General features: G+C 42.2%; 5 protein-coding genes across 6 annotated transcripts; 2 read left to right on the top strand and 3 right to left on the bottom strand.

Moving 5' to 3' along the window:
- Positions 1–29,776: 29,776 nt before the first annotated feature.
- Positions 29,777–38,608, top strand: meox1 (mesenchyme homeobox 1). The gene is made up of 3 exons (XM_070851912.1): positions 29,777–30,661; positions 34,965–35,137; positions 37,745–38,608. The coding sequence occupies exons 1-3, from the start codon at positions 30,163–30,165 to the stop codon at positions 37,865–37,867; spliced, it is 795 nt and encodes a 264-aa protein (XP_070708013.1). The 5' UTR covers positions 29,777–30,162; the 3' UTR covers positions 37,868–38,608.
- A 39,099-nt stretch (positions 38,609–77,707) lies between these two features.
- Positions 77,708–107,408, top strand: etv4 (ETS variant transcription factor 4). 2 transcript variants are annotated; one of them, XM_070851583.1, is made up of 12 exons: positions 77,708–77,850; positions 78,430–78,520; positions 78,741–78,788; positions 84,223–84,276; positions 96,987–97,116; positions 98,001–98,183; positions 98,269–98,684; positions 101,813–101,881; positions 102,630–102,677; positions 103,705–103,877; positions 105,691–105,792; positions 106,916–107,408. In XM_070851583.1, exons 1-12 carry the CDS (start codon positions 77,794–77,796, stop codon positions 107,141–107,143), a joined length of 1,599 nt encoding a protein of 532 aa, XP_070707684.1. In that variant the 5' UTR covers positions 77,708–77,793; the 3' UTR covers positions 107,144–107,408. The 2 variants fall into 2 exon arrangements, with proteins under 2 accessions (XP_070707684.1, XP_070707685.1); XM_070851584.1 differs by lacking the exons at positions 77,708–77,850; positions 78,430–78,520; positions 78,741–78,788; positions 84,223–84,276 and adding an exon at positions 96,461–96,539.
- A 452-nt stretch (positions 107,409–107,860) lies between these two features.
- LOC139219651 (ATP-dependent RNA helicase DHX8-like) lies at positions 107,861–116,978 on the bottom strand. The gene is made up of 23 exons (XM_070851582.1): positions 116,866–116,978; positions 116,633–116,718; positions 116,461–116,527; positions 116,283–116,374; positions 115,987–116,093; positions 115,523–115,861; positions 115,096–115,240; positions 114,688–114,879; positions 114,512–114,599; positions 114,324–114,421; positions 113,557–113,704; positions 112,981–113,162; positions 112,593–112,787; positions 112,276–112,461; positions 111,974–112,184; positions 111,677–111,858; positions 111,243–111,383; positions 110,918–111,073; positions 109,641–109,778; positions 109,385–109,513; positions 109,004–109,200; positions 108,599–108,778; positions 107,861–108,357 (listed from the first exon to the last, which is right to left on the bottom strand). Exons 1-23 carry the CDS (start codon positions 116,966–116,968, stop codon positions 108,138–108,140), a joined length of 3,582 nt encoding a protein of 1,193 aa, XP_070707683.1. The 5' UTR covers positions 116,969–116,978; the 3' UTR covers positions 107,861–108,137.
- Positions 116,979–119,332: 2,354 nt separating this feature from the next.
- On the bottom strand, positions 119,333–130,833 carry LOC139220164 (voltage-dependent T-type calcium channel subunit alpha-1I-like). The gene is made up of 28 exons (XM_070852233.1): positions 130,729–130,833; positions 130,129–130,253; positions 129,873–129,961; positions 129,248–129,407; positions 128,290–128,614; positions 127,931–128,023; positions 127,480–127,640; positions 127,098–127,149; positions 126,877–127,002; positions 126,450–126,598; positions 125,625–125,718; positions 125,370–125,525; positions 124,839–124,924; positions 124,125–124,248; positions 123,828–123,896; positions 123,447–123,631; positions 123,202–123,328; positions 122,923–123,048; positions 122,497–122,586; positions 122,166–122,370; positions 121,913–122,064; positions 121,669–121,778; positions 121,413–121,546; positions 121,231–121,289; positions 121,045–121,123; positions 120,507–120,628; positions 119,790–119,948; positions 119,333–119,431 (listed from the first exon to the last, which is right to left on the bottom strand). Exons 1-28 carry the CDS (start codon positions 130,831–130,833, stop codon positions 119,333–119,335), a joined length of 3,561 nt encoding a protein of 1,186 aa, XP_070708334.1.
- Positions 130,834–134,367: 3,534 nt separating this feature from the next.
- On the bottom strand, positions 134,368–143,871 carry LOC139219650 (ATP-dependent RNA helicase DHX8). The gene is made up of 23 exons (XM_070851580.1): positions 143,723–143,871; positions 143,311–143,396; positions 143,122–143,194; positions 142,837–142,928; positions 141,974–142,080; positions 141,316–141,768; positions 140,976–141,120; positions 140,392–140,598; positions 140,173–140,260; positions 139,651–139,748; positions 139,213–139,360; positions 138,482–138,663; positions 137,896–138,090; positions 137,595–137,780; positions 137,272–137,482; positions 136,988–137,169; positions 136,529–136,669; positions 136,239–136,394; positions 135,914–136,051; positions 135,595–135,723; positions 135,132–135,328; positions 134,857–135,036; positions 134,368–134,736 (listed from the first exon to the last, which is right to left on the bottom strand). The coding sequence occupies exons 1-23, from the start codon at positions 143,829–143,831 to the stop codon at positions 134,517–134,519; spliced, it is 3,723 nt and encodes a 1,240-aa protein (XP_070707681.1). The 5' UTR covers positions 143,832–143,871; the 3' UTR covers positions 134,368–134,516.
- Positions 143,872–144,179: the final 308 nt, after the last annotated feature.

Below are 144,179 nucleotides of genomic sequence, written 5' to 3'. Positions count from 1 at the left end.
GTTGATGTCACCATATGGGGCCTCCTACACATTCCTGGATCAGGCCGAAACCTCCAGCACAGTAAAATGACATATGACTGCACTCAGATGCACACAAATGTCACTGGCTACATTTACACACTGAGCATAAACCTGACATGTTACTCATAGATCTGAATCAACATGGTTAGACAAATCTGCTCTAAACATTTTGTGGTACAAATGCGGTCTCCTAATAACATCCGAGGCTTGGAAAAAAGCATTTTAATGTGGTTTCTCATTTATTTTCTTGGTAAGCCTTGCTCGTGCACCCATGGTGTGAGCATGTTAAAAAACATATGAAATCTGATGTTGTACCATTTAGACAGCCTAATTAAAAAGACTTAGCGTGTGACATTACCACAAAGATTTAAAAATCTGATAGTTTGGGCCTGCGTAAAAAAAGTTAAGACAACAAATAAAATATCAGATGCCTGTCACCTAAATGGAGGGGAAACAGAGATATGAGTCAGCAGTGCAGCCATGGCGGAGCCATTGTATCCTGTATCATCAAGATTAACAGCTACACTGTAGTGTGGATGTAGCCTCTGGGACCCGGTGAAATGTGTTGTGAAGTTATTGAAGTATCTCAATTCATTTTGTGAGAGCCTTTCCAGAGTGCAGGGACTGCATAGAGACCCCGCTGGTCACTTCTTCATTCTTATGCTCTGACATGCTGCGCTCGCACAGAGGACAATCTGTAATCTGAGCAAAACATGTTGACGGTGGGGAATACTGAGCACTGCCACAGCACTGGTCAGGTGGTACGAGCTCTAAATCAAAAGTGTGAATGGGACATATCATGAGAGACTGCTGTGATTCTCCTTCAACTGGCAATAAAGCAGTGTGGCCCGAATTTGATAAGATTACTCAGACGCTCTTTAACATGATCCCAACAAAGGTGTGGTTGAGTCATCATCTCTGCAGCCCTTTAATCCTCAGAAGGTGCCTGTCTGTAATGTGTGTGCATGTACGGCATTCAAGTGGTTGTTTCTGTGCGTGCGTGCTCTGGTTTGGGAAGCGGTTAGGGGGAAAAAAACTCATGTTCTGATTTCATCCGAGATATTTCCTTTAGTTGGGTTGCTATTTACAGAACTACTGTAATAACTCAGAATGCAAACGCCAGCAGGCATGCCGATACCCATCGCTAGAGCCTGGCGCCCAGCCAAGTCTGAGTGTATGACTGTGTGCACAGACGTGCAGCGTGACCCCGAAATAACATAACATAAGTTATGTAGTATCATTGTCTGGATTACAAGGCAATAGGAAGGAGGGACAAAGTAAGAGCTGTTGCAGTTTTTGGAGTATTTGTTTGTGTTTAGTACTTTTTGCAGTGTACAATACCCAGGTGAATTATGGGTATGTGCAAGACCATGAGGACATAAAGCAGCCCTGCACAAGAGACAGGTGGTGCAATAAAAGACAACTAGATCTACAGCCTTATTTGCATGCTTAAAGGAGTAGTTCATCATTTTCAGAAACACTTTCACACTCTTGCCTTGAAGTAGACAAGAAGATCGACACCACTGTCACATCTTTACGGTAAAAGGAAGCGGTAGCCTGAGTACCTAAAGTTCACTGATGAACATGTTATAACTTCTTTGTTTTAAAGATGACAGGTTGTGGTTTTGTCCGCCTGGAGTCTTGTTGTCACTGCAAAGCAGCCAGGCAACCAGTGGAGCTTTAGAAGTGCTGGTAAACAGATTTTTTAAAGTTCTGACAGAGCCAGGCTAGCTGTTACCCTCTGTTTCCAGTCTTAATGTTAAGGTGAGCTGGCTGTAGCCTAATATTTACCACACAGACACGAGAGTGGTATCAATCCTCTCATCTACCTCTCAGCAAGATACATGTCAAACTTTTCCTTTTATTATCAGTCAACCCCCAAATTATTTTTTCTTTGGCACCTCTTAAAGCAACAATGTGCTACCACAGCACTTTGCTGTGCACAGAAGGAGTTTTAGATCAATTCTTCCCAACCCGCTCCTTAAAAATAGCAACAATCCAACTGCACTCATACAGTGACACATATTATATACACACACACACACACACACACACCTTATTTTACGCTCATCAATCATCCTTTTTCCACAGGAGTGTCCTCCAGGATTGAGTCTTAATGTCTGTTATGAAATCTGGACCATGTGTTGTAAACCAATATTAGTTTACAGTCCCTGGGCCTTTCAGCCTAGTTTGGTCCTGTGCCTAAGTACTTCTCAAAATCAAATCCATTTATAAAGCAGTGGTGCATGAACATTTGCTTTCCGTTAAAGGCCCAAGCTGGATTCGAAACAGCATCATTAAAATCACCCTGCCGGCTTTGTTATACCGTGCGTCATTGTGCTGAAGACATTTTTGAACTGACTGACTGACCCAGACTTTGAGTTTAACGTTCATTTCGTAGCTGTTTACAAACATCAGTTACCACTAGAAGCTGAAAGTTCCAGAGAGTTCATTTTCCATTATAAAGTCATCCATCATTAAATGTTTGTGCATTTATTTGACTCAAAATAAAACCCTTACTGTGGCTCTAATGCATCAAATATTTACGTGAAGATGCAATGTCTTTTTGTGCGGCCCTCCCTTCATCTTTTTTGATTTTTCTCACGTGCAGTGGAGGGACTAACGGTTCCTTCCCTCACACCAAAATCCAGAAATTGTGACAGTGATGAGGGAGAAGGTGTGGGAGTCATGAGGGACTCTGCTGGGTGTGAGGCTGTGGTTGACTGGGCTGGCAGGAAAGAGACTTTTCCCTTCAAATTTGCATTATTTCTCTGGATGTCTGCATCATTAACACATGCTGTAGCAGCTGTCTTGGAGAATAAAAAGGAATTTTTTTCTATGGAGGGATGGAGGGTTACATGAGTTGGAGCCCACTGCGTCCCCAATGGTGCTATGATGTCCCTACATGTTACATGTTATATGTTTACATGAGACATAACAGTGAACAAAAGTGAAAGAATGAGGGCAGAACAGAAGAGAAGAGGCACAAAGAGAGAATATGATGGAAATCAGACGCATGCATCAGTGTAATCATTCATTTGAAAGCCTGCCAGAGGTTTCGTTACAACAAATGTACACGTGCAATGGTTGTAATCACAAGACAGGGTGTCATCATGTCATTCAGGTATGCACATTCTGTGTGTTTGTAAGTACTTCTACCCCACTTCGAGGCCATGTTCGTATCCACCCTGTGGGGTTTTCCTGCACAGACCCCTCCCTGACACCGCACCCAGGAGAGAAGACAAGAGAGCAAAGGAGGGTCCCTGCCTGACAGCACCAGGGAATGACTCCCTCCAAATGCTATGCAGGGTGACATCTGCAAACCATAACAACCCCTTAAAACCCCCCGAAAATGTGATACAAAGAACAGGGCCACGGCCTTTTTCTGCTCACATAATGAGGCCACGGGATAAGCATCTTCACAGAGAGGAGGAGGAGGACGAGAGAAGAGCAGAAAGAAGAGGGCCTCCTTGAAGTTCAGCTTTGTTTTACGCAGATTAATTAATAAAATGTCACTTTTTCGGTAAACATTTATATTACAACTCAGTGCATGTAATTACAATGCATGACATACGCCATAAGCATCATCGTGTTGAGTGATTCAGTATGTTGGTCCTGAATTATCCCGATGGTCACCTTTAACCGGGATGTTATTTATCAAAATTATTTCAAACTGTTGGTCTTTTGCACTCTTGCTGAGCTGCACTCCACTTTGACAAATACAGGTTATCATTACACTCAATGCTGTGATACAATCACCCCAAGTGAGCAGTGAACTTGGAGGAAATTCGCTCTGCTGCAGGATGGCATGGCCTCTGAAATTCCACTGCCCCCCTGCTCCCTCCAAAAAATTGTTCCCATTGTGTGGGTGCGTCGAGTCATGGCAGATCTGAGGCCGGGGGAGTCCTTAAATAGAGGCTGGCTCCTTCAAGGATCAACTACATTAGACGCCAAAGCAGCCTGAGGACTTACTGGTTCATAACCACAACTCTCGAACATGAAGACCAGTTTAACCCGGTTGTGTGTTTACTGTAAAACATCTGACATAAAATATTATCAGAATATTGAGATATTGTAGAAGTGTGACTAATATTCCAGGCTGCTGGGACACTTGGTATCAACTTGCAGAAAGCGTCTGACAGAAAGGTCACAAAAGATCTAGAATATCTGATATTAAAGGGAAAAAAGAGCCTGCGGACCTCAAATGTGTGCAAACTAACCCTTCATATCACGGCTTATAAAAGCATACGGGCCATCATCCCCTGTCAAAGACAAAATGATATTCAATCAGACTGAACTTGGATAAAGTTTGCTGGTCTGACCCAGAGAGGGAGTCGACCAGATGTCTTATCTCTGTTAAGTCAGTTGAGGATCAGTGTCAGAAATGCCAGCACGCTCCACCAAAGCCCTCTGGCAATTCCCGATGCAACCCTACCTCGATGGCCGACTTACAGACAGCTGAGTAGAAGCTCTGCCGCTCAGACTTCACCTTGGCTTCCTCTCTCATTTCCTCCTCTGTTGCCATTTTTGTTGAACACATGTAATTGCGGTGTACTTTTCCCCTTTTCTTTCTCTGGAAAACAGGGAAAGCCCTGTGGATTCATTGGCATTGAACCCTAATTTGGCTAATGGTGGTGGTATATCTTAATTACCTCCCTCCATCCATGAGGGTTGCTGTGTTTATGTCTGCTGCCTTGGGTAAACCCCCGCCCCGTCCTGTCATTTATCGGGGCACTTGTTTGTTGTAGAATGCAGCTCCACAGCAGATCTTTATCAGCGTGGCCAACTGACCTGTCTGGCCCATGCAGACAGTACAACTGAGTACTGAGTACTTTTTTTAAGCCTTTACTTTGCAACCGCTGTTAAACCAGAAAGGTTTTTTCCTGGAAAGTTATGTTTTTATTTATTTGAAATAGCCAATATACCAGTATTAAAAATGTACAGCCATTTAAGATTGTTTGGATTCAAGATTGGTTTTTGAATTAATAGCTGAAAAGCAAATGACATTCCCATTAACCTCAGCTATACTTAGTGTTAATTAGCAAATGCTGGCATGCTAACATGCGAAACTAAGAGAGTGAACATGGCAAACTCTAAACATGCTACTCAACAATCATCACATGTTGCCATGCTGCCACTTAGGAGCAATTAGCACAAATTGCGAAAATCAATAAACTGTATTTTCCTTTAACATTAACTTAAATAGTTCTTTGTCTTGAGGCACCTGGCGAGAATGACTGCAGTTTTATTCAGAGCTGCTTTTCCCAAGTGTGATTAGATCATATTTGTTAAACTGAAGGCCAAATGAAAAAAGACAAACCCAATGCCAAGATCTTTTAGGAAAACAGGCAGTACAGGCAATCATGGTACAGTGTTTATCTACTCTGACAGCCACTGTACGTTTCATGACATGTTATTGTTCTCCTCCACAGTGAATTGAGCAGAAAAAAGAAACAGAGAAAGGACAAAAATGTGTCTACCAGACTCCGAGTTCCCATCGAACAGAAGTCATGTTTATAAACCGGCACTGTGACTACTAACCCAAATAACACTTCCGACCCCAATGAGAATGAAAACAAAACTAGAGGGAGTCACAGTCAAAATCCTTGTTGGCCATAACGCTGTTTTCTTCCCTCAGGAAACAGCCACCACTGCTTCTCCCTCACAACTTCACTGTTGCATGTAGCCTCCTCCTGCCAGTGAGGAGCAATCGTTGCACTGACAGATGGGATGTGTAGGCCCGCATCTGCAGACCCCTGTTAGGCTGCGGAGTCACATCCTCCTGCAGTGCCTGCCGCTGACCTGAGGTGACCCCGGGCTGCCCCTCCTCTCCACAGGATCCATGTGAACACACTCTGCCTCCAGGAATCCTGCTGTTGACACCGATCATAGTGCTGAAGGAAACCCTTTTGTTTAATTTTGTCTCAGTTGCATTCAGTTTTTTTTTTCTTTCACTAAGGCTACTTCCTATTTCCCTGCTAGTTTGGGAAGACAAAGGAAACATATGAGGGCTGGTGTCCCTTTGTCTGTCGTTCTGGCATCTATCTAGTGAGTTTTTAGAACTGCCCTCATTAACACAGATTCAGCATGACAGTGAACGCCACTTAGATAATGCATGTGATGTTGTTCTGCAATCCTATACAGAAATGAAATAGTGAAAGCAGATATTTCAACAGATGATTCAGCCTGTCATTATAATAACAGGAGAGGAGAGGAGAGGAGAGGAGAGGAGAGGAGAGGAGAGGAGAGGAGAGGAGAGGAGAGGAGAGGAGAGGAGAGGAGAGGAGAGGAGAGGACAAAGGGAAACAAGAGGATAGGACAAATATAGACGAGTGACAGGATGAGAGGAGAGGAGACAACAGAAGATGAGAGGAGACGAGGGGATGAGAAGACAGCCAATCGGACCAAAGACAAGGAGATGAGACAAAAGGAGAGGTGACAAGAGAAAAGGAGACGAGATAGGATGAGATGACAAGAGAAGACAAAATAAGAGGAGAGCAAACGAGGACAAGCTGACAGGAGACGAGAGGATAGGGTAGGAGATGAGAGGTGAGGTGAGGGAAAATGGGAGAGACGTGCAGATGAGAGAACGACTTCATGAGGGACAACACTACTGTAAAGGAGCCGAGGAGGAGACAATAAGAGAGGAGGTGAGAGGATGGGGGAGGCGATATAGGAGGGGAAAGAGACCAGACAAGACTAGAAAGGAGAACAGGACATGTGATAAGAGATAATATGACAAGACTACAAGTGACGAGATGAGAGGAGAAAACAGGAGATGAGAGGAGAATAGACACGAGTGCACAAGGAGATGCTACAGAAGGAGACTGGATGAGAGGATGGGAGAGAGAGGAAGGAAACAAAGGGAGACAAGACTCAAGGAGATGAAGCTACATGAGAGGAGAGGAAAGGAGCGACAGAGGTGTGTGAAAACAATTTTTTGTCCTCTCACTCCCTCCTATTCTCGCTTCCTCCTTTTAGCTCTTTTTCCGCATCCCTTCTCATTTGGTCGCTCCCCAGTGCTCGGCCCGGTCCAGGTCGAGGAGTCCTGGATTGAAGGTCTGCATCAGAACCTGCAAGGTCTGCAGGAAAAGGTGATTGAAACCATGTGGGATGAAGCAAGCTCTGGAATCAACTTTCCATATGAGCTAACCCAACGAAACCTTAGCTGACAAAAAATCTGGAGAGGATGAAGAGGTCCCAGTGCCCCGCCCAAGCATAAACAGAGCCACAAACAAAAAAAAAAGAAAGACAATAACCATAGACATACACTGCTGGTGTAAATTTACTTAAAGACTGAATGCAGGTGCCAGTACACAAGCTGTCTGCACCTACACTTGACACAAATGATAAGTTGATTACAGAGAAATTTGATCAAAGTGACTTTACCAGCAGTCTCTGGTATCAATTTTACACCCTTGTGTGGTTTCACGACAACACGCCCGTCCCTTGGCGACGTCGTACCTGGGTTTCCAAAACAGGCACACGTCAGCTGCTATATATATATATAGTGACACGTGATGTTGAGCGTTTCCATGAGATTCCCAACGAACTGAAACACTGCAAGATTTCTCTAAGCCCGGCGTCATTGTTACCTTAGGAGGGGAATCCATCACTGAGATGTACGTGTCATTACAAATATGCATGTCTGTGTGCCACAGTGAGATTCACAGAGGTTTGGGATCTCTCATTCCCTCGTTTATTTGTTTTGGGTGTAACTCTGAAACCATGGTGCTGGGCCACACATCGCTGCAGTTTCAAATGGCAGTCAGACATACCAATCTGGTATAGCTGTTTCACAGCGTCTCCCTCCTCTTTCTCTCTGTTCTTATTGTCTCAGAGTCTGTTGCTCTTTTCCTGTCTTTCCGTCCCCATACACACCCACATGTGCAAACACACACACACACACACACACTGACAGATGAGAACTGGCTTCACTGGAGCTGGCGAAGCACCGCTGCAGCTCAGCTAATCAGGCTAAGGCACCATTTGCTGTGAACTCAACTGTTCCAGTGGTGTGGCCAAACTCCCATCTCCATCGCCACCTACTTTCTTTCTGCTGCGTAATGCAAAAAAAAGAAAAAAAAAAACTCCTCCCATCAACATATAATAGTTTAGGCAAAGCAGGAAAAAAAAATGCGGGCAGGGAGTAATGCCATCATCTGGCTGGCTCATGCTTATCAATTACAATTCTCATTTGTCACAATGTCTGTGACAGCGTTTGGTAAGTTACTTGACATGAAATGACATTACTTTTTGTTGCTCAGCTGGTGCTTTACACCAACTCCAAAGTTGCCACCATAGACTGTGTACAAGACGTGGAAGTAGCCACCGCGATGTCATCCATTGGTTTATGGACTGCCGTTTGGAAACCTTGAGTTCAGCCTTTTGGACATCGCCATCGCTGTTTTGGAACCAGAGGTGATACACCACCCATGAAGACCGCCACGTCTGATTAGTTAGGTTATGGTGTGACCCATCTCTGGTTGATTAGTCTCTAGGTAGGTGCCTTTTCTAAAACATGACCTGCTTTATTGTCTATTTGACTCTGAATGGGACCATAATTTACTAAATGAACATCATGGTGTGTTGAAGAAGACTTACAATTGAGACCATAAACTCATTAGGAAAATGTTAACTGTTAACTGCCATTTTCTCATAGACTTCCATACAATCATACTTCTTTTTGCAACCAGCAGAGTTATTCCCTTCTGGCTGTTAGAAAGAATATATACCATCTATGGTTGCCACAGAAGAATCTTCTCTTTGAAGTCTCTGGCAGGCCCTACGAACAGCCCCTGTACAGTCTCATAATACATTACTGTTCAACACTGGTCTGTGATAAAGCAAACTATTTCACCATAGGCATTGTCATATTGCCTGACTTTCAAGTGTCAGATTTCTAGCTCTTCAAGTGCATTTGTTTGGCCTTCATTGTGGAGTCTGTCTTTTCTAACAGAACAAAGTTGTCAGAAACCAACCACTTACAACACACACCAACAGATACTCGAGTGGCGTCTGGTCATTGTGGTCTACCACCATGTAACCAGCCCAGGTTACACGGATCATATCTGTGGCGAAGTAATCAATCCACCAGGTTATCCCCCCTCTTTCATCCTCAACCAAAGGATTAGTTCAAGATGGGTTGCATCAATTTAGGGTCTTTTAAAGTGGTCGACCCTCGGTTAACCACAACACAACATGTGGTGCAGTCCCCCTTCAACACAGGGAATCCAAGGACCGCAGGGCTGTGGCTGTGACTTCCAGAGAGAAAGCGGAGAAAATGAAATGGCAAATGTTTCACAGAGGTGAAGGGGTGTGTGTTTGGCGTTTTCTGTATGAAGGTCACGGTAAACAAACAATGTGATGTGCTCGCACACAAGGCAAGAACAAGTTTCCATTTTTGAGGAGGAGGAATTCCTTTAAAGATGCTGACAAAACAGCCATCATTTGCAAACATCACCAGTAGGCTCTAACCTAACTTGAATCTGAACTATTCCAGTATTTCATATTACTTCCTCATAATGATGCTTTTTATGTAAGAAACTTAATGGACTAAGCTTCCTGCTGTTACTGTGAAGGGTACAATAGTTTTCACATACAGTACAGAGTATAATGAGCACTCTGCAGCCCTGTGGGACACACTGTGTCCTGTAATGGGTCCAATAGCAGTCAGTGATTTCCCCCGTAGTTTTGGCATGACCAGAGTGCCTACAGGAATGTGTCTGTCTGTCGGTTTTTGCATGTTCCCGTATTCCTTTGGGTATGCCTTGTGTGTCAGTGTGGAGGTGGGGCCGTTATAAGTTCAGAAGGGAAGTCAGAGCGAACTCAGTGCTAAGAAGAAAAAGCCTCCCTATCGGAGGAAAACAAGCGTGATTGGAAGTCGGCAATTAGCATGTTGGAGATAACGAAATGGGAGAGATAAGAGTGCCACGATTTAGCTCAACAGGCAAATCCCCCCTAGGCATCTGTGAATGCAGCTCCACACGCACAGCACACGCAGACGACATAAAGAGCCACGAGTCCTTCCACTCAAAGAGATATCACGCTGGTTTAACATATTGCCTAGTTAACATGTCTTATTTATGAGAACTCATGTTTTCATGATGCCTGACTGAGTGGGCACTTTGTAAGAAAACAGTCTTTGTTTAATCAAACTCAGCAGCTTCCAATTTGATGACGCAGTCCAACAAACAGTCCAGAATTAGTCTGTGGCTGGGAAGGCGGTGAGGGATCATCACCTAAACGTTGCACCACTGCCTCCTACTGGTTGGACGGGCCACATGAAGGAGTTTGGGATGATGGCATGAATAGAACGACTGGTGACGCTGTGTTTCACGGACACAGTATAGAATGAGTTAGTGCTGCTGCCACACTGGTATAACTACACTACACATGTGCTGTAAACAAGCCTGTATTTAAGTAATAGAAATGATCTAATATAAATTCTCAGCTGTGAAATTAGTTTATACAATAAATTCTAAAAGCTACTCAACAGTGATGTGCTTGTACACAGGTGTGTAAACTCCCCAGTGACTCTGTTTGTCTCATGGTTAGCGTGAGACGAAGAGATGGAAGATGTGGAGGATCATTGGTTCCCTTGATGGGCATTAATTAACAACCACGGTGCTCACACCGCACGTATCATCCAGACACAAATAGTTAAGCTACGTGACGTGTGCCAAGACGCTGCCCGTGCCATAAATGATGAAATCATCTGTGAACACATTGCTGTTTCTGATTAACCTTCATGAAATCCTGTTATTAGTGTGTAATTAGTGTATTCTGTTCATTTGTTTGCCAGCTGTTAAGGTAGCTTATACTAATCACAGATTGTTGCTGAACTCTAGCATGGTGATTCAGTTGTGAGTAAGAAAGCAGCTTTTCTGTCAAACGCCATTTTTCTCCGTCATTGTGTTTGCTGTACAAATACAGACGTGCTCAGGAAGGGCTGCCGACCAGCAAACTGAACTCTACTGTGAAATCTGATTTTAATCTTGAAGCCTGTTTTTTAAATGTCTCCTCAATTGTTCAAACATTACTTGTGATATTAATTGCTTCTTAACATAATATTGTTAAGCCTGGTGAAACTACCTCACCTATTGTGCAACACTGTTAGTTTTGAAAAAGGGCCCTGTTGATTTTTCAAAATATTTAGGCTTGTGTATTGAATTGTTTGTATTACGTTGTCTATTATTTAATAAAACATTTCGATGAAGAAACACAGTGCAGTTATCCAATTACAGCGCAAAGTGTGTGTATGTGTATTGTGTGTGTGTCTGGTCTGGTGTGTACGTATGAATATTATCTTTAGCTGCGCCGAGTCTCTGTGTTAGGTGTAGGTTTCTTTATATTTGTTTGTGTATGCTGTTGTTGCCTGTGCGTGTGTGTGTGTGAGTATGAACACAATGGTGCAGAACTTTGTGTATCTGTGTCACAAAAACAGAGTTTCTGTTGGCGTCCGGCCTCGGCTCTGAGCCAGAATAACCACACACTTAATCTCTCGCTCTCCCTCTCTCTTTTCTTCTTTTTGTCTCTCTGCCTTGAATGCCAGCCCCTTCATCAAAGACAAGAATGTCTCCAAGCCAAGCCGAGCCGAGCCAAGCCAAACTATGTAAAAGAAGACTCTTGCTCTTCAACAGCACACAAACAAACAGGAGTTGTTGTCATTACATTCGTCTTTCTGGCCTTGCCCCAAAGTCACAAAGTTGCTTCTTTGCTAATCCGTGATTTTATTGTTTCTCTTCATGTTTACGTCTGCACCGAGGTCAAGCTTCGGGTGAAGGTTCTGATCGGCTTTTTACGATAGCCTCTGTCCTTCCCTTTTGGCCAACAAGTGTGCAGGCGAGCTTTGAAACAGTTCGCCATGTTCATCCAAGCAATGACATAGCCGGCAACCAAAGCATAATTCAAAACACTATAAATCAATGCGGCTTTCAATGAAATTACGATAAGGGAAAAAAAAAAAATCACTAAAATTTTGATTCTCAGGCCCGGTGAGTTATGGACTGTCTGGTTTCACCAAGAGCAGTGGCCTCGTTTCTGAATCTGTATAAATAATCATCGGGAAAATTAGGACTACTTGAGCATATAAGGTATCGGTCAAGGCTGTGAGCACCATATGTTTTCAAGCGGTGCTGAATAGCAGCGGTGTTACGACCCGAGTCACAATGTAAAGAAGTGTGCTTTTGACATGACGCAGCTGCAACAGATTCACAAAACAGACAAACACCTGTTAATATCCTCCGTGAGCCAGCGCAGGCTTTTCAGTGCACACAAATAGCAATAAAGGGATTTGCAGCCTCACAAAATCATGACACATGTCAAACTGACATCTGAGCATCTGAAACATGATTTGGCCATAATTCCTGTACATTCAGCAGAGGCTGTTACTCAGACACCTTCTGCTGCTTTCTCTCAGATCCATGTGGGCTTTGTTGCTCTTCCATCACTGTGATGGCTTTGGGACTGCACTCGGTAGTGCTAATCCACGCTGAGTATATGGTACTGTCTCGGAGAATGATGAATTTTTGCAATAAGATTTTAGTGGAGAAATCTGTAGAAATCATATCTGGAGAAGAAACTTAGATCTGAGATGTATAAAACATGGCGCGTTCCCATCTGATGTTTCTTTTTCCATCTTATCTCTGTCTTTCCATCTATGGGCAGTAGGTTATGTGAGGATTAACAAGGAGGGATCAGATGCTCCCATTTTCCAAATAACGGAAAACCAAACACACACATCGTGACCTCAAAACAAAAAAAAGTATATGATGTACAAACACAAATAAATAGCAACTAGGAGCAGTAAGTTTCTGCATTAAACAGCTGTCTTCAGTCCAGAAAAAAAAGTGTAAAAGTATAACTTTATGTGTGGGACATGCAAGAAATGACTGACTCCATTTTCTCCTGCGTGCTCCATTCTTCACCGTCATTAGTGGATCCTATATGATCAGCCCACAGTCGACTCCTCTCATTCTTTGCATGATTACATAAACAGACAACAATATAAACACCCCAACACACACAGGAAATACAGGGCATCCGCCTGACAACTAATCACCCTTAATTGTGTTCTAATAGTGAAAGCAATGCATGTGGAGGGGAAAGGAGGAGCACAGCGGGAGGGTGAAACAAAGAAAATAAACAACGGCAATAGGAAGGGGAAAAAGGCAATTTCAACCGAAAAATATTAATGTAATCAGGGTAAATTAGTAGGTTTGGGATAACATTCCTGTGGCGCGGTGTGTTTATTTTGTAAGTAAGTAATGGAAAGTAGGTAGGGTAGAGAGAGGGCAAGGGCCTAACTAGACTCACCTACCAGACCGCATGAACGCTTGCACTGTAATAGCCACTATTTTCTTTACCCGTTTCTGTTTATTGGAACTAAGCTGCAGATCATATAAACTGGCAAGAAAATCATAACAACTCATATGCAGGTTTGAGACTTAGAAAAAATAAACTTTAGACCAATCTTAAGAAACAGTTAATTGTGATTCTGAAATTAATGTAATTTTTCTTCTTAACCAATCATGTCTGGACGGAGTGTCTGCAGAACTAGAGGATACAATTCAGTGAGAAATGTTTAGTTACTCTGACTGGCTGTTCACATTCACTGGTGTAGAGGATGGTGATTTAGTTCAGGACGGCTGTTTGTGTGTGTGTGTGTTTGCGCATGTGCATAACTTTCTGTGAGTTTTTGTACAAAACTGTGTGAGCACAGTGTGGATGACGGTGTGAACGGTGTATCTGGGTGTGGGTGTCACAGACACTTTTGTTTCTCCCGTTAGCAGCGGCTGAGTGATGAGCATTGAGGAGGGAGGGTCAAGACAGCAGCGCAGAAACACTGTGACGCTCAACTAAACAAGATGTGCTTCAGGGCTTGAACTGCGCTCCGTCCCTCATCTGAAACACAAGTGCACAAAACTGTCAGACGCACACACACACACACAGTGCACACTTCCCACTCGTCTATTACATATGCACTCCTGCGCACACGTGCAAACACACCAGCGACTCCTGTTTATTGAGTCGGATGTTGAATTGTCCTCCAGGGAGGAGTGCAGAGGTTCCCAAGTGTTGAAACAGACTGCGCCTTGTGTGAAACATATCCAAACACACGTCCAAGTTCGCTCTGGAGAGGGTCCTGTAAGAGCTTGACCAGGCCACATTTCAGTCCCTTTTCTAGATGGATTCGAGCTTCTTCGTGTCCAAAAGCTACAACAATCCATCTGTGTGCTCTGTGTGAAAAAATGCACTGACCCTCCAAAGTCTTCTATGAAATACAATGGATTTATATTTGTTCAAGTGGTACCTGTGGAGCAGATTTGTTTCCCAAACACTAAAATATATTCATTCTGTGTCTTTAACATGACTGTATTCTGTAAATACACTTACTTATCTCTGACATCCCTGGAAATACATGATTGATGAGCTGGATTTCCTTTTTTTCTCGCTTTAGGTTAGACTGAAGGTGGTTCAGGTTGGATGGCTGAGCATGAAGGGGAGTACGCAGTCACACAGCTCCCACTTGTGGTTGGACAAAATAAAACCATCCCTGTCCAGATTACATACACGGTCACTCAAGAGATGCTGTAAAAACTCTGTTGCCCCTCAGCACAACAAGCTCCAAAACAAATTACAGCGATCTAAAAAAATCACACTTGCCATTATTCTCCACTAATCAGCACGACCTTACTCAAGAGGGAGCCCATTTTGGGAAATAAACCTCAATAAATGTTTCACAATGTAGCCTTTTCAGTCGGCAGGGGCCCGTTGTCAAACAGCATAAACAAATATGACGCAACTGGACTAGTGTAAAGCATGAAAGTAACTCGTCTATGAATAATGAGTGGTCACGGCCTTGGTTGGTTTGCAGTCAATTGGAGGCAGATGTGGGAGAGAAAGCAACGCATGGGTGGCGTAATCTGGGTCAAGCTCACATGGGGAGAGAAGAGCAAATCCAAGCAGAGGGGTCCTCTCCAAACATCAAGTGACATCTTGTTCTGGTGGCCGTCGAGTCGCGGATCCTCACCGCCACTGCTCCCAACAGCAACGACAGAAAATATTGGGTGTCATAAATAAAAACACACTGAGGTTGAGACGGTATTCAGATTCTGTCTTTACTCTGCTTAAAACTTTATTAGATCATCAGAGATGTTAATACTTATTTTATGAGGTGCACTTTTAGTTCATTATACGTTTTAAAAAAAAAGGAATTGCAGGAAAAAAAAAAGAGAGAAAATATATGCACAGCATCGAGACATTTGCCATACCATAAAACAGCTCCACGTGTGTCCTGAGCACTTCTTTTATGGAGAGAAATAAATAAATAAATGAAATTAAATAAACCATTACAAATTAGCACTCTTGCTGAAACCATACCACCACAAGTCATATCATAAATAATGAGGACTTTGTTTTCCGACAGTTTCTATGATTTCATGTTTAAGATGCTGGCCAAGGGTCATTGACAGCACAGTAAAGCTTCACCATGACTTCATCCAGCTCAGAATCGCTGCTAGTGCTCTGATCTGAATGAGTGAATAAGACACCAAGCAGTTGTTTTACTAATAATAGCTTTTCATGTGCCAACAGCTGCCTAACATATGTGGGTGTGGTTAATGAAACTGCAGGGTGAGTGTAAACACATGGAATGATAATGATAGGTGATAAATGATATCTGTACACCATAAACCCCTGTTTACCACCTCGCTTGTGTTGCTTTGTCTGAATGTCAACGCATGACTTCATGTTCTCACAGTGTGGTGGGCTTAATTACAAAGCAGATTACCTTGTCTGCTTTTCACCATGTTTGGAACAGTTTATGCTGCGGATTACTAAAGTTGGACCTTACTCACAAGAACAAATTACTTGAAAGCTATTATCCAAATCCAAATGGAAATATTACCCAAGTTGGGCTCCATAACAAAATATTCAACGATTATTGTTTATTCAACAAATGCTGCTGCAGTTTTAAGTGTTTAGGACCACGAGTTGTGTTCCAAACAATGTCTCTTAAGATAAGGTGACTTGTAGAGAAGAGTTGGGGTTTTTCTTTAAAACAAATGTGGATATGATTCACTGCATTTAAAGCCGCATCAATGAATATATTAATTTTATCAATGGGTCAAATGCTTACAAGTAATGAGAAAGCTGACACACAGAGAATTAGCACCCATTGTGGCGTCTTTCAGCTCTTTGTTTTGGTTTTTACAGCCTGTGATGTTACTTTTGTTAATTTGCTCACATTGCTCTCATCAGCTGTGTTTTCTGAAGCAGGAGGCAGCTGTTTTGTGGTGGATAGAGCAATTAGCATTTTAGCATTTAGCTTCCATGTTCGTGGAGCATTTGGCAGCCTAACAGATGTTGTTCTCTGTTGGTGGAGACCAAAACAGAGCTAAAAGAAGTGAGCAACACTGTTTTGTATCTGCCAAAATGTGTAAATAGGCAACTATTATGCAATAATAAATAATATGCAACTAACACAGCTGATAATATGTAAGCCAACATTGTGTTTCCGCCTGAGGGTGTTTTTATGCTCTTACAAGACAAAGGTTAAAGGTGGTTACCACAGTGAAAGACCATGTTTACGTTTTTTCGCTCTCCAAAACTAAACTTTATGTTTTGGCTTTTATGAGCACATGATTAACTTTAAACTATAATTCATTCAGTCATATCAATCTATCTTTTCTATTGCATACTGCAAGGAGGTATTGTTTTCTTCCCAAAAAGCTCCATTCATACTGAAAGGTTTCTCAAAAAGTGATGCTTGATTACCTCTGCCAGCTTCAATTACAATCACAACCAGGTTTCAGGATCCAGCTGCGGAATGATGGTTGGAGATCCACAATAGATCTCATTTCATTTGGCTGGAAGGAATTGTCAATTGCTTTCTTTGTTTCCTTTTGTTCTCCGCTTTGCTTGAAATGCTTTTTTTGGGGAAAAAAAATATTCATGGGTCATTCATGGGGTCAGTAAAAGGATCTTTAAATGTTTCTATTGGCATAGACAAGCATTTCAACAGAAGTTTGGCAGAGCAAGAAGACTCACCACAGTTCAGGCGCAACCTATGAATCTACATATCCCAGGTTCCACGGTGCACCTGACCTGCAGGAGTTGGAGACGAAGGAGGACAACGAGGTCTAGGTTTAATTACTCATTTTTTTTCTCTTTCTGACATCCAGCCATCACTCTCGCTCCCTGCGGGGAGCAAAGAGGTCACAGCGAAGCCTTTATTCTGGCTCGGGTTTAGCAACACGCGGTTCTGGCCTCCAGGAGAACTCCTATTCTCTCTGGCATATGTTAAGGCGCTCTATCATCTCTCTCTTTCTTATACTCTCTCATGCTCTCTCTTTCCCATTCTCTCCTGTCAGATCTGTCTGCACAAGGGCTTGTAAAATTACCTGGCAAGAACAACTCAAAGCACTGGACAAGACCAATGTCCCCAGTGTCTCACAAACTTTTACAAACTTTTTTGTTTCATTAAAATGAAAAGTTCACTGAAAAGATCTCCACTTTTTTTATACCTAAGGTTCAATTATTGCTGAATTTGTTGCAATGTTGTAAGGTGATTCAATATAAATTTATCCAGTTCCAAACCTTTCCGAACAATGGGTAATAAATTTAATTTACTAAACATGTTGAAGCCATTTTGGCCAAATGGGTGTGCATTTTTATTTCCTGTTCTCGGATTGGACTGCTGCCTCACTATGGATTCTGACAAAAAAAAGTGTTCTGTGAATCTGTAATGCAATCTCAGTGTACTACAGTATATCATACAAACTGTGTGTATTTCCTTACAATGGACACAGAAAAATATAGTTTTATGTGACGACCTTCACCTGCCACCTTCACAGAGGACACATTGCTACAATCCAACTATGTAGAGACGACATTTTTAGTACTTTTACACACTGTTGTCTCAAGTCAGCTTTAAAAGTTACTGGGTTGTCAAAAGATTTAATCTGGTTGCTAATGTAAATATTTCATTGCCTTTTTCTAAACTTAGTTTAACTTGACTGATTGCTTATTTATTTATCCAGCAGTTATGGAGCAACATTCATGTGAAGTCATCTGTCTGGCCACCTGATGAATGTAAGTCCAATATTCTCTCTCTGTTAGCTGTCTTGGGTCCACAGCAACTCTTAAGAGCATAATCTGGCTCTTTAGCAGCTAAATGCTGTGTTCACCAGCTGTGTTACTACAAGATGCAATCATCAGCGGCTCCCCTGGTCAAGTCAGTCATTGTCAGAGTTAAAGAAATACCGTTTTGTGCTGAGTGAGGCCATACATGCTCTCCCACATGTCACTGAAGCTCCTTCAGCATGAGGTAGAGGGCAGTGTTGTATAAAATCTTGTGTAGGAGACGTGACGAGGCACTCCTTCATGTGAATGTACTGGCTTTCTTGTCCAGTGATCCTTGAGCTGTCATCAGTTTCCTTAAGCAGGTTTGGATTTACATTCAACAGAGTGACCTGCTCTTTCCTGGACTATAGAATTATCCATCAGATACTTTCATTAGACCAATAATGAGCACATACAGGTGCTGGTGAATGAGACAACGTGGGGAAAACAGGTTGGCTCTGACACTAAAGCTCCATGTTAACACTTATTATGTTTTGTAAATCTGCAACATATGATGTGAAATGTACATTTAAAAGGGACGTGAAAATTAAAGAGGATCTTTTATTGTAGCCTTGACAAAAAAAAGCACAAAAAAACCATTTGAATGTATTTATCAGAGCAAACTTAAAGTTAAATGTGTTGTGAGATTGAGCCCATAAATGAACTGTGACTACAGACAATGCTTTGCATTTCTTTGTTTTTACTTTACCGCATGCTAAAAAGACACAGTCCCCAAGGTGGCTTGACTGATTTCTCCCCCTAAATAGCTGTAAGACAGAAGGGAGTGACTGTAAAATGCTATGCACACAAAGGACAACAGAATATATCATTATGTTTAATGTCTCCTTTTTTATGTGACGCATTTTTCAAAAGGTGAAAACAGTTTAATGTCATCATCATCATTTCATCGGTGTGATGTTTTAATGTCCTTATCATTCATCAGTTTGAAATGTGGCAACATTAGCTTATTTTTTATTATGCCCATACATTATATTGCTAGTACTTTTAAAAATGTGCGATTTTATTTAAGAGGCATCATTAGAATGTCATAAAATATTATACTTTATTGCAGAATTTAATGGGTTTAATATTCATTTCAACGTTTTTTTTTTGAAGTGTTTTAAATTTCATGTGTTTTGCATTGTAAAAATTCTCACATTTCCTCTATATAAATGTGAAAAAAAATGTTTATGTAGGAGACCTCAATGGTATGCTATAAGTAACATTTTGAATGCCACGCTCATGGAGAGTTTAAACAGTAAAGATGATTACCGCTAATGTCTTTGGCAGTCAGTGGTGTTACAAGCCGTGTATGCGGCATCATATTTCCTCTGACTTGTTTGGCAGTTGTCTCTTATTTCGTGGTTGCAAAAAATCTCCAGAGAGCCCCCGAGGGAACCCACGGTTGTTAGATACACGAGAGAGCCACCCAGGCTTCATCATCACATTATACAACACTCAGCGAGCAATGTCTGGTTCAGCTCAATTCAAAGTGAAAGTGATGGAGACCATTTTCCCCTGTCCAGGGGGGATGCTGCATGTTGCATTGTGGTTAAAGCACAGCCATGGGAAGAAGAACATGGAAAAATCTTGGAAATGAAGCATATCCATCCACAGAGGTGACAAGCAAACTAAACAGGACTTTGGAGGACAGGATGATGATTTTGGAAACCACAATCTGATCCCCCTCAATCTTTTATGTATGACACCCACACACATGGACACAGACAAAGGAAAATAACATGCAACACACACATGAGAAGTAAGAGTAGACAGACACACCATAACTCACATTATCAGTACAGCTGAGTAAAAGGAGCAATACTATAATGTGTTATGGAGGATGTTATAGCAACAAACCTTTTATTTTATCATTTTAATAATATCACATATAGTTCACATGATGTATTTTATTGTAAACTGATGTAAATTATAATATTGTCTCTAAAAATGTAGTGGAATGGGGGTTAAAGCTGCATAAAATGGAAATATTCCCGTACATCAGGTTTGTACTACAGTACAAATAAATGCACAAACACAATAAAGACACATTACTACTTGATCAAGGAGGTACAGTGGGGACACACTCAAACATTACACAATACCACAGGATCAGAGCACACACCTTCATGTTCCACTCTGTCAAATTAACAGTATGTTCATAGGAGAGGGAGCAGCAGCAGCGTCGGCCCGATGTTGGAGAGCTTGATTGAAGGGCTTCCGAGAATTCTCTGGCTTTGTTGTGCAGCTTCCCCAGCACAGCAGCCGGAGGTAATGGCTTTAGCAGGGGCAGGTACACAAAGCTCCAGTGGCCACAAACCGGAGCTGGACAAACTTTACTGTTGACATCTGGAATTTCTTTCCTCCCCTTCCTTTTTATTTTCTTCCTCCTCTTCTTATATTTTTCCCCCCTTTTTGATTGAGGGCTGACTCACTCGGTACAGTATCCATCATCGTAAAAGCGTCAGCCAGCTAAATATAGACATTTGTTTTCTTGTGCCGGTTCTGGCACTGCATATTTTACCACACATGATATCATGCCCTCCTCTGCTGTTGGCTTGACCGCACACTGAACCCCTATATAGTTTCACTGGTATATGTACACACAGTGTAATTATCATAATGGAAGCTGTCACTGGCAATTTATCTCACATCACTGATACTTGGTGTCTTATCATACGCTCATCTGCTGTGGCTTTGACAGGGCAGACATCACATTAACCCTAACATTACTGATTTAAACCTCAAAAATGTGGTGCTTACACATTGTTATTATACAGTGGATAATGTCACTAGCAATCCATTATGTGCTTTGGTTTGTCTCTGCAGAAAATGACGCTCTAATTTCCACTGCAGCGATTGTGCCTGTAGTTCAGTGCTTAAACAAATGACGTGTTTTTCAGCTGAGATCATTATGTATCCTCCATAATTCATAACAAGGTGTCTATTATCAGGAATTAGACTTATACCGTGGTCACTTGTGAAAGAAAAATACATTAAGCCCAGTAATTTACATTTGCATTTACTTTTACATGCATTTTCCCAAACGTCATAACTCAGTTTTCCTGGGAGAGTTTCATTAGTACCTAGAACAATTATCCAATAAGGTTCAGATGCAATGTTGTTACACAACACTACTCCAGTAAATAGGATGAGTCTTAGACATGACGTAGCAAAAGGAGATATTTCAGTCCGTTCTGCTCATAGAACCCTTTGGCTCAGCTATGAGCTAACGTTGTGCTAGCAAGATTCAAAGTCAGTAAATAAATAATAATAAATATAATATAAATAAATATAATTTGACAGCATGGCCCCATGTACCGTCAGCAGAAGCCTGACGTAGTGAGTTGAGCAGCGAATGCATATAGAATTATATGTTACCTAAACAGAATTGTCACAAAGGCAGCAAAGCCATCATACCCTTAGAAAATAAACGTACCCACCTGAACTGCAAATGTGCAACAATTATGAATATAAATATTACAAATAAAGTGCATTATGTCTGTAACTCACTAATAACACAAATAAGGCATGTGTTTATTCATCTGCAAAGACAAACACAAGGAGAAACATAGGCATACACAAAAAGTCATTGATAAAGCCATATACTTTTATAACATAGGCAAATCTGACAGTACGTTACCTGCATTGTCAACCTTTTCCATGTGCACACACACACACACAGTCACTTAGAAGACACTGTAGACACACATAAACTAAAAGCTCCACAGAAAGGCAAACAGGATGCTGCTGTTGAGACAGGACTTCCTCTGTTTCATCCTCCTGCCTGCCTCCCTCCCTATATCCCTACTTTTACAGAAATCACATGAGGAAAGGTAAAAAAAAAACAAAAACAAATGTAAAAACAAAAATCATCTACACCACTGCTGGTAAAATAAATCCCTGCCAGTGGAACTGCAGGGAATTTATGTGTGTGAGGCTGTGCTTTACACCTATTATGGGGAATGTTTTTTCCTGCATGTGGGTGTGTGGTTGGAGGGTGCTTCCTCTGTGTGTCCTTGTATGAAAATATTCTCTTACATACTTAATTTCCATGCCACAGGCTGCGGTGTGTGTGTGCACATGTGTTCTTGCCTTGCGTGTGAGCAGCTCTGCAGCTAAAACTCTCCACTCTGAGCATCGGGGAGTTGGTGCCCCTGTGCCTTGGGAGTGTAAACCCCAAAGAGTCTGCTCAGTGATTGAGGAAATGTTTGGCCCAGTGAGTTTGCTCCCTTTTGAGGTGTTTGTTGGCCAAGGCTGATCTTGACAACACTCCAGGGATCACGCTCAGTAGGCCTCTTCAAAGGGTCCCAGCTCCCAAAGCAGGAAGTCCAGCCCTGCGCTGCTTGGAAACAAGATGAGGCAGACAGGAAGGCAGGAAGGTAATCCATGAACACGCAATAGCGCTACTGTCCACACAACACACACACACACACGCACACACACACACATACAGGCATATCCGATCAGTCCCTCCTGACACCCACAAAAACGGGGGTATTCCATGGACCCCACAGACATTTAGTTTGATTTATTTTGTGTTTCTTGCTCTTAAATAGCCCAGGTGATCACAACCAGCTCTGTGTAGATGATTCTGGTTTCCTTTAGTGCAGCTTTTGGCATGTGTGCGTGCAAATACTCTAAAGGTCACATCAGAAAGCAGTTTTGCCACAATAGCAGCACGCAGCCAGATTCTTACCTTCTAAAATAATGTGAAATTTGAAAGAAATTTGATATGCACTATCAAACATGATGGATGTGAGGTTACTGTTTGGAGCAAGATTGATTTATTTGTCTCCGGGAAAAGTACAAAAGCACATTATGGGAGGTAAGTGAATGTATCTGATTGTTCTTCATGGCAGTAATGCTGCATCCTGCTGCTAAACAGTTCCGCACAAAAAACTACCTTTCAGAAAAAGATTGATGACCAGCATTTTATGGATTTCTTGAATAAGTCAAACAACCAGGATTCAAGTTAAAAAAAAACAAACGATGGAAATTATGAAAGCCTCTAATCCAATGACTGAAAAAAAATACAGCTGACAGTCTGTCCATAAGGAGATGAACTGAGTCTTTAGTGAGTGAAGGTTTGGGCTTATTTCAGCTGTTCCAACTAAAAACCACCAGAGAGCAGTCTTCAATTGATTTTCCATGGATGATGTATTAACTCATACTATGGCCCATAGCTGAGTGAGAACGTGGCTGGAACAAAAGTCTGATGTTGTTGCCAATGAAATCAGTAGCCTGGTTTCCGCAGTCAGAGCCTGCCTGGTCCCGCTCATATTATACAGTATGTGGTAATATTGTGGCAACAAGGATATTAGTTTTTGTGGTGTAGTGTCGGCTGGGTAAAGATTAGCTGTTTTCATTGTTGTAACATAACCCAACATGGAAGTCGGAGACCTATAATATAAGACAAGACAACATGTTTGGGATCAGTTCACTGAGAATTGAGAAATTTCACTCATTCAGTGAAGTACAAGAAGAACAGTTTATTCTTCAAACCACCACATTCAAATATTTTTATATGGAATCAACTTTTTGCCATTCGGGTCTCAGTGAAAGACAAAGTACTAACTTTACTACACAAAAAAAACCAGACTTCAGCATGTTTCATACATTTCCCCAAAGTGAAAGTGTTGTGAGCGACAGGAAGAGACTATGAACAAAGTTTTCTACCCTATACATTTGCACAGCAGCTGATATATGTAGCAATAATCAATGTCTTTATATTAACAATAGAACACATGAAAACTGATGAGCCCATGATGATCATCTGATTGCAGTTTCTCTCAGATCTACACTGCATTTCATTGTTTTTTCAGTCTACATTTTGGTTTAATGGCCTGCAAGTTTGTTGTTGTGTTTCACTCGCATTGCTCTCATAGCATCATGCCCGAAACAGAATGAAGTCGTTTAAACTGACCAGTTGTCTCACATTGCCTGACATTGCCTTAGGCCTCCATGCTCTCCTAGAATTTCAGACAGATATTGTGGTATAAACTGGCTTTAACCTGCAGGATCTGAAAATCTGACTGTGGAAAAATGGTAAACAACTTCACAATGTGAGATGATGAGAGGCCAAAGCCTTAGAGAGCTATAATATTCCCTCACAATAGCAAGAAAAAGTTGCCAACACCTGATTCCAATCATATGTGATCATATGTGATTATTAGCACCTGTGGGTATCCCACTCTTCCACCCTCCCACACACACACACACACACACACACACACAGTACAAATGCTGTAATACTTGCAGACAATATGCTTTCAAGAACAATCAGCAGACATTTTGCAGAATATTCCTAGTATTGGTATAATAATGGAGCAAAAATAGTTTTCTATGACAGATCGGTACGTCTGTCAGACATCCAGACACATTATATTAATATTTCAGCCAGGTCTTTGCAACAGAACCATTAGTAAAAATGCTGAGAGCTGTGCCAGTCATTACCTAAAAAGTGTACTGTTACTGCTTTAGTTTCTTACATTTGTTGATTAATTATCCAAACGCTACCAATTAGCAGCTCCAATAAAGCTAAAATTAGATGGGTGAATACATATTATCAAAGGCTACTGAGCACAACCATGGAAAATATCCTTCCTTTAGCACAAAATCTGCATTTCATTAGTCTTTGTGGATGTTCATAGAATTAATACACATTCCTCAAACAGAGATTGGATCCTGTGGCTTTATAACTCCTTATGGCATGTGTCAAAAAGTTGATCGGCAGTGGTGTGTAATGCAACTTTCGGTAAGGCAACCATTTTGGTCAAGTGTTTTTCTTATAGTGATGAGCTGTATTAGCTATATAGCATCTTTTATCTCATTAATTTGGGCTTCATGGCACAAAGTTTTACGTCTAGATCCACTCTCACTGCTCTCAACACCGTTGTTTCAAGCTGCAGCAGACACTAAAGGTACGAACGTAGGTACATGTCCAGCACCAAACATCAGACAGACATGTAATTACTGACAATAATGGAGTAAAATATTTCCCCCAGAAATGGGTGGAGACCAAAACAGAGCTAAAAAGAGAGTGACTGTTGGCTAGAGACACAACTTCAGATGCACGCTGTGTCTGCTGGATGTGTAAATAGGCAAATGTTTGCTAACACATTTTCCACATCTACTTGACAGTGCTGTGTTTCTAGCTAGTTGCACTGCCCCCAAGTGACCCAAGAAATAAGTTAATATACGTTTAATTGTGAAATAACACCTTCTCACATTCAACTTTTGCTTTGTTTTCACAGTCAGAGGTGCTGGCAGCATCCTCCTCTTTTGGCTAAGCGACCTCAAAATCCAGTCCATTTGTCAGTCAAGCAGTCCATCACTGAGCCAACACAGCTAATGACTTTAGGTAATACTGTTGGCAAACTAAGGAGTCAAAACACACATCATCCATTTCACCCACATCTCTCAATGCCTGAGGCTGTTTATATAGTCTATTGTGCGTTATAAATTGTTACTGAAACAGGTTGAGCGTGAATAACCACTTCCAGCTATTTAAGTTTTCCTTGTTTACAATAGACCTCATGAAAGACAAGTTATGCAGAAATATGGAATATGGTTCCTTTTAGATTAAAACATTGCACATTTTATTGTACAATATAATTACAAGTTCCACATGATAGTTTGTATTTATAATAATATATTTTGTGGTTGGTTCAAAAGCACAAATACTACTTACGTTGCAGAATAAACTTTTGAATGCCAAACCTACCATGAGCTCATAAAATATGTTCTTGTTTATTGGCTCCTATCTGTCTGTCAGCTGGGCGGCAGATACTATCTCAGTGGCACTGATGGTTTCCACAATTGTGGAATGAATTAACTAAACATGAGGCTACAGAGACCCTTGAAGAATTTCACTGAAACATGAATATCATTTGCTTATCATGGCGACATAACGGCAACATTTAATTGAATAAGTCTCTTTACTTCATCCTCCTTCTTTTCTTTTTCTGGCCCCCTTTTTCCAGCCCCTCCTCCTGATATTCATCCCCCACTCCTCCCCAGGACAGTAGCAGAGATAAGAGGCTCCCACAGTCCAGTAGGACCCAGGTGAACGCTGGGTCACAGGGGGTCACGCTGTCAGACACAAGAGACTGATGGACGGCCCTAATCCTGCCTCTGTCATGAAGATGGATCAGATGAAAACACACACTTAGACTCGCACACAGTCATACACATTCATGCACAAACAGAGTTGGAAGCATGAGGACGTGCACGTATGACGGCACAGCAAGATTTTACAAAACTTGCACTTGTGCATACAAACATTCTCTTACTCTTTTTTTTTTCTCTATTTCATGCTCTCACTTTCTCTAACACACAAACACACATGTACACCAACACACACACACAAACACACATTTACACACACACACACACACACCCCGTGCTAGACTGACAGAAACAGGTTGTCGGCAGGGTGAGGGGAGATGTGACTCATGTCCAGCTCATTTATCTGCAATCCATGGTGTGCATGACTGAGTCACACACACTCACAAGTTTCTTTTGCAAGAACAGGGATAGAAGAAATGCTCAAAAACACAAACATAAACTGTGTGAAACTTTGTAATGTACTGAAAAAGATCTGATTTGTCATTTAAAAAAAATACAGTTAAGCATCACTGCTTAAAGGATAAGGTTGGTGTTATTCTATATTGTTTTACTGTCAACAAATCCTATCAGGGGGTCAAAACTAGCAACGTGTTTCAATCAATACTACTACTACTATTTGTTGCACTCAACCCCAATCTCATTTGTTACAGGTCAAAAATATATAGTTCCGTTTTTATAAAAGACTCAGTAATTTCCTACAATGGCTGGGAACTGTAGTCTTTAACAAGCGTTACTCAAACTGGAGTAAACAGTGTATTTGTAAGGGACTATTTTCAGCTGTGGATGAATACATAGTTGGTGCATTACTGAGGATTTACAGCAACAGGATGATGTGAGGTTGAGCCAAGATAAACTACAGTATGTGTGTTATTGGTAAGGAACGTGTCACCCAGTGCAACAGTGAGGCTCACTGAAGTTTTTATTAGTTTTTAGACAGCAATAAAACTCTGTGGCACAGAAGCGTAGGACAAATCAGGCTCTGAATACGCAGACAACACTCCTTAAGTGATCGATTCATCATTGATTTTGATCTTTTCATGTTGGCATATGAAAAAAGCAGAATATCAGCGGCCTTGCGGGCTGGGCACAGCTGCATTTTAAAATGGCAACGTTTCCCAGCAAAATCAATTCTTTCTAATGGAATCAATTAGTTGATTCGTTCATGGGGCAAAGTGAATCATTTTTCAAGTTCAATTTTGACTCTTGAGTTTGTTCCACTGACGAATACTGAGCTGTCGTGACGGTGCCAATCTTTTAGAGACTGAAGAACCACAGTGATGGAAGCTAATGTGTTAGCTTTGTTGTACCATCAACTTTAATTCAACCTCCTGTACTGGAGTATAAAGTGCCCCACAAAAGATAAATGGCAGAAGATAAATGAACGTATTGTCCTGTTAATCACCAAGCTAGTTTGCTTTTTGTTGTCTATACTGTGAAATCTTTACTGAACAAAGAAAGTAGAAAGTAAAATAGAGCTTGATAGCTACAGTAGTTTACCAACTAGCCCTGCAAGTAGTCACCACAAGCTTTTAGCACCACATTTTTCATCATAACGCACACATAAATTTTCCTTTGTCACTCTCTGGTACGACCAGGCCTTTATCCTTTAATAATGTCAAAACTTGTTTGTCTTCCACATTCACAGAAACACACATAAACACCCATTATCTCTGTCTCTGACACGTGCACGCACACACACTCACTGACGTATATTTTCACAGCACACACACTCTAATTTATTCTGACACACAGATGGCCCCTGCTCTGACCACAAATGTAGTGTAACCCCTGCTCCCTGCGGTGCGGCCAGGGCCCAGACTGCCAGTAAAAGCGAGGGATGCTTCATGGCTCAACAATTCGCTGGGTAAATGGAAAGGGTTTGGTGTGTGACCTCAAACACTCTCCCTTCTGTCTTTCTCTATCTGACTTTCTCTCTTTTTTTTTCTCTTTCATTTCATCCACTAGTTTTGTTGGCTTTCATTTAATCAGATTTTTCTCTTGGCCTCTTTTTACATCTTGTGCTACTTTCTTTTTTCATTCATTTTAGCGACAGTGGGTGTTCAGATGCTTTTCTTTTGTCCTCTCTTTTTCTTGAACCATGTTGTGGCTGTTGAATGCAGTGTGAAAGAGGGTCAGATTATATTGTAGCTTCCACAGAGGTTTTTTTTTTAGTTATAGTTATAGTTTTTCCGTTTCCTCTTTTCTCTCTGGCTATGAAATAGTCATCAGCAGAGGTACAAAACAAGTTCTCCATTTCTCTAAGGCACGCTTCTTTATCTCAGCTTTTTCATATTCCCCTTTTTTTCCCCTTCTTTCTGCTCTAATAGCCTCTATCTGTAAATCTTGCCTTCTCTCAATGGAGGTGTGATCCACTTCCCCTCCTGTCTGAGAGGTCAGGAGCAAAATGAGGACACATGAGGAAGGCAAACCTCAGCTCACAAATATGAGCATTATGAAGAAAACTATGCATTTCTGTAAAGTGTGGTTCAGTGGGTTTATTGGGTAACGGATACGCTGAAATTGAGTCCAATTTTTTGGTTTAGCCAAAATGGTTTTAATGGTATTAGAGACATTACTTCATGGGGAAGTGGCTTCTATCATGAGCAGCCTGCAGAGATTAAAAATCAGTCATCATGAAATTGAATAATTACATCTCTTTTGATCCAAATGCATTTAATCTACATGTGCCTACTGTCACACACAGATTTGCTACTGCTGCTTAACATCTCAGCCATGTTGTGTTTCTCCACACAGCGTGTTTCTCTAAACAGAACAATCCCTCTGTCACAGCGTTTGCTAAGAGAAAATATTAGCTTGTATGTTTGAAATATGGCTTTGAAATTTCATATTGTGTTTCTCTAAAGTGAGAAAACCTCAAGTGGTGTGAAAGCTGCATAACCAATATCAAACCCAGTCCTCCTATCACCTCAAAGTGTAAGAAAGTCCAGCCAGGTGGATTTGGGTGTGTAGCATTAATGTGCAGACACACACACACACACACACACACACAGTCATAAAAACAGAAAGAAAAAAGGACTTTTCAGATTGGAGAGGACAGGCGGGGATCAGGGGTGCAGAGGGAAATGGTTAGGGTTAACTTTCCTCTAAAGGGTGTCAAAAATGGAACTAAATTGGGTGTCAGAAAGCACTAAGGAGCTGAAATAAGTTGGGGTCCCCAGCTCTCATGTGGGTGGGTGCTTTCTTTATATTTAACAGACAATGTCCCTTTAAAAAGCCCCACGTCTGGAAAGCCCATTAGATGTGCATATAAAATTTCCCCCGTGATTAATAGTTGATGAGGCAGGGTTGGTTGGAGGGTACTACCAACATGTGGCCGCCAGGGCTCCTCCTCTGCAGTCTCACATTACACTCCATAAACTTGCCACTCTTTCCCACCTATATGTTTAAAAAGGAGGAGGGCTCACTTGTCAAGAATGCCTTAGAAGAGTTGTGAAAACAGCCAGCCCGAGAAGGGGAGTCATGCAGTTGCGGATGCAGCTCTCCCGCCGAGCCACAAGGCAGTCAGATCAGTCAGGGAGAGAGGGTATGTGAGAGCACGACGGAGGGAAAGTGTGTGAGAGTGTGTCAGGAGGCTCCAAAGGACGTCACCCACACTCCCAGAGAGAGAGGGAAACACGCTGTCACAGGAAGGCATCTATCTTCACGCGCTCTGGGCTGTGGAAGAATCAACAGCCTCTGACAGAAGTGAGTATTCCTGAGGTGGATGCAGTAAGACGATGATGTGCATTTAGTCCGCTGAAGTGGATGTTTCTCAAGACTGACAAAAATACAGAATTCTAGTCCTAACTTACTTTCTAAGGGGGGTTTCAACTCCTCCACAAGGAAAAGACTAATCAAGATTGTGTGAAGTGTTTCTGCATCATCATGGATCAGCCAGCCAGCAGCTGCATGCGAAGCGCCCACCCCAGCAGCCCAATCTGGGGTTGCATGAGGAACCCTCACTCAGGGGTCCCGGGAGCCAATCTGCAGTCGCCCTACCAGCAGGCCCCTTTCTCCCTCCACCAGAAGCCTGAGTTCTTGGCCTACACAGACTTCACCAGCTCCTGCCTGGTGCCGACTGCACCACATGCAGCCTACCCCCGAGACGACAGACTGTACCAAGAGAGCCAGGGGGGATACCAGAGAGCTGACTGGCAGTTCAACCCCTGTGAGACACGGGTGAGAGCGCCCGAGGCCTGCCCGCCCGTCGTGGCCCCCGTAGCAGTAGGTGCTGGAGGTGGAGGGCCTGACCTGGACAGTGTAGGGGGAGACAGGCTGCCAGGGGCCGTGCCCGGGTGCCTGGAGGGAGAATACTCACCACAGAGCGTGGCGTCGGCTGACTCAGACAAGAAGAGCTCCAATAAGAGGAAGAGAGATGTCACAGGTGAGTCAGGGTGCATTGAGATAAATGGGAGTCAGCTGGGGTGTGTTGGTTTATAGGGAAAGAAGAGCATCCAAAAACTAATCACAGGAGGCTTAGAAAAGGAAAACATACTGTGATAAAATGCACATCTGGGAATATTAAAAATGATAGTGGACATTCTTCTTTAAAACAAAAAATATGAAGACAAAAAGATGAGGAGGAAACATGGACATGTGCCAGGGAAGCAGCAAAACTCTTTATCTGGCAGAGGCTAAAAATGAAAAAAGTGATAGTAACCTTTTTTTTTTGCACACAGGTGTAGAAACTGCTGTGCTGCTCCATTTAAAGTTTAGCAAATGTCTGAGTGTGTCAAGGTTAAGAATTTCTTCCGTGCCCTGTCTCCCAGCTGGCAATGACACAAATCCTCTGTCTATTTCCTCACCAAATTGGCCTTAAGGCAGCACTCTCACCAGATTGCTATGTGAAAGGTGAGTAGGTGACAAGACTTTTGTGTTCAAGACACACACTTTAAGTAGCAGTTGCATCCACTTATTGTTCAAGGGCTTTCAAAAGGCCGAAGTGATTAATGGGACATTTGAACGTTTCATTGCGCTCGTGCATCCGTTGGAAATAGACTATTGTGTTATGACAGTGTGACCACATTCAAGGTGATGGTAAAAAAAAAAGGCTTCTGTGTGGAAAAGCGTCTGCAGGCATCAGTGCTGCAGTATTAATGTTAATGTTTACGACTGTATTTATTGTTATTTATTATAGATTGGTAGGTCTCAAAAGTTAATTAGTAAAATAGATTAATATAAAATCAGCAAATTATTGTTAAAACTATTGAAGAAGTGATGATGTAAAAATATTTTTCAGCGATTATTTTTGAGTTTTTAGGCCAATACGAAATAAGTTAATACACATTACATAGTATTCCCAGCAATGCCCTCTGGTAAAAGAACTTTAAGCAACAAAATAATGCATTTATGTATCCTCACATGTTCTCATATATGCGTAGAGTTCTGTTGTGAGCATTGAAATAGTATCATTGTGTGCTTTTGGATTACAGTGTAATTTATTCCCCGTATCATATTTCACACTTGCCAATAGAAAGCAAAAGTAACTGATATCCATGACAAACTCATTCCTAAAAGTTTCACACTTAACCTTTTCAGTGACAGCGACAGACTAAAGGAAATGTTTGTATTTAAACTCAATCTGAAGGTGTAAAAGTTGTAATGTGCAGAATTTCACCCTGGCAGAATGAAAATAAAATCACGTCCAACACATCTGGAGCGTTCACATTTCATCTGCGAAAAAACGTCTTCTAAACTGAGGAAAAATTCAGCCTGTTTGCTTTGTTTCCGTCACAAAGGTGATGATTTATGCATTTGCACCTCTACACCTAATAAGAAAGACGAAAATTCATGCAGCCTCTACTGAAACTTTTTCAGAAAGTTTCTTATACATATCATGGAATTTTGTTACAGGGAGAAAACTTTGTGCCTCACTATTTACAAATGTTATTTTTATTAGATGTACTGATGTAGTTGATACTAGATGGCTGGAGTTTGCTCCATCATGTAGTAACAACAGTTTCTCAGTAGTATGACTGGACTTCAGGTGTTTTGTTCTGATCCTCTGTTTTGTCCAAACATAAAAACTCCTATCTAATTATCAGGAGCGTGAAAACTACATGACGAACAGCCTAATTGAGGAGGATTGTGGGGGCGTACACCCACTCCCCCCTTCTTACCTTATTGTAACCTCCACTCACTACACTGAAAACATGCCAGACCACGTCTGGTAAAATCACTTTGCCTGTGAGCCCACTTTTTACATTCTTATCCATTGACATTTTCCTGTCGTTAAGCCGTAACACAATCTCCCACTGAGTGCATGCAACATGTCTGACCACTACATCAGTTCTTGGTTTCAAAAAAAAAAAAAAAACATTCAGCCTTGTATTGACTAGCTGGTAGAAGAGCATATATTAGGAAAATGCCCTTCAGGCATTCACATTACAGACAGAGCTGCTATACAGTCTGCTTATGTCTGCTTGTGTGTATTTATACAGATATGGAAATATGGAGCAGTGCGCTTGAGATGTTTCCAAAACCCTCAACTGCAACTGGTATCTGATATTGAATTTAAACCAAAGTTTGACCAATTGTTCTGTCTATAAATCAGTATAATACCTAAGAGAGACGTTGACATAAACATTCTTCTGTTAGCAAATAAAAAAGTTACTAGAAAAATTATTATTATTATTATTATTATTATTAAATTGCAGACAGAAAGTTATAAAATCAAGCAGTAACACTTTTACATTCAATAACAGAATATAAAAACTTTAAGCAATTTATACTATTACTATAATAAACACAGCAAATACAAGTACTTTTTGGAATTCAGATTATATTAAAGCATGTTATGTAGCTGTATACAGCACACATCATTCACAGGTGGGCATAAACGTCTTATATAATAAATGTGTTACCCACCTATACACATGAGCAAATACACTTAAAATATATTGTATCTGCTTACAAATACATTCTGAAGTGTTGTAAACCATTTATTAATCCTGGCTCCTACTTTAACACACACAAATAATGCGATTAATCACATGTCTAATTTTCGCCTGGGGTTTTTGCTTTGAAACAACCGCTATTTTATAACAGCTTTAATTCAGTCCTGATGAAGACAAACTACTTTTGCACCATCCACCCAAAAAGGCACCAAATGCTGTTTGTCAATGGGACCCTGCTGGGCGCAGAAGCCTTCTCCCTGCAAGTTTACGGTCTCTGGCTGTGCTGGATATTTATTGGGGGCCTGTTTAGTGAGAACCAGTGTGTGCCCTGCCAGGTGTTCAGTCTAACTAAACCTGCTTGACACAGCTCCAGACCAGACCTGACGAGGCCAGGCAGTGCCGGCACACTCGGGGCAGCGCGTCATTAATGACACTTAAACAACAATAAGAAGGTTTTTTGGCATGACACACGGGCACTCCAGCACACATAGGCAGGTATCACACACACACACACACACTCATGTCCTGGTCTGCCCAGTCACATCTGGCCCAGGTACTCCAGTCCATTTCACATTCTGGCCCACAGCTCTGGCAAGCACAGAGCAAAACTTCTCACTTTGACAAATTAGAACCATTTTCTAGAGATTACATCAGCTGCTAGTGTCGCTACCAATGCACAATTATTACCCAAACTCTTTCCCTTGAATACACAAGAGAGGTTTTACTGAAAGTTAAATCAACTAGCCTTCATTTATGTTTATCCTGTTAAATGAGGTTTAAAATTCTACCATTTCCTAGGACATGTGAAGGCTGGGAAATCTAGAAATCTTAGCAATTAATCATAACCCTTGTCATTTGAGAGCTCTGATAGTGATGCTGTGTTTATTCACATTTTTAATTTTTTGAAACTGATGTCGGTATAAACCACATTCACCGGTCGACCCTTAGAACTGACCAGCATAGAGATATCTCACGCGTTTTCCTGATGTATATGCTGTCATGTAGAGATGAGTTAATGTGAATCTCCCCTGAGTGCTCCCGAGGGACGTCTTCACACACACACACACACACTCACACACACACGTAGCACTCAGACCTGGACACATCCGCACCTTTGTTCTTTTGTTAGAGGCTTTAACGATGTTCCGCTGCATTCCTCTCCTAACTCAGTCCCTCTGTGGCTGGTTTGGTGGCCCCTGCCCTGTGCTGATACGCTCTTACACAAACCATGAATGAATGTTCAAACGCATGAATTTGGACTTCAACACACAGACAAATAAAGACAAAACACAGGCAAAAAACACATGCACACATAGAAATGCACAACTAGTCACTTGCAGGGCACACATGCCGCAGGTGAACAGGACTCATAAGCTCAGGTCAGGGTGGTCTCTTTTTAAAGTGCTGGTTTTGGTGTTTACTATATGAGGGGCCTCCCACTAAAGAGTCTTTGGAGTTGTGGTTTGTTGGTTGGAAAGGTCCTTAAGCTCTGTTTAATAGTCAACCAGAGGCTGGTCACAAAATGAGTGGACAGCTAATTCAAATCAGATTAGCTGTAAATAAAATAAAAATAGAAAAGTCTGTTAGTCAAGTGGAAGAATCAGCAAGTAAGACAAATCCCTAATACTGAAAGCCCTTTAAATATAGAATAACCTCTTCACTGGGGTAAAAATATATCATATCTACCTTTAAAACATTTTGCACCCTCTTAAAAGCAAACAAAATATGTCCTCTGAAATAATGCTGAGAATAAGTTCACTCAAAATGCATTCCCCTTCTGTTTCCCTACAGATATCCAAGAGTCCAGTTTTAAGGTGGACTCCAGCTGCAAGGCCCGAAAAGAGCGCACAGCGTTCACCAAGGAGCAGCTGAGAGAGCTGGAAGCTGAGTTCACCCACCACAACTACCTGACCAGGCTCCGCCGCTACGAGATCGCCGTCAACCTGGACCTCACAGAGAGACAGGTACACCACCTTTCCCTCACACGTGCCTCCCAGTGGTGTGGGAGAAATATGTTAATTATATTATGATCACTCGTCTATTCAGTCCTCAAATATCTTAAATATGAAAGAAGTAAATTTAGTTTATTCTGTGTTCTGCAGAGTCAAAGAAATAATGTGACTCACTGCTGTAAAAACAAATGTTTATTATTTTGTTTTATACAATAACCCTTTTAACCCCTCCCAAAAACATACAAAATCTAATAGAAGTGTTTATGTTACATATACTAATAGATTTGGAGAGTTTGTCCCAAAATCAAATATTTAGATTATTTTCTTGAGTGCAGAATAATCAATTATCACTGACTTTTTCTGTTCCTATACTGTCATACTTTTCCAGTAGAAAATTTAGACTAAAATCTTCACAAAAACCACCACACTCACACTCGAATCACTCAAATGGTTTGATTTTCATGAGCTACAAACATTTAACAAAACAGATTCCAACAAGGAAATCATCACTTATTTAAAGTGGACACTGTCCACAGTATTCCTCCTTCTGCTTTATGATAGTAATAATGCACGCACATAGTTGCATTTAAATGAACCGTTTTTTTCCACAATATTTTTCATCCTGTGGTTCTAGCAGAATGACATGCAGCTTTAATGAGTGGGCGGCAGCTCCAGACTTGATGAAATCAGGCGAACATGTGTCGATGCTGCTGGATAAAACCCCAGTCTGCCTGTCAGGCTCAGTGTCCCAGCTCCTCCTAATGAGGCCACGGTGCCACAGTGACCACACATACTGCCGTCTGCTTCTAAATCTATTTCCCAGACCTCTGGAACACACACACACACACACACACTTGTGCAGACAGACACACTCGCTCAGCCAGGTTCCATCCTCACTCAGAGCTCCCACTGCAGCTCGTCAGCTTTTTCCAACTCATCCTACATGCTTTGGCGTCTCGCCGTCCTTTCAATCAGTCACGATGAGCAGAAAAGCTACAGAGGTTACAATATGTGGGAACAGATTCATCTGAATCCCAGAGTTGCAGGCAGAAATGCTTCGTGGGATGTGCAGAGGTCACCCAAACCTTCCTTGACCTAATATTCTCAACTGAGAAGAGAAATAGAGCCTTGAGCTGCTACAGCCGTCCTAAAATGTGTGGTTAGTTTAAACCATAGCAAGATCTTGGCAATCAAATGACCAAAATAACAAATACATCATACTAACAACCTATTAACAACCCGTGTACCCCAAGCCACACGTATCTTATTCCTCTGTGCTCCACTGTTGTCTAAAAGCTATTAAAACCACATAAACCAGCCTCACCGTGCTGCACTGGCTGACTTGTTGCTTCACTATGATGAACATTGGTTCCATAGTTTATTTCTGAGTCAATCCTACATGCTGCTGAAAATACTCAGTACAGCACCCAATGTGTATTAATCCACAGCTGGAAATAGTCCCCGACAAATGCATATACATAGAGAAAAACATTAAAATATTGTAAGAGCGTGGAGAGTTTCTTCAACCATTTAATTCTCAGTTTATGGAATATTCACATCACTTCTTCTGCTGTATCCAGGGTGCCTTAAGCAGGACACAAGCACCAGGTTTAATATGACATCAAGCCCTGCATCCATATGGAATTATCATCATATTTCTTTGAACTGGCTTGTCTGGGTGTTAGAGAGGAGTTTTAAGCTTCACTTCATGCATTCTGTCACCACAGTTTATAAGTGTATAAAATCCTGAGTGAATGTTCTCAGTCACCGAGTTGCTCACTGTAATTGTCTTTAGTCTCAGGAAGTGTACGTCGTTGCTGCTATTCTTGGCGGGACAGTTACAGCATGATATCATTCTCATTTCAGAGCAGTGCAATGACACAGATGAGCACAATCTGCACCGCGAGTAAACTCACATCCTGTGTAGGCTGACATCCTGATAGTTGACTCTTTTGACCTACTGTCTATACGATACTCTCTGCCTGCATTCGCAGAGATTTTTGAGCCAGAACTGAGCACTTTGTACTGACAATTCATGCTCCTTGCAAGGCCAATGCACACTGAGCCAATTTATATACTGCGCTGGGAGACTTGTGGGGGATTATTTGTCTATTTTTCTGCTGACCATGTTGTAAATTTTGCTAAAAATTGCAAAACAGAGGGAAAGGCCACAGTGATCCTGTTACGAGTTCAAATTCGGTGGAAAAGAAAATTCTGCACTTTGTCTGTGTGTGTGTTATCCAGTAGATGTTTGTTTTAACTAGTGTTGTAGTGTTTTAACTCCTTATGCTGAGTACTTAATGTGTAGTATTAATTGTTATATATATTATATGATAGTAGGGCTGCAGCTAATGATTACTTCCATTTATTGATTAATCTGCTGATTATTTTCTCAAGTGATTACTTCATGGTTTGGTCTATAAAATGCCAGAGAATAGTGAAAAATAGAGCCAATGGATTATGTTATGATAATTAGATTAGATAAGTGGATGCAGATTTTTTTAATTAACTAATCTTGAATTATTGGAAATGGACAAAACCAGGAAGCAAACACTTAATTGGCTCTGTCAGCATTAACGCATATTCTAATGTAACATTTCCTTTATTACTCTACAACAGGTGAAAGTGTGGTTTCAGAACAGGAGGATGAAGTGGAAAAGAGTGAAGGGGGGACAGTCGTCTTCGCCCAACGACCTGGAAAATGACGACATGGACTCAGCTGCCTCGCCCAGCTCTGAATGAACAAAAGGGCTCAGCGTTACGGGAAGGGAGATGCAAATAATCTTACGACACAGAGAGATCGGGGTCACCTGGACACCAGTGCATCTTTTTGGAAAGCTGCAGGAACCAAACAACTCTAGAGACTCTTTTTAATTCCCAGGAAGAAATCACTGAGCATCTCCTTTGCTGTTTTCTGTTGTAAATAGTTGATTTATGTCCATAATGAACTGCATTTTGAAACACTATTGATAAATACTCTGTTGAAGAGGCCACCTCTTGTTGCATTGACTGTGTTTAAATATTAGAGGTGATTCTTGCGGTCATTGTAGATCAGTGACGGTAGCTTTAAGGCCAGTGATGATATATCAGACCGTGATGTGATTATGTTTGAGTTCATCCCCCTTGGTTCCAATATTGTAATCACGGCCTTTGACGCTTGACTACAACCACCTGGGAAAACTCAGACTGCACAAGTGTTGCCAAGCCATAAGTGCCTCAGAATCAGATGTGTGTTTTTTTTTCATTTCGTCAATTTCTTTTTCCTAAAATATAGTTTTTTTTTTCTGTAAAGCATTTTTACTACTCTTTTTTTATACATGTCAAATGTTATTGATAAAACACAGATGTTGCCTGTTTCTGCAAATAGAATAAATCATCTGCTGCAAAATGGAGAAAATATCCTCATAATTTCTTCCACCCGCAACAGTTGACTTAAGATTGGACAATAGGTCGGTGGGTATTGTTGGCTGATGGTTTTATCATGTGTAGATACTTTGGTCAGACATGGCAATTGCTAAGAGTTGACAACAAAATGATAACTGTGGAGGAGTTTGCTTCCATTCGCTTTTGATGTTGGCAGCTGACATCAAAGGTAATAAATCATGTGCGTGTGTTTGTGTACTTGCACATCCCTTTAAGCATACAAAAGCATTTTCGCCTGGTTCCAAAGATATGCTGCCCATATCTCAGATTCTTTTGGAACAATTCAAGCAGGCCTGCTGTTGTGCTCAGTGATGGTTGGTTCTCCAGCTGGACAAAGAACCAGCCAATCAGAGCTTGGTAGCCATGATAAAGAATAGTGACGTCACCTTTCTATGCCAGAGCTGTAAAAAAAAAACAGCAGCAAAGGAAGATGAGTTTAATGCAGCTATACAGAAATAATAACCCTTAAAGTGCCATACTGGACATTAAAGCTGCAATAATCAATATTCTTTATGTCAACGATGGATGAAAGAACTATCTTTAAGTGAGGGGGGGAGAAATTATCACCTGACTTCCCCACAGCTGCACAGAGCACTTTAAGGCCCTTCGGCTCATATTTTTGGTTTTGTGACCCCTCTTAACCTCAACTTTTGGTGCATACGCCAAAATATCAACCACTTCAAAACAAATATCCAATATCAAAACAAAACATGATGTCAGACTGAATAATAGCGTGAAAACAAAATGGCAATTGTGTCCGGTTAAGTTCATGTGTGTATTTGTGTGTGTGCACCTCATGGCTTCAGTTACATTGTCCCAGGTGACACGTTTCATTGAAATCTTCCTGTATGGGGGTCGCAGCGACAAAATCTTATCAAGAGGGATTACACAGGCCTGGTGTGTAATATGGGTGTTCTATGAGAGCCACTGTGACAGAGCAAACTTTCCACTAAATCCCTTCCGATGATAGCATGATTATCTCCATTAATATCTTACATGGAGGTCGGATATCCCTGAGGTCAGATCAGAATCAGCTCTCATCAACGCCCACCTAGATCCTGTCTGTAGGACCATAATCCTTAAGAATGTTTTTATAATGGCAAGTGGTCTCCTGCAGACCCAACACAGATCACCCTGATTGGTCTGAGGTGACCTGACAAGCACTGACAGACCTTTAAGTACATATGAGTGTCTGTGTGAATGTGTGGGTTTGAAAAGGAACATTCATTTTTTGCACACCATCACTGTCATTCCAGTCAGCTCACAAAGGGCCATTAACCTGACAAGGTGGAGTCAGGCTCCAAAAGCTGAAGTATTTGGCCCCTGCACACTATTTTCAACGGAAGCATCTGGATGGGGCCAATTTGATCTCAACCTGAGTGGAACCTAGACAAACCCACGCACGGGGCCCCCAGGACCAGAGGAAAAAAAGAAAAAAAGAAAAAAGCTTGCTGGCTGACCACTTGCGTATGATGGAAAAGGGAAATAATAGGTGGGTATGGGTGAAAAGACGGCTTCTCAAGTACAGGATGTTGTTGTAGCAGGTAGCCAGTCATCCAATTTCCTGCTTCCCAAAGAAAACAAGAGCTCGAGCATAGGAGTCCCCAGACTTACAATGGTGGGCCTATGCTCAGACTCCGGCCAACCAAACAAAGCCCTCAGAGGTTACTGCCCTTTCTGCTGGTCTGCAGGGACTGGAGTTGGCGGGAGGGTGAGATGGTTGTTCCACACACACACACACACACAGAGTCGGGGTCAAGTGTTACTGTACGTCTGACCCCTCTGGGCCCCTGCTGCAGCTGCTGGGGGTGGAATAACTCCAAGTCGATCCTGTGCCCATTTCCCCCCTCATTCAGCCTCTATTAGGGTCTATTATTGTATTAGTGGTAATAGTAGTCAAAATAAACCATGTCCAATTGTAATGATAGTATTAATATCAGCAGTGTAAACTAATGAAACTGGAATGTTGTTCTTTCACCATAGAGGCTCCTTTAAAAGGCACGGGGGTGGCCAAATTTATGGATTAGATTTAATTGGTGGTATTGTGATTGTGGGAAATTCAACCATGCCAAAACACCCAAGAAGGATGAAAATGTAGGTTTCTCTTTCACTTTCCTTACCCTGCCAATAGCTTCAAACACCTTGTTCTATTTTCTTATTTATTTAGGATAAATTGAGCGCAAGCTGAGGAAACACATTTCTAAGAATATCACTCTCAGCGCTGAATCTGAGTCGACGGTCGCACAGAATCTGTAGCTGCAGCAGCCACCAAAAATAAGGATGGATTCATTCCCAGCAATGTCTCCGGCGCTGTGATTATAAAAGCAGATTCAGCTGCAGGAAACATTCTTGAAATAACTCCTCTTCTGTGAATGCAACCGTCTCTGTGGGCAAAGACCAATAAGAAAACATTTGTCAGAGTCTGAGGCAGTCGGTGACTTCACCCTCGGCACTCAACAGGAATATTCTTAAAACAGGCTTTCAGCATACGGAAGGTAATGCCACTAAAAGCACAGATTACCAGAGAATTCAGCCAAACGCTCGATTTAAGTGAGCAGGCTCTCAAGTAGCCACCAGCACGACGCTAAAAATGTTGCATTTGAGGACAGAGGCAGCTTGCGGTTACATGAGCAGCTGCACTACACCGTTTCCATTTTTAAAACGTTTCCACTTGTGAATCATTCGTTTGGATAGAAAACTTTTAATAAAAAAATGTGGTACAGTCGACCTCAAAGAATTCAAAAATATTGTAGCTGACACCCTAGTCTATATACAGATAGTTACTGGAGTGAATTATGATCCATTTGACTAAATATAATCCTACAACATCCAAATGCATCTTTAGCACACAAAAAAAGTGAGTTTTAAGATATCACACATAACATTGTGATTTTAAGATGTATTGGTCGTTACAATGATCATTAGAAATAATACTATCATTAAGTACATGGTACTTTTTTTATACAATTTGAAATTGTTTGCATGTGTATATATATATATATATATATATATGTATATCAAAACCTATGTATCAATGAATTGTCAGTGCTGTTATATGTTCATGGAACACACATGCGATGGTAGAATTTAAAAAAAAATCAACTACAACAACAATAAAAGTATGTTTTCATGTATTTAATTAATTTTCCATTTGGGTGGACTTGTTTTGAGTTCTTCCCCCACGATTCCCATCATGCTGTGAGTGAGACTGTGCAACATTATTCAGTGACAGTAACAGTAAGAGGACTCTTACAGTGTGTGTATGAGAGGTGGCTGAGGGAACACTTGAGCTCTGTATTTTAGATTTTTGTTTCTTTATATTCTAATGAAACGACACCATGAAAAGTTAATATACCAGTTCCCATTTGCACCACTGATTTAACTGATTAATGACTGTGAAAAGAAGGAGTGGACTTCTTTTGACTCCTGATTAAGGTGACCAAAACAAGTTGATATTCCAAGTACTGCTGGTTATTTCCACATTTATTTATTCATTCTAAAAAATATGCCCAAAATGTACAATCTATTGTCACATTCAGAACCTTTTGAGAGCTTGTGATCATTAGTTCAAATTGTAAAGTACTTTTAAAGTAACTGTAAACTCATCTGAAAAAGATCTTATTGGTTAACTTAACTTTTTGTACTTAAAAAAATAAAATCCAAACAATTTGAACTCTTAAGTTTGTGGTGATTGATTGAAGGAATGCCTGAAGTACAGACTGTGCGTCTTCACCTGCTCTCCCACCAACACAGTCCACCACGCATTTATTTTGAAAACCCCAGCGCTCTGCTCCGGCCCCAGCAGCTCTAGGCGGGAAAGAGCTTGATGGATCGCCAGAGGTGTGAAGGTCAGCTTTACAAGAGGCGACCGTAGAAATTAAAGCATCTCGTCCTTCTACTGGGCCCTGCGCTCCATCTGCACATTGTTATTGTGTACGAGACGGCAGCTCGTTGGTCACATCAAAGACTGACAGGCTCCTATGGAAGGACACTGCTGTGAAAACGTGAGATTGTGAGTTGAAATAACACCATAATGGGATAATACTGTAGAGCTGTGTGTCCGAGGGATGAAGGGAGGGGGTTTTATTTGGAAGGGAGTCAGTAGCCCCTTTTAAACAGAGATTCAGCTCCAAATAGGATCCATCATTACAGCAGCCCTGCCTGTTTGCACTGAACCAAATAATGCCCGCACAATGGTGCCCCGGTGTGTGATCTTAGATAGCGTGTCAGCTTTCTGGAAGAGGTGTGAGGCGTAACCGACAGCATCGGCGTATAGTGAGATGTATAACATAACAGTCGTTGATCTCGTCCTCAGCTCAGAGGGTGAGGAGCTCCCCGACCTTGCAGTTTTCCCAATTTGCAAACATTTTTCCGTTGCTGTAGATCAACTGCTTGCCTCTTCTTCTTCCTCTGTGAGTTAGCTTCTAACTGCAACTCGCTGCCTTTTGAATCCCCCAGTGGTAAGTCACATTTTACCCACTTTACACACACGTTACCCAGCTCTGTCATCTGGCCTAGTGGTGGAAGACCAACGCTCGTGTATTGTATCAACCTTTGTGTTACAAAAATGGATGGATGAAAAGAACAACTACAGTCATAATCTGGACACTGGTGATATGGTGGATTAAAGTCTGTGACAGACTTGGCCATGGGAATGCTCAACAGGAAAGTCTTCAGACTCTGCCTCTTGTTGATTCTTGTCTTTTTGAATCTGACAGTTAGAGTCCGTCATGGACATGTCCGTCTCACCTTGCAGATGGCCGCAAAAGACCAGAGTACGCTGGATTTTGTCAAATGAAATGGACCCAGGAGAAACTTAATGTAACAAGACTGTTCCCCTGTCTGCCTGGCCCTCAACTCTGAACTCTTTGCTGTGATCCGTCATGCAGTAACTTGCAAAGCGGCTGGACACACATCCTCTCTTTCTTTTCATCCTTATTGTTATTTTAGGCCACCTGCAAATCTATTTCTCTGTTTTAGCCTCTCTGTTTTGTATATCTGTTTTCAGCCTCTTGCACATGTGAGGCAGAAACCACCAAACAGCAAGAAAGGGAGGAGGAAATATGCAATGTCTTCCGCACATCCTCCCAAGACGGCTGTTGTGTTGAAGGAGGCATACAAGGAGCGTGTGTTTGCATGTGTGTCATGTCAGGGTGAGCATGTTTGCATGTGTGTGAGCTTGCGTGTCAGTCTGTGTACCTGTGGGTGAGTGAGCAAGCCCGTGTGAAGTCAGTCAGAGGTACTCAGCGCTGGACACTCATGCCGCCCGCCTCTGCTCATCCTTCGCCCCCAAGCCTCTCGTCTCCGGTGATTAGCGGCTCCTGCAGGAGTTATAAATCTTCAATTTCCATTGCACAATCAGTCAAGATGAGCCAGAGTGAGGAGCTGCACAACATTAAATTATCTGAGACTTCCTACAAAGGTTCCTTTGGATGTTGCGTCTTATGCGAAGTAGACACCAGAACCACAGGCCACGGGACTCTGGTCTATGGCTCCCTCTGGTTGGTACTTGTGACCTGCTGTGTCCCGCCTGGTGTGGAGCCAGGAAATCCAGCAGCAGTTTGACTCTGCAAATCATCACACAGAGGACCACTCAATCACGCTGTTTACTGAACAAAGTGAACACAGAGGGCCTTGTTCACCAGAAAGCACACAGCAAGTACACATGGTCTGAAAGTTGGTGAGTGAGGCTTCACTATCTGGCTCAAAGACGTCAACCTGTGAAAAACAGCAGTCACACATCTCATTAGAGCTTCTGATACTGCAGAATTCCTTTAGTTATTTAGTAAGAAGTCCTCATACCTGGACAAGAACAGGTCATTGGTCAGTGATGGTGTCCAGAGCTGTTTGTAAGGTTTGGTTTGGGGCAAATAAACCAAACTATCCATCGGTCATATTAGTAACATTACACTTCCAATCAGGAATTAAATAGAACCACATAGAAGAAGATAATAGCACCAGTGGTATTTGAAGAATATACTGTATTATGGCTGTATTATGGCCTCATAATAAAGTACTACACTCCTTTTACACAGTTATCTTCATTATTGCAAACTTAATTTTGCAAATTCAATTCAAATATTTCACTCCTAGTTTACTTCTCATCTGGTTTTTGCTTCGCTCCCATATCACTAACTCTCCTGTTGTTTCAGATGCAATGACTCATTCCCTTCTCCTGGTTTCCCCGCCCATCTCCTCACCTGCAGGCCATTCCCTCATCAGTCCCTCAGTACATAAACTAGTCCATGTCCTCCTGTTCCCCACCAGATTGTCTGGTGTGTTTTGCCTGCCATGCCTGTTTCCTGGACTTTGGATTTGTCCCTTGTCAAATTTGTTCGCTTGATCTCCCAGTTTTGACGTTTGCTTTCCTGATAAACTAAACTTTTCCTCCTACGTTGTCTGCCTCAGTGACGTGCTCTTGGATTCCACCTCACTGGTTATCCAGAAACATTACAGCCCATCTATCTGAAATGCTCCGAAAAGTTGATGGCGTGTGATGTTTATAAATAAAAGATTCAGATTTCCCGAGGCAAACTAACTTTCCAGAACTTGGAAGGTGAAGTTGGACAACATTTTGTGAGGGTGAAGTTTCAGAACTGCTGCTCGTTTCAAAGTGACACAGAAGGATCAGAATGCTTGACATCCAATCTAGTCTTATTTATGTCGCAGCATTGTCCTTACCTGAGTCTACGTTTCAGGAAAAGTGTTTAACAGTAAAACGTGTCTAGAAAAACATACCAATCAAATACATCACCAGCTTCTCACTCCTTCTGTTGAACAGTAGACTTTGTCCTCATGGTAAGCCAATCTCACAGCTAGAATCTCTAACCCTCTGGTGCAAACAGCGAATCTCTCCATCATACACAGGAGCTCATTCAGCCATTGTGACCAGGACTCCATTCATCCTCCTACCTCACAGGTCCCCTGTCCAAACAGCCCTGGCTGGAGGAACGCTGGGGAAATGGTCCTGGAGGCAATGGCATCAGGCAGCAGAGGAATCATCCATCAACGCGAGGGCTAACAGACTGCACTTGGATCAGGCTGCTGTCATAAAGGTGTCATGGCTGCCGGACAGCCGAACCTAGGACAACAAAGACACCCATGTCTCTGGAGTGTAAGGATCCAGGGTGAGCTGAGACTCTGGAGTCTGTTTTCATAGAAGCATCTGAAGATTAAGGCGACTGGAAAAAATGCAGATTCGAGACCTAGGCAAGGTTTTCCAAGTGGCTCTGGAGAATTTAATTTCCAAACACTTTGTCTCTTCTTAAAGTTGTAAAGAGGAAACTAAGAACTTTAAAGCTGTACTAATCAATATTTTTAGATTAATAATGGATCAAATGACTTGGCCATGGGCTTAAGCAGTCGTTGAGGGCCAAACCCAAAATGGAGAGGCCACACTTGAGCAGGATTACAAGCATTGTTTCTTATTTATCAAGGCTAGCTGTGCTTGTTAACTAGCAACTAATGTTTTTCTTGGAACATTAAATTTGTGTTTTGATTCATCATCTTAATACATGAAATGTTAAACGTCCAAATTGCCCCAAATACTTTTAGGCTAATCATTTGCTTTCTAGTCTTAACTATCATGGAAAAAATGCTATTATATTTTTGCCATAGTCTTCAAAACTCTGTAATAATAAATAACAAATAAAATAGAGTTTACATTGTATTTATGTTTTTGCTTCATTAGAAAAGTGTCTCTAATAATGTGAGAGTGCTGTAATAATACAATACACGTGTGCAGATGAACAATAAGATGCTGTAGGGCTTTTATACTGTTATTGTAATGATGAAATATGTGACATTTTTACATCGTTCATATATTGAGTCAGAAGCAGGACTTGATTTTCCAAAGAGCCTTTTGTGTTAGCATGAAAGGGTAGAAGTTTAACACTCACAGGCTGATCAATAAATAGCAGGGTTACTGACCATCAGCCGCACATTTACTGCCTCCAATAAATTCCAGGGATTTGGGTTTCCATACAAAGTTTTAGACGCAAGATGGCAGAGGTTTTCAAGTGTCGTCATAAAAAAGATGATGAAGATCCAACAATGAGAAGACTGTATGAGGTAATGCCATCAAAAAGGGCAGCAACACCAGCAGGTCACAGTTTGAACATGGTGATACGTTGAAGTGTTTTGAGGTATAATGTTAGGCTCTGCTGTGGAGTTTCCATGTATAGTAAACACTGTTTAGTCATGGGAACAATTTTGGTTTCACACATGACTGCTCCATAATGCACTAGACTACTGTCTATTCACATTGTGGCCTGTTAATAAATGACAGTGCTGTGAAAATTTTAAAATGTCAGTAAAATATTAAATCTAAACTTGGCCTAAGGTCGCAGAAACCATCTGTTAGCATCAATTATGTTGGGGACCACATGTTAATGCTAAATTCATTTTCAAACAGTGTAAAATTTCCCAACCATCTGCTGGTCAGGCAGAATAAGAAAAAAAAAATCTACACAAATATTTGCAAATAGTATTTCATCCAGGTCTGCAGATGATTTCAATAAATGCAGATGTCGCCACACAATGAGTCCAGCTCCACTTGAAAATATACAGACTTCCCACGTCTGTCCTTGCTGTATTTTAATGATCTGTGGGGGGACTGTGAGCCAAGAGTGTGACTGTGTTCACCTGTGCCAGCACACTTAGCCTGGCTTGCATCCAGACCAGCTTTGAGCAGAACCAGAAGTGGGTTCAGCCATTGTGAACCAGGATTCTTTAAATCTCCTCATTCATCCAATCCACCACCACCTATCCATCTATCCTGCTACCCATCTCTCCACCCACCCCCACACCCCAACTCCCATGGGCCCTTAAGTCTGGGCTGTACAACCCTGTAGCGTGGCAATGTGTGTATGTGTTTGTCTACTATGTGTGTGTGTGTGTGTGTGTATACCTGCGTGGATATCAGTGTGTGGGTGTGTGTGTGTGTGCCTGCATTGTGTCCCTGCAGGTACGTGTGTGTGTGTGTGTGTGTGTGTGTGTAGTATATGGTGTCTAGGAGCCTGGCGTTTGTTATTCTCTCTACAGTCACACTGTCTTTCATCAGGGCCTGTCCTGCAGCCCACAGACTCTCAGTATACAGTTTCATAGTCTAGGGCCCCTGTCTGCTGTAGCACGTGGGTGGATGATTTCTAACACATGGGAACCTTGGGAGCCCACGCAATGCTGGAACAATAGAGGACCTGTCAGTATCAGGGCACTGGAAGAGGACGAGACGGCAGGCGGTGATGATGTCAGAATCATTCACACCCTCCCACGCTTCATCCGCCCTTCTTGGCTCTCAGTCACATGGACACATGCACACATACAGAAGCATCCACAAGCTCAAAAAACTTGTATGACAGTACATGCTAATCACACTCACTCTCACCCTACTGTACATGTGTGTGAACATGCAAATACAGAGAAAATGACCCATGACCTTTATCTCAATTCACCTGTCGTGTTCATTGAAGGCCGCTGAAAAACAAATCACCAATATCAGATTGTGCAAATGTAGACTTCCGTTCTTATTTAGACAAATGAAGTGAAACACACATATTGTTGAGTTAGATTATGTAGAACCTGGTAGACATGCTTGCACTTTATACAGGTTGTAAACAAGCCCACAGTTTATCATCGGCACAACTTAATTTGGACATAAAACAGAAAGCAAGTGCACCAAAAATAAAATCTGTAAACTGTATAAAAAGAACACTTTGCGTAATGAATTGCAGGATTGTTTCTGGCACCATCAAACTTCTTTTTAGTGGCGTTTTTAGTGGTACTTACCTTGGTGAGTATGTAATGTTATTATTATAGATAGAAATCATTTCCAAAACTATGAAAATAAGATCCAAATTGTATGATCAGACCACTTCCCACAATTTTCAGGGTCTTCTGAGTCTGCCAGAATGATTTGTGTTTATGTCTGTATACAGGCCTGTGCGTGTGTGTGCACTCATCTGTGTGGGTATGTGTGTGCACCCTGTGTGTACAAAATCCCACTCAAAGCCCCAAGGATTAGTCTTCTCAGAGCAGCCATTCTCCAGCTGCAGACCTTTTACACGCCCAGTGGATGGCCGTCTGACTTCCTGTGACACCTCCCTGAAAGGGAGAACGAGTACTCCAGCACCATGTGGGCTGTGGATAGTGTGCATGTTAGCAAGTTGGTTGAATGATTTCAACCAGACTGGCAAATCTCCAAGGGATTATGTTGGGTTTTATCTGGAACATTATTTGCCAAGTCTTGCTGTATGTGTGTTTATGTAGTGTGCAGGGACACATGTGTATCTGCAGAACATGAGAAGGTTTTTGTTGGACAAAGAGCAAGACGATAGCCAGTTACTGTCTACCCCTTTTGTCACATCCTCCTGCTTATTTCTCCACCTCATTGACATTGGCCTAATTTCTCTGCATTGTCTGGAAGCAGATTCAGAAGCAACAGCAGAATCCAACCTGCTCATCTGCCAGTGTTGGAAAAGTCACAGGCAGCACAATCCAGGTATCTGGATTGGACTCGTGGGTAATAAGTGGAGTTGCTGACTGTATGGAGGTTTAGAGTCAGGGAAAGGGAAAACAGAGCAGTTCCCAATGGTCGCCTGGAGTCCAGTGAGGCCACAGCACACGCCAAGCACTGAGAATGAGGAAAGCAATCCATCAGTTGAGGTCCACATGAGGAAGAGAAGGAGGTGGGGAGAGAGGGGGGCAACACGGGACCAAACTATAACAATATGTGTGTGTGGCCATTGTTAGCTGGTCAGGGTCACTGTGTGCCACTGGTAGCCTCCACGCCCTCTGATTTCAGTGGGAGTCGATACCTTCAGATACTCCCAAGAGGGAGGCAGGGAGAGCCTGTGGGAATGTACAGCAGATAAACCTTTCCATTCAAACACACACACATGCCAAGCGATGGGAATGCCCTGTTTGTTTTTCTTAAATGGGAACGGCTCTAAATATTATTCACAAACTGTCACGGCTGTGAATAATCTTAAGCTTACCACTGACGCTGCCTCTAACCCTACTGCTCTCTCTTGACTGATAATCACAAGTAACTGTGAATGCAAATGTAGCTTTTGGAGTCCCTCAAGGCGGCATTATGGGCCCCCACCTACTTACCACATGCATTATTACAGATATTTCCTATATCGATGATGATTATGATTATTTGTTTATTATTATTACTAGTAGTAGTAGTAGTAGTATAACTGTAACTTAAGTAAAGCTACAGAAAATGAGTTGAATAGTAATGACGATATCCGATACGTCATGTGATTCTTGTCTTGGTAAACTGACAGGTTGTTGTGTCAGCCTGGGCCTAACCTAAGCAACCCTAGGATTCCCTCTATGTTTGTTTGACTGTTTACTCTGGGCCAGGTTAGCTCCCTCCCCACTGACAGCAACACGAACCATTACCTCAGACCATCTGTGGACACGGGTCAGTGTTGACCTACCGCTCTCCAAACACCATTCAGCTCTATCCACAGGGAATCAGTCAGACCAGCAGTAACACAAATATGGTAAAATGTCTATACTGTTTGGAAACAAATACCATCTAGGCTTGTGGTTCTACCAAGCTATGTTTGAAAATGACATGGCACATTGTGAGTATACTACAGATATAATATAATATAATATAATATAATATAATATAATATAATATAATATGATATATGTACAAATATAAAATCATCAGGAAATAACAATTAAAGTCAAAATAATTTATTAAGAAATAAAAATGTGATTTGCATTAAGAAACTGTTTTTACTGTAATTAATGCTCCTGATGCTGTTAAAACATCCTGTAATTGTTTTGTTGAGAATTTAAACTGTGCACATCGAAGATTGTTCTCTTTAAACAGTCTGTCTATCGCAAAGCAACCTGTTAAATTTGCATTACTGGAAAACTTTTTCTGCATTCTGCAAACACTGGCAACTATACACCTCCCATCTAGACTAGGTATCAATACACACCTCAGTGAGTGATCTCAAAGGGACAATAAGTGGGTGTTCACATCACATTGAGGGGCTGCACTGGTAGGGGTATGTCTTTTAATGTACTGGTAAGACGATGAAATATGATCCAGGAAATCCAGTTTGGGTAGCTGATCTAATGTTTTGGCTCATCAGATGCTGAAACACTGTAAACCCATTTATGATACTCTGACACATGATTTTACCAATCTGAAATGTTCCCTTGGCAGCTGTTTTACCTTTTGATGTTTTCATTGACCGGTAAATAGTTATACAGCAGCAGTTAAGAATTTGCGCTTGGTAGATTACACTGCATTGTGTTGTGGTAAAAGCTGAGCCAAGTTAAAATTCTCGGCCGGCATTAATTTTATTTCAAATGCTACTGCGTCAAATGAATGAAGTCAAATGAGGGGTCAGCTTCTTTTCTCTGTGCTGCTGTCTGTCTAAAGTCCACAGAGAGATTCTGGCTCAGAGGAATATGCTGCCTCTGTTGTAAGGTTTGCATTGTAGCTCCTTTTTTTCAAGAAACCATCCACTACACAATAGCTTTGAAGAAAATCTGTTGGGGAAGTGAGGACTGTAAAATAAGAAATGTATCTGAGGAAGTCTTCAAGAAAGTATGTCGATTTTGTAGTCACGGCTTGAAATTAATCTCTTTAGGTCTCAACACTTCCTACTGTAAGACTGCCCGATTATTATGGCCATTTAACACCACATCAAAAAGAGTGGCAAGTAAACCAAATACACGCTACAATCGTGGGCACCAGCTGGTGTGAAACCATCTGCCTGTATTATATTCCTTAACCCCATCCCACAGTGGACAGGAACTCTCACAGAGAATGTCCAAAACCCTCATCTTTCGGCAAAACACCTGGCGAAGCAAATGGCCGAATGCCACCTCCCTGTGATACATCAGCAACACCAGCTTTCATAACCCCGTAGTTAGTCTTCATCACTCCGTCCTCTTCCATCATATAGTTTCCATTGCCAGACTCGCCGCAGGTCTGTACACACAAACATTCGTAGACAGGAAAGCTACCCTTACACCGATTACATTTAAGTTTGTCTCTGTCTGAGGGGGAAGTCTCAGCATCCACAAGTGTCGGCTGCCTTGGCTGTAAACCAATTCCTGCCAGGCTATCACCTTTCAGCCCCCCAGTCCCTGAGTTATTACAGCGCGGCTGTTTGCAGCAGCGCTACCCCAGCGTGGTCTGGTCTGGTCCGACCCGGCACTGAGCTCTGCAGTCAGCCACCTCAGCCCTCGGCCCCCCTCCTTCGTCCTCAACCAAACAGTATGCTGAGGGCTTCCGCCACAGGTGTCTGAAACTTTCTTCTCCTCCTCCTGTCAATCCCTCTCCTCTTTGACGAGAGCTTTAATTCCCTGTCCTCTCACTCCTTCTCTCCCTCCCACGCTCCTTCTCTCACTCTCTTTTTTTTTTTCTGGCTTAGTCGACTCACACAGGCAGTCCAGATTGTTCTCATTTATTCTGGTGAGTTCAGGGCTCGCTATCTCACTGCACACCCAGGAGTTTGCATGCTGTCCGTCTCCCTGTCACACATGCACACTCCTTTCTTCATCAGACCTTCTCTTGGTTTTACAAGTCTGAGCAGCTGGTTTGCCTACTAAATCTCCAGGGATTTGAAATAGTTAAAAAGATAAAGCTTGAGGAAGGTGACAGAGGGAAAGTTCAAGGCTCAACACCAAAGGCTCGTTTTGGTGTGTATATGTAGTGTCGGGTAGATGTTTGAAGAAAAGTGAGACTTGTTCCCACTTCCTCTGCCCTAAGTAACCCCCCCACCCCCCTTTAACACAACACTAAGTATTTTGAAAACACTGTCCAGGTTGGAAATACGTCCATCCACAATAGAATATAACAGAAAACAACAGAAAAAAGCTGAGAAACGTCTTATTCGTTCTCATTTTCATCTGTTTAAAATCCATGACATTATGCAGGCTCCTCATTCACTTCAATGAGACCACTACACTGGCACAGCAAAAGCAAAAAATGCAAAGAGCGCCGACGCAAAAATCGCCACATTTCCTCAAATTTTCCCCAATACAATGCAACGTCATCTGGCAATGCAGAGACGGCCATGCACTGTCATCGTAAAAACTGTCATCATAAAACTAAAAAACTGCCATGGTAAAAATTCTGTCGCTGAAAAAAGAGTGATATGAAAGAAAAACACATCGGAGTGAAAAATTATTATTATACAATTATTAATGCCAATTGTTCACAATGCGAGTGTTTCACTGTCCATATTCTACAAGGGTTTTAGTTGCATGGATATTGTAGAAAGGTGAAAAAAAAACTTTAAAGAAAAAACTATTTTACATGTAAAATGTGGTTTTGCAAAATTGTCCAATATCAACCTTTTTTCCAGAGGTAGGGTAAGACGTACTCTCATCTCGGTCTGATTTTTGACAGCTGTGGTTTGCAGGACATGCCATAGTGCAATATGAAAGACTAACAGACAGGCCAATAACATTATTTTTATGTGTGTGCAGATTTAATGCCAGTTTCTTTTATATTTTCTAAACACCAGCTGTAGCACTGCAAATGGTCATAAAGTCACTTAAGCTCTGTGTAATTTCCCTCCGACACAATGCACAGAAAGTGAGAAAGTGAGAAGCTGTCCAACACGGTAGCACCACCTCTCCCTCGGCTGTCCCACAGGGTGGGAGGCCATGTTGTTTGTGTTGTGTAACTACCACCGGTGAACCAAAGCACCAGCAGTAATAAAGCCCAAAAATCACAGCCTCTGGTTGAATATTTACCTTAGACTAATCTGACCATGGTTTATATCATCCGAGCTCTGTGAGTGGATGGAAACAGACACGTCTGAAGAGGAGGGTGGTGGGGGGGGGGGGAGGCCGCTGCACCCAGGCACCTCGTCTTGACCCTTTGCGAAAACCAGTAGACACTTTTGAGGAAACCTGATCAGCAACGAAAACAAGAATGAAGTCAGATCTTTATTTAAGGTAGTCAGCAGGAGCACAGATCTGTGATATCCAGAGGAGAGGAGACAAGAAGGGGGTGAGGGTGGGGGTGGAGTGCCCCCCTCCTCCTCCTCCTCCTCCTCCGCCTCCTCCTCCTCCTCCATCCTTCTCTCTTCTGAGTTGTTTTCTGAATTCCTGCCAGGAAAGTTTAATGGCTGTGGAATTTGGACAGGAAAAAAGCGGCGCTGGAAGTTTCAGAGGAAGTGGGGATTTGTGCCTCACGAAGGCAGCACCTCTGTTTGTGTTCTCCCTGCCTCAGAGAGAGACAGACAGAGAGAATGAAAGGCAGAGGAAGAGCGTCAGAGAGCTTTTCCAATGAACGGCACAGGCCTCTGGGGGAGGCAGAGCTCAGACAGGCCATGATCATTTAACCTCACACATACATGACCATGCATAGAACAATACAGAGACAGGCTGCCAGGCACACACGCAAATACTTCCACAAACCAAGATGCTGAATGCATGCACGTGCACATAAAAACTATTCAGATGCACAGACTATGTGCAAATGTAACACACGCACCACTACGACCGCAAGCATACACATTACACATGGCCACATACACCGTCACACACCATTTACATTTTCTCCTGAATTGAAACAAGATCTCCAGCTCAGCACACACTCACAGCTAACCTCAGCCCAGCTGTTTCTCACTGCCACTTCAGACAGTAGTAGACAGATGCTGCTGCACCCACAGATCCTTTCAGTTTCGAGATATTACGATTCGTACAACGGTAAGCATTAAATGTAATATTGCTTGATTCCCTGTTTTCAGGGGAATGGCTGAATTGGAACTTTTAATGGGTCACCTCAGCTAAAAAAAAAAACAAACAGATTTTCTCACTCACACCTACGATGGCTTTATTTGCCGTGGTTTTGAGAAATACAATATGTCTCTGAGATTTCTGCCTCCAGCCTAATGCAGTGGAGGTAAATGGTACATTTGTGATGGTCATGCAAATGTCTAATCAATAAACTTAGCTGTGAACAGTTTTCATTGTAAAATTTAGTGAACCGACCCTTTAAACTACCTGGCTGGGGGATTTAAAGTGAAAGCGTTACCTCAACATTTTCTTTAAGAAAAAGCTTTGAGGTGTTTTCTGTTTCAATGTTGGTGTTCACCAGTTTTACTAATCCAGGGTTCTGCCTTCCCACGGGCTCTCAGACCCAAGACTTTCATCCATGTCACCACATAATGGCTGTTCATCTGCCTGACTCCCCATCCTTCACCCCACACCTCTCCAAGCTGAGCCCAGAGACAGATGGGTAGACATGGGGACAGACAGGTCAGGCGCCCCCGGCCAGCCAGCGAACCAACCAGCTAGTCAGTCACTCATTCAGTCCTGGAAAGAAGGCCCTGATGCTGGAGACCACTGTATCCATTACACACACACATTCACGCATAAGACGCACTCATGGTTTGCTTGAGCCTGCAACGTGGCATTAGCTACCAGGGGATTCCTTAACACTCCCCTGGACGCACAGATGCACACTCTCACATCCTCCAAACACCCATGAAGCAGTGTAAGAGCCGATGAGGACACATCCACCTCTCATCACTCCGAGATGTTTTCAAAAGCCCTGAGGCATTTCATGTAAAGACCGTTTACCACTGATAAACTGCAGCGTATGTCAGTCGTGAAGATGGTTTAATGACTGCGATGAAAGGCTCTGTGTTTTTCATCGAATAAAAAATGTAAAGGGGCAGTCCACTGATTTCAGTTTACTTACCATGAGGAGTACCACCGAGCCTGAGAAACTGTTGTTAATGTCCTTTGTGTCTCTGAAGGGCGCTTTATAAAGTAACCGAAAATAACCCTGATGATGTCGTCAGGGTAACCAGGAACTGGCTTCAAATTTAGAACAGAAACCCTGCGTACATTTACCAGGGAGGAAAAGTCTAACAACAGATGGTGTTGAGTTGCATTGTGGGAAACAGAGTCAGCATTTTTGGAGTTAAGTTCAGAAATCTTGGTCTCAGCTGCATCGATTTTGCCCAGATTTACTGGCAGATCTCCCAAATTTTTGTAAGTGGAACGCTGGAATATTATACATATAATTCCAGCGTTATTCTCCAATCGGAGCTCTGGCCCATCACTCCTATCACTAACAATAATATTGCACATACCAAGTTAATTGCTGAGATCTGGGAACAGGGCAAGGTTGCTAAAACGAAGCCTGAAAGTTCAGGAAACATGAGCCCTCACACAATCGAACAAACCTTAGGGACATTTTACACATACTGTCTGTTGTAAACATGCATCACAGTTTACAGACAGACTTCCTGGTTCATCTTTGACCTACTGCACTTGCCATCGTTCATAGCTGGTACAAGGGTGAGGCCAGATGAGTCTGCAGCCCCACCAAGAGATTGCCAGATGTTTGACATACAAAAGTCTGTCAGATTTCCTGTGTCTGTTTCTCCCATTCACCACTTGATAGTGTCCCCCATTGCCATAGCAACTTTCCATATACTAGTGCCACCTGGGCAAGTTCACTTGACGTGATGCAATTAAAGCTAGTCATTCAATATACTAGCTGCATCATTAAACAATCTGAAGGCAGGTATCCAGAAGGAGAGCATTAAACCTGAAAGATCACAGCTGCTCACACCCGTCAGGAGCTTCACTCAGAGCTGGAGGAATATTCTGTCAACGAAGATGCGACTTTCTGTATTTTTCTTCTATGTTTTTTTCTCTGCTGCCAAATTCCACAACCTTATACACACATAAGCTAAATATCTTTGATGAACAGACATACTTTGTGCTTCTGTGTTAGTAAACTGAACGAGCCTGTCGCTGAACTGCGTCTCTGCCACACTTGTGTGACTTGACTTGAAGCTCACTAGCTTTAGCGTTAAGTCTGCCTAGCCTTGTGGAAGACTCTGGTCATGCACATTGAGTGCACAGGTAGGCAGGTACATACGTGGACAGGCAGGTAGGCTATCCAGTCGTATAATTCAGGATAACTCAGATTATTTGACCGGTTTATTTCAGGTCTGCAAGAGGCCAGGTACTGGATTTTTTTTTTCTTTTTTTGTCAAACCATTTGATTTATTGATTGTTGTTTGTACGTTGAGAGAATTTCAACAAATATAACAAGATCTGCTTCTAAAACAAGTTACCAACCCTGCCTTTAGGTAAATATTCAGAGAGGAAGTGGCTCTGCGCAATAAGGGAATAACAGAAATAAATGTTGTCAAAAGGTGTCATAAAGTTGTTTGTTACACCTCCATTAAACCACAGGACAGTCGTGGGGTGCAGGGTGTTACGTTCAACGCTTTTAAAAACAAACACACCCAAAAGAGGAAATGCCTATCAACAAATGGCCCCAAAAGTGAAGTGACCGCTATATAGTGTGCCCCTGTCACATCACCTGTGAAGAAGTGGACGATGGTGGGCGTTATAGTTGTTAAATCCAGTTCAGGGCCATTAGAGGAGAAAGCTCTCCTGCTGGGCCTGGAACATAACATTTGACACCAGAGACTGACATGAGACACAAACTTTTGGCACCATGGTCTGTCCTAAACAAACTGGGAGCTCCGCTGGACACAAGCGGAGGCTAATCTTGATAAGTAACAGAAACAGTATACAAGTCTGGAGAAATTTGTCATGATCACAGATTACATTTGACACATGGTATTCCTAGACGTGGAAAGTATTTTGTGTTCTTGTGTTCTGGTGGTTCTGGGAGCAACTACCGCAAAATAAAGCTGTTCTAAATTCCATATGCCGCTGGCAATTATGTTGTTTTCTACCCACAAGTAATGCCTTTGTCGTCTAGGTATCTGTTTTGATTAGCCATCCTGTCAGAGCATGGGGATCAACCGATCAATCTTGAAACCTGCTGCCAAAAGAAAATCTTTGTAAGAATCTGTTATTACTCATGGAGGATATCTTTGCAAATAAGCAGACAATATTCATCCCCCAAAAATTCATATGGTTTATATAACCCTCCGCATGAATTGTACGAGATTTATAGAACATTTTTTATGAGAGTGCTCATTACCTGAAACAACAAAATCCTTTTGTCTGAATAGGAAATACATTTGTGGTGGCGATAAACTTGGGTTGAGAAGCATGTTTACTGAACGGACTACTTGCGACTGTTACTGATAACGATTTGTCATCTTTATATTCACCCGCCTCACACTTTATGTTGTCATCAGACAAAAACATTGTTTTGTTTCTGCAGGTTTCAGAAGCCACGAGACTTTCTTGCATACATTTTAAAGAACATGTAAGAAAGTGATAAATCTGCAGCCACAGCATGTATTAAAAAAAAATCTTTCTCTCATAAACGGCTTGACCATAAGGAGCCAATGTGTGCACGTGTGTGCCACACATGTTTAGGGAGAGTGAGTGCTCAAAGAGTTTTTTTGGATAGTTTCAATGTGAGGATATGAGGCTGTTTTTCCTTACGCTCTCACCCACTGACGCCCAGATTACTTTTTGTTGGATCTTTTACACAAGCCGGGCATCATGATATATCTGGACTTTCAGTGATTTGGGCAGCACAGCAAAAAGTTCTGACAGATCTCGTGAGTTTCTACCTGTAGTAGGGGGTTCCCTGTCGACCCACCTCGAGCCCAGGATCATGGCAGCGGGGTGGAACAGCGGCTGGGCCTGTTTACTCAGCTGTGGGGCTCCCCAGGTCCAAGGGAAAGAGAGGATGTGTTCAGGGCCTCATTAATCATGGCTACTTCGGAAGAGATAAACAGGCAAGGCCCAGCAGGGATGCTGCAGCTCCTGCTGCTGATGGGGGGAAGGGACAGGAGAGGAGAGGTGGACAGCATGGAGGGAGAGGAGGAGGTGTGGTGGGGGATAGGTGGAAGGCCAGAAGGGGTGTGGATGGGGGGACGAGGAGAGGAGACAGTGGACTCGCACACCAGGGGATACACCATAACACTTGCTCTTTGGTTCCACATCTGCATGGTTGCACAGGCTTGTAAATCTACATTCCTTGTCTGGCCGGATGCAAACAGAGCGCCTGATGCAAGTGCATGAACCCAGTGCCATTTCTTTGGACAGCGCTGCATTGCTGTGTATTTTAGAAACAATGCAAAGTTCAGCAAATCAGCAAATTCTCTTGAGAACTCTTGATAAGCAGGTCACAGACAGTAAACAGTAAAATGGAAGCCAGTGCGCAGATCTCAGCGCAGGTGTCTTGTTAAAAAGCAGTGTTTTGAATGAGCCCTTTTTAGACGAGTGAGGATGGATCTCATTTTGTAGTCATACATTTTCTGCCTCTACCTGGGGCAAGATGTCTCTCACTTATTTATTTACTATTTCTTATAAACTAATGGTGATATGATGCCTGATTTTTGACATTTATACATGAAAGTACAAACGACACGCAGTAGTTTTCTTCACAATGATTAACCATCGTCATTTTGCATCATCACTGACAGGTGTAGGATACCATGAGTGGAATTTTCACATTGATAAAATGGTGAGAGTTCCATAGTGGGATTGTTAGCAATGAGTAGGGTCATCACTATATGGTGGAGGGTAAATATACAGCAGCATTATACAGTAGATAGACTATGACCAGACATTCGGTGTCTTTACTTACAGTTTCTAATATTACAAACATATTTCGGTCAATGCACTACCAAACACTACTGTATATGCATGTTTACACTCTTCACAGTCTGCTTGGCCATGACTCTTATATGTTCTGCAGCTCCAACCACAAATATTAGGCTTATTTGACATGAATGAAATGTCTTCTCCAATGTTCCCCGTTAACTCGACTCTTGTTGGCTTGAATCCCACCAGATCTTTCTTTTTCTGCGTCCCTCCCATACTTCTCGCTCTCTCATTAGAAGAAAAGAATGGTTCAGATATTTGCATTCAACTGTGAGGAAAAGACAGAGAGAAGTAGTGCTTCTGTCAATCTGTCATGTGGACGAGACACCGGGTCACAGCGCTGTGTTATTCTACACCCACAGACTCTGAGGGGGGAAAAAAGAGGACCTCGGTGCTCCGGTTAGGGTCTGCTCCAAAAAACCCACCGTTATTACCTGCTTCTCCTCTCCTCAGCTCGTATACTTCCTTCCAGACCTCTCGCTAACAACCTCTGTGTGTCAGAGCAGGCAAGATTTCACTCATCCCCTGCACCATATTTCATCAGTCTGAAGCAAAAAAAAAAGACTGAGAGAAGGAGAGAGACAGACCAATCAGTTTGAAAGACCTGACAAATGCAATAAGCCAAAGGTTTGTTTCAGTGCTCCCTCTAAATGGGTTTTAAGATATTGTATTTCTCTGTTTATATAAGTCTATTTCTTAATTATACTGTGTGTGTATGTGTGCGCATGTATGTGTGTTTATGTGTGTCTGTCTGCGCCTGTGTGCACGTGTCCTTGTGTTGTACACTAATTGGTCTTGATAGGCTCGGAAAAGTGACATCATTACCAGATTGTCTGGATTTCCCCCAGAGGTCAAACAAGTGGGCAAGATTGAAATACTGCTCCACGATGCGGTGAGGGAAACAGATCTGCAGAGCAAAGATATGTGCTCTCCACTGCCACCACCATAACTCCATCACTGGTGAGTGTAACCGAGTCAGACACTGCGGAGGACTGGGGGCCATATTCATGCTTTTCAGTTGTTTTAATCTTGAACCTCCACAGAGCAGTTTGAGGGGGTGTGTCAGATCTTTTTGAGCAATATTTTGCCTCAGACTCATTAGAAATAAAAATGTTATCTAAAACATCTGAGACACGAGAAACAGAGAGACAGCGAACCCCTCTAGACGCTACGCAACCTCAGCCTCTATTTGATCTGTTGCTCTGGATTGAATGTAAGTACATCATCGTGAAATGACAACATAAAAGGATCTTACCTAGAAGAGAACTGTACAATGTAATGCTGCACTGATTTGGGGACTTTGTTGAAGGATAATGATTATTTAGGACTTATTGTAAGCAAATATAGTGATGTTACAATATACATTTACAGGCCAGAGTTTCCACTAAGACCAGGAAAGTGGAACACATCACTCCAGTTTTCAGATCTTCATACTGGCTTCCTGTGCGTCACATAATTAGCTTTAAAATACAACAGTTGCTTTCCAAAAGACCGAATGGTTTCTGATCTGCTGCTCTGTTATGGACTGACTTGTCCCCACAGGCAAAATTGAAAGGCAGCGTTCAGTATCTGGAAAAAACTCCCAGAAAACCTTACGTCCAGCTCTCAGTGCTTTTAAAATAAAGGCTGAAGATTTTTCTGTTTGCTGCTGGTTTTCTCTTTCTGTCTTATTTTACTCTTTATATGTCTTTTTATATTGTCTTGTGAGCATTTTGAATTGCCTTGTTGTGGAAAGGAGCCATTGCCTTGCATAAAGGGAAGGGGACTTTTCATCAGAGCTGTCCTTAAATGGTCTCCTCATTATAGAAGGATGAAAATCATGTTTTAGTGTTTCATACAAAGTAAGAAGCACAGGGATAATAGTGGATCGAGGACAATACAGCACCGACACAATAATGTTTGAACTACAGCCGGCTCTCATGGTTGGAAAAGTCATAGAAAAAGAAAAGTTTGGGTCAGAATAGCCACATTTTAGTTTGGTAGCATAAAAAAAAACACCAGGTAAAAGCAATCCATTGGTACTGAGTGAAGTAACTCAGTATTGCATCGGTGCTATTTGGACCCAGTGTGTGACAAAGTGTGTGTTATCCATTCTAAACATTATGACATCTGGATTTGAGTGCTTGTCCCCCTGCTGTCTAATTGTCTCATTTGTAAATGTGACATTTCTAAACCTGCCTGCTCATCGAATGTACCTCTTGTTGGACAGTAAATTTTGACGGGTGATGACATACAGAACTATAACACACTCTGCTGGTGCATTTGAACTGATCACCATTATGAATAATCAGTCATCATTTAGATTTTGATCCAGTCAATAAGACATTTAACACTGCTTTTTTTTTTCTTAGATTTTTTATTCACAGCTACAAATGATTAAAGCTTTCTGCTGTGATATTAAAGTGTAACCTTTTAGAAATGCCTTTTTAAAGATTAGTCTCACCCCTCTTTGACACTTGACTGGTAAGTTTAGAGCTGGAAAATGTAATAGTAGGTCATTGGCGCCACCTAGTGCTCAGTTACATCAGTCTGTACCTCTCATGCTTAGCTCAACACTGGAGAGACAAATGGCTGAAAGCAACGTGTGATTTCATAGCTCAGAAATGTCTCCAGTCCAAATATATTAACTTATATTGTTATTGTTGTTAGTTGTTGATCACTGAGTAATTTTCCATTTGGCTTTCAAGTGATTATGAGTCATGCACAGATCATCTCTGGCTGAAATCACATCAGCACTGTCCACACTAGAGCCCTGCAGGTCGTCTTCTTCTGTTTTCATGTCTCCTCATTTTGTCTTCTGTCATGTTTTGTGCTGCATGATCACCTGCCCATGCACCATTGTCTGTCTAGATGTTTTGTTAATATTTTAAAGGATAATTGTGTCTACTATGTATATGAATATGAACTGCTGGCATTTTACACCTTGCCCAGGGACAACAGTTGAAAAATAGCTTCCTTACGCTAATACTGGCACATTTACAGAAATGTTCATTAATGTGTACTGTCCCTGTTAAATAAATTAATTAATTAATTAATTAATAAAAATCTCTTCAGGGCCCAGAGACAATCATTGATTACCCTATGGATGCTAATAGGATCGTTTCAAATAGCAGATAGTTTATTGGCTTAGATATCACAATGCAGACATGTAAATAAGTTGTAAATATTCTATTTTGACTCCCTGATAACATTAACAATGGCTCCCTTTTATTCAAGTGTCACAGTGAGCCAGTGGTGGAAAATACATCTACTTGAGTGCTGTCCTTAAGTATGAATTAGAGCTACTTGTACTCTAGTTTGTTGTGCTTTATATTTCTACTCCACTGGATTTCAGAGAGAAATGTTCTGCTGTGTACTGTGCTGTGCACAGTTCTTGTATTTTTACACCGGCAGTGACAATAACACACAAGAGCTGTTTGTTTTTGCTGCACAATCCAAAAGTGCAAACACAACGACATGCAGGCACTCAGCAGCACACAAGTAGTCACCTCTGTGTCTGTGACTCATGCTGCTCTGCTGCCCTAAAGCAGCCTGACTGACAGCTTAGCTCCCCACCTACGAGAGCATGTCCAGAGCTTTCACAGCCACCTCTTCAATCAAACACAAGTCAATAGTCCAGTTTTAGTTGTTGGCATTTTGGAGCTAATCGGGTACTACGTTTTGTGCTGTTTCCTTGTGAAGCTGTAGAGATGTGAATGACTCAATCTAATCAATGATCTGTTCACCTTTGTTCCAAATAATGACAAACGCTGCGTTGGCATCCATCTACAGTAGTGTACAGTAGACGTACTGTGCTCTACCAGAAGCGACCTCGTGGTGGCGTCTGGGACTACAACATGACCTGAGTTTCACTGAATCACATTTTTCAGGTTTTAAACCCCCCCTTTCCTCTCAAGAGGTCATTACTGGAAACCACCAGCAAACAACAACCACAATAAAACATCACAGAGGTGCTGAATACATGATATTCCTCCTTGTCTTCCTCATTCGTAAACAGTGGCACTAAATATGGCAGATAGTCACCCGGTTGCCACCATCCACCCTCCAAAATATTTACTCAAATCAAACAAAGCTCCAGAATTTTATCTCACCCACTCTGTGTTGCCTGGGGACGTCACCATAAACCTTATCGTCTTCTCGTAGTTCATCCCTTCGGCCATCTGCTCTCACTTACAGTCAGCAGCAGCAGCAGCAGCAGCAGCAGGCCCAGGTAGATCCACAGTCAAGTCAGAGAGTGGATTTAAATCATCACAGTGTTGCTTTATTCCTGTTTTCTGCTTCTCCCTTTGTCACAGTGTCCACTGGAACCTGTGCAACAGAAGCTCAACAATCTAAAGACAAGACTCAAGTAAAAAGTTTTTTTTTGTAATTACACTTTGCTTTCTTGCCAGTACTCGTTGGGTCTTGTAGAGAATAAACAAAGAGGATATTGTGAGCTTTCAGGGTGCCAGTAGATGGATGTTTTAGCCTTTGGACAGAGGCAGACTAACTTCCACCCCCCCCCAGTTTCCACTCTTAATGCTAAGCTAATCTAACAGTCTGCCAGGCGGAGCTCCATATTCAACAGACAGACAGGAGAGTGGTGTTGATGTTATCATATTAGGCAAGAATGTGAAATGTCTTAAATAATCACAGTAACAAGTAACATTTACAAGATAGCACATGCTAACTATTACTGAAGCAGCAGCACAAGAGCCGAAGACAGAAGTCAGTGAATCCCTCAGTAAGTTCAACAGTAGAATCAAGCCAAATGTTGCTAGGAATAGCTAATATTAGCCACTGTGAGTTACTGGTCATACCAGACCGGCTGAGGTTGTATCAGGATGTGTTTTATCTGCTTAGCATTTCATAATAACTGTGCTATTTCCTCTTTCAAAAGTTATTCTCACTTTAAAGAGGTCTAAGGTCTGATTAACTTTATAGCAGAATATGTACCACACAATTCAGTGATATATCCATCACATTAAAAATGTTTTCAACTTCATTTACTGTACGTTAAGTCATATGAAGGCTCACATAAGTAAAACAAATCTTCTAGGGAACGTACTACGTGCAGTAAGGGCTCTGTAGTTCAGTTATTTGTTGCATCTAGTGCTTTCTGAATCAAGTCAATCAATCATTCTATCTTTATCACACAATCAATTCCCATGTGAAACTGGACTCCAAGCCGGATCAATCGCCATGACTGTCAAAACAGGTCATCCAAAGATCTTAAATAACAAGTGCCTGAATGACCTATTTAGAATCACTTGTGATTATGCAATGGTATGTGTAACACAATAGCACAGGGAAAATGTTTTCACCGAACCAGACCCACCCGGATCAGATGCACCCTGTGTCATAATATGGCATTATTAGCTTTAGGGATTTTTTCACATGCAGTTTGCATGCATGGAGTTTGGCAAAGAAGGTCACATAACATTTATTTCTAAATCTATCTGTGATTGCATCTATTACTAGAAGAGCACATTTGATGCTGGTGGGATTAATTGGACAGGAGAACGTGAATGACAAACTTCAAAATTGGCAATCCATCCAATAGTAGTGGAGATATTTCATGCTGGACCAAACAGGGCTGGTTAAAAGTGGGGCTGTTCTTATCCAGAATTTATTTTAAGAAAATAAAATAGAATTTATTCAGGACATGGTTTATGTGGCAATACAAGAGATCATTTTTAACTCAAACACAGCTTTACAAACATCAAATCAGAGTTAAGCTGAGGTTGGGAACGTTCATTTGCCTTTGCTTTACCTCCCCGTGCATCTGAACCACATCTCTCATGAGAAAGTAACACGAGGGACACATGATACACCTGCTCTCAGCTCTGGAGAATGCTCTTGTATAATAAGTATATGAAAGGAATGTGTGGGAAGCATGTTAGTAAAGGGCCAAGCCAAAGCTGTAAACAATACAACAAGCCAATGTTTGGATAACCTGCCGAGAAATAAACTGGTTTGACGGAGAAAGTGGTATCGATTAATCCTGACTTACAAGCTATTGAGATACTATATCTTCTCAGGCATATCAATGTTAAAGGTTCAATGTGTGAACGTATTCTCGCCTATTCTACTCTGCAGCTATGTGTGAGATCCCTGTGCATCCCCTCCCCAGTGTTGCCAGTAAGGTGATTACTGAGTATCATTTCCTCTTGCTGTGGAAACCCATTTTCTGGGTCAGTGGACCCCACTAAAGGACTGATTGAGTCTTAAAAGGGGCTCCCTCAAGCATACGTTTGCTCTCCTTGTCCCCGTGACAATGGGCCCATCTGCAGCAAAGCAAAGCAACAACGCCCCTGCAACATTACTGGGAAATGTTGTAACATCAGAAGAATAGGCCGCTTAAGTCAACAATACATCCATCTCTTACAGCCCCAGTCTGATTTACAGTCTGAATGTTACAACTAACACACCACCGTGGTATGAATCCTAAACTGGTTGATTGTTAATTAAATTACGGATTGTTGTTGAATTTAAATGTTTTTGTTGTAGTTTCTGCACATTCAAAGCCTGTTGAAGAAAGTCTGTGTCTGTGGTAGACCTGTAACATTATAGCATTATTAAGTTAAATCCAAATTAAATTCATGGATAGTTGATAATCACTTTCATCAAGAGTACACAGGAGTACAGCGGCTTTGAGAGGCTGCGTGATGCAACGGCAAAGCTAACATGGTGATGTTTAGCAGGTATAATATTTATCATGTTCTCTGCACTAATTAGAGCAAAACATAAGGTATAACTCAGGCTGATGGGCATCTCATTAGTCTGGCAGGCTAGATCACCAACAGATCACCAAAGTCAATGGTATACGTCTTCAAGGATACATTAATATCTGTAAAAAAATATATGTGATGTGAAATATAGGTAAATATATGTGAAAATATATGTCAGTCCATCTAGAAGACAGAAATATTTAACTGGATGAGTGAAAATACATTTCGACCTGCTGGTGGTGCTAGATGTACAGTCAGATTTATCCTCTGGGGACCATCAATATCTGTCCTTCAGTTCATGGTGATCCGATTACTGTCAAACAGCTGGTTAAAACAGATCTCAAAGCTTTGTACTGTCCATTTGTCTCTATTGTCCAGTTTAGATCAAAATTGCTCCGATTCACCAGGACCCATTGTGTTTTTGTGTGAGTCAGGGTCTGTAATGAAGTGTTTTGTTTATGTTTTGTTTTTTTTCGTTTCCGCTGCATCTGCTCATCATTTGGCCTCAGAATCATTCGAGCCTGGCATCGGCGGTGGAGGAGAGGAGCAGAGGAGCGGTGGAGAAGAGAGGAGGAGGAAGAAGGGAGGGATCCGTTGCTCCCTGTGTAACGAGATTCCCAGCTAATCAGTGACTTTCCTGCCTTATCTCTGCCATCAGGACACTCGGGAGGCCGAGTAACCCAGGACGAGCTGATGTCATGCAGAGATGGGTAAAGAGGGGGAGGAGAGGAGTGTGTGTAGGCCTGTGTGAGCATGTGTGGTTGTGTGTAGCCCTGTTTGTTTGTGGCCACCAGTGTTTTGTTTCATGTTGTTTGTTACAGTGTGTTCTCACAGGTGTAACGTGCCTGTGCACGGCTCCTCTGTGCTCCAGTTAGGGTATGTCAATTACTGCATGTGTGTTGTACACTTATGTGTATGTATTCCACGCATTTGTGTGTGTGTGTGTGTGTGTGTGTGTGAAAAAGTGACAGAATAAGACAAAGAATTGAACTGTGTGTGTGCAGAGTGAAGAAGAAGAGTAAGATGTGTAATATGTCTTTAAATCCTCTGATTTTTTTATTAAGTTATATTAGATAAGACAATCATATGACAAATATTTTTTCTGAGCTCCTAAAGGATGAAATGTTTGTTTGCTGTCTGGTGAAGAGTTAGCTGGGAACACTGACACTGCTCTCATATCTGTCTGTGAAGTATAAAGCTGTAGCCAGAAGGTTGTTAGCTTAGCTTAGCATAAAGACTAGAAACAGGGGGAAACAGCTAGCCTGACATATTTTTTAAAGTTCAAAAATCTTGATACTAGCACCTCTTGATTTTAGTCATCAGTGTTTGTCTGTTAAATCTGTACAGAAAAAGAGATGTAACCCTAACCCCCCCACGACCCTGAAGGATAAGCAGTATAGACAATGGATGGAAACCAGAAATACATTTGACATTTCTATATCAATCTTAATTTTTGGAAATAATTATATAGACTGTCTTAAAAAGAAGCAGTAAAGAAATGATCTAACTCTGGAGATGATATATTATCGACTATTTCATTTATGTGTGAACCTCTATGAGTTTCATTTTTCAGACCTTTTACATTGCAATTCATATTATAAGTGCTTTTGGTTGTATGTAATTCCCTAAAAAGGTCAGGCACTGGTATTGAACTGGGTCTGTGTTTTATGTAGAAAGACATGGCAATAAAAAAAGAACAATAATTAGAGAAAAACATGAAAATCATGGCCAGCTTCAGTTATGTTCATCGTCTCGTTGGACTGGCCTGAATGACAGCTGAGCGCACAGAGGGACAGCAGGTAAGTATAAAAGCAGATAGACAGGCGGGTCGATAGACAGGCAAGCAGGCAGACAAGCAACATCTCCCTGATTGCCACAAGAGGTGTCCCTTACACTGCCCCACTCTGCAGTCAATGGAAAAATGATCTCACTCCTTCAAACACCACTGACTTCATCCCCTGATGTTAGGCTGAGAGAGGGCTGACATCAGTGCAGCTTTACCTGCGCACAGCAAATATAGCATGACACGAGGAGGGAGCGGTCACTCAGCATTGCCCGCAATACGGGCCCAAGTTTTCTCTATGGAATATTGTTTTTATTATGTCATGCTGCATGGCGCTATACCCCAAAAACATGTCCTGAGGACGAAGAAAACAAGGTGCCATGTTACATGAAACTGCTCACATCCTGTTTCTACTTCTCCAACATCTAAGACAGGCAATCTTGCCAAAGGTTATTTCAACTTGGGTCATATTTTCTTAGTTTTGGCTGTCATTTTTATGGTTTAAGGTAACCAAAGTAAGCACTGACATCTGGAAACACAACAATATTTCAGAAAAGTCAAATGGGCAAGAAATTAAAAAAAAATAAAAAAAGCCAAAATAAAATCTAGCTTTGTAATAAACTGGAATGGTCCTTTAAATGTATAAGAGACAAAATACTGATTTTAAAATGATTTCAGAGCTGCAACTGTCTGCATTAAATAAAGTTGTGTGATAAAAAGGTGTAATCAGTTTGGATGTCCCAGGTTTCTGGATGTGTGCACAACGTTGTATCCAGCTTATCTTTTGAAATTTGGCTCATAAATAGGACATCTATTTCCAGGGACAAACTGTTTCGCTACTTCTGGAGTGTGTTGTATTAGAAAATCCAGTGAATATACAGTACAAGTTTATTGTTTAGATGAAGTGAGCACAACATATCCCCAAAGTCCACCCCCTTAAACCCTCCCCGTTGAGTCCGTGGCAGCTCAGGGCTCTGTGAAATCAGCAAGTGCTCGAGGGCTCCTTTTTGGAGTTTGGGGGGGCCTTCATGCACAATGCCTGTAAGAGGCAATTACCCATAATTCATAGCTTCATTGTGTTTTGAAGTTAAAAGCCGGCATGACAGGGAAATCCCAAAGTCATGAATGACTTATTTTGACTTAACACGTGTTGATGTGAGAGATGCCAACTCACGTCTGAGCTGATGTTGCCTTTGGGCTTTGAAACCTATCAAAAGTGTTGCATTAAATTATGGTATTCAGCAGTAATGATCTTAACAGTCTCCAAGTAAGATTCAGACTGACAAGTTTGTTATTTGACTTTGACTGTTATCCAGCCTCCTGTCGGACACTTGAGCATGAAGCTCTGTGCACAGTATGCGCTCATGTCGAGGTACCAGCCTCGACTAAAAGTAACCCGTAATTACCATGAATGTAGCGCTAATATCAATGAGAGGCATCCAGTTTCTGTCAAAGGATACCATTCATTAGAGCCTCATCGCAGAAACCCACTGGCATTTCCACCCCCAAGGACACAGCTTATGCTAATAGCCCTTAAACCGTGTCCTCACTGCTTCTGAACTATCAGTCCTGCACACTGTGGAGTACATGCACCTCCACCAAGGGCGGTCATGCACATTCCTGGACGAGTGAAGCCCCAGATGTCACAGGATGGCACGGGTGCCAGTCTCACATACTTGTCCCCCCTGCTTGTTCACTTCAAAGACAGTGTGGAGTGCCAGGCATTTCGTTCATGTAAGGCATTAGCCAATCCTTACAGGTGCAGAAGGTCACCTTTTAGCTTTTGATTTACTGTTATGATTCTGTGTGTGTGTGTGTGTGTGTGTGTGTGTAGCAATGGTACAGATGATATGTAGATATGCATGGTTCTAATTTCACATTAGGACTACTGGAATGTTCTTCTTTGCTTCTGAATTAAAATCACATCTGTGATCCTCTGATTTCAGGATTGCCATAGAATTTGGTGCATATATTCAAAGTCCCCAGAGGATGATTCCTAATGACTTTCCCCTGCCTTTTCATCTAGTACTATCAGCAGTTCTGATTTTCCACCTATCCAGCAAAATTTCTTGGCATTTACAGATTAATTGCCACAGATTATAAAACAGATATTCGTAGTTCCTAGTGGTTCCTGCATGCGTAGCCTCCACCAGCAGATTGCCGCTTTGTCTTTGCAGCTATTGGATGGATTGACTTGAAAACGTTGTACAATTATTCATGGTGCCCAGAGGAGGAATCCTAAAGACACTGATGATCCCTTAACTTTTCATGTAGCTCAACTAGCAGCTCAAAGTTCTTACCTATAAAGTAGAATTTCTCCACATTTACTTTTGGCACAAACTTTGGCTCAGACATTTTGGTTCTCACTGACTGAACTGTCAAAAAGTAGGTCTTTTTAAATCTAATCTAACATTTGAATTTGTCTAATATTTTGGATTATATCTACTATATATATCACCGTCAGCCTCAGTTGTACATTGTGTTTTGTGCTCATTTGTGTGTCAGCACGCAAACACCCTAAACTATGGTAAACATACCTGCTAAGCATGTTTACACCACTTCCCTTTTTTTCCCTTTATGTCAGCACATCTGCCATGAATCAAAAAGTACTTTGTATCAGTCTTACAATTTCTGCTCTGTGGTTTTCTGTTGCTATTGGAGGATCACAAACATCTCCAAAGAATGACTTCTCAAAAAGAAACTAAACTTTACAAAAAAAAAAGTCTTCATAAACAACTACAAGGGATACACACACTAAAAGGGATCATATTGTTCCTACATCCCTCACATCCTATTAAATTCACCGTCAGCCATGGTGGGACATCTGTGGTCAAGCTGAGTGACCTTGTGCTATCAGGTCTTCTAGTACCGGATAAACCCAAACTAAACACAACCGCCCACTTCTTCAGGACCCCAAACAGACTTGTGTGTTGTTTTGGTGGAAAGATCTGGAGGCATTGTTTACTCCACAGAGTTTACAAGGATTGAGAGTCATTACAAGCAAGAATCCAACTAAATTAGACAGGCTCCCTTGTGAAAACACAACAATACTGGATTGCAAAACCATGAAACCTCAGTAGAAAATGCAGGGCAAAGCTCAGAAAAGCTAAAATAACTTGCTATTAATCTGGCTTTTGTTTGATTTTCAGCTCAGTTGTGAGTGTCCCATTATGTTGAATTCATAAGAGGCGTCTTTATGGTCTGTATGCCAAACAGTCCTACTATCTACGTATCCTGCCTTTGATTCGACAGAGGCAGTTTTGATGAAGGGGAGGCCATGCCCTGGGGACGGCCCCACTGGTTTTCCCCTTGTAAGGACAGATAAACCAGCTGCATCACTATAAATGACATAACATGGGATTTTTTTTTTTGCCCAATCCTCCCCCTAAATTAGTATGGAAATGAAGTGGAAAATGGGATATAAATGGAAATGTGGGTGAAAAGGGGACTGGTGGCAAACAATAAGAGGGTTTACACAAAACCAGCGCTATGTGGGCAATGAACAAGTGAGCGAGAGACAGAGAGAGAGAGGGAGAGAGACATCAACAAGGCTCCTCTGTGTCTCCTTAAAGCCATCCTGCTTTTAAGAACAAAACAATGTCTCCCACAACACTCTTTGGTCTCCGTGATGTGCCTTTGGCTTATAATAGAGGGCTGTTTTTATAGTGTGAATACATGTGAATGTGAATACATGCATATTTGCATGTGTCAACTCCATTAAATAAAAAAAACTTCATGTCACTGCGTTACAAGCACCCAAAAATAGATCAAATGTAATTGAAAAATAGATTCTCTCTTATTTAAAGGACTGGTGATATTCTATATTTATATTGTGAATGTAATTATTATTCTTTAGCAGGATGGGCCCTTGGCTCAGTGTCACAGACTGGATTGAAAAGAGAGACCGACATACTGATGGTTTTAGACTCTCCATGGAACATGTTGACAGTTTGACAAATTATAGAGGGCTTGTGCTTTAAAACAGATAAACATTAAAGCAAATTAAATTATTTCAATTGTATTTTAACAGCTCTGGTAAAGGTTAGTGCAATCCAACGTGCAATACAGGTGACTGGCAACTAATGAGAGTGAGAAGGTGCAGAAAGATGAACAATAATAGTGACCAATGTGGGCCAAGACTAAAATAATAAGATAAAATAAAAATAAAACAATAAAAAATCACCAGCAAACATTCTCAGCAGAAGCATACATTTATGTTTAAGTTGTTTTCCTCTGTCTGCAACCGTTAAAATGGGCGTTCTGCAGTGTCTGTGTGTCTGTGTGGGGGAGAGTTTAGAGTCAGCTTTGTGTTTTATCTGGCAGCTCAGCTGGGCCGGTGCAGCTGCATGGCAGCTACTTCTCTTCAGGGCTGCCAGTCAAAAACACCCCTATAAATGCTATTGTGCTCACCTGATTGATCTTTCACAGGCCCAGAGCAGGCCAGACAGGCCGACTTTGGAGGGGAATGGCAAGAAATGGTCGGTGAACAAACAAGCGAGCCAGTGTCTGTGGCGGAGGAGGTTGGGCCGCAGGTGGCTAGGAGGCACGCTTGGGTTGGCGCACTAGCCCTCGTCAGATGCCAACAGTGACATTTCCTGACTATGGCTATACACAAGCAGGCATCCCAGCAACGGTGCAGTGTCCTGGGGGAATGAAGAACAGGCCTTGGGCGGATTTTACAGCACACAGGCAAAGGAGGAGGAGATGTATGGGAGCGCACATACATGGACACGCATGCATTAAACATGACACACACGCTTCCTCATAAACACACTAATAAAGATCTCTTTCTGTCTCATTCTCTTTCTTCTCACACACATGCAGACACACCTCCACTGAAGCTCATCTGTTGGTGAGAGCAGGCACGGCTCAACTGAGGCGAGCGAAGCCTGTCTGGGTTGCTGACTGAACATCACTGCCAGGAATTCCACGGGGGTGGTGCACGGGTGGGAAATCACTCGGTGTGTCTCTGTGGTCTAAAGCCCGGCAGGCAGTGACAATCCCCTGCACCAGCCTCAGGAGCACAATGCCAAGAGGTGTTAATCAAAATCCTGGAACATCTCCTAGCTAACAACCAATCATGTCAACAGAAGTGACTCACAAATCAACTTTTAACTTTTCTTGTACAAAGGCTTTCTCAATACAGCACGTTCACTCTTTGTGGGCTCTCATAATCAAGGCACTGATGCGTGTCTGCTCAGGGCAGAGCTCCAAAAGCAACACGATATAGAGTGCTTTAACGCCCTAAACAATGGGATCTTTCCAGGAAGGTTACAAGTTCAAATAATCCAGGTCGACCTTTTATGGAAGTGCCCTTTGCTGTGTTTTTAAAAAATCATGCAACAAACATAGCTGGCTCTATTTTGTCTGGAGTTATTTTCAGGTGTGTATTGTTTGCTGAGGAAATATTCTCCTGGCTGTAAATCAGGCACGTTGGATTTTTGCGCAAGCAGGACACGAGGCAGTCCTGGGGGGGTCCAGATTTGGCAACGTGGCATAGTGAGGATGTGACATAAATTGGGGAACTTACACGGAGTTGATATTATTTTTGGTCGCCCTGGAAGACAAATTGGAAAAGGTTTGTCTCAGGACACGGACACGCAAGCAAGTTTCAAGGGCATGTGAAACGACAGACTGGCCTGTGTTTCACACAATGACTGTTTGCATTAGGAATCATTTTTCAGTTGGCATGGCACGTGAGACAGGCTGCTCTTCCTCGGAAACCCAGTCCATACTCCAAACAAACCAGGGCTGTGAGGCTGAGAGTAAGTCCTGTTTGTTTTAATGGTCCTGGGATGCCCAGCGATCATTATGAAAACTAATGTACAGTGAAGGTCCACTTTTGTTGAAGCTTTTTTTTGAGATATGAAGAAAGTTTAAACAGTTACAGTGAATATTTTAAAGAATGGAACGTGGTCTCTCATAGTGATGAACCTACAGATTATTATCTGTTATCATTAGCATCTCTCACCTCACTGTTTCGGGTGTCCGGCCCTCAACTTTACAGCTTCAGTTCAGCTCACGTCAGCCTTGTTTCCTGCAACAACAGGAGGCAGTTTTTAGCTCCAAAAACCTGTATGTTAGCTGCCCAGCACCAAATGGGTTGACAAGCACAGTTAGCAACTAGCTGATGAACATAGAAAAGCATTTAGCAGCTACGGGTTGAGAGATTTCCCTCAGGGGTTTTATGAAGCGCGAAAGGGAGAGCGAATATTGGACTTATACTCATCAGGTGGACACTCCAAATGAATTCACCATATCAGCTTCACAGATGATAACCTTTCAGCATTGTGTTTTGGTCCAACGTGGCCAAAACGATTAGTGTTATTAATTTTAATGACACTTTTCTATCTCAAAACAGAATAATAATGTATTTGATGTGATGTATTATTCAAATTCAACTCATCCATAGAGTAAATACACTATAAATAATGAACATTAACAAATAGAATAAACATGTGTGTTGTGGGAAGGAATTTATATGTAGGCACACGTGGATTGAAACCATGTGGTTGTGTTTTAGCTTTAGCAGTGGTTGTTATGGGAATCTGTTACATTCCCAGTAGGGGTGTGGCACTGCTGGATGAAGATGGGTGAGTTTGGATGAATGAAACTGGGAGACGATACAACAGTTTATCAGCATTGTGCTTCTTATGAAGTTAGTATTGTTTCAACCAAGAGTTTAAGAAAAAAAAAAACTGTGATTGGATGTTTCAGTCATGCTTCCAGTAAGTCCCTGTGTGATGTCCTTGCCTTTATCAAAGATCTTCATTTGTTTATCAGTCACCATCAGCCTTATCAGGAGCGAGGGAGGAATGGCAGATAGGAGGGAAGAAGACGAAGCTCCAGAGAGAGGAAGACGGAGAGGTGTTGTCGACAAGCCTTCCAAACAACACCATCCCCCCATCGGACGCCTCGGCCTCGGACTCCTTCTGCCTTTCTTCTCTCCACATCCTCTTTTCCTCCTTCCCTTATTCTTACATTTCATTCATTCTTTCTCTTCTCCGTTTGCCCCCATTGCTTTGTCTCTTTCCATCTGTTCATTTCTCTTGCAAACACATTGCAGTCTGTCTGAATATCTATCTGTCTACCTCCATTTCAACACACCTCACTCTGTCTCTCAATAACTAGAACAGCTGAAGCTATAATAACATTTCACCCATCCATCAAGCACAGCCAGCTTTGATCAATAAGCACTTTGAGTCCACTCCACAGCACCGCACTGAACTTAAAATGTCTCCCCTCTGTCTCTGTCAGTACTTATCTCTCTGCTGACAAAGCTGTATTAGACTGGATGACTATTACAATAGATTTCACAATGCACACACACACATTGTGCTGTGTGTGTGTGTGTGTGTGTGCCGTAAATGAAATACATAGAGATGATCTATGGGAACTGCCTACGTTCTTTACATTTTCACTTCATCCTAGAGGATCTAAAGAAGTTGTAAATCCTGTGTGGGCTGTGACAACGTGACTGTATTAGCACAATGGTAAGTGTGGGTGTATCACCGAGTAGGTATTTAACACGGCTGCTTCTGCTCATTTCTATCAAATTAAATGTGTCGGTCACATGTGGATTAAAAACACATGTGCTTTACAAACACGTGCTGCGTTTCAAAAGTCAACTCTTTCTTTTTTTTTTTTTTCTTTCACGCTGTATTCTGTCTGAAGTCACATGTGACAGTTTTCACTTAAGATGTAAGAAAATCTACTCAAGGGTGAAAAGTGACAATAGGCCAAAGGAGAGGGGTTTTCCACACCGGAGCTTTGATTTCATTCACTCAAAATCCTGATATTTTTCACATAGAGAGAGATGATTCACAAGCAGAAAGATGTCTTTCTCAGATGGAAACTTTGTGTCCATAAAGATCACATGCTTTCATGTCACTCGTTGGATTATCATGTGCCACTTCTTTTTTGCAAGTGCAGGCGTTTGCCAGTACTGTGTGGTCACAACACAATAACGTTGAGTCATGCTTTAATATCTGGCACAAATGAGGTTGTGGAAATGAAAAACAGGGAAATCTGACCGTCAGCACAAACTCTTTCCATTGTTAAAGAAGGAGGTGGTCGAATAGCAAACGCCTACCTTATTGGCTTGTGACCCTCATCATGTGGTTTGCTTCTAGTGTAGAGACATAAGCAGACAGATACCAAACCAAAGAGTGTTTTCTTCTTATCTCTGGCTGCTTTATTTGAAAGATTTTTAGAGTTCTGCAGAGAAACAAGCAGCCAGTATTAGGAATAAGTGTCTGCACTTACAGCTTTAAACCTGATTACGGCGCTGGATGAGAAGTCAGAGGATCACAAAGTTATGACAGTTCATCCAGAGGGGAGACCTGAAGGTGTGTACAAACCCCCACCCCCCCAAAAAAAGAAAGAAACCTGTTTTTTTTGGGTGCTACTGAACCTCCATGGTTTGGGAATCATCTGGTTTAGCCTGTGTGGTAACAGAAGGGTTTATAGAAAGGCTTAAATTTACTAAAACAACCACAGTGTAATGTCCAAGACCTGCTCTGTGGTAAAAGTTCTCTTCGCTCACTTTACAGAGTGAAGAGCAGGAGCTGATGAAATATTTAAAGGCTGTTGTGTGTATCTAAACACACATCTCAATATCATTAAGCAGGAAATAACATGTAGAGTATCACCTGTTATAGAGATATCAACAGAGGAGGAGGAGGAGGAGGAGGAGGAGGAGGAGGAGGAGGAGGAGGGTGCGCTTGCTCTCAAACTGCTTTTTGTTATGTCTCTGAATCTCATCCACCACTGAAACTAAAACTCAAATCCCATCAGAACTCTGTTTCCTGTCTCCTTCTTTAGAAAAACAGCCTCTGTGGCTCCAGTTGGGCAGTTGAGTTTCAATAAGCAGCAAGCATTTCACCATCCCGTGGGTCTTGTGTGCTCTGCTTCGTGGAGAACGTTCAATCCTGTGGGTTTTCTTGTAGTGCAGGATTAAAACCACAAGAATGCAAGAATGCATATTCCTGAGCTGATCTACGTCAGTTGATGTTCATTTTTTTTTAATGCACAGGACTCCTGCAGAGGTGGTGCCACTTTTTTCCTGCCTGGCTGCAAACACTTTTAGTTGCACAGACCTGACAAGGGGTAAACAGAGAGAAGTTCTTTGAGTTTGTCCGAGCAGAAAGAGGAAAAACATGTCAGGACTTTCGTGCCAGGGCAGGTTTTTATGAATGGAAGTTTTTTTTTTTTTTCTAACTTTCCCCTCTCTCCTTTTTGTGAATGAAAAACAACTGGAAAATCCAGTATAAAAGCCCGCAGTCTGCCGGGAGCTGATTGGCTGCTGCGGCGCAAGCTCCGCCCACGGTTGCTAGGAACCCGGCTACCGGGCTTCTGATTGGCTCATAGAGGGAACCGAGACTTCATTCATAAGTCTGTGTATTCACCCGGACAAAGGCGAGAAATTCGAGCCCTTGAAAGAGAAAATCCACCAATCACGACCCTCGTCTGGCCCGAGCAAGAAAAGCAAGTCTCTCCATTATCCCCAAATCATGTCTGCTACAGAAATGACAGCACAGCTGGCCCTCAACACTCTCCCAACTTCAATATAAACTCCCTCAAACTCGCTCCCTCTGCTTTGAGTGAGACATTTCTGGTGGAAATAAGGTTTGCTCTCCTCGCTGTGACTCGACTAAAAGCGCAACATCTGTTTCCCGTCACAGTTTCAGTGCTGGACTGTTTCCTAAAGAAAGTGGAGGCTGGCAGTCCGGGCAGACGTGGCGAGAAGCCCAACAAAAAAACAAAAAAAACAGGCCACTAAATAACACTCATAACTAACACACGCTTTCTGAGCAGTCCGACATGTTTTTGCACCAGAAAGCGCAAATAAAAGCTGCAACACTCTGCAAGAACCTGGAGGAAATAAACGCTTGAGGTGTAAAATATATATTTAAAAAATAAATAAATACCTGAAACTTGCAGGTAAAGTGACGAGCTGTCTGTCACACAAACACACACACACACATACACACAAAAAAAGAGATTTGTAAAGAGGGCAGCAGCCCGCTGGGTAATCACTCGCCATCACTTCCCCTCGGCATTTTTTGTGAATGGAGCTCATTATGCATGCAGCCTCCACGCAGCTCCATTCACAAGCAGCGCTCCCTCCTTCCCTGCAGCCTGCGTGGATCCCACTCAACTCAGCCTAAATGACCACAAACGGTTAACGGATGGATTATAAGATGGATGGATATTTGGACCAGCAAGTGCCTTACACTTTAGCAAATGTACGTATGGATGAACTCTTGTTTTCACTCCTGTGCTTTTTAATGTCTCGGCCAAAGGAGCGTTTCTGTCTCTCCGTGTCGCGTCTGCACGAGTTTTGAAGCCGAAGCAGCTGCGGCAGAAAAACTACTCCTCAGCCCCGCTTCTAAAACTAACCAAACGAAAATGTTGTCCACCAACTAAACTGGAGAATGCGCTGCGTTTGAGCATGTTTGTCAGCGGGTTTCTTCCGTGGGACACTTCGGCTGAAGAACGCGTCCATGTGTTGCCAAATGGTCACTTTCTTCAGGCGCAAACAGCGCGTTTGTTTTTCCCAGATTGCCTCCACAACTGAGAAATGTGTTGTTTTCTGAGGAGCTTCACGCTCACATATAGCTGCAGTAGGATCTCATCTGTAGCTCATCACATATTATTATTATTATTATTACTATATTATTATTATTATTATTAGCTTACTCATTGTTAGTTTTTCAAATGTGTCCATTTTCCAAACATGAGCTGTTTTGACACTGATGTGCTGGAGATGTCCTGTTGGAATCTGTGTCTCACTTCTCCTCTCTTAACATTTATGGTTTTTGCAGAAGTCGCATGGAAATGGGCCCCTAAATAGACTGTTGATGGCAGCGAAAAGGAAATACATGGACACAGAATTACCCCCTCAGGAATCTGAAGGTAAAGTAGTGGAAGCTCACAGCTTTTGGCCTCTGGTGTCTTTGTATGAGACATGTTTACATCACGGTCTGTGAACCCCAGGCTACGCCACCCTGAGCCTTAGTTAGTGCATTTAAATATCATGTGGATAAGAGGCATATTAGTAAGCAGTGGTCTAACTGGGGGCTCGTCATTCTGCAGTGTGCTCATCAACCACTCTTCTTTTTATCTTTCTGTTCAGACCTCTTCCAGGATTTAAGCCAACTCCAAGAGACATGGCTCACAGAAGGTGAGAACTGCCTGCAGGCTACTTTTCCTCTAAATTTGTACTTTTCTGCGATGATTTCCAAATTAATAACAGTTATGAGGCTGCATGTGTCTGTCTGGAAAATGTGGCGAACACAGAAACTTGACAAATACATTCGGTTCCTATTCAATTTTACACATGCACAGCTTTCCATCGTACATAAAAAGCGAATCTTCTGACTACCGTGAATTCAAAACGCCTCCAGGTTATCTGTCAGCCCAACAGATCTCCAACAAAGTCTTATTAGTGCACTTTTATTTCAATGCTTTCATAAAACTGTGGTGGAAAAGATGTCCTCCTTAGTTTAGCTGAGAGCCCAAAACTTTCTGATGCAACACACATGCTCATAAACCATACAACACCAAAAGAAAAAAGAGGCCAGAGAGAACACAGACGGGACATTATTAGCTTTGAGCATGTCCTATTTTGGCCATGTTGGCATGTAGCGTGCGTGCCAGCCAGCGGCCAATGCAAACAAACAGACTATTTGGCTTGTGTCACTCAAAGGCACATTGCGATGAAATGAGGCCCAGTTGGAGGCGATTGTCAGCCAGTAGACTTAATAAGAGCAATGATGATGTGAGCTCTAACAGAGTAATTGCACTGTACGTCAAGAAGGGGGGAAAACAACACAAGCCGTGAGTCACTGTGCCTGTTTTTGGTGCTGACCTGGAGCACAACAGAGGCAGGACGCTGCGTCGAAATGTGCTCAAAGCTGCAAGCATAAATGAGGTCTGCACCACGACGTGTGAATGTTGTTGTGTCGTTTGCTTTGATGTGCTTTGAAGAGGATGTTTAAAGGGAAATACCACTCATTTTGGACATTTGAACAACATTTGAACAACATAAACCCGATAAATCCCCCTCCATCCACAGAAAGATATGTTTTGCTTAGTGTAACTTCACTTGGGGTGTTGGAGCTTCACCGTGCAGGACGAGGTGTGTGTGTTTGACACTACAAGGCTGTTTTCATATTCATCTTCTGAAGGGGGAACGTTTCTCTGTGCTCACCTTAAATGTCTGTTTCAAGTGATTTTTTTATTTGTTTTGTGAGATCACAACTAGTGTGGAGACCAATCGTGATCCAACATGCAACTTATACAAGTGTGATGTGGAAACTTTTCAGTGAAGTTGGAGACCTCTTGTGTAGACAAGCTTTTGAAATTAACATTTAGATTCCTTTTAATGAGGGAAAAGGAGATTTAAAACGCATCTACATAATTATTTCATAAAGTTTTTTTGTGGGAAAAGTATTTTTATATGTCTTAAAACATGTCTGGAGGAAATCTTTAAGTTATGCCAGAGACGCCACATTTCCATGTAAATGCTTTGCTCATGAAGTGACAGTTTGGATGGTGCTCTGCTGTTATGGCTAAAGAGGAATTTCATAAGCATTTTGTCATTCTTGGGTATTTTATGTCAACTTTTAAAAGAGTACAGCGAGTTCTAGTATTGATTTGAGTCATACGCAATATAGAGCAGATCATCAAACTAGGGAAGTGAGGCAGTAACAGTCGGAGACACAGTGAAGGTCTGCCTGAGGACTAGACATTTAAACAAAGCCCACTCCACGGCCAGCCTCTGTTTATGGCAAACAATGCCGTGTCCACGTTAGCTGTCTCACCTTTTCTCATGCAGTGTCAAAACCCAGCAAGTTCACTTCACACCAGCGTCTCACGCTGTAAAAGACAAGAGCCAGAGCCAATAAAACGGCAACAATGGGTGTCGCTTCAAAGTTGGAGCCTATTTGTATTCAAAGGTTTCACTGTAAAGGCCACCCTTAAAGGTCCATTTCACCCACAAGTTGTTTTTTTTCTCACGTACTTCTAGTGGCTGTGCCCAGGCGTAGATTTAATCCAACCTATCTACAATGGAGGTGAACAGAACTTTAATTTGTTGTGCTTAAATTGTTGAAAAAAATGCCTTAAACATTAATCAGAAACATGTTTTTCCAATAACGATGTCCCCGTTCCACTGAATAACAACAATAATAAAAGATAATAGCAGGAGCACACAGTTTGCTGAAAAACAGGCCTGCTGTTGAATTGTTTAAACATAGTTGTGTAATTTTTCATCTATATAAGCACCACAAACTACATTCCGTTCACCTCCATTGTATTGAGATGACGGCAGAAATCAGAGACAGATGTCTCAAAACCTGGGCAAGTAAAATCCAAACTGCGTGTCTGCGTGGCTAGATACCACTGTAAGGTCAACGACAAAGGAGGCTTTTTGTCATTTCAGCGAAGCGACCCTTTTAAAAGCAAGAGATTATTTTATGTAGTAAAATTTGCAAACTGGGTGGCAGCTCACTGTTGAGTCACAGAGAGCGAACAAGGCAACACAAAAGCAGGACAGAAAGATGGAAGTGTAACTTTATCAAAGTGTTATTTAACCCTAAGTACTGGCTTGTTTTCAGCTTCCCCAGCTAAGACCTCTCCTTTCCTGTTGCATTAATTAAAGACCTTATCATGACTGATTGCAGTTGTGAGGGATTCACCAAGATTGTAAAAGCTGGGTAGCTGGAGGGAGTTTTTTCTTTTTTTTTTTTCCGCCAAAGGAGAGCGGAAGCAACAGAGAGAGACAGAAGGGGTGAAGTACTGAATGGCAAGAGTTCAGGAGCTTGTCACATCTTGTCTCATTTTGGCCTTTAGGTTTATATGACTGTGGCTGCTTAGCTCCTCCCAGGATCTCCCACAGAGAGAAAAAAAAGTCATTCAAGGTGCCTGGAAGCATCGGGGAGAACATGCGTCTGTGCTCGTATAAACACACTTTCCTTCTTGTGCTGACTTGCATCTCAAAGCCCCTGACGAGGTGTTCCTGGAAACAAATCAGATACACATGCAAGCGCTCATACAACACACACACACACACACACGCACACACACCAAGGCTGCGATAATGTCTGATGCTCATCATGCGTGTTTCTTTTCTCCTGCCTTTTTATGAGGTTCAGCATGTTCCGTTGTGGACATGTTGAAACCAGTGGATATGATTGATTGTTGGATCTGCAGAACTAAATATTGGCCCCTGCTCTGTGTCATACAGCAGCTTTATTTCTCCCCCCTGAGGGCGAAAGACTGAAAAGTTAAAAGGGGGTAATATTATTATGGTATAGTAAGCCACAGGATGCAGCGTTATATAAGAAATCGATGTAATTTATCTGAACATGCTCCAAAACGCCGTCATCCGGTTTCCTCTGTACAGGAAGGAGGAGTGTGACGAAAAGAAAGTGGATTTGAATTTCTTATTTCCTCTTTTTGTCCTCTGTCTCTGCTGCGCTCTCTCTCTCTCTCTGTCTTTTAGTTTTGGTTTCTGTGTTGTGCATCATTTGCTGGAAACCATAATGGTGGATGAAGAGAGAGAGAAAGGAGGCAGTTGAGGTTAAATGCTGGGTCACATTTAGGTTCTTGAGGTTGAACTCGCATGTTTTTGGAGCAGAATCCAGGTTGATTCTACATATCTGTGCTTTCAGGGGGAAACAAATGACGTCTAAGGGGAAGTTGCTTATTTTATTTGTCTAAAAAGGGGGGTTATTTGTCTACATCTTGGTGAATTCACAGTGCTAAAGTACCCACAACATGGTGCCACTCTGGTTTGTACCCCATTACGCCCCTGATTGAGTTCATGGTATTTAATGATAGCCATCAACTTTTCCTTACCAGTTAGCTTGTACCATGACGCAAGTGTGAGTCCCAAGCAATGGAAACACTAGGAAAACTTGTGGTGCTGGAGAGGTGCCAGATTAAAAGGTTGCTAGCCTTGGTACTGCTGTCCATTTAGGGTTAGGTCATTAATTCAAGGGTAGGTGAACAAAATGCCAGTGAGCTCATGGCTCAGCCGGTCAATTTGACCTCCTCACCCCCAGTGGGGTGTTGGCAGTCAAATGATTTGGGCTTTTCTAACCTGTTTGTGTGACTCAATGTCCAAAGCTCCAAAAGGACAATTGTGAATGGGTTCAGATTCCTAAAAAAAAGAGCTGTACAATGGTGTCTGTCTAGCTCCGCTGCACCTGGGCTTGGCATCACTGACTGGGCTTTTTCAGTTAGATCCTAGATGAGTTTCATTATGAGAGCGTGTCTAATCGGGGCCACTGAAACTGTACACCACTGCAAGTCATTATGTATCGGATCAAGATATCACACATACCATATCACTGTATTGACTCGTCTATTTTTACAATCATTGTAAGCTGGCTGTATGTTGTCTCTGTGACACTTACAGCACTGCAGCCAATATGATATAAAGACTGTTTATTAGCAGGAAGTAGTAGCGTGATCAAATCTTAGCGGAGCCATTGGACAAGATCTAAGATGTGCTTTAACCTTAACTTGCCCTTGTTTCACTCCCCCACTTCTCCTTTTGATTTGATTCTGTTTCCCTTGTTCCCTCTCCGCCTCTAGCTTGAATATAAGAGCGATTCCTCACCTATGCAGAAGATGAAATCCAGACTACTTTACTTTAGACAGACTCCCCGACATTTTGGAACAGAGAGAAGTTGAATTTGAATAGCTGGTTCGTCACACCGCTTGATGGATTTCCTCACTTGTTTAGCCAGAACAGCCTGTTTAGTCTTTCTGAATTTCTGCGATGAAAATGGAAAGAAACTTGTTAATAGTGCAAACTTGACAGTTTGTGTACAGATGTATGGCAAGTTTGAGTTGTTAAGAAAGAAATGACATTTTTCAAATAGGATGTATTAATGGAGGTGGTGGGGGGGGGGATTACTTAACATATCCGGTGATTTGATATTAACTTGGCTTAACCTGCAGCAACAGTCAATCACATAAGTGGCTTTGGCCTCTTTGTCTTGATTTACAGACAAATGATTTTGTGATGAAAAGTGGCACTGTGGGGGAAAAAACAGTGATTGTGGAAAATGAGAGTGTGAAATAAAGACACTTCGGGTTAAGGAAAGGACAACTAGAATTAAAAACTGCTGGAGTAAATTCCCATAATCTCTTATTGTGAAAAGATTCAGGATGGAATGGCTTTAAAATATAGTGATTTCTCAATTTCATGGTTATGTTTATCATATATTTAGCACATATTCAACACGTTATGTCCCCATACATTGAACTTTACTCTGTGTATATCTGTGTTTAATTGGCTGAAATCTCTTATCTTAAGACAAAAAGGTTGAGAAATGTTATATGCTGCACAAAACCAGGATGGCAGGTTAATACATGTGATGATCAGGAGCTCCCCATGTTCTTGTGTATTGATCTTTGGGTGAGCAAAGTGCCGACATGCTGCAAAAATGAAGTGAAGGTCGCCTGAGTGAAGCCCTGCCTGGATCTCACTCAGATTTCACGGAAGAGAAAGAATAAGCCAGACTGAGGGAGGAAAAGAGAGAAAGAGAGGTTGGATTTTGGCAAAAATATGATATTTATGTTTTTTGTTCTTCTAATTTCAGCTCAGGTTCCCGACAGTGACGAGCAGTTTGTTCCCGATTTCCACTCTGAGAACTGTGAGTACTCCACTTTACATTTCCTCTCAACGCAGACGTGCTGTATGTGTGTCTGTGTCACCAATCAGATCTATAGCTACAGATTTTATGACCATATAGTGCACAGATCAAACCTTTTTGGTTGTTCAGTCAGGTATTGATCCATGCAACATACAGAACTGTGCATGTCTCACCCATCTTTCAGACTTGGCCAGAAGGCTTACTTGTGTAATTCCAGCTTAAGTGTGCATGTCATGAGAAAGTGAGGACGAAACCAGCGGTCAAATTTGGGCTGTGACACCGCCAGAGGCTTAGGTGGGGATACTGTAACTCGCTGATGTTACAGTAATCTCTTTGGCAGACAAAGCTATGCAGAAACAGAGGGCCTAATGAGCCGGTCATCATGAGGTGAAGTTGGATGCCGGCATTATGTGCTGCCGTCATCCATTTGCATGCCTTTGAAAAGCTGAATGGGTACGGCCCAGGAAACCAGTACAAAAATTATTCAGGGCTCAGGTACAAAGATGGCCCTTTGTGTACGTCGGAAGGTGTAAACTGGAAAAGCAAATTCCTGGGCTGCACAACTGAGCGGCGATTTGAATGAGTTTCCCTTTCTTGTTGTGTGTCTTAACAATGGCGATTCAGGATCTGGGTGGGAGTACGTGGCGCTCTACAAACAGTTTTTTTTTTTTTCTGTCCCATTCAACACACTGTGGCCTTCTCCATCTTTAGCAATGACACTGAAATAGTTAGAAACGTAAAGAGAACTTGAAATGCTTTAAGAATGATCTCCTCCCCAAAGTAAAGCTGACAGCTTTAGTCCCAGTCAAAGGCACTTCCTCTCGCTGAAGCCCATGTGTCTTTTGTGTGTAAACATCATGTGATTTAACCAGCTCCAAGTCACAACTGGTCAGCCCCTCAGTGACACATGCCCTGTGCTACATTGTCGCTGTCTGTTGGCCAACAATGCGGAGGAGGAAGTGCAGATGAACCCCAGGGCACGCAGAGGTCATGTCTACTTAACCCTCTGACCTGCCAGCCAATCAGCTGTCAGGCCTCTGCTATCAGTTGACCAGGGTATGATTTGCAGGGTCACAGGGGCTTCAGTTTGACGGGCAGCTCACTTACACACTGCAGAGACACTCGAGCATTGACAGACAGTGTCCCTGCTGGTCACAGTCAATAGCCGCAGAGTGCAGTTAGAGCGTCTCTATTCATCTTTGATTTCTGGAAAATTGAAGCTGACAAGCAACTATAAATATATTTGTTTGTTCTACTTCCTGTATGTGGTCAAGTAAAAGCATACAAAGGCTTATCTTTTCTCATACTGAACTAAAGGCAGTCTCCGTGTCTGCTGCACTCTTAAAAACAGGTGACTCACCTGTTTTGGAAACTCTAGACACACATAAAAAAAGAAAAGCAAAGCCCTAATCCCAGGTGACCAGAATATAATTGAGGCTTGTATTGAAAACGGCGCCCTGGTTAAATTGAACATTGTTGTTTACTGAGTCAGGTTGTTACCTGCGTGGGCTGACGGAGAGGGGACACACAGAAAACGGGGAGCCAGCGAAACGACAAAAGAAGAGATGCAAAAACACTGGGACATGTTGGAATGCCTTAGATAAGGGAAGAGGAGGGGGCAAAGGAGGGATTGTGCAATACCTGCACATCTGGTAAATCTATCTCATCTGGTCCATTCTCCCTCCGTTCACGGCTAACAAGCGTGCTCTGTCTGCAGGCTGCCATTGAGGGAAGGTTATGCAAACATGCAACTTTTATGTACTTGCTGACCTGCCTGTGTGTGTGTGTGTGTGTGTTTAAAGGTAATTGAGCCACTGGTGATAACAGTGCACCGTATTTTTATTTTTTTTCCATGGAACTAATGTGATTGGCCCTGAATGGAATTCTTATAAGAGGGATGTGATTTTAATCTCATGCTCATCAAGAGGAGAGGAGGATTAATATTTGGTTTTCGGTGCTGACAGCACCTTCAGGGGTTATCCTTGCCTGACGCTAGGCTGTCGGACAGATTCCTTTGTCTGTTTCCTGCCTGCGGGGAAGAAACACATGGAGGTGTCAGTCAAATTTATAGCACGTCTTCTTAATTAAAATAGTTTGAACGTGTCACTACTTTACTTTTTTGTGTCAAAAGCACTAAAAGGCCTCAGTGGGAGCGTTTACCGAGGCCTCGTCTGCGCTGAGAGCTCGTTCTTCTTTGTCCAAGTATGTTGTTTACACTTGGAGCAGCCCGAGAGATGTGACCCATTCATAAATTTTCTTCCCTGCGTGCGTAAGAGGAAGTGTGCCTCTCCCTCCCCCCTCTCGCTCGCTCTCTCAGTCCTCCGCTGCTCTCTCCTTCGGTCTTCATTCATAAAAAAGCCCTACAGTACTACAGATCCCCCCCTCCCTCTCTGACAACCCCCTCCTCTCCAAGTGGATACTCCAAACCCCTCCCTCCCTTCCTGTGTCTGTACAAACTAAGTTGAATTTAAAAATCTGGACAGCCTCGCCCCCTCCCCTTTCCCTTTTTCTCTCTACCTCTCTCTGTTTCTCTCTGCACACACATATTGAGTGTTCCAAGATGTGAACTAATCCAGCGATTTCGGAGCTGTGTGGGACGATTGTTTAGTTTTGTGCCTTGCAGTAATTATATAGGAAGTTGTGGCTATAGAATGCCGTTACAGTGCTTTTTCAGAGAGCAAGTTTAGCAAAGGAGAGAAGGCAAGAAAAGACGAGAGAGGAAGTAGAGGAGAAAAAGAAAAGTATGAACACAGGCTTCTTCAAAATCTGCACCCTCTCTCTGATTTTTATTCAGTCTTTTTCCCTTCTATGGTTCCCCACCATTACATTAAGGTTTTGAAACTACACCTCATCAAATATACTGTTAGGTTTTATTATAGTATACAATGCAGTAGGACTATGTAATTAATTTCTTGATTAATAGTTTGGTCCATAAAATGTCAAAGGTGACATTTTCAAATTGCAAAACCACGAGATCCGGTTTAATATCACACAAGACACAGGGGAAAAAAGCAAATCCCCACAATTGAGAACGTAGAAGTAAGCTAAGTCCTTTTGTTTAAAAAAAAAATGACTTAAATGACTGATCAAGAAATCAGGATAGAAAAAAGGGAGAGGACGAAAAGTGAAGGTTCCAGTGACCCAGCTCTAACCAAATCCTCCCAGCAGTGTCTCTCTGGCTCTGTGTGTTCTGCTTTGTCATGAATTCACAGCCTTCCTCTTGTTTGGGTTGTTTTTCTGGATCAGAACTGGCCCAATCAGGCCCTATTTGGAGCATGGGGCGATGGGGGAGTCAAGCCCCTCCCTCCCCAGCTCCCTCTCTCCCCAAAAGAGAAACATGCAGCTCTGTGTTCTCCGCTTTCCAAAATACAGCTGCTATGCAACAAAGTGAGCAAAAACAGCCAGGTGCCTGCCAGATATGCATGGATAGCGCTCGCTTACCCGCTCTGGGGAGGCGAGGCTTCTTCTTCAGCGCCTGTGTTTGTTGCAGCTTTTTGTTTTGCTTATGAGTAAAATGGTTGATTTCTCTCATGTGAACAGATGATTTCTTTTGACAGCCTCTCATCCACTTACTCAGGCGCACACATAAACACACTCGGCCTGGTGTACACACACACACACACACACACAAACTTCAGCCCTGCAGTTTTATGAATGGGCTGGTTGTGAAAGACTGGCTGAGGCAGCACATTGAGTTACAGGGAGTGAACCTTCATTCATGACATTGGGGGACGTTATTTCACCACTAACAACACCTATGAGAGGTGCAGACCTATTTTTCTGTCATACTTCATCTGACTACAACAACTTTTTCTTGGCTTTTTTTGGGGGGGGGCAAGCATTTCCTGTTGTATCCAGTGAGGATGCATGCTTTTGGTTACTTGCAATCACATCTTTGGTTAATTTTAGAGAGTTTAAGTTGAATTTGTTAAATTGACATTATGATCAGCGAAAAGTTACTGCTAGTTTACAACATTATTCAGTCATCTTTAGTCCATCAAATCCAATGAAAATGGGTTTGTAAAGAGCAGGCATGTAGAGTAATAGGCGTTTAACAGCTTCCAGTGGAGACGTAAAAGCTGTACTTCTGCGTGTTGATTCAGAACAGCCCTGTCAAAGCCAGGGGGGCCGCAGGGATTTGAGCCAGGCAGCACAGCCCGAGTGTCAGCAGCATAGCTTTGTGAATGGACGGCAGTGTGTGTTTTATTATAGGAGAGAGGGGAGGTGTGTGTGGAAGGAAAGGAGAGGGAGTGTGTGTGTGTGTGTGTGTGTGTGTGTGTGTGTGTGTGTGTGTGTGTGTGTGTGTGTTAGTGCATCCCTGTGATGCTCATATGCGTGCCTATGCATTTCTATGGCCGTGTTGGTGTGTTTACTCCGGCAGGACGACTCCGCTTTCTGCAGCTGGAATGTTTTCTCTTTTGAAAGTGAGTACAGACCAAAGAGGGGAACAGATGCTGTGAAGGAGACGGGGCGAGGCCATAAAAATAACAGTAGTTGAATCACTAATAAGAAGACACAAGGAGTGTGTCAGCTGTGCATATGTGCTTGTGATCCAGGCCCGTTGGAACTTCTTGCCTGGTGGAGTATAATCCCAGTTCATTGAAAATTGGACTTTAACGTAGTTTTAGCCATCAATTCAACTGATACTAATAAGAGTACTCACCAAGGTAGTTGGTGAGATCTGGAAATGCAGTGAGAAAAGAAACAACAATTAGTTTTAGCATAATTTTGTCAAAGCTGCGAAAAATGACGGCAAAAACTATGACAATACAACACGAGTAGCAAGAAAGTGGAATTACCCTTTAAGATCTGTTTTTGCTGACCTTTCTTGGCCAACAGTCATACTCAGATCTCACTCCATTTTCCATTTTCATAGTCAATCTCACACACACACACACACACACACACACTACATGTGAGTGGGGGCGGTGGCTGCAGAGGGTGGGGCTATAGTAACCTGCTGACACAGACCAGTAGGTGTGTAGAGCGAGATGAGAGCCAGCGTACGACCGTATCGATCCTCGCTGGTCCAGGAGAGGAGGAGGAGGAGATGGAGGGGGTTGATAGATGACTTGATAGAGATAAAGCACAGATAAATCAGCATGAAGGCAGATAGGGGATGGAGAGGGGTAAGAGCGGGTCAAACGTGCGGTGAAGCATTACGGTTGAGATCGTGATCGTGAACTAAGAGAGGGTGAACGGGAGGGTTAGGGTGGGATGCAGGAAGAGCAGGAAGAACTGTGGATGTGGCATGTGCGCTGATAATTTCAAGTAAGGTGTCTCGGCCTTTTCTGTCGGTTATCTCCTCCTGATAAGGCAGATTTGGCCTGGAACACGCGTAGGGCATGCATGGCCACATGGCCGGACACATAAATGAAACACTGCACGTGCACCGCCCTCCCTCACACCCATGATACCCTGGCGGGCAGTGGGAGCTCATTATATTATTTCAGTTACAGTGTGGGGGTGAATCGATCGCTACATTAAACATTAAGAGGGGACAGCTATATTGGGGGCTGAGGGATTGAGAGTGAGGAGTCAATATTGTGCCAGATTAATTACATCCACCCCTCGCCTGTGACGGGCTGTCCCTCTTGCTGCACATGTCCCGGGACAGCGATGTATTGTATCGGGTCCACTAAACAGCAATGGAGCGGTGAGATTTATGACTGGTCAATGGCCGTTTATAAAAAGCCAACGCGGCACAATTGAAAGTGAAGTGGACAATAGGGAAAACGTGAGATGTCAGAACATTTACCGATTAAAATTGTGGCTCCTTGATGCCACCAGGACTGTGGAAATACGACTATTTCATTTATATTTCTCTTTTACAATATCAGGGTTGTGTAAGTATACTGCAAACTCTAAACGCTTCATGGAAATTTCTATTTTCCTTTCCCCATATCCATACCATAATATTTTTTGTTCTCCTCAATCACACCCTTGCTCAGGCTGAATATCCGTCTCTTCAGGATTGCACAGAGCAGTTATTTATGACACTATAACAAGGCTAAATTAGGACTCTTTGTCCACGGCTGATTCCTCATAGCAATACTGACTGATGTGGAGCTACAGAAAAAGCTGAGTGTACTTGTTCAGACGAGAACATTCCCATCATCTCAGACAAATGCTGCAACCTATTTCCAGTTGTCAAAGGGAAGTGAAACTTTTGATGTTTGCAAAATGTGCTGCCTTTCTCGCGATGGGTGTCATTCAGATTTACATCCTGTTGGCCAACACAACATGATGCATCAAAAATGTTTAACGGCCAACAAAAAAAAATTCAATTTGCGAGTAGGGCCACAGTGCTGTCCCAGCCAATCATCTGTCTCGCTGATACCATTGTACTTTCCATCAATCTCGTTAGGCTCGTTTGGCAGGTATCTGACAACCATTCTTTAAATATTCAAGGAGCCTGAACCATTATCAGATGGGAGAGGACGACCTGTAAATCAGATAGAGCAGACACTAATGGATCCAACACTCCTGGGCTCCCTGAGCACACAGATACTGAAGCCACTCTTGGGCCAGAGGAGGATGAGTTTGTCAGTGCTGGTCAGGCTGCTTTTCTCTCTCTCTCTCCCCTCGTGTCTTCCTGATTGTGCAGTGACCTGAGAAGCGCACACACATGTCCAGCACATGTTTCCATGCACCAGTGGAATGACTGCATACGCTCTGCAGTCGAAACGGTCTAGATCACATTGTATCGCCTCGCTTCCCTTCCCTCTCTCACACTGTACATCTTACTTTCTCTCTTGCTCTGAATTTTTCCGACTGAACTATAACCTACAGAGCTAAAGCCCAGTAAATACATATTTGTTTACCGCATCAAACATAATTATGCCATAGAAATATATATAATGGTGTTAAGTTTAAGTGTTAAGGTGCACAAATACCACTGGATAGCAGTGCAAATATTAAAGTGAAAGACTTCAGATTGTGGACAATCTAATCTAAGTGATCCACTTATTTATAATTATTCTCTATTATTTATTTTGGATGGAGACACATGAACTTCCAGGACATAACTTCCGATGTTGCCTAATAGACAATGTCGTTGTCACTGACATGCGACATAATGTTAAATGTTAAAATGTTCTTTTCATTTGTGTACACAAATTGTTAGACTTCATTCACACAAATACATGTGTAAATGTACAAATTAGCTATGAATCACAGCATAAAACCTAAATGCTTTGTGTTTTTGCTGCACATCCTCTAAGACTTGGAGAGCCAAGTTAACGCTAGCTATGTAGGATAGCTAAGGCTAGCCTCAGCTAAAACAAATCTGTTCTCTCACTTGTTTTCTCTCATTACTGAAAAAAATCATTTGACTGAACGACATCTTGATGATTCAGTTTCAGTTTTTATTCTATGAGAAGAAGGCAGCATCATGAGGAATAATAAAAGTAAATCCGACTTGTCCTGCTAAAAGCTAGCTAGCTAAATAGCCTAGCTTAGCAGATTAGCAGTAAGTGTCATTTAAGCTTCTGCTATTTTGTGCAATGAAGCTACTTTTAAATCACATATTTAATGCTGAATGAATTAGTTTGTAAATCAGTTTACTATCTTGGTATAATTACAACTTAAGACAATGATTTTTGGGGGATCAAACCAGCTGAAAGAGACATAAAGGAATTGAAACGGATCCACTTGTGTCTCAGTTTGGCCAAAACCTTTTAGACCTTTAAACCTATTTTCTCATTTTCATAGAGTAGTCAGAATTGGTTACGCTCTCAGTTTCAAGCTCTGATAAAATCTGATCCTGAGCAGTTTAGAGCCTATAAAAAAAACAAACCCAGAATCTAGAAGTAGCACCCGAACTTGGTCTGAGAAGGCTAAACATACCACAGCGTGCAGAACTTTTAAATTACCATGAAAGTATAGGCTATGTGTAACTTATAATGCATGTGTTGACAGTCAAATACTTTTAAATTACACTGTTGCCTTTCCCTATTACGCCTCCCTCTCACCACAATGGAGCCAAGTATTCAGCTAAACAACTAATGCCATTTGCAACCCATGTGAATCAATATCATCCTTTTTAACCCTTGCAACCATTGTGGCATAATTGGCATTCTTGTTTGTATTGATCCGTCACCACATCGGGGGAGAGAAGCAGGTGTAGCTTGCTTTTAGTGTTCCTCTGCAGCATACTGAGGCCTTCAGCCACTCGCATGTACAATACATACTGTGCGAGATAAGAACCAGATTTCCAGATAGCCCTGAAATGACTCCTCTAAGAGGCTCTTATTTGTACGATTGGACCCATTAAGTGTGTATTTACGTTACGCTCACATGTTCTTCGGTATAGCGAGATCCAGTCGCTGTGTTTGACACTGGGGCTGATGTCCAAGGAGTTATTGTGAGCGAGACGGTCATGTCCTACAGACTTCCAGAGCCTTAAGTCTTGGCCAAGTTGTGCATAAACATCCAATGTAAGACTCTCCAGATCCACTGCTGTCTTCAGATTGGATTTCCCTACACCAGGGCCTTTAATGGTAGGAAACACTCGGTCTAAAATAAGAAGGGGTTCACAGTGAGGTCTAGTCTGCTTGAAACATCTCATTCACAGGTGATGTTAAAACCTTTTTGATTGCTGTGCATGAAAGTTGAATCTCCTGAATTGATGTCCAAACTAAATCTTTTTGCACAAACTGCTGTAGTGCATCTTCGCATCGTGTTTTTTAAGAATTCAATAGTGTTCCCCGACAGGTTCACGCCACCTCCGTATGGCTCAGCTGAGGCCCATTGTGTGTGAGTGTGTATGTATGTGTGGGGGGTGCCATCCCTGCTCCTGCGATTTGTTTGTGGTAGGTGTCTGTTGAATGGGACACCCCCCCCATGTAATGATCCCCCTACTTCCTAAAGCACTCAACCATGACCATCACCTTTCACCCTGCATCCTCCCCCTCTAAAGGCCGACATTTACATATGTAAAAGTCCATCTCCACCCTGCCTTTAGCTGGGGGTCATCTCTATACGTAGCACTCAGAATAGGGAGTGAATGGGAGACGGTGAAGAATACCACAAAATAAGGAATACGACAAGTTTGGAGTGACGAAGAACCCTTTGACCTTAGCAGTTCCGGAGGTGCTGGGAATCTGCAGCGGCCCGCCCAACGCAGAAAGAGAAAGAACTTGCACATAAATATTCACGTATACTTAACTGTGCGCACTTCTGCGTTGTCTCAAAATCGTCTGCTTTACATGTCAGAAACTATTGTGTACCGTGTCTGTCTTTCCACTTCCAAACACCTTTCAGGTTCTTCACACTGTGTGTTTAAGCTCTGGACCCGACCCGACCCCTTGGTGTAGAGAAGAAACTATGAAATATGAGGATCTCTGTGAAGGGATGATGTAACATTTAACAAAGCGGTTAGAGGAGGTCATATTGCCCCAAATAAAAGCAGGAAGAGAAGGGGACCTGAAGAACATAACTCTCTCTGGATCCGTTTACAAGACTGCCACCACCTTATAAACTTTAGCAGCAAATTTGACATCATTTGGACGTGGAGATTAACTGTAACACGCCAGAGAGTTTGTAATAGCTGGTGGAGTCCAGAGTTTGGTTTGAATTAAGGACTTTTCTCAGAACTGGATGTTCGATTAATTCACAAATTCTGTTTTGAGCCACATTGGCAGTGCGGCTTTAGAGATGACAATGGAATATCTGCAATACATATGACTGAAATATCTCAATAACTACTGAATGGATTGCCATTGTTTTTGGCACAGACATCCCTGGTCCCCAGAGGATGAATTCTAATGACACCACTAACTTATCTAGTGAAATATCTCAACATTTACTAGTCTGATTGGCACACAGTTTTGTGACATTCATGGTTCCCAGATGAACCTGAAGTTTCCTTTAGCACCATGAGGTTGAACCAACAACTCCCCCTCCAGATGAATTAACATTCCCATGAGCCTCAGCTTTGCCTTGAGTTCAGTGCTAACTAACAAATGTTTGCACGCTAACACACTTAACTAAGATGGTGAACATGGTTTAAGCATTATACCTGTTAAACATCAGCATTTTAGCGATGACATGAGCCTGTTAGCATGCTGATGTTGGTATTTAGCTCCCAGCTGTGTCTAAAAACAACCTAACAGAGTAGCTAGCATGGCTACAAGTCATTCGGATGTGTTTATTGATCAAAATCATAAGGCACTTTAAAACCTAAGGATCAAAGTGTGCTTATTTTTCTAATTTTCTCTTTGGTTCTTTGATCCATAGCTTTATAAATTAGAGAATTTGTTTGAATTTGTTCATTGGAACATCAGCCATCTCTATCTAATTGGAAACGCATGCAACGCAACTGACAGCAATTACAATCACAGGCAAATACACAAACACAAAAAGCTGTCTGATGCTCATTTACCAGATTAATTAATATTCCAGAAAGGTCACACACACACACACACACACACACACACACCCCTCCATCTACAGCTGACGCCGTTCCCAGGCCGGACTGTTTGAAATGGAACATCCTCATAAACCGAGAGCCACATCAAGGGCAATATTCCTGCCAATCGCATTAGTGGCTCTACTTGGCTGCGCTGTGAGTGGACTTGTGTACACTCTCTGAGGATTGTTTGCAGTTCATGACCATGGCAGAGAAAGGGGGGAATGTCAATAGACAAACACACTAGTATTATCAGAGCGGCAGTCATGTGCCACCCTCTGTGTACCAGCAGACGAGCTGTCGGGAGACTTAGAGGAGGCTGGAATCCCATCGCGTCTGTCTGGGAAATCTGGGTAAATGCTCTCTAATCCTGTTGATCCTCTGCTAAAGCCAACACTTCCTCACCTGCCTGCCTGCCATGGGAGAGTGAGTACAGACCAAAAATAGGAAGGTTTTGATGATGAGCAGCGTTTTTTTAGACTAAGTTTATCGTTTTAAACACTCTCAGTCGAGGTCAAACTGGTTCAAGTGAAACGAACGTCTGAGCAGCAACAGGAGAGAATTTCTGCTTTTTATTCAAAGCAGAAATACCAAAAGAATCCTTACATTTCTTACATTTCAAACAAAATGAAGTAGGTGTATATGACTGACTCATTCACTGTCTCATTCAGAATACTACGACTTGTAATATATATAAAAAGAGGAAAATTAACCTAAAGCTGCGGCTAACAGGTATTTTCCTTATCAACATACTTGTTTTGATTAAACAAAATACAGATAACTGTTTTTAAGTGAGTCTATAAATTGTGGGAAAATACTGAAATATCTAAAATAATCTTGATTCATTTTTCTGGTTTACATCTTTGTACATTTGGAAAATAAAATCATCACATTTGAGAAGCAGGAATCCAGTGAATGTTTGGTATTTATTAGGGTCTAAATTTTGTTGATTAACTTTTCTATCAATCGACACTAAATTCTTTGCTTTTTATTCCAACAACAGTTGTTAAATATTTACTTTCAACCAACTTCCGCAGTTTTAAGCTTTGAAAATGCAGCGTGACAGCAGATAGTTGAGGCTTTGTGGTTTATGTCACTGTTATCTTTTCTCACTTTTTATCCACTTTCCTTCTCTCGCCTTACTGGAGCAGCCATCTCTGGCCTTTTTCAGTCAGCCAGGCATTTTTCTTTCTCCCTCTTTTTTTGTGAATGGACGACGGTATGTAATTACCTGGGCTGAGCTTTCAGTGTGGCCTGCTCCGTCAGCTCCACACCCACTGCACACACACACACACACACACACACTTTTACGCACACACCCACGCACATTCACAAGCGAATGCATAGATACAGACCTGAGATTACAAACACACACACGAATGCACACTCTCACCCTCATGCAGACACGCACACACATAAATACAGGCCTCCCCAGCTGGAAGTGCACAGCTGCTGCTGTTTACCCTGTTGGGACCAGAAAAACATCCTGTACAGTTCTCCGGGTGAAAACCTCCCCTCACATAATAAACACAAGCCCTCGGCACAGTTTGAAGCTCCACTTTGGGTGGTTTCTGTGGCCATTAAGGCAAAGGTCCCCTCCAGCAGTCCTGCTTGATAGACAGACAGCTTGGTGTGCAGGAGATGGAGCCGATGCCTTTAGGGAAGCGTGAAAATGTTACTAAAGTTTTTATTTTAATTTTGAGGGAATATCTGTCACTATCAGATTGTCAAGCTCTGTCTGTTCATTTCACATTACTCAAAGGCAAAAGCTTACAAGCGAGAGCCAACATCTGGATGCCAATAGGAAAGAATGCCAAGGCGCAGAATCGGTGTATACTCTGTTCTAACAGAGGTGTGACATTTGCTTTCATCAGTCCACAGACATCTCTCTGGCCCGTAGAGTTGTTTAGCTTTAAGCTTGACTTTGACAGAGGAAGTTTTGGCTGCTGTTGTGTCTGGAAGAGTGAAGAAAAGTGGGCGAGGACACTTTGGGCTTCCAAATGACTGCTGGAATGCAGTCGTGTGTGAGCGTGTGTGTTTTTGTGTGCCTGCTCTCCTCAGTGTGTATGTAAATGTGTGTTTATACGTGTCTGTCTGCTGCCCTGCGTTCTGCAGCTGACAGTCACTTAAGCATTTTGGCTGGCACGGAAAAGAGATTCCTGCATAGACAGAAGTATTTGCCTTTGAGCTTAACAACAGTAGTATCGGGGCAGGGCTGAATGAGAAAAAGAAAATACAAAGCCAGACATATGTGTGTGTGTGTGTGCCAACTCTCATCTCTGTTTACTGTTTCTTGTAGCGGTGGCATTTCACAGCCCTCCGGTCACTATCAAGAAGGAACCGCAGAGCCCGGGCTCCGACCCCAGCCAGTCCTGTAGCCACAAGCAGAACTTCAGCTACCCCAGTGGAGAGCAGTGCCTTTATGCCAGGTATCTTCAGGTTCTTTTAACACAGTCCCTTTACCTTCGTGTTTCAAAGGGCCAGTGCACCCAAATTATAAAACAAAAAACATATTTTCTTATTACTTCCAGTGGGATCTAGTCGTGCAGATGGTTTTGGTGTATTTGTCCAGGTTTTTTTTATATCTGTCGCCAAAGAAAATGAAGGCGAATGGGATATTGGCTGTGGAGTTCATAGCAGAGATAAATGGAAAAAATTCAAAAAGTCAACATCAAGTCTCAGAGACGGATATCTCAAAACAAATGAAGCCAAAACCATCTGCTCGGCTAGATATCACTAAAGATAGGTAGGTTTTTTTTGGTAATTTGGCTGGACCGACCATTAGAGAATGTGTTATTGTTAAAATTACAATGTGATTAACTTCTGTGTGGAACCATAAATGACTTTGGCTGCTCATCTGTTCTCTGTTTTGGTGGAAGAGGTTTGTCATTCCTCCTTTTCATTCTCCTCTGTGCCAAACTTCCTTGAAGTTTTCTTTTTAGCTTATTTGGAGCTTTTTTTTTTTTATTATCAAACATTTAAAATGTTATTATGGTGCTGATAAATAAACTGATTTATTGGCTCCCTGTATATTTACTGACATATTTTCTTATCAAGGACAGAATAAATGAAACAATAATTATTTTACCATTTTCAACACCAGCTGTACAGTCCTGGGTGGTCAGATGGTCCAGCACTGGTCATGCATAAGTCAGCACACTGACCACATGCTATTGACGACCAAACCCCCCACCATTAGTTCTGTATGTTGTATTGACTGAAAAAACTAGTAAAACTAGCATCCTTCCCAACTACCACCCTGTTGTATTTCTGCATGGCTGCATTTCCTCATGAGTGTGTTCATGATTTACAGTGCCTATGAGCAGAAAAGGGCTGCAGGAGGAGCCAAGACCTCCTGCCCAGGGACCCCCATGTCTCCAATGCAGCAGCATTACTCCCCGAAACCTGCGACGGCCGGACGGCCTGACGCTGGCTACATGAACCCTGCTGCCACCTCCCAGCCACTGCCCAGCAACAGTTACCCCATAAACACCAGGTGACACACCGTCACGTCTACGCAGCAGCTGTGATTGACATTTTCTATTGGATCTTGAAATGAGCCGTTATGTGTCATGTCTCAGTTCCAGGTATCAGGGCCCTTCAGGAGACCCCATGTGCCCCCAGTTCCCACCACCAGGGCAGGCCTATCAGCGCATGCCATCTGCCCCAGCGGGACACGGCGGCAGTGGGGCTGGTGGAGGCGGGGGTGGAGGGCCAGGAGGTGGAGGTGGCGGTAGTGGGGGTGGAGGTTATCATCGGCAGCACTCCGACCCCTGCATGCCCTACTTGCAGCAGAGCTTTAAGCAAGAATACCTGGACCCGTTGTATGAGCGGGCAGCTCACATGGCAGGGCCTGGGCACGGGAGCGGACCTGGACCAGGACACGGGCATGGACCTCACCCCCACCCACATCCACACTCACACCCGCACCCACACAGGTTCCCACCAGCCCACATGATGGTGAAGCAGGAGCCCACAGACTACACCTACGAACCTGGTGAGTGATACAGAATAATATCACCATATTTAAGAACTATGATATGAGTCTAAAACAATTGTCATCAAACGTTCCCAGGCCCAAAGACATTTTAACAATGATACAACACAGAGCAGAGCAGCAAATTCTCACATTTAAGGGACTGAATGATTTAACGATTGGCAAAGTTACTGATGATTAATTTTCTGTAGACTGAAAAAAAGACTTTTATTTCCAAACTATGAGTGGTTAGCATGCATTTTATCATTTAATAGTGCGGCAAGCACAGTCTGTACCTGTGAACGGAAACTAGGAACACTGACAATGGTTATTTATTAGGGATATTTTTCATTGCAATCTGCCTCAAAGAAGTCCGTTTGACGGCAGACCCTTCCCAGTGTGCAGAGCTAACTCAAGAACAAAATGTCCAAAAGACAAACAAACTTCTTCACTGTATCTCGACTCCTACCCGACTCCCTCCCTGCCTCTAAAACTCCTCCTTTCAACTCTCTGACACTTTGCGAAGAGAAGGAAAAAAAGTGTTTTTTTTTCTGCTGCAGCTACACTCCTCCCTTCTCCCTCCCTCCCTTCTCCCTCCCTCCCTCCGCTGCTCTCTGTGAGAGAGGCAGAGGAATTTCATTGAGAAAATGGAGGGCACTGGAAAGACTAGAGTCCCTGGTGGAGTGCTCCAGGGTTTCAGGTTGCACCAGCGGCTTCCTTTTTCTGCAGGCAGATGAACTCATAATGGAAAAATGAGCGTGGCCGCAGTAACCTGAACCGCTCACTGGCTGGGCTTTGGGAGAGGGTGAGGGGAGGGAGTGGTAGGGGTGGGGGGGTAAGGGGTGGGGTAGCCAGCTCAGGCACTTAAACAACAAGCTCCACCACTGGAGAGCACAGAAACCAGCTCCTCTGCTTGCCTCTCTGAATTTAAAACAACAAGGAGTGGGAAATATAACACTCCACATACACTGTGTCCTCATTCACCCGTATTAAAGCTGCTATAGGAGTTGGAGCATAAAAAGCTATTGTTGAGATTCCCACAGGTCCCACATGGACATTAGTGGATGGCTACAAAGCCTCCCCTCCAGCGCTGAAACCAGCATACTTTATGCATAATACATTTTTTTTTTTTTTAAAAAGCGTCCTAATTCCTTTCACTCTCTGTTTTTATACTCGCACCTTTGATGGGGGGGGACCGGAAAAATACTGACAAGCAATCGCACAACCTTGAGAGAGAAAGACGGAAAGTACAAAAGGATGTTTTTTCTGTGGATAACTGCTGGGGGGGAGGAGAAAGTTGAATTTGGTGGGGTTTCCTCACAAGTCTCTCTGATATGAGTTTGACCAACTGCAGGAGCTGATCCGACCTAAAACATCAGAGTTTATCATTCTTTTGTAGACAGTTACACAATACACCACACTTCTCATGAGATAACGCAGTGACAAATTTCACTCCATCCTCTCCGTCTACCCTCCTTGGGCACAGCCTCTCAATGAACTGTGTCTAGAATTGTGTGTGTGAAGGCATAAAATAACACATTCATTTGTGAAAGGGAATTAGTAATGGGATTTCAGGTAGTCTTTAAAAAAAAAAATCTAATTAAAAACATCAGTTTGTAAGATAAATCCTTAATCCTGCACAATTTCAACGGAGTAATGTAAATTTAATTTGCAGACACAGTAAAAATGTTGTTTATTTCAGGCAGTTAATTGGATAATTTGTGCTCAAGAGCTTTTGAATGAAAGCATCCTGCAAATAAACATAGGCATTAATATGGTTTACAAAGGCAACACTGCTTAATTGCCTTCAATGATCTCTGTTTATTTGCTGCTGATTTATAATGCCTTCCAGTTATGGTCATTTAATTGAAACACAGTGCGTCCCAAATTCCAAGGTCATGGGCATGTAATGGGAATAAGGTAATGGAGCACATAAGAGAGGTGTACTGAAGTAAACGGTGTGTAAAGACAACAACACCTGTGTTTTCTTTTAATGGGAACAATGGAAGCCAAATGCCACAGGTCTATAGTCTTATTCTAAAAGCAAGCTTGAGAATCAGACTCCTAGTTTCACATACAAATGGCCATTCCATCGCTTAATCACTGCTATTGTCTTGCATGAAAGACACAAAATGGTCATGCCACTCGGTGCACAATTAACCCCGGTGCTCTCACACCCAATCTACCCATCACTCCCTGGTGGGAGCCTGCCATTGCTGGCAGACGTATTATTTACAGTATGATCGAGTGCTGCTGCCCCAGAATGGAGGGTTTGATTTTCCCCAATGGCATCTTATCACAGTCACAGTGCTGCAGCTGCATTCCCTGGGAGTGAGTCACAGCCAGAGCCAGAGGCAAAGAGCTGCACCTTTCTGTTTTTATGCTCCTGCTTGTCTCCTTCATACAGTTGACACAGTCTAAAAACAGAAACGCATAAAAGAAGAGTGAGAGACGCACCTTTCTGTGCATGGACAACCAAAACAAAACCTCCAAAACATACAAACACACACAAAGGAGAGCGGAACAGTTACAGGATGTGGAGCACAAAACTTTTAGCAGCACTCCTCAGATTGCGGAACTCATTATATCATAAATGTGCGTTACAAGTGTTCCAACTTGCAGAGAATTTAGCTTGAAGGCATATGCGGAGAAATTTGAAATCTATTTCAGTCAGTCGGTGATGTGCAGAGATAAAGTGCAGACATTGTATACTGTGGCACTTTTCTCGTCTGGTGAAGGTGCTTGCTCATGGCCTAAAAATACCAGCAGAGACAAGAGAAGTGATATGATAAATGCAGCATTCGTCCTTGCAATGCTCAGGGCGATCACACTAAATATCCATACAACACACCCACTTTCTCAAGCTGACATCAGCTTAGCAAGCATGCGAGGAAGTACGTTTGAGTAAATGTGATCATGAAGTTGAGCAAATAAAAACCCAAAGTGCGTATTCTTCAACAGTTAACCCCTTGTGAGCAATTTACTCTACGCAGTCTGATTCTCTGTTTCTGGGCCAATTGATTCCGTTTTTTTTCAGAGGATGGATGGATGGACGGAGATTTCTCGTATCGCTGTGTTTGGGTTTATCAATGTTATGTTGTTGAAATAAACACAATTTTGACCTCTAGCTGTTTGTGTCCCTGCTACAGATGTGCCTGGATGTCCCTCAATGTACCACCACAATGAGGGCTACCCAACCCCCCAGCACAGCAATGAAGGTAACATCATTTTTTTTGCATTTGCTTTTCAACTTTTACCGTGATGACCTTCATATTTTGCCCCTTTTTAGAGGCCTCTGCTAAATTATAGCTGTTATTCAGTAGAAGGAATCGCAGTAATGTCAATACTGTATTTGCACGTTTCTCATCCTCTCCTCTCCGATGCTTTATCTACATCGAGCCTTCGCTGGTTAGAGCTCTGCGGTCATTGGCTAACCAGCGTAGAGTGTCTGTGTTTCCATTGGCTAACCAGCGGTGTGTCTATGTTTCCATTGGCAGAGGCTCTTGCCTCACCCCTGCCTCAAGAATCCCTGAATAAACATAACTCCTGGAAAAAGAGCACCATTTCCCCAGTAAAAAAGGAAGAAAATCCTTCCCTTCACTCTCATTGTTTGTTACACCATTTTGGATAATTCAAATTCCTATTCACTGGTTATGTTGAGCATATAAGAGCTTTAGAATCACTCCTACAGGCCCTAAACTCACCCTAAAACTGTGAGCAAAGATCCAAGTCTCTTTCGAATGTCTCCAATGGGAAATCCTCTGCTTTTACAGAACTAGACCAGAGCACTTCACCAACAGGCAGAGTACACACTTATTGGCTTAACGTTATTCAATGCGTGAATAGATCCTTGTATTTTGTTGGGATGGTATTCAAAGCTTGGCACAGATCCCACATGAACAACCCAGTTGTGCTAAGATCAAGGCCCCTTGAAACTCTTAACACAATTCTCCCTTTGTCTCGCAGGCTATCTGTTTGAAAATGACTCCCGTGTGGTTCCAGAGAAGTTCGAAGGTGAGCCTGCTGTGCCCATAATCCCTCTGCATTCACACACAATTTCATTTGCACACCAGCAATCCACTTGGCGAGGTGCGAGCTGGGTGACAGCGGGTATAGGAGAGAAACACTAGCCATACAGTCACCCACTTCAATCTCTATACCTGCCCTGTCCTCTTATATTGACGTCAGGGAGCCTTGTGTAAGAGGTACATGGGTCTTTATGCACTCAGCTTAGTTAGTGGGTTTGGTTTCTGCACACACACGATGTAGGGCTCCTCTGACACGGTGAGAAAAGAGACGGGCAGTTTCTCATGGTGTTGGTGGTGTTTGTGATTGACGCTAAAGGAGATTGAGTGAAGAGCCCGAGGGTGTCAGCACTGGTTGAACCAGCGAAGTGTGCAAGTTCTGTGAGAGACAATGGAAGTAACTTAGCCGCTCTTCTCGTGTTCCCACACTTGTGTACGACATATCCAGTAACCGGTAAACAATTAAGAACCAAACAAGAATGAGTGTCCATGTGCCTGCATTTTTCTTTATATTCATAGTTTTTATGTCTGTCCAAACTAGTATGCCTCTTCTTCTTGCTTTTAAACATCTTTGGTGGTCTGCATTATCCAAAAACCCTAAAAAATATTCCTATTCCTGTCGCAACTAAACACACTGCTGCCATTTTTGATAAGCTTTTGTTAATGAGCATTTCATTCGGTTTACGTCAGTATGCAAACATGAAACATCAAGATTAGACGACCAGCTGATGTACCAGCCCCACTAGAAGTCAACAAGTTCTACCTTGTTTGTGCATGTGATATAAGACCCATTTTAGATCCTAATTTAAGGGTTGAATCTCAACGGTCTGATGCAGATTGATGTGTTGAAAATATATTAAATATGAAAAGAAACTTGACATGGGATAAACCATAGTGCAATTAAAGTTATAAAGACGTTCGCGCTGGTCAGGTGCAGTAATTCCTGGGTCATTGGCAATACACTGATCGAAGCCCATATTCATGCTGACCTCTTGTCTCTTTTCTCCTTGTTCCAGGTGAGGTGAAGCAGGAGGGGGGTGGTGTTTTTCGCGAGGGCACACCTTACCAGCGCCGCGGCTCTTTGCAGCTTTGGCAGTTCCTTGTGGCCCTGCTGGACGACCCGGGCAACGCCCACTTCATCGCGTGGACCGGCCGCGGCATGGAGTTCAAACTCATTGAACCTGAAGAGGTACTTCTGAAATCTATCTTAAAAGTTCTGCCTTTCCAGACAACATGAACGGGACAATGTTGTGTCCAAGCAGCAGGAGTAGAGGATAAATTACAGTATTTTAAAACACACAAAGCAATCTGATCCTTCACTCTATTGGGAGTCATGAGTAACATTTATAGATGGGGGGGACCAATGTAGCTGTGATATCAGCTTTAGATCTCTAAAGGGACATTCTGATGTTTGGGTTTACAGCTTACACACACTCTTACTGGAGCCAACAAGTCCAGACTGCTGTCAAACAGGCAAATACAGCCACTAACATAACTCAAGATATTTTAATTAATCTAATCATGTTTTGTTAGAAACTGAATTTAGGTTTTGAAAGAGAAGATGGTGCTTTTTGAATTGACTTCACTACAGTCTTTACAGCAGCCCATAATGGTAGAGCATTTTAAAAGCCATGGAAAGCATTAACATACTTTTTGCAACAAACTCAGCCATGAAAACGTGACTCAGAGTATTGTTGAATATGACCTCCACAGTATTTAGACCACAGCATCTTCCTATTACAACTGTAGTTAGTTTTAGCACTTTAAATATCATTTAAAACGCATCAGCACTATTTTTAGGCGGCATTACTGTATGGCCTTATCCACCGATAGTTGAGAAGTGCTGATAGAGATCATGACATTAATATAAATCAGATAAGGATGGCACAGGATTTATTCTCGGAATGAATTTATGTTAGCAGGGTTTTAAGGCGCTACCTAGATTAGAGCGATCAGAAGTGAGATTTGGCCACTTTCCTAGCAGGTCTATTCTCTGATCCATCTTCCATTAGTCCCCCATTCATTATTCAACACATGAAACACTGGATTGATAGATGAAGGACGAGCGCTATCATGGAATCATCCAACACCCCCGTACACTCTCACCTCCTCGCATTTCTTTAGTCGAGACATTTTTTGCGATGTTTAAGTCTGCAATTTGATTGGACGCACCAGACAGCGTCCATTTAGGTGGGCCCAAACACGGGTAGGTCTATACCGTGTTTTCCATTATCTTTTTACTGTACATTAAAAATGAATGGGGAAAGAGTTTTACAAGAGCAATTAGAGCTGAGAGCACACTCAGAGATCAAACAGGGCTGCTGGCTTGATGGCCACGGTGGGATACAACCTGTCTCTTCCTGAGTCATGAATCTCAGTGTCTCCCTTCCCCCCCTCCAGCATTGCAGTTTCGCGCACTGTCTCAGATATTGGTTAACAAAGATCGTTCACTGTCGCAAAGACATTTGATTTACTTCCCCTTGCCTGCGTGGGGTTGTGAGGCACTAATTTTCTATCAGTTAGTTAGTAGTCTCTCGTCAGCTGAGAGTTCAATTTTGGGTTGAGAGTATATTTCATGGCCTGCCTCTGACAACCAGCCATGACTCCTATTTCACTGCGAACACTGTGGGACTCTGGTTGCATTCAAGTGGTAATGGGTTACATAAAAAGGAAGTGAATCCACATGTGGGGACTCGCCCTGGTCTTGGCATGTTGATGCTGTTGTTTTTAAGAGCAGAGAGGTCTTTGACTTGCCACCGAGGACACCTAGTGGGCTCAGCGTCGAAACACACACACAACTGTGTCTAATTATGATTCTGGGAATATGAAGTTGAGGGGAAAAAAAAAAAAAAACCTGCTGAGACAAACGATTCTCCTCTGTTGACGTGTCATTCGAGGAAGGTTGAATTCTTAAGCCTTTCAAAAGCATGCAAATAACCACTCACCTTTAAATGAACTATACCAGAGGTATAACCACTGCCACTTCTTTTTTCTGCCCTCAGGTCGCCAGGCTGTGGGGCATGCAGAAGAACCGTCCAGCCATGAATTATGACAAGCTCAGTCGCTCTCTGCGCTATTACTATGAGAAGGGAATCATGCAGAAGGTACAGCAGGCACTCTTTCTTATTATAGTAAATTAATTTGACATACTATAGTCTCTGGTTAATTTATTGTACAGTGTTCTTATTAACACCCTTCATATAGAGTTTTTAAGATGAGACTAATGGCTTTCAATAATTAACTAATGCTTTATAGATCAGTCATAAGCTGTGGTGTTCATCTTCCTTTAGCATTGCTCAAAAAGGTTTTACAACAATCGTATATAGATCTACGAAAATAAATGTCAATTATTCACCATTACAAAGGCAGAAGTCATAATTTCTAAAAGTGGGCCTCATTAGAAAGTGGTACTACAGCATGAGTAGTGATGTGGTACTACATAAATAGACCTGGTCTAGTTATCCTACTGCGAATACAGAAGGTAACCTTCGCAAACATCCATCATATCATCTATACCGCTTATCCTTTCGGGGCCGGAGCCAATCCCAGCTGACAAGGGCGAGAGGCAGGTTACACCCTGGACTGGTCTCCAGTCAGTCGCAGGGCTCCTTAGCAAACATGAAAGACTATAATATCAAGAAAGAGAACACACTGAATTGAAGAACTGATCTTTGTAAAGCTTTTCTAATCAGACAGAGCCGATCATTTCATTTAATCGTATCGCCAATTCACAACAGGTGTTATCTCAAGATGCTTTCCATAAAGAGCAGGTCTAGACCAAACTCCTTAATTAAGAGAGAGACCCAACGATTCAAGAATTCAAAATGAAGGAGTCCAAGAATCCATGAACAAGCATCAAGATACATAAAACATTTATCTCTGGCAATGTGAGAAAAGGCATATGTGAAGCTGGGTTGCAGTGGCGTGTATGCAAGTCAAATTAAATGCTTATTAATCCCAGTAAATCACCACCAATCATGGGTGAGTAACTTGTCAGATGATAACTGGGTCACAGAATCTCCTCCTCTTCTGTGGTGCAGATCTGATCACGTACTAGACAACTAAACAGAGAAACCAGTCCATTTAATGAACACATAAGACTTGGGCCGGTCAAAGATTTGTTACCCACCTACTGTTTAAGTCTGCACGCCTGTAAAAAAGACAGTTGAATGTGCTTTTTCCCCCATATATGTTCCTACTTGACTGAAGCCATTCCCTGTTCTCCAGGTGGCGGGGGAGCGCTATGTTTACAAGTTTGTGTGTGAGCCCGAGGCCCTCATCTCCCTGGCCTTCCCAGACAATCAGCGACCCAGCCTGAAGGCAGAGTTTGAGCGCTACGTCAACGAGGAGGACACGGTGCCCCTGTCCCACCTGGATGAGGGAGTGCCCTACACCACGGAACAAGCCCCCCAAAACATGGGCCCTCAGCCCTACTCCAAAGGCTACATGTACTAAAGCCAGCCCCCACCCTCCCTCTTTTCTCCCCCACCTTCAGAAATCATCTTGTTGTACCAACCCATCATCATACACACCCTGAGACCCATGCACCTCTTGCACATGCCCACCCCATCCACTTGTATATAAGGCTATGGTGTTTTTGTTTTAAATTAATCTCATTAGGGATTTTTTTTTGTTTTGTTTTTAAGAGCTGCATTCCTCTCACATCTGAGGCCTATTCAATCCATAAACATGACCTGTGGTTGAAAAGATTGCTTAATAAATACCCATAATAATAACCAAACTGAAGTCCAGACTGTTCTTTCCTGTGTCGCAGGAGTCCTCTGTTAAGAGCGAGGAAGTTTATGGTGGGCGAATAAACTGATCCTAACGGTACTAGAAAACAGGAGGAAACAGCTGGCCTCATTTTTACACTTTGGTGTGAGTGTTTTGTGTCCTTGCGTTAAAGCTAAGCTAATAAAGCTGCTGGTATTGTACTGCCATGAGAGAGAGAGAAAGCCAAAGCTAAACATCACCTTCAAGTTCTCCGAAAAGACAAAAAGCAAAGTAGCACGCTTCCCAGAATGTCGGACTATCCCTTAAATCGGAAAAACAATATTTGACCATTTACACGCAGAGAAGATGTAATAACTGGAGGCAGCAGCAATTAAAAGTGCATTTAGTGTTTATCTGAAGAACATAAAGATTGTAATAAAAAAACAAATTCAAGATCCCCTATATTTTAAATCTAATAGAAAATACAATATAGGAAATGTTCACAACCCTCTGATTATGGAAATGATGTAACAACATGGCAAACTTAACTATTACTGTAAGTAATGTGTAAGTTAGAAAAGCTTATATACTGATGTATTCAGTTCAATTACCAGTTGTCCAGTGATCGTTTGGCTTTAGCCAAACTGAAGTGTCTTTCTCAGCCGTCAGCGGGTTCAGTCAGTCAGTACGCACTACAGTTTGTTCACCTGGTATGAGCATAAGGCACAGGAGATCTTCAGCGTCGTCTGAAGGCGCGGGAGATCCTCCAAGCGTTGGGTTCCTCATAGCGGTTGTAGAGAGGTTCCAGTTTCTGCTGCCTCTTCTGCTTGCTGAGGCGTGTGGGGTCGCCAACTCTGTAGAAAGCCGGCGCAAACTCCACGAGCCAGCGAGGGTCGATGGTGGTCACCTCTCGCATGTACTCCTTGGTGGTCAGCACCAGCTCGTGATAAACAAGCCTGCAGGAAAGCATAATAAAAGGACCAAATCACAGCTTGTACTGATCAGATTGACTGATTATTTTCATGAACAACAAATGGCCAACAGAATTCACAGTGATATAAAACTGAAAACATATCAGCAAATATGATTATACAATAAATGTATATAATCAACACACTCATTCTACAGAGAGACACAACAACAGCAGCTCTAACTAAGGCCCTAATAGTGTTTGCATGGATTATAATCAGGATTTACCATTCCGGCTGGCGGTTGAAGAGGGTGCTGGAGGGGTGGAGGTACACCACCTGCTGGTCTATCAGGGTACGGTACCCATCATGGGGATGCTTCCTGGCGGCGTTCCTGAAGAATCCACTGCAAATAGCTTTCTGGACCCGCATTGTAGCTTTTCCACAAGACACCACATCCAGCTTGTGTCTAAGAAATATTCAGTTGGGGTTAATATGTGCACACTACACTCAAATGTATTCAGTAAACAAGACATCATGTTTGACGTATGTCTTTTTCTCCAAGTCTGGCAAACATTTAAATAATATATGAGGTTAGATGTGGTCTATAGAGTGCTACTCAGTGGAAAGACAGTTCCATTTCTATGTTTCCACTCCCAACAAATAACACAAACACTGAAATGCATGTCTACACCTGTCCATGATGCTGAGCATCTGCTTGCGTATATCCTGAGCTCTCTTTAAGGAGCGGGCTTGGATGAAGTTCTCGAAACACCAGGGGTTGGAAAACTTATTGTTCTTCCAGGAGTTGTAGACAGCCAGTAATGTAAGGTGGTCCCCCTCGAGCTGGAAGAACTTCGTCTTCTTCTGGTCGGCAAGCGCCTGTTTGTCCTGAAAATTGGATTGAGAAAGACTCAAGTTTGTTTTTGTGTGTTTTGAGTCTTATTTCACAATGATTTTTTTAGCTTTAACATTTAGTTGCCTTAGACATTCCTTTAACTCCCATCAAAGATTTGAAGAGAAGGTCTGACTGTGAAGTTATCTCATGTGTTTGTATTGAAATATGGCCACAAACCTTTGGTCTGTAAAAGATGTTCTGCACAGACAACATGGAGACGATGGTGAGCATCTCTTCACTGCAGCCCAGGTGGACGGACATGATCAACATCTTACACAGCATGGGCTCCAGAGGAAACTCAGCCATCTGCACCACAGAGACAAGTGGAAGTGGATTACTCCACTTGTCATTCATTGGTCAAATGTTTCTATCAACATTATTCCAAGTGCTTAAGGTTCGAATGCAACACTCTAAGTACATCCATTCTCCTCACCCTTCTTCCCAGCCGTGTGAGGAGGCCCTCATCATCCAGAGCCCCCAGAGTGTAGAGCTGCTCCATGGCTGTGATCAGAGTCTCCATGGGAGGAGCGTCCATGAAGTCAAAAGACAGCAGGTCGTTGATACCCATGGCCTGAGGAGGAGAGGAGAGCAGAGCAAAGGGGAAACTAAATGAATAAACAAATAAATAAATTAAGTCATTCATAATAACTAAGATTCAATTTTCTATCAACATGATTCCAAGTGCTTCACAAGGGCAAAGAAAAGCATTAGAATATTCAGAAATAATAAGAAATAAAATCCAAAATACAATCAGTTAAGAAAAATCAGTTCAGATAGAATAAAAATTGAAAAGGGATAAAATGAAATAACACATATAACACAAATATACAAAACTCATAATAGACCAGAAATGTAGAAATGAGTCGTAAGTTGGCAAAATTCAATAAAAGGAAATAAAAGTGCGGTAGAGAAAACAATCAATCAAAGACACAGAAGAACAGCTTTTTCCATTTTAGATTGAAAAGTGGTCAATCTTGGAGTCCATTAGAGATCATCAGGAAGTTGGGTCCATCATGGCAGCTAAAAGCAGATCCACAGTGTTTGGTTCTGACTCAGAAGAAGTGCTACAGACTGACTGCTACTACAGATCAAAAGGGCCCTTCTGGGTTTGTATGCTTCAAGGAGATGAGAAATGTATTTTGGTGCGAGGTCTGGCAACAATGTTCAGAATGAGCGAGAGCTGTTTTGGAAAGACCAGATGAGACTGTTACAATAAAATGATGCTGATTTATTAATTCCCTTGATGTGGCTGCTGAAGCTGAGAATAGAGTCTATTAAAACTCCAAGATTTGTAACATGACTTTCCTGCTTTCTTTCATTCTTTCCTCCTTGTTGACGAATATAATCACTCCTGTCTTGTCTGTATTCAACTGAAGCAAATTTTATTACATCCACTAATTTACTGCTCTACACATTGAGTGAGAGTGAGAGTGAGTCTAAGGGGCCCAAATCACTTGGCCAAAGAGCTGTAGCTCTTTAATAATAGATTGACCTGGATGCAGCTTCCATAAAAAACAACTAGTATGCTTATTTATGTGCCCTTTTTGGCAGAAATTGATCTCGCTCCAGGAGAAAGTGACAAATTAAAAAAAAACAGACAGAAATCCCTGTGTCCCTGACAACATTGGTGAAATTTCAACACCTTTGCCTTTGTTTGATACCCAAAAGCAGTTAGACAGTTAGAGGTGTTAGAAAAAGTTAGTATGTTACCTTGAGCGACAGCACAGTGCTGGCCAAGTTGGTCCTCTGGATCTCTGGCACATTGGACACAAGCATCTCGTCTCTGTAGGCTCTCTCAGTGTAGAGCCTGTAGCACTTCCCTGGGCCTGTTCTGCCGGCTCGACCTGCCCTCTGCTTGGCCTGCGCCTGAAAACAGATCAAGGATGTTAAAAGGATTATGCAGCAAAGAGATGCCAATCTATCAAATCATTATCGTCGATGCCTTTTCTGTTTTTCACCATAGGAGAAACCACACCGAGGTTACCAAATGTAAAATGCTTATTTTACATATAAGGAGTGTGATAAAATAGATGACCTGTGATATGGGAGTCACCACAAGCTGGTCGATTCCCGTCTTGGAATTATACACAATCTGTTTAACAAAGCCAGGGTCCACCACATAGTAGATCCCATCAATAGTCAGAGAAGTCTCAGCAATGTTTGTGGCAATGATGACCTGGTGGTGAACAGAAAAATTAGAGCATGAGTCTGCAAGGTGCATGATTTGTTCTACAACTTGTAAACCACCAAAAAAGGTAAATATATCTAAATTCTATCAAAGAAAGACAGTGGCATGAAAATAAAAGCACTTTTAAAGTATGTACTTTCATTTAGCAAACACAAGTATTCTAAAAGTGTTATTTTGGAGTTGGAATAAGATCAGAAGTAATAGAGCTGGTTTCACCTTCTAAAGATGGCCGACAACTCACAGTTTTAATCTCTGTGCTTTAATCCAGTGCATTTCATTACCTTTCTGCTGCCTGGAGGTGCAGGGTCAAAGATCCTGGTCTGCATCTCACTGGGCAGGGCAGAATAAACGGGCAGAATAATGAGCTCAGGAACATCAGGCCCCAGTGACTTCATTCTCTCATACAGGATCTCACAGGCCGTGTCGATCTCTTCCTGTCCAGTCAGAAACACCAGGACGTCACCTGGACAAAGGACAGAAAAGCTCATTCACATCAATGTACAATATCTTAAAATAATGTCTCAGGTACAACGGTGACCTTTCAAGATGGTTTAAGGACGTTTTTGACACAACCGTACCTGGGGGCTCCGTTAGATGGATCTGCATAACGGTGATGAGGCTGGCGTCCAGGTAGTCTGTCTCGGGTTCTTTGGTGTAGAGAATCTCCACTGGGAAAGTTCTTCCTGGGATGGTGAAGATGGGCGCTTCAAAGAAATACTGGGAGAATTTGACCGCATCCAGTGTAGCCGAGGACACGATCAGCTTCAGGTCTTTGCGTTTCTGTATCGTCTGAAAGCGACAGAGGAAGTTAGTGTATGTAATATAGCATTGTCGGAATTAGATCATTTCAAATATCGAGTGATTTTTAGAATTACAATACCTTCTTGAGAAGGCCAAAGAGCACATCGGTGTGGATTGTTCTCTCATGGGCCTCATCTAGCATAATGAGGCAATACTGACTCATGTCTGGGTCCAACAGACACTCCCTTTGCAGCATACCATGGGTCATGTACTTGATTACTGTCTCTGTGCTGGTGCAGTCCTCAAAACGAATGGTGTAACCCACCTAGAATGAGAGTAATGCAAGCTGAAGGACATCTTACAAAAACTGCAATTAGTTTGGAATGGATAAATGCTACTGAGGAGAGGAGAAGCTCTCACTAAGAACTGGTTGTTCACATTAAAAGGATTGTTTACCTCCTGGCCAAGACGGCAACCGTACTCCTCAGAGACCCTCTTGGCTACAGACATAGCAGCTACACGACGAGGCTGCGTACAACCAATCTTACCCCGGGAGGTGTAACCTGCCTCTGCCAGGTACTGTGTGATCTGCGTGGTCTTTCCAGACCCAGTTTCTCCAACGACAATCAAGATCTGATTATCATGGACAGCCTGTCAAGAGAAAGAATCAACTGTTATGGTATTGAAGTGGGTTAAAAAAAAAAAACTTAAGAAAGATGTGCATGTTTTGGTTGTAATGTGAATTCGACACCTTTAAGACATCTTTCAAAAGTCAGTTCCATTTTCTCGCACGACTGGTTTGTTTGGCACAATGCGCTGAAAGTTATTTCATCACTGCTCATACCTGAACGAGCTGTTCTTTAAGCTTGAAAATAGGCAGGCTCTCTCTCTGCTGCAGGATGGAAAGTTCTGTCTTCTTGCCATATGACACCTGGTTCCCTCCGAAGGCATATCTTTTCCACGCTGGAAGATCTAGAGGCATTGCGCCGATGCCTCTCATGTTGGCAGCGATCTGCCTTCCTTCATCTGGACAGGAGGGGAACAATGAGCCGGACGACCCGCCCAAACCTCCTAAAATCTACTGTTAAATACTTAAGACAAACTGCGATGATAATTAACTTTCCAATAAGCTCTTTTGAATTAGACTATGAGTCAGAGGTAGTAACCAGGGCTAAAAGGAACTTATATCCCCTCAGGCTACGGATGACAGTCACAGTGCATTATGACTGTGTGCCAAACTCAACCAGATAATCATCTCCAGCCATGCCATGGTAACAATATAACAGTGTAATAGGCCTGATACAAGGCAAATGGTTACATTTTATTTTATAAATTTTACATCCATGGATGGATTTTGTCTTTTAATTCATTTCTAGTCGGAAGTAATATTTTTGGCAGTGTGTGTGGGCCAGGTCCTTACAGTCAGGCATTGGGTCAATCCAGTGCTTGTTGAGGCCGGTGGGGATGGAGTCCATCTCTGCAGCGCGAGCCGCCTGCTTCACCTCTCTTCTCTCCTTAGCAAGAGCACTCTGCATCATGGCTGCCTGGGAAAGGGAGCCGTCTGGATTCTAATGGACAAAATGAAAACAATGATGGCGGTTTGTAGACAGTATTAAAGCATCCGCAACCAAACGCAGCCAACATCATCCACCTGCAGAGCTGCAGTGTTAGCAGCAGTTTCACACCTCAAGTCCCTGACATAAACCTACGCCACCACTTAAAGAGTAATTTAACAGCACTTGAAAGGTGTGTTGTTACTGACGTCCAGTGGTTTAACTTCCCACCTCTCTGCAACACAGAACACCTCTGATCAAACAGCATTAGGTGGTGCTAAGTGTAAGATCTAAGACACACGCAAACACAAAGACAACAAAAAACACTCGGGTTGGCCTAGTTAGTTACGCCTGCTGGTGGTGTAACTGTTAAAACTGCAGCAGCTGTTCACTTTCTTTGTCTATGTAGAGGCTGTAGCTACTATTTTGCTCCTGTACAGTAGATAAATCAGGTTAGCGTGGCTGACAGTGACCACACAGAGCACAAGCAGCCTGCTCAATATGAATGAGTGAGTTAGTGAGTGTGAGTGAGTTAAAACTCAGTTTAAAGCTTTCAGTATATTTGATCAAAACAAATATTCTGTGAGATCTGCAGAGACCTAACAGGAGCACAGACAACTTTCTAGATACACACCTTTACTATTTTGACTGGGCTGAGGTTTGCAGTCCATTTAGTCTGTCCCCTCAGGAATGGTGGTTCTTCTTCAACCAGGTCAATGTCCATTTCTTCATCTGTGGGGGGAGAAAGTTAAAGAAAGAGACGTTGTCATGCAGTAGAACTCTCATTTTGTAAAAACATAAGAATAAAGTGTAGATTTTTACCTTCATCATCATCTATCTTGGGGAGGATTCCAGTCTCCTCGTCAAATTCTGGGAATTCTTCTTTAGGAAGTACGTTGGCTGCGATCATCTGGATGGGATGGGAAACGTGTTCACATAAACTGGATGGTTAAAAAAAAAGAACCCGTTTCAAATCTGTGTAAATGTCCGATGAATACCTGTTTTATTTCCCATTTTTCAAGGTCAGTTATCTTGGCAAGCCGTTTGCGTTCTGTTGGGTTTTCCTCTATTTCCAGCACGCTGGCCTCAACAGGCCGGTCAGGGTTCCTCATGGCTTCGTCTCCAACTCCCACGTCCAGGTTTCTTCTCCGGTTGGGGTTCAGGTCCTCGCCTGTCTCCTGGTCAACATCCTGGCAAAATATAAACACATGATCACTGATTCCTGGCCAACATCTGGGAAACCACTTACTGCACTGCATGCAAGTCAAACTGTTTTTGCAAATAAATGTAATCATTAATGTAACGTAAGTTAAACAAACACATATTTGAAATGCATTTTAACCAGCAGGTTACAGTTTCTACTTCAAAGAAACCAACTGGTTTTCATCATTTTATATATGACTCACCTTCATGCTAAGGCTGGCTTTGGTTCCGGTGAACGACAGCACTTTGACCTTCACCTTTTGACCTTTGGTGACCACGTCAGCCACATTGGCTATACGTCCTTCTTTGCGCAACTCTGAGATGTGCACCAGGCCCTCCCAGCGTTTTCTGGAAGCAATGACATACAAGTCAGGATGAGGATCTGACAAAAACAAATCTGAATGCAACATAACATGGAATCTAATGAATGTTTTGTCCTTATGGTACCATGAGAGGAAGAGCCCACCAGAAAGAAAAACTGTAAAATATTGTAAATTTATCAGAGACTCTATACAAGCATGTGATATGTGCAAATCTTGAAAAACTAATTATCAACACAGATTTAAAAAAAAACATATGTCTCACTACATTGATGTACATGGCTGAGAAGATGCCATTTGGCTGACTGACCTGAGGCCCTCTAACTGCACAAAGCAGCCAAACTGCATAATACTGCTGATTTTGCCACTGTAGATGTCGCCCACAACAGGCTCTTCTACCAGAGGACGATCCACAAATCTGTCCCGCCAGCAGTCAGAGCCTTTGTCATCCTTGTTGTTGTTGTTGTTGTCGTCATCATCTTTGTGTGGGCTCGGTGGCCGGTCGCTCCAGCGTGACACCCGTTTCCTTCTTCGCTTGGGGTTTGATTCTCCGTCGCGATCCCTTGACCTGGAGCGAGAACGGCTTCGCTGACGTCCGCTTTCTTTGTCTGTGTTTCGACCTCGGTCACTGTGCAAATTTGCGTTTGACCTGACGAGTAAAAGAGAAGAGGAGAAGTCCAATTAAAATCATTAGTAATATTATTATTAAAATACATCTTTAATCTAGCACTGGTCACTTTATTTGTCTTACTTTCTCAGTGACGTCTTTTTTACCTGTTATCAGAGCTTGTCCCACAGAAGTTAGGCATGAGCATCTCCAGCTCCTTCATGGCGGCTGCAGCAACCTGCTCGTCATCTTTATTTGTGTGAGGCGATGGAATCTGATATAGGAGGTGATAATTACTGACAACAGCACCATACATACTTCAAACTACCTCTGAAATTCATTATCCGTTTCATGCGCTTGCGGATTTTCCCCACAATCGAAGAGCTGAATTTAACTTTGGAGCTTAATCCAAGGATACAAGTGAGGGATGATTTAGAGGAAAATGTCATTAAATGAGGCTTACCACCCATGCAGGATCATCTGGTTTACATAATGCAGGGTATTTCTCTTTCAGCTTGTCTTTCTCGCTCTTTGGTTTGACCTTTGCCTGATGAGCTGAACAGAGAAAAGATGATTTAACAGCAGACTTACAGCTGTACAACATGAGGCATTACTACATAAGACATTACAGGTCTCTGTACCTTTACTTGTAGATGGCAAGGCTCGCATAGTGTGGATAAGTCTAAGCAGATTACCAGTGAGGGTATCCTGAAACAAACAAACAAATTACTATATGTTGGTAAGGACACACAATGCAACAGCAAAACAACAACAGGAAAATAAAGGTATTTGAATAGCAAGCAGCAAACTTACTGTAAAATCTGCTCCATTTTTACACAGAGCCGCTTTGAAATCCTCAAATGTTGGATGTTTTTCGGCCAGATTGATGATAAATTCAGCTGTAAAACATCAACCGGTGTTTAGCTATTCATGCTAATTCAGATACTGATATTTGACATTAGCATGCCTGCTTCTTCAATGGCAAGCTAGCGAGCTAACTAGCTATGCCGATGAGAAAACGGTGCTGTAATGTGTCGTAACGTTACCCAAATCTTTTTCGCTTATCCCCAGATGATTCTCCAACTCCGTGCACACCTTTGACACCAAAGATAAATATTCAAGACGTTGTATTTCGTCTAAAGCAGCCATTTTCTCTTGTTTATTTACACATGAGCAGGCAGTGGTTCTTCTTCTTCTTCTTCTCTCTCTTTGGTTTGAGCTCCACTGGTGTGTTCTTGTGCTGCTGCCCCCTACCGGTCAACACGGTGAGGCACATTTATATTTATATAGCACACAAGGCAGTTCAGAGTGCTTTTCAGGGACATAAAACACAATAAAAACAAGACACGAAAACGTTGAATTGCATGTAAAAGATAATAAAAGCACAAGAGAATGAATAGATAAAGCTTAATAGAGAGAGAGAGAGAGAGAGGGTCGCAAGCTAACATGCTAATGCTAGCGGACGGGTGTAGCATGGGGCAGTGGATGGTGAGAGCTAAATTAATGCACTTACATTAAATGCACTTAAGCTATTAACAATTATTAATTAATTAACTAACCCTAACCCTAGCACTGTGAAGATCACACAGGTGCGGGATCATTATTAAAAGGTTGTGAGAAATATTCAGGTCGGTTCTCACCAACATATAATGTCAGTGGGATATCATTATTCCTTCTGTTGAAACAGAATCCAGTTAATACAGTTAGTTACAACAAACCCAAAATGAGTAAAAACAATGTTTTTCCCCTTTTAAATGAGATCAGAAGTTGTCACCAGAGTAGGTTTGTGCTACAGGAGGCTATACAAAAAATGTATCACATCAAATGATGTATTGAGTAAATTTGATAGTTGACTTATTGCAGTCATTTTTGTTCCTAGTAGGAATTTGATCTAAATATTAAACTATAGGTCGAGTGTGGAATCATGGCCTACTATCAAATATAGCTCAGAAATGCATATTTCTACTGCCAGTGAAAAGAAAGAAAGTGTGCGTCATATTAAAGTAGTTTATAAGCACTGCGTTTGCACCGTTTCATTATTCTCTCTTTTATTGTAGGATGATGCAGAGATTGAAGTGGTCCTGTGGAGAGAGGCAGACCTCACCCATCTGGAGGCGGGCATGAAGAAGAAAGGACTCAGGGTCCTATCAGATGAAACACTGAGAACCCCGATGCTCGTGACTGTGAGAACACCATCCTGCCAGTTTGTGGAACAGAGCATTCCTCCGACCCACTTCCCACTTTTCCACCGAGGCTCTGTGTTACGGCGATGAGGGAATGAATGGAGTCTTAAAGGCAGAAGATTAACCCCCACCCCCCTCAGCCATCCCCTTAATATTCTTTGTTACATTTATTTGATAAATTAATTAAATGAGCAGTTCCTTATTGATAAGTTTTATTTTACTAACTATTAAATAGTTATTATCTTCACTTCAAATCAGTTACTTTAAATAACCCCACACCTTTTCTTTTCTGTTACAGTCATTCAATAAATTCATTACATTTGCAGTTCCTTATTAAGTTATATTATTGGATTAATAATTATTATTTCACTTCAAACCTGAGTGTCAGACGCAGACTGACACGGACCTTTCACATATCCACTTGTAAAGCAGTTTCACAAATTTGTAACAAAAACAGGTTAGAAAAAGAAGTGATAAAAAAGAACAACTTCCTGTAAGGAAAAGCTGTTACTGTCGTACCCGGCATGCTTCAAACTATTTATTTATATAATATTATTATATAATAATAATACCTGACTCGTGGTAGAACAGAAATATTTTTTTCATTTGCCTTTATTTTAAGTTAGTTGTGAGAGAGGAGGACATTTTTAACAAACGTTGGACAACTTCCTGCCACTTTAACAAATTATGTAAAAGCAATGCACACAAGATTTCACAAGACAAAATGAAATACTGACATTAGGTGAACTTAAAGGAGTAAGTATGCTTTTAAAAAAAAATACTAATGCACTGTATCTGTATGCATCTGAAAATACATATAAAACTAATTTTGGAGGGTGGGACAGCCCGAAGGAGATATTGGGAAATAATAACAAACCTTTAGTTTTTGCTTGGCAGGATGCAGTGTGATTTAATTATTCATTCATTATTTATGGTTTATTGTGAACTGACTGCAAAGGAGATTTTTGAAAACTCAGTTTTCAATACTACAACTGCTACCTTATGAATCCCCTGACACACTGCGTTTACAGCCAGCTTAAAACAACAAAGTAAAGAAAAATCAACAAGTCAAAGCAGTTATCTCTGTGTAAATCACATTTGTCACATTTATAAAAAAAAATAGCAAAAGAAAACATACATACAGTTTAAACCAGTACTGTTGTACACTCAACACTGTAAAAACATCAAACAAGAACCAAATTATTATTATTATTACTATAATAATACTACTATACACTGCTGCTACTTACTATCTAATACTTTAATAACTATATACATTCACACGGTTTAAAAAAGCCAAATAATGTCTGTGCCACTTTCTGTGGTCCCTCTACGCTGATGAGGCTGGAGATGGAGCCTCCGCTCTCCCCTGCTCTTGGGCCTGCAGCTCTACCTTCTCCAGGGGGGGATGGGAGTTAGTAGGGATGCTCTGAAATATCAAAATATTCTTCTATTACACTGGTGTGCCAACACAGTCTTTCCGTTACTCTTTACAATTTATTGTTTTCTATGGGAACTATTTTTCAGTGGATTCTTCAGACTAACAAGGACACTGAGCCCCTGTTTAACTTTTACTCTGAAAATGGCAATTCTGATGTGCATCTTTGCACTTTTACTGTCAGTGAATATTGTCCTAGTAGTATAGAAAGAGACCAAGCTCTGACACAGTTATCAGAATTTACTTATTTTGAGTTTGTAAGCAGGTGTCGATTTCCAGCCGACCCTTTTCCCTGTAATTAGCACCCAATCAGATGCTTTCTTGGTCTGTGCATTTGCAGTCAATGTACCTCGCTGTTGTCCTGCAGAGCCTGCATGATTGCTGCCACCACCAGGTTCGCCAGCACAAACTGAGCCATTACCACGAAGGTGATGAAGGTGATGGGAGCGATCCAGTACAGGTGGCTTGAACAACCTTCATCGCCTGGACGGCATTCCCTCAGTGTGTCCTTGAGAGAGAGAGAGAGAGAGACGGGGCAAGAGTCAGTGAGAAAGAAGAGCGACTGGCAGACAGAGCAGAGAGGCTGTGTTACAAAATCTGATCTCAGTTGTTTAGTGTGAAAGACCAAACAAGATGATTAGAACATTATATCAGTGTGTGATTTGCTAATAGTTTCCTGAGAAGATTCATGTTCAGAACTATGACATTTGGTACTAACTGCAGGGAAAGGAATCAGAATTCCTTTAATAATCCCCAGGGGGAAATTGCTTGTTGTTACACACAGCTCCAAAAGAATAAGAATAAACATCAAACACAAAGTAAAAATATAAATATATAAAGTATGTATAAAAAATGATGTATAATAATAATACCACCAATAACAATATATAACATGTACATTCAGAGTAAGGCGTTATACTATATAATACTAATAATACCACTACTACTAATGAATCCATTATTCTGTTTACTATAAGAAACGTACACAGGTTGAAGTTGTCCCTCACATAACTGGTTTGCTCAGGTTGTGATGTTAGGTATACAGCTTGTGTGAGTGTGTGCATACTTTCATAATCCCACTCCAGTTGTCCCCGGTGCACAGTTTGTAGAGTGTGAGCAGGGCCATCCCAAAATGGTGGAAGTTGGTATAGCGATTCAAGGCCACACAGGGGTAGTCAGGGGTGCATTCTGGTTAACACAGGGACACAACACTGACCTACAGATATTGATATTTTCTGCACTGTGGATGTTTGAAATCCTTCAACAACTAAGAATCGAGCACGCACAGTTTATTTATCCACAAAAATAAAATGTCAACTTCAGATTTAGCAGAATGGTTCTCCATATTGACGACTAATGTTTTTCCGTGGAGTGGAATGAGTGGACCTGTAGTATTATAGCCCCTCATCGTTTAAAAAAAAGAAGAATTAGCTGAATGACATTGGGCTGAATGATGCTCTGGGTTGGCTGTGGTGTTCACTAAAGGCTTTCTTGCTTTCCTCAGTAACAATGTGGATACTGTTAGAATATGGGATCAGCTCTGAGACCATGATCGTATACAGTAAGACTGTCTATATATCTGTTCTGCTACTCGTGTGACTGACCTAGCCTGCCAAAGAGCTCCACTCCCAGTGCAGCGTAGATAAAAAAGAAGAACATGAAGAGCAAACAAATATTTCCCACCTGGAATAAAAATGCACTTTAGGTCACCTGTACAACAAACACTCCAGTGTAGATACTGTCAGATGTCAATCAGGAAAACTAAACTAAGCCTCACTGCTGGTACTTACATGTGCCAGCGTCTTAATGATGGTTTTCAGCAGAACTCGAAGCTTTTTCGCCTTCAGCACTGAGGAGAGACACAAACGTTTCCATAAATAACTTTTTATATGTGCAGGGACAACACACACACACACACACACACACACACACACACACACTTCAGTATAAATCACTGTGTGTGTGAGTATACCTTGTGCTAATCTGAGTACTCTACAGACTCTCAGGATGCTGGGATTGATGGGAAGGGCATTCACCATTTTCAACTCTGTGAGAAGGATGCTGATGATGGAAGTCCAGACAATAGTGAGATCCAGCAGATTCCAACTAAACACACACGCAAGACACACACACACACACACAAACGTCACGTAGCACTTAATGCATCAACAATATCTAACAAGTGAAAGAAAATAAGGAAATCAACTTCTTTGTTATTCTAGAGTTACCTGTTTTTTATGAACCTCCAAACGCCGAACGCCACAATCTTCAGCGCGATTTCCATGACCAGGATGGCGGTGAACACATAGTAAGAATACTCTGTAATCTGCCTGATGTACTGATCACACACACACACACACACACACACACACACACACACACACACAGGTTTATTGCCTCAGAATGGGAGCAAATTCTTTTTTTTTGCGAGTCTTAAGTTTGCAACAGTGATTGTGTGTGTGTGTGTATTACCTGAGGCTGATCATAATGTTCGACGGCCATTATCAGGACGCTGATGAAAATGATGGCAGTCATGAAGAGGTCCAGCATTGCGCTGTTACACAGTCTGAAGATGGCTCGACGCAGGGGTGAGTAGCGTCTCCAATATTCCTGCTGCTGAGTGTCTGCGACTTCACATCCACGCACGCCTACGCCAACACACAAAGACGGCGATCTGATGTCCTCTCTTTTGTTTTTCAAACTCTGGAAGTTCTGAAAAATAGACCTCCCCCATCCTCCTTACCACCACCCTGGTCAAGCATTTCTGGGCCACACTGTCGCAGTAGCTCTGCATCTCTTCTCTTTTGCTCCTGCTGGCACTCATGGAAAGCCTCCACCATCACGCCGATAAACGTGTCGAGCAGAAAGAAGCTCAAAACCATGAAGGGAATGAAAAAGAGAAGCATCCATTTGTTGTGGTTCCTCACAGGCTGAGAGGAGAAGAGCAGAGAAGGAGTCCAGCACAATGAACATCATGTCTGCGTTGTCCTTTTGTTCCTTCGCCATATATAACTGTAAAAGCATAAATTCAGCATATTGCATACAAACCAGCATACCTGTTGGTCTACTCCCACAGCATCCAGCCCATTCTGCATGATGTTTACCCAGCCATCTTTGGAGTACATTACAAAAATGGACATCAGAGCCTGAATGGGACACACAAGTCAACACACAATGATTTTGATCGAGATTTTGAGATTGTGATATTATTAGTTCCTAACTTTTGTGACAGTAGTAGTGACTTGAAATAATATAGAAAGCGCTGAGAGAGCGTAAACCTCATCCAGCACCTCTAAATTCTCTTTATTTGTTCCCCTAATAACAGGGCATGTTTGGAAGTTTTTAATCTGCATCTGAGTCCACATCTGCATCAAAATACACTCAGTGATCGATCAGGTAGTTGTGCTGATTGGCTGACCTGAGTGTTGTGTTTGAGGATCGTGCTAACACGAACGCTCCGCACTGTGTCACTGTGTCCGTACCTGAGGGAGGTTGTCGAAGTTGTACACCTTTCGTACCCAGCGATAGTTGGCAGATAGACATTCGGCCTTGTTGGTGATGTTTCTTGTGTCCTTGCCCGCACAGTAGTGGAACTTCCCTTTGAAAAGCTGCAGTGTTCGTGTGAGACAGAGTGTTATTTTACATTTATCGTCCTGGCATCGTGTCAACTGCATCAAAGCTAGCGATGCAAGCTAGCACTTACCTAACCTCTGGCCACGGGTCACGTTGTCAGTAAGGCTAAAAACTGCATGCCAACTTACCTGAACACCAAGGATGCTGTAGAAAAGGAAGAAGGCTAAACAAATGAGGACGATCTTTCTGAGGGGTTTCATCGAGGTGATCAGAGCTTCCATGGCCAGCTTCAGTTTTGGGGCTCGCTTGATCACTCTGGATCACACAAACATAAACAAACAGATGTTTGTCAGAAATATGAAACATGGTGGGATGCTTGCACACAAACAGTCGGCAGACTCAATCTATGTGCGCACACAAACCAATGATTTACCTCAGCGGGCGAAGTGTTCGCAGCAGACGTAAAACTTTGATCATTCCCAGCATGTTACTCTTACCACGAAAGAGCGCATCGAAAACCATGTGAACTATGGACAGAATCACCAGCAAACCGTCCATGGCGTTCCAGGTGTCCCGGCAGTAGCTCTCCTTCCCAAACAGGAAACCAGCAGCGACAACCTGGTGTTACAGCAAAAACACATGAAGACAAACGGATACTATTATGGATTCTTTGAAACACTTCTAAACATCAGCAGACAATCTCGTAATAAGAGGATATTTTAAGGGAGGAAATGGTTGATCCAAAATTATAATACTGTTTAAGCACTGCTGAAATGGCTATCCCAGGCCAAACATGATTAAAACCAATGTTTACCTTAATAAACATCTCAATCATGAAGACAACTGAAAACAGGTAACGGGATACACTCAGGATCCATCGCTCCTACAGGGCAGAGTGAGATTCATTATCAACCCGCGTGGATTTCTTGACTGTGTGCTAGGGTGCATGTGCATGTGTTTCTCAGTCGGCACACTAATGTGTGTGTAGGTGCAGAATGTGTGTGTATCTGTCTATATTTATTTGCCTGATTGGATAGATCATTGTGAGGGTTTACTGTACATCCCTCTCCAGTGCAACAACAACTGCAGGTTAGATATACGTGTGCCTCACCACACTTGTAGGGTCTATTCCAGGCCTCTCCACAGCAATGGCGAGACAGCTCAGGAGGATGAAGAGCAGAATCATGTTGTCAAACCACGTGTAACTGACCATACGTTGGCAAACTAGACGGAGCCTAAACACAAACACACACACACACACACACACTTCTATTGAAATAGCTATAGTCAGTTAAACACAAAAGGAAAGCAATGGAGTTAAAGATCCTGTGTCACTGTATTAATTGTGATCTCTTGTCATAAAATATGCATAAAAATGTTTGTTTGAGTGGCTGCTCTACTTCCTAATAAGAGGAGGCAACAAATGCATCAATGGATTTTGCTTTCACTTAAGTTCGTTGTATCCTTTTCGACTGATCCTGATTATAATAACCAATGACATGTAACAGATAACTGGCACAAAATGTATAATAAAGTAATGATCTGACAGTGCAGGTGAGTGAGGAGTTGGTGGAAGCCAACTGTCCTCCCCTGGTTTGTGTGTAACTACTGGCTAGTTTCAAACTTGTGATTTGAAACATCAGGTTGCGTCATTAAAATTTAAGAAATGTGTCTACTGGTAAAAACTTCTGCAGTGTGTAAATCAGTTGCTGAGAAACACCTGCAGCGCTGTCCAGTCAAAAAGCAATTGACTGTTAAAAGAAAAGAAAAGAGTTTAAGACATTGATAGTGAAATTGTGTGTGTGTGTGTGTTTATGAGACTGACTTGTTCTTTGGCGAAAACATGAACAATGACCAATCTTCACGCTGTTTGAACCAGCGGACAGGTTTGTGGATGCAGTTGAAACATCTCTGTAGGGGGAAATAGTCACACATCATTGCCTCTCTTTACTCAAAGCCTGAACAAATACTTACAGTAAAAGACCCACTAGCAACACTGTAGAGGGGTAGTACACCAACAAAATACTGCTAACAATGGAGGGACAACGGCTAATTTCAGTCATCCCAAAGCAGCTTTGATCACGTCACTTTCTGCCGTATTACTGTGGGTGAAAAAGAAAACGATCACACTGAGGAACTTACACTGTCCTCTTCGGTCGTTGGAGTTGCAGAGTCTGTTTCAGTGGCTCGGCCATCTTGATTCACGGATTCATGTGGATGGTCTTGATTCTCGCGCTGAAATGACAGGAAATAGACTTCGGCATAGGTGTGCATTCAAATGTTTAAGTGTGCCGTGCTTAAGAGCCACACTGGGTGTGCTTTTCACTGAATTATGAAAGATATCAGTGGCCCTTACCATAGCCTGGAAGCTCTGGACCACTATGCCCACAAGAACATTAAGAATAACATGTTTGCCTAAAACAATGACAGCCACAAAGTAGAGCGCGGCCCACGACGAGGAAGAAGTCATGGTGTTGTATAGCACCAGATTCCAGTCCTCCTGTGTCAGAGTCTGGAAGGAAAGACAGTCACACAGACGGTGATTTAGGCACAAATTGAATGCCGCTGGAATACAACGACAACAGCACAGATTAAGAGGTCAAAAACCAACCTGGAACACAGTGACCATTGACCAGAGTAACTTGTCAAAGGGGTTTTTGTGAGTGGTCGTGTTGGTACCACCAAACAGGTGCATACCCAGTACGCTGCAGAGAACCAAGGAAAAGCAGTCAGAATCATTGAAATGTATGCATCTGTGCACAAGTGATAATCATTACAGTAACAGAAAACCACTGGGGTTTTCTTTTTCTCGGTAAGGGAGGATTTGTGTGCACACATGCATGTACGTGCCTCAAAACGAAAGTGACAAACAGCAGTAGCATGCAGAGCGAGGTTGCCTCTTCCATAGTCCTCTTCAGTATTGACAGCTGAGCCTTCAGGTAGGGAAAGTAGTAAATCAGCCTCACGAACCGCAGCAGACGAAACCCACGGAGAACTGACAAACTGCCATCACCGCCGGCAGTTACCTCAACCACACTGACAACCAAGAACAACCCAACGTTAATACGCTGTCGGCGTCTTCTGTACGACAAATGCAACCATGTATTTGTACTGTCCTAATATTACCTAACTAAGTTGAGCCTGTTACTAATACTAGTTTGCAGTTCTGGCTTGTGCCGTAATCAGAGCACTGTTGTGTAGCTCTAACACTGCTGAGTCTGTGTCAACCAGCTCCAATATGAAAGAAACAGTAGCTTTTGCTGAACACCTGCACAGTTCTGGGGTGCCGTGGTCAAAAAATAAAATGGGTGGCTCCGATTAGAGCTGAAACCCAAAGAATGGAATATGCATATAATGAGAATTTAAATGATGGCACGTGTTACAAGACAAAGCAATTGGTGGAGGTCAAAATTCAGACCGAATGAGATCATATCACCTGACGACCACGATGAAAAAGTCAAGGATGTTGTCTCGGTCCTTAAAGTACAGCATTTGGAGAGAGAACAGCTTTACTGCAAACTCCACAACAAATATAGCGGTGAAGAGCCCGTTGCTGATCTTTATCACCGTTGTCAACTCCTTGGGCTGTAGGAAGAGAAGATGAAAAGAAATAAAGTTAGAGAGCAAAAAGGTCAGAGGGAAGAGAGGAGTAGATGGAGAGAGGAAGCAAGAGGAAGCAAGAGGAAGCAAGAGGTAAGAGCGATAAGAAAAGAAATCAGACCGCTATCTTTAACAGTCAAACGGATCCATTTTAGCTTTGAGCGCTTTACCTGCTCAGGTCGATCAATGTCCTTACACACCTGACGTGTACAAAAGCCTGGAAGAGAGCGATAATAAGCAGACAGAAATGTTTTGCTCCTCACCTGTCCATGGTGCTCAACGGCCAAGGTGACAACACTGAGGAAAACCACAAGCATGATCCCTTGCATGAACCATTTACTGTTGACAGCTGTCTCAGCCTTGGCCTGGAGTTGTTTCAAGGTGTGAACCTGGAGGATGGGGGAGTTGGTTAAGTGACCCCCTCGCTCATGAGGCGACAATGCTGGTACTGTTAGTGCTGTCGAACAGTGTTGAGTAGACTCACCACGACAGGATTCCTCGTGTTACTGTCGTTAGGGTGCACCGTGGTGTGACATCTTTGGTAAAAGGACAAGACATGAATGACAGTAAATAACAAGAGTGTGTTATTTTCTGGGTAAATTAAGAAATAATGTTTTGTTCTGGGAGGTTGACATGTGTTTTTAGGCTTGTTTGCTTTTGAATGCATCACTTAGAAATTGATTCTCACAATTTTTGGGGTGATGCAAACTCAATTATGTGAAACTGATCTGGTACTATTGAATCTACATCATCTACTTTCAGCCTGAGAATTATTTTTGCATGATTTGCTCAAAGGAATAATGTTACACGCTGCAAATTTGACCTCAGTGCCACATGCAGCCCATACTGACATGCAGGTGACTGACTTGAGTCCAGAGAATTTCCACAAGCAGGAAGTCAACTGGTTAAAGATCACTGTGGTCCAATCAGGGTTGGCTAGCTGCTCCTCTGTATCCGTGTCCATGCTCTCCAAGAACTGGGAGGTGATGATGACGGCACACACGTTCATTATGACAAAGGAGCCCATCTGGTCGGGGAAGTAAACGTTGGCTATTTAGAGCAAGTTTGAAACTGCACCAGGAACACGAGCCCTGAAACCAGGCTTCCAGAGAAGTTAGGAATTAACGTTTCATTGATTCTGTATTCATTAAAAGCTGCAGGGGATTAAAACAAGAGCCCTGCTGAAGTTATGAAGTGTCTCTGAAGTTATCTAACCAACTTCAAAGATCATTATCAAAAGGTAACTTTGAGACATATGTACAGTATGCGGTCAAATAGTGAGGTAGCTGAATAAAACAAAGACAAGAGGCTACTTACAATGGTGACGGCTATGAAAAATGCAAAAGTCCACATGGAATGAGCATCCATAGTATAATCCATGATCTCCGCCCATCCTTCCAATGTGACAACCTGGGAGTAGACAGAGACACAGTGCTGAAAATGAAATACTACTATCAGGCAATACTTTAATATCATATAAATTGGGTCTCAGTTAAAACATAGTGAACAATGAAACAAGAAAAGTAAATCAAAACTTCACAACAAACTTCACACCCCTTCATTGTGAAAGTATCATTCATTCAACATCAGTCATCAGATCATTTCAGGGTCCTTCCAGATATTGGTAACCCCCCTGCTCCGCATGTCCTCATCCAAATGCACGTCTGCCCTCATACCTGGAATATGGCCAGCCAGGCGAAGGCGATGTTGTCAAAATTGACATTTCCCATGTGAGGGTTTCGATCCCCGGTCCGACATACGTTGTAGAACACGTTCCAGTTCACGCAGGCGTTAGCACGAGTCCCATCCACCGTAGGGCCCAGCGCGTCTGCAGCTGGAGCACGGTGGGGAGCAGGTAGCGAGCAGGTTTCCCCACCCGCTCTGTAAGGTGGAACATCGTGGCAGTGCCGCGTCCCGGTGTCGTTGTCAGGAGCACAGATGAACGGGGATCTTTCATTGTACTTGGTCATGTAGAATGGACTCAAGGACACGTTGTACATTCTGGATAGAAGAAGAATGAGAACAGCTTATAAACACTAGAACTGATTTACCATAGAGCTATTACATAGCTTCAAGATTTCACTGGACAGGTTTTTTTTTGTGTGTGTTTAGAAGATATCATTTATATACAGTGAGCCATATTAGTGACACACTGATATACAGCTGAGTCAAAAATATTAGTATTAAGACCTGATGTCCAAAAAACAGGATGCAGGACTGTTTGTAACATGCAGCATTAATAAGATAACTAACATTCACATGACATTTCATGCATTTATTTGATGCCCTTAACTGCACAATCACTTTTGTGAAAATCATTTTCTACATAAAGAAATTGGGAACGTATTCTTAACAGGATCATGATATTATCTAAAGTGTTTTGCTAGACTGCCTTTCGGGCAAAGCTTAAGCAAATGCAATAAATTACAGTTTAGCAGAAACAGTTAGTCAATTAATCAATTAGTCAATTAACACATTATTAATTTATGGGGATTAAGATGACTGATTCACTCGCCATGTTATTTTTAATACAAAAACACTATAGCAAACACTAAGCATCCAATCAATCTTCCATCTCGAACAGAACTGGAAAAAATGCGAACGCTGGAAGAGCAGCCCGAGGAATAACCTTACGTGGGTATGTCTTCTCCCAGGAAGCAGCGGTTCAGCAGCTTCCCCGCCCACAGCTGGACTCCCACAACGGCGAAGACGTGGATGATTAACATGTAGAGGAGGAGGACGTTTGCCAGCATGGGCAGAATGTCGTAGAGGAGTTCCGCAAGTTTTCGCAAACCTACAGAGAAGAACATACATGGTAGACAGTTGACCTTCTTTCAAACTCTATTGACCTTGTAAGCTTAGAATCTACAGTCTGGTGGTTAATAATATTTGTCTGACCCTGGCCCTGCAGAGGAAAGGTTTGTTTGAATTCACACACATTTAGCATAGCAAAAAGCAAAAAGCAAAACATTTTTTATAAGACACGTTCGTTCCAGTTGAAAGCACAATGTGCTGCACAACAAATAAGCTTCTATGGAAATCGAAGCCACAAACACTTCATGGATGGTAAAAAGATAAAACATCAGTAAACACGATCAAAACAGATGCTTTAATAATACATGTGGGTTAAAGCCACCATAAAATTGAATTAAGCAAAATCACAATTAAGACCAGCAGTAAATAAAGTGTGAGTTAACTATTCATCAAAGCAAATCAGTCAGAGCCTTAGTTCTAACATGCTAATTGTCCAGTTCCTTACTTGGCACTCTGCCGATCAGTCGCTGTGGCCTGAGAACCTGACAGAAAGGCAGGTGGATGCCGAGAGAAACCAGGTAGAAATTCAACAATCTGTGGGGGCAGGAGACAGTTTAATTCTGTGTGCTTACATTTACAAAAATATACAGAGACTTAAGTATTTTCCTAAAGCGAAAATATTGTATAATTGTATATCTGTAGCTGAGAGGGAAAACAGAGCAATTTGCCGGCATGAGCGAAAAGCACGGTGCGACACTAACTCTGCACAGATGATCAAGAAGTCCAACTTATTCCAGTTGTTCCTGATGTAGCCAAAGACTCCCAGGGATACCATCTTGATCAGCATTTCGATTACGAAGTAGCCGAAGATGACGTGCTCCAGCACCTGGCAGGATAAGATTGTAAGAACGGTGATACAGGAAAATCACAGCTGCTAATTGCATTTAAACTGTTCATTCATGATACAGGTGATGTAAGAGTGTCTGGGTCACACTAACTTCTAGGTGGGGACTGGTCTCTCCACAGGGCTGGTACATGCCCAGAGAGTAACAGTTGAGCAAGATCATTAATGTGGACACAAAATTCAACCATGTGGAGGACGGGGTTAAGGTCAAAACACATAGGACGAGGTCATAATCAATCACATTCATTCATTCAAGTCATTCAACACACACAGAAATATGCACAGTGGCATAATGTTCAGTTAATGTTTGTCTTATTATTATTATCATCATTATTACTACACACATCAGGTGTCAGACAAGGTTTGGACGTCCAGCTGTAAAGAAAGGATATGGACCACAGGCAATTTTCAGACACCAGTTTCGGGGTCTGGTGGTTTGTTTTAATCCGAAGCAAACTGTAGAGGGCAGCTTTGGGTAGGGCAGCTGCTCCCCCCACACGGAGTCGCTGTCAGGGTGGAGTTCTCCTTGTTGTTGTGGAACAGTGAGCACCACTTCAGGCATGGTTGACTCAGTCAGGATCAGGTACTGTCAGAGGAGAAAGAGGTCAAAAGGTGGAGAAGACAGGAAAAGGTGAAAAGAGGAAAAACAAAGACATTAAAAGAGGTACAAATAAAACGATAAACTTGTTTGTGGATTATCTCTCAGTGGCTAAAATCCTCAGCACAAACAAAACCTTATTATATCTTTATGCACCAGCAGCTTTATGTGAGAACATATGTGATTTTATTTCCATGTATATTTGCTGAAAAGTGGAGAAAACAGTGAAATCATTTCATTGAGTAAATGCAGCAACATGAAAATACTTAATTACAAGCAAAGGTCCTGCAGTGAATACGTCACTTGAGTAAAGATAAAACCAAGTATCTAAACTAAAAGTACACATGATGCAGAAGAAATGCCTCTACACTAATATCAGATTTAATCCAGGGAGTTCACTTCCCCAGATTATTAAACAGCATTTCTCTTTTTGTTTCAGAGCTGACCAGGATTTCAGTTTTGTCCTTGTTTAATAACTTCCAGTCTGTCGCTCATCCATTTATTTAAGTGTCTCAGGAAATGAACAGAGTTGAACATCAGCCTGCAGCTGGTCAGTACATCAGACATCTTTCAGCCCCCACAGCTAGTGTTCACTCAAACTATTATATATACTGTAATCTATTAACATGCAAACACAGTCAGTGGGTTGATTCATGAGCTGAATGTAACAGACTCTACTGACTTCATGCAAACACAGAAAGAAAATGCATCAATAAAAGAGGATGAAATAAATTCCTGAGAAACACCTGAATGGTTACAGCTGCATTAACTGTAGCGGGATCAAATGTAGCTGCTGTATTTCCTGTCTAAATGTATTTAAACTCCGTGTGTGACACAGAAGAGCAAAGCAGAAGATTGGCGACAGAGGCAGGTAGTTACTGTAAAGATAATTTAAGGGTTCACGTTACTTAGTTAACCATTAGTTAACAGCTGGGTTAACTAGCTGTGCGATTTTACTGCTAAACTAGCTAACTAAACTTTTAGTGCTAAGCTAGCTAGCTACAGTACCATTAGCATCTTCTTCTCACACAAGAAGAATTGACCTCGGATGTAAAACATTTCAGACACTTGGCTCAAATACTCCACTTATTAAAGTTTTTTTGGTTTAATTTCGCCGGTGAGTTTAGCTAACTAGCTTTAATGTTAGTTAAGTTTAGCTGATTACCTGGTTAGCTTAGTGTTAGCAGATGGAAACAAAACAAACTTGGACATAAACACATAAACACCCTTGGATACATGGTTATTTGTCAGCTAACAGTTTTCTACACAACACAAAGGTGTTAACACATTAATGAAAATGTGTACTGGCCACCACTTGGCTTAATTTATACATTTATTACACAGCTCAGGTGTTACAGACATAAGCTAACACTGAGCTACTCAGACTAGCCAAACACATGTTGTTATCTTAGTTCATCAAAATGTGGAGGAGGCAAACTTACCAATATTAAATGACACCTTGTTCCTGGAAGAAAGTAGATAACTTGCAGTCAATCACAGTTAAGATCAGATCAATAAATGACATTAATGTAGCTCACTGATGTTAAAAGGGAACTGTTGTGGTTGAAGTTATTCAGAAAAGAAAAGAAACAACAGTTCACATTCTGGAACTGATGTGGGAAAAACAAACAGTCACCACAGCAAGTGTTGTGATGACAGAAAGTTTTATTTATAACTGTGCTACTTTGTTTTGATCTCATTTTTATTGTCTGAGAAGGTGAAAGTGTAGCTGCAGCTGTATCCTGTAGCCTGTAGAGTCATTAGAGTTCATTAGAAGTCACTGTGTTTTTAGTTTGGACCCCAGCAGCAGCAGGTTAGTTGTTACCAAGGTAAAAACTACTCCGGCTCTTGTATTTTATGAATCCCCAAATTCATCGCCTTTACTCAGCACTTTTCCTGAGGCCAAAAATTAAGAGAAGCTGCATTAAAATACAATAAAAGCATGTGGATAAATAGTTAAAAGCTATGCAGCTCATTTATTGGAAAGCCACAATAAACAGTTTAGGCCTGATTCAACCCATAAAAACCCTCGTTGACACTAAGTGACAGCTACTGAACCTCCTGGTGCAGTCATGTATATGTGACGTGTGACATATATTTAGCATTTCAGATCTTGGACAGTAAAGGTAGCATCTCAAAAATAAGTTCAGAAATGTGTTCCTTGTGGTCCATTTAGTCTGTTTTTTTTTTACATCCCCTGTGATTTTACTTAAAGGAGAAGTGGCTCCAGGTTCTTCTGGGTTAAATACGCTGACAGTTTTAGCAGGAAGCTTGTCCCACAGGTGGGGAGCGTAGATACTAAAAGCTGAGTAGACCTGCAGCAGGTGACCTGAGGGGTCTGGACGCCTCATACTAATTTATAAGTAGGTCAATTATGTATTTGGGTCCACGACCGTTTATTGCTTTGTAAGCAGGTAACAGGATTTTAAGCTCTGTCCTTCGGCACACTGGAAGCCAGTGGAGGGATTAAAGAACCGGTGTGATGAGCTCCACCTTCTGGGTGTTAGTGAGGACTCTGGAAAAGCTGCAGTTGTCTAATTGATTTTTCATTAAGACCCATGAAGACTGTAGGATTTACAGTTCACACATTAATACCTTGGTAGTCCAATAAAAACAGTCACTCTAGTACTGTATTTGAACGCATTGTTGAGGTGTTTGTACTTGACTTTCACTGTTTCCATTACATGTTACTTTACCTATACTCCAATACATTATACACTATAACTATTGTACTCTACATTCATTTGCCAGCTATGGTGCTTTGCAAAATAGTTTACATACAAAACATACGTTAAAGACGACGTATCTTTATGAATTATACAACCAAAAGATATAAAAAAAAAAAAAATTGGTTTATCCTGCTAAAGGGTTTGAATACTCTCCACTAACTGGAAAAAAGCAAATACAACATTTTGCTATTTTTGATGTGTTGTGGTTTTGTGTCACTTTGTAATTTTCCCATTCGAACATCCATCTTTTGCTTCATGTGTTTTTTTTTTTGTGTGGCTTGAATAACAGACTTCTAACTACACACAATAGAATAACTGTCTACGTTTTCATTTACATAGTTAAACAAAAAAAATCTAGACAGAGGCTTGAAAAAAATGCAACATTTAATGAGGACACATTCTCAGTTTCACTGACAAATATAGTAAAGCAGGAGTCTCAGGTCCACTGACAAGTGAGTGAAAGTCGTCCCAGTTATAATACAAAATCTATCAAACATATATGCTTGTTCCATCCTTAGTCTGACGCCAAATTATTGACTAGTTAAACACAATGGCTCCATTACGACTCAAGTCCATATTTAGGAATATCATTATGCTTTAACAATTTACAGAGTCAAAATAATCTGTTTGGCAGAATCTCCTCACAGAATAAAATCTTTATCTCTGCTGTCACAAAGGACAGATGTGGAGGTTTTCCTTTAGTTCCTGTATTAGTGCTTAGAAAGGTACTGTTTTCTTCTGCTGTTCTAAAACAATGACACTAAAATTCCCACCAGACTGCTGCGGGAAACGTATGATGTGTACAAATTTAAAAAGGAGGAGTGAATATACAGCTTCAACCGCCGCGGTCTGATCGCACCTCCAGTGCTGATACGGGACGTTGCATCAGCCTTTATCATCACTATGAAAACATTTTCATCAACGGCGTCTGAAGGCACGAGAGATTCTCCAAGCGTTGGGTTCCTCGTAGCGGTTGTACAGAGGCTCGAGGCGCTGTTGTTTCTTCTGCTTGCTGAGGCGCGTGGGGTCGGACACTTTGAAGAAGGCAGGAGAGAACTCCACCAGCCAGCGAGGGTCGATGGTGGTCACCTCCCGCATGTACTCCTTCGTGGTCAGCACCAGCTCGTGATACACAACCCTGAGGACAAGAGAGGCAGGACGTCACAAGGCTATCTTTACATTTGTAAATTAATCATTAGAAAAGGGACATTCATTTCTTGTTTGACTGCTGAAAGGTTGAAGGGAGGTGCTGTCGTACCACTCAGGCTGGCGGTTGAACAGAGCACTGGAGGGGTGGATGTATACGACTTGCTGGTCTATCAGGGTCCGGTAGCCCTCTTGAGGATCCTTTTTGGCAGCATTCCTGAAGAAGCCACTGCAGATAGCTTTCTGGACGCGTACTGTGGCTTTACCACAGGACACCACATCCAGTTTATGTCTGAAGAGGAGAGAGCATGTTGGAGATTCATGAGAAACCAGAACAGACATGAATGTTTTCAACTCAGTAAGTAAACTGAATCTTGATAGTTATACCTGTCCATGATGCCCAGCATCTGTTTGCGGATGTCTTGGGCTCTGCGCAGGGAGCGAGCCTGGATGAAGTTCTCATAACACCAGGGGTTGGAGAACTTGTTGTTCTTCCAGGAGTTGTAGACAGCCAGCAGGGTCAAGTGATCACCCTCAGGTTGGTGAAACTTTGCTTTCTTCTGGTCAGCCAAGGCCTGCTTGTCCTGTAACACAAGCAGAAAAGGAAGTAAACTAATGAGAAACAAATTACAGCTGAGCCTCTCAATGACCAAAGATATGATAAATAAATAAGTGTAATAAAGCAAAGAAAGGGAAACTCAAAACTGCCTTTTCAACTTGTTTTGTGCCTGTCCGAGTCCAAAACCCAGAGCCAGCAATTAAATATTGAACAAAACAGGAGAACAAATACAAGCTAAATGTTTTATATGTTATTCTATAATAAATGTCAAGCTATTTGCGGAGGGCAAACCTTAGGCCTGTAGAAGACATTCTGCACAGACAGCATCGACACAATGGTGAGCATCTCTTCACTGCAGCCCAGGTGGACGGACATGATCAACATCTTACACAGCATGGGCTCCAGAGGAAACTCAGCCATCTGCAAGATAAAAACAGATAGACCCAATGCTTAAAAAAAAAAGATATAAGATAAGATATAATGGGCATTAAGGGCATAATGGAAAAACAAAGCAACCACACTAGTTTAGTCAAACTACAAAAGATGATGTTGATTTATTCTCTTAAAATCAGTAGCTGAGGAAAACCACCACATAAACGGCATTTCTCACCCTTCTTCCCAGCCGTGTGAGGAGGCCCTCATCATCCAGAGCCCCCAGAGTGTAGAGCTGCTCCATGGCTGTGATCAGAGTCTCCATGGGAGGAGCGTCCATGAAGTCAAAAGACAGGAGGTCGTTGATACCCATGGCCTGAGGGGGAAACATAAGTATACGAAAGAAAGATGATGCCAATGCATTACGCTAATGGTTGTAATTTAAACCTAATCTTCAAATTTATCCTAAAAATGAGTATGGAAACAACATTGGTAAGATAATAAATTAAGGTGCGTAGTATGAGAAGTAAGCTGAATTTGTTTGTTTCAGAGCAGCTGTTCACCTTCAGAGACAGCACAGTGCTGGCCAAGTTGGTCCTCTGGATCTCCGGCACATTGGTTGTCAGCATCTCGTCTCTGTAGGCTCTCTCAGTGTAGAGCCTGTAACACTTCCCTGGGCCTGTTCTGCCGGCTCGACCTGCCCTCTGCTTGGCCTGCGCCTACAATCCAAAAACAGACATTTAAAAACAACTGGGAAAGACAGCCAACTGCCTCAGTTACATGTGCTGTGATATTGGGATATCAATTTCCTCCAACTGCAACATGAAGTTGACAGATGATAAAAATATCGTACCTGTGAGATGGGTGTCACCACCAGCTGGTCGATGCCAGTTTTAGAGTTGTACACTTTCTGCTTGACAAAGCCTGGATCCACCACATAGTAGATTCCATCGATGGTCAATGATGTCTCTGCAATGTTTGTGGCAATGACCACCTATGGGGAAATATACAGATTACTCCACATTTGCTCATAAAATTAGATTTTTGTTGTCCAAATCAGTGCCTATTAAACTCTTTATACCTTTTATCAGTTTCAGAAATCTTGTAAGACTACATGTACATGATGCAAAGGGACAAAACTACAAGCATTTGTAGGACATTTCTTTCAAAAAAGACCACTTAAACGGGAAGTGTGGAAAAGAACTAGCATCAAATGTAGACCATAAATGGATACAGGTATTGTCATGTGACATTTTAGGTACAGTACAATATTCCTATATGCATTTGAAAGATTGCTGTTTGATTTAGGCACCTTTCTGCTGCCTGGAGGTGCAGGGTCAAAGATCCTGGTCTGCATCTCACTGGGCAGGGCAGAATAAACGGGCAGAATAATGAGCTCAGGAACATCAGGCCCCAGTGACTTCATTCTCTCATACAGGATCTCACAGGCCGTGTCGATCTCTTCCTGTCCAGTCAGAAACACCAGGATGTCACCTGGACGAAGATGAGGGGAAATATGAATTCTGAGATGAACTGTTGTTAGGGTCTACCGGTGAAACAAACACCTGCGTGTCTTCAGGACTGTAAAAATCGTACCTGGAGGTTCAGTCAGATGAATCTGCATGACGGTGATGAGGCTGGCGTCCAGGTAGTCTGTCTCAGGTTCTTTGGTGTACAGAACCTCCACTGGATAAGTTCTTCCTGGGATGGTGAAGATGGGCGCTTCATAGAAATACTGGGAGAACTTCACAGCGTCGAGTGTGGCTGATGTTACAATCAGCTTCATGTCTGTGCGTTTCTGTACAGTCTGAGACGGGAAAAAAAAAAAAACTCAGCGTCTATTTTACTGCAACACAACAGTTTTTCCCTTTTCACCCTCAGAATGTATGAATACAGAAGTCTCTGCATATCTTGCTTACCTTCTTGAGCAAACCAAAGAGAACGTCAGTGTGGATTGTCCTCTCGTGAGCTTCATCCAACATGATGATGGCGTACTGGCCCAACTCGGAGTCGATCAGGCACTCTCTCAACAGCATACCGTCTGTCATGTACTTGATCACCGTCTCAGGGCTGGTGCAGTCCTCAAAACGGATGGTGTAACCCACCTGGACCACAAAATATTTATATTAGTCCCCTTGAGATTAAACTATGGGATCACATGTTTTCTTCTTAACATTACCACTATGACCACATAGGGAAAAAAGAGGATGGATCAGTCACCTCTTGCCCTAAACAGCAACCGTACTCCTCAGACACTCTCTTGGCCACTGACATGGCGGCCACACGACGGGGCTGCGTACAGCCAATCTTCCCCCTGGTGGTGTAACCTGCCTCCGCCAGGTACTGAGTGATCTGAGTGGTCTTCCCAGACCCTGTCTCTCCAATTACAATCAGGATCTGGTTGTCATGAACAGCCTGGGAAAGAGTAACATGAAGAGCCGGTGTTAGAAAACTGGAGCTTGAATGGCAGTTTTACATTTGATTAGACAGGAATAAAGATAACACGGCGAAAAATATGCCAACAGAAGAAGGTTATTAAACTTATTATACCGATACTAATTTCTTTCCTTTGCCATGTCTGCAAGCGTTGTTTGATATCACATTTCATCAGCACAGGAGAAAAGAAAATTAAACATTCAGTGCATCTAAACGCATTAATATACTTAAGCATCAACATCTGCTTGCTAAAGGATGATCACATTTTCAAGAGGACCTAATCAGAATCAATTATAAACTCCCACGTGAAGCATCCAGCTAAATCTCTGAGAAGCCTCCCTTTGGGTTTTGTTTTCAAACTGTGACCGACCTGAATGAGCTGCTCCTTCAGCTTGTAGATGGGAAGGCTCTCCCTCTGCTCCAGGATGGAGAGCTGGGTCTTCTTTCCGTAGGAGGCCTTGTTGCCACCGAAAGCATGCTTCTTCCACTCTGGGATGTCATTGGGCATCATGCCAATGCCTCTCATGTTGGCTGCAATCTGCCTACCGTCAGCTGTTATAGGAGCAGTAGAGGAGTGCGTTATAATCAAGACAAAACTGGCCATTTTCAAACACTTCAACTGAAATCCCATCACATTAATAGCTACATCACTACCAGATCTGCATGGCTATGGCAGGATAATGCCCACCCCTGGAAACTCTCTAGACCACCTGGGGCCACGGAGGGCATACAAGCACACTGAACCATGGCAAGACAATTCCATCCGGCCAGATATGGGGCTGCAGGAAGCCAGATAACTATCTCCGGTCCTGGCAAGCCTGAGGCGTGCTGTCTGTGTTCATGGAGCAAGTCTCATGTCTGACTCACACTGGGTTGTGGTTTTGATTTTAAAAAAAGGGGGGCAAACACACAGATTTGCCAAAAGCAAAGATAAAGCTCAAATATATATTTAAATAAAATCTGAAGACAGAGGTGGAGAGGATCAATATGCTAATTTCAAGCTGGCAGATGTTTTTATGGACATTCACTGATTTGATGAATCAATCTTTAGCATCTGTGACTTAAAAGCCCATTAGATGTGCACATTAAGTCATTTCGTACCGTCTGGCAGAGGGTCGACCCAGTGTTTATTCAGCCCCATGGGGATGGAGTCCATCTCTGCCTCTCGTGCAGCCTGCTTCAGCTCTCGTCTCTCCTTAGCCAGAGCACTCTGCATCATGGCCGCTTGAGACAGAGAGCCATCTGGATTCTATGGGAAGAGAGAAACACAGGACATGTCGCTTTATTGTTCTTTTTAGTGGGCTACGGTGCTGGATGTAGCTGTAAAGTCACTTAAATTAACAAATAATAATTGATCAACTAAATAGTTCAGCATCTTCAAGTTGACAATGACCAAAATATGAATTGAAGCATTCATGAATAAAATATTCAAGTGCCAAAAGTCCAAACTAAAGTGCATATGTCTAATTAGTTCTCCTGTAGTCCATCCTCTGAGTATTCATCGAGATGTGTGATAACGTGCTCAGACATGTACCATACCTTGACAATCTTCACAGGGCTCATGTCCATGCTTTGTTTGGTGTGTCCCCTCAGGAATGGGGGCTCCTCTTCTACAAGCTCAATTTCCAAATCTTCATCTGAATGACATGCAACAAGGTCAATTAGTAAGCATCATATGTCATAAGAATGAAAGACAAGACACAAGACTTAGAGTCCACAGCAATGTCAGCAGCTCTGTGAGGCTCTACTTGGGCAAAGTGATGGGCAATGACAACATGTTGTTTAGCATCATATTCACTGGCTTAAATGTCTGTACAGGATTTCATGGAAGCCCATGTTGCGATATTTCAGTCCGAACCAAAGTGGTGGACCAACCATTTTACCCCTAGCAGCAAAGAACTCATCAAAATAACATAAATTGTGTTTTCTGTATATTCACTGTAACAAACAGTATTTTGTACAGACATGAGAAACTGCGTGTGTGTGTTTTAAGACAAAAACTAGTAAAAAGGGAACATGTTTTAAAAGTGGTTTTCTGATGTGTGGAAAACAATTTCTTACCTTCTTCATCGTCAACTTTAGGAAGGATCCCTGTCTCATCGTCAAAGTCGGGGAACTCCTCTTTGGATAAGACGTTGGCAGCAATCATCTGAGGACAGACAAAGAGTACTGGCATGTAATGAAATAAGCTCTCAAAAAGGCATTCTGTGTTTTCCTCACTGACTTGAGCAGCTTCTGCCACCATGAACGAGTGCAGAAACAAACAGTGTGTAAACCCACCTGTTTGATCTCCCACTTCTCTGGGTCAGAAATTTTGGTGAGCCTTTTGCGCTCCAGGGTGTCGTCCTGCTCCAGCTCAGGGGCGTGGCCCAGGTTCAGGTTGCTCGGCCGGTCGGGGTTCCTCATGGAGATCTCCTCCCCTCCGTCCGGCCCCACGTTCCTCCTCCTGTTGGGGTTCAGGTCTTCTCCTGTCTCCTGCTCCACATCCTGGGAAAAAAAGGAAAAAAGATCAGGCCATTTGCATACTGGGGATAACAGTCAACTCTGAGAGAAGATTCCATGATAATAAAATATAATATTTCCAAATATCTGTCATGGGACACTTAGAGTGACGTAATCACTTATGTAGTTGGCAATGACTCTACCTGCTCTGATATAAAGGTGATATCATCTCAATTTTTTTTTTTTAAAGTGCACACACTTTTTTTTTATTAATTAAGAAACAATGCTGCTATCTTGATCTTAATTTTCCGACCTGGTCTCACAAAGAATCAGACAATCTTCCTCCTGAAGTCTACAAGCAATTTTCAGTTAATTCAACTTCAAAGAAATCTGTTTAATAAGTAGTTGACTGTTCTTCCTACCTTCATACTGAGGCTGGTCTTCGAGCCAGTGAATGAGAGCACCTTGACCTTGACTCGTTGGCCTTTGCTGACAACATCAGCTACGTTGGCCACACGGCCCTCTCTACGCAGCTCAGAAATGTGGACCAAACCCTCCCATCGTTTCCTACATACAGAAACAACAACAACATGGTTGACCTTATTAGTAGGATATGAAAATCAAGTTCCTTTCTGGAATTTCGCATGTTTTTGACTGGGACAAGAAAATAATGTTTTATGAGAGGCCAGTAAGCTGAGCTGTCATCCTAAATGTAGGTCAGTGTTGTGTTAATTACGAGCACTTTGTTGACTTTACACTGACCTTAATCCCTCCAGCTGAACAAAGCATCCAAACTGCATGATACTGGTGACTTTCCCGTTATAGATGTCACCAACAGAAGGCTCCTCTGGTGGAGGGCGGTCCACATGTTTGTCCTTCCAGCGATCAGAGTCTCTGTCTTGGTCTTTTCTGGGGCTAGGTGAGCGCTCACTCCAGCGGGAAGATTTGTCTCTTCTTTTGCCACGATCTCTATCTCTATCTCTGTCTCTGTCTCTATCTCTATCTCTATCTCTGTCTCTATCTCTCTGTCGATCACGGTCTCTGGAACGAGACCTGGACTTGGAGCGTGAACGAGACCGGTGCCGTCGCTTCCTGTCCCGATCTCTGTCTCGGTCTCTGTCTCTGTCTCTATCTCTGTCACGGTCACGGTCTCTGTGTCGGTCTCGTTCTCTGCTTCTGCTGCGACTTCTGCTGGGTCGTCTGTTCCTGTCCGACCTGTGAGAAACACATGGAAAAAGTACACATCACACGCCAACGCTGTAATTAAAAGGCTGCATTTACTAATTAAACTTCATAGTAGAAGTGTATACTTATGGGATGAGGTATTTTTGTTTCCCAACATAAACAAAGCAAACATCACAAAATTTCTATTTCAAGAAGGAAAATAAAAACGTGACCAGTTTCCTTGGTCTTGCCTTACCTGCTTTTGCTGCTTTTAGAGTCTGTCCCACTGACACTGGGCATAAACATCTCCAGCTCTTTCATGGCATCAGCAGCTACTTTCACGTCATCTTCATCTAGTAGCTTCTGGGAAAGTCAAAAAACAAAAAAACGAATCATCTTTAAGTGGTTAACAGCTTTGTTTCCCCATCGAAATGATTTTTGATTTTGTAAAGGGCTGATTTCAACACTACATTTAACCAAAAGCAGCAGCATTGCTAGTTCATTGTGAGTTTTTTAAGCCGTGGCAGCACAGAGGAGAACGCTGCTTTATGCTACTGGCACACTGGTTGTCATTCTTCTCCAGAACACTGTGTGATTCATTCACCAGATATTTTCAGCTAATTCCAGCATATGATTGGTGTCTAACGTTGTTTCTGAAAACCTTATATACTGTTCATCAGATCAGTCGTTTAGTTTATCGATCACAGTAGGTACTATACAAAACAATATTTGTTTTCATGTAAATAAAGCATACAGCACAAAAAGTAAACAAGAGCACAATGGTGGTAAATCCGAAAGCTTTGTGTGTCCAAGGGCAAGTACATAGTTTGTGATTTTGTGTTTGGAGCTGCATCAGTTGAGGACAATCACAGTAAGTCCTCTCATCCAATTTAAACACTGTCCTCCCTGTAAGGACAAACTGGCAGCAGCTCAAAAATGAATATACTGCACCACGTGGTATACACAATCTCTTTTTAAGATTAATTCTGTGCTGTAAGCAAAAAGAACAGCCTAATAAAAAACAACCAATCTGTAAAAGATATTTTTGCATCAAAAGGTAACGATGGCAGTAAAAGTACAACAAATACGACCTATAAATACAGAGTTAGAGCCACTTACCTTTGGTACTGGATCATTTGCTCTACATAGAGCAGGGAACAGCTCTCTCAGCTTCTCCTTTTCTGTCTTCTGCTTGACCACAGCCTCTGAGGCTGAAAAAGACCGTTAATCATTTATTTTATCTTTGATTATTCCCAAGAGGAATGTGCATGGTGAACCAATGTAGAAGGGAACTACTACATACTACATATTTTTGAAAGGTCAAGACTAGTATTTGGACCAGCAACTGGCTTTTCAGTAAGTTTACAGTTGATGCCCGTTTGAAATAAATGTATGGTGTCTTACCTTTACTGGTAGATGCCTTGGATGGAGGGCGCATTGTCTGAATGAGCCGAAGCAAATTACTGATGAGGGAATCCTGCAATGAAGACATCAAACCCGATAAGTAAACAAGTAGAGTTAGCTAACTGTTAACGTTAGCTGTTAACGTTAGCTTAACTCACTTCATGACTAATGAATCAACGTTGAACTTACTGTGAATTCGGCTCCATTTTGGAGTAAAAGAGCTTTGAATCCATCAAAGGTCGGTTGTTTTTCCGCAAGGTCGATGACAAATTCAGCTGCGAAACAATGAAACAACAAATTACCACAGAACAGGACAGTAACAACTCACACTAATAAACGATAGTCGAAATTCACTTTAGCATAAAAAATATCACGAAGCAACGACTGTAGTAATGTTGAAATGTTACCACAAGCACACACATCTGATTAAATGCTATGGTTTGGAGAGCAACAGTTCGGAAAGTACTAACAACCAACCAATTTACAGAGTTGTTAGATAATATTGTGGCTAGCAAACAACAGCTAGCTAGTTAGCATAAGCTAGCCAGTTAGCCAGGAGTTTTCGTTCAGGGCGGCTGTTGTCGGCCATAAAAATACACACCTAAATCTTTGTCGCTTATTCCCAGATGGTTGTCAAGCTCCGTGCAAACCTTGGACACCAAAGACAAATATTCGAGCTGCGATAGCTCGTCTACTCCACTTTCTGCCATTCTCCACGAGTTCTGTTTTGTTCAGGGAAGCTAAACGCCAGCAGACATATTGGACTTGGCCTACTTCCTGTTCGCACTCTAACGTGCTCCGCTATTGGTTTACCCTTTCACTGCGTCACCACCACGAAGACGTAGCGGGAAGCGTCACTGCGTCGGGGTTGCCAGTCTTTCCTCTACTTTCCGCACGATGGCGCTTAGATTTCTAAGAATAACTTTACAATATAGTGTAGTCTCCACATGTGAGGTTTTTAATAGGAAATATCTACCTGTCATTTTGGGAAGCAGACTTTAAAAAGCTGTATTTTACATTAAAAAAATGATGATTAGGCTACTGTCTATTTGGGGAAA

The sequence above is a fragment of the Pempheris klunzingeri genome, chromosome 20, assembly GCF_042242105.1.
Source record: "Pempheris klunzingeri isolate RE-2024b chromosome 20, fPemKlu1.hap1, whole genome shotgun sequence".
NCBI lineage: Eukaryota > Metazoa > Chordata > Actinopteri > Acropomatiformes > Pempheridae > Pempheris > Pempheris klunzingeri.
Note: the sequence above shows the minus strand (reverse complement) of the source record. Positions and strands in the feature narration are given on the sequence as shown.

Bases quoted from the DNA above. Each gene is read 5' to 3' on its own strand.
- etv4 (XM_070851583.1), top strand. From the start codon at position 77,794: ATGGATTATAAGATGGATGGATATTTGGACCAGCAAGTGCCTTACACT. The intron at 78,789-84,222 runs GTGAGAACTGCC...TTCTAATTTCAG, and splicing joins AGAGACATGGCTCACAGAAG to CTCAGGTTCCCGACAGTGAC. The intron at 105,793-106,915 runs GTACAGCAGGCA...CCTGTTCTCCAG, and splicing joins AGAAGGGAATCATGCAGAAG to GTGGCGGGGGAGCGCTATGT.
- LOC139219651 (XM_070851582.1), bottom strand. From the start codon at position 116,968: ATGGCTGCTTTAGACGAAATACAACGTCTTGAATATTTATCTTTGGTG. The intron at 116,094-116,282 runs GTAAGCCTCATT...CTCCTATATCAG, and splicing joins CAGATGATCCTGCATGGGTG to ATTCCATCGCCTCACACAAA. The intron at 108,779-109,003 runs GTGTAGACATGC...AATATTTCTTAG, and splicing joins ATGCTCAGCATCATGGACAG to ACACAAGCTGGATGTGGTGT.
- LOC139220164 (XM_070852233.1), bottom strand. From the start codon at position 130,833: ATGCCTGAAGTGGTGCTCACTGTTCCACAACAACAAGGAGAACTCCAC. The intron at 128,615-129,247 runs GTAAGGTTATTC...TCTTCTATCCAG, and splicing joins CTGGGAGAAGACATACCCAC to AATGTACAACGTGTCCTTGA. The intron at 121,547-121,668 runs GTAACTCTAGAA...GTGTGTGTTTAG, and splicing joins TGGAGGTTCATAAAAAACAG to TTGGAATCTGCTGGATCTCA.
- LOC139219650 (XM_070851580.1), bottom strand. From the start codon at position 143,831: ATGGCAGAAAGTGGAGTAGACGAGCTATCGCAGCTCGAATATTTGTCT. The intron at 142,929-143,121 runs GTAAGACACCAT...GGTCTTTTTCAG, and splicing joins CAAGGCATCTACCAGTAAAG to CCTCAGAGGCTGTGGTCAAG. The intron at 136,395-136,528 runs GTACGATATTTT...TTTGGATTGTAG, and splicing joins TGGTGACACCCATCTCACAG to GCGCAGGCCAAGCAGAGGGC.
- meox1 (XM_070851912.1), top strand. From the start codon at position 30,163: ATGGATCAGCCAGCCAGCAGCTGCATGCGAAGCGCCCACCCCAGCAGC. The intron at 30,662-34,964 runs GTGAGTCAGGGT...GTTTCCCTACAG, and splicing joins GAGGAAGAGAGATGTCACAG to ATATCCAAGAGTCCAGTTTT. The intron at 35,138-37,744 runs GTACACCACCTT...ACTCTACAACAG, and splicing joins TGGACCTCACAGAGAGACAG to GTGAAAGTGTGGTTTCAGAA.